The following is a 134,718-nucleotide window of genomic DNA, read 5'->3' on the forward strand; positions in this document are numbered from 1 at the left end:
CTGGGGAAGGAAACCAACGTTTGATGGCTTTCAGAGGCAGAAGTCTCAGGGAGGTTTATCAGGAGTACGGAGGACATCCATAAGTTCTGCCTTTGAAAGTTCAGGACTTTTGCTTTCTTGCCTCTAATTAGTTTGAATCGTACGCTTTTTGTCTCTAAGAAACAAAGTGTTGGGAGAAAACAGCATTTCCAAAAGTCTCAGATGCTATCAAGGTGCGTTTACAAAAGCGGGTGGAAGTGTCGTATAAGAAACTAGAAGTTTGGAACAGGCATTGGGGAAATGAGCTGGGGGAGGTGGAGGGAAGGGAGGAAAACCAGCTCTTGTTAAGTTTACGGCCAATTAACATTTGCCATACTTCAGACTCCAGTGTTTAGCAAGGGCTTCTCGATATTAAAGGCAGCTCTTTGAACAATAGAGCCCTTTTTTTTCTGCAGTTCACAGCTGTCAGAGATCATTTAACTCCCTATATATTTCCAAAAAGTGATGCCTTTAATAGGCAGCATAAACACTGGGGTTAGAGCACACTGAAGCCTGACCTAGACGCAGGGTGTTAGGGCATCGCTCGCATCTGTCAGGGTCTGGAAGGGAGGCCTAAGTAAATAATGCCATAAACTGCATCTAGAGAAAGAACAGAAGACAGGAAAGGTGGGGGCAGGATGGGAGGAGGAAATACGAGGAAGACAGCTGGAGAGAGAGAGAAGGAAAGAAGAGAAACAATACAAGGACGAGTGAGAGTGAGAGATTAAACTTCTGCCACAGAAGCTGAAAATGCATTTATTAAAACTTTAATTCCCTCTTTAAAATGATCCGTTTGTATTCAAATGTCAACATAGTCATAAAGTAACATGTTAAACCTCACACATGTGACCTAAACAAATTTCCTAGTTATTATGAATTCAACCAGACCTCTTATTATCTCAACACAGTTTATATTTAATTTCCAATTTGTTTTCCTTCTTTTACAACAGATCCAGGTATCACACATAACATGCACTGACTTTTCTGTTTCTCTGAGCACTTTCAATGGCCTTACTGTTCTCCAAGACCAATAAAACCAGTGATGTGATGTTCCTCCCTTTGGGCTGGGATTCTGTATTAGAAATATAAATCCAATACAGTTATTAAAGAGAGACTATGAAATTTAAGAAAAAGGCTCACACTTCTAATTAGGCAAGCATAACCTGCAAGATTAATTTTTGTGAGCTCAGCAGTGTTTGTAAAAATACAAGAATCTTAAAAATCTTCCTTTCAAATGAACAGTGGGAAGTAGTAAAATGACCTTCATAATGTGATGTTAAGTAATATCCCAAATGCATTCAGGAATTTTAAACATAATCTTAAGAATAGCTAACCTTTTAAAATTGATCTCATGAAAGTGTCATCTGCCTTTACCTTCTTAAGTAATACCTGTATTTGTAATTAAAGCATAAAAAGCTTAGCAATATAGAAAAGTTCCAAGAAGGAACAACTTCTACCAACCAGAAAAAGGAAATGTGATGAGTTTGTAAATACTACCATTACAGAATCTCTCTGAATAATAGACAGATAAAAGAATAAATGTTATATGTCAATGATATCTCAATATGCCTAGAAAAGTAAAGAATATAAGTTTGATAGATAACTAGACATAGATATCAACAGATATAAAGACAAATAATGATTTTTATTAGAATGAAATCATACAATGTGTGCCATTTAAAAATAGCTGATCTGGCTTTATATGCATTTGACAAAGGAAAAAGAAACTGATATAGAGGAAACTGCAGAATTTTAGATAAATAACAAAGGAGAAAAGAAACTGAAATAGAGGAAGTTGCAGAATTTTAGATGTTTCTTTGCCATCTAAGATTAAGAAAGAAATCATTAAGTTATTAGCAGCCTAGAGTCACCATTTGTTGCTGGCAGTTTGAAATACATATTTTATTTGTAAACAGTTTGGATTGATTTTAAACAGTTTGGATTGAGACCCTCTTTCACTTCCTCCCACCTTCCTATCCCTCCTAATTTTTGTTGCTTTAGATTATTTTTATATTGTCAGGATTTGAAACATTCACAGAAACCATGACTTCCCCATTAGTTTCTTCTTAGACCTAAATTGGCATAAGTTTAATGCTCACAACTAGTCTTCCAACCACTCCTTCTTCATTCTTGAGTTCTTTATTTGTGTTTTGTTTTTTTATGGAGGTACGAGGGATTGAACCTAGGACCTCGCACATGCTAAGCACATGTTAAGCACATGCTGTACCACTGAGCTGTACCCCCACCCCCTTGAGTTCTTTATTTTGATTCATCGCATGCCCCACATTATTTTTTTAATGCAAAAAAATTTTTTTGGTAAAATATATTACAAGTCTTCCAGCTTACTGCAAATCATGGAAATTGAGTAAATGTAATTATGCATTTAGTGAGATTAGGGAATACGTAATCTGCTTAGGCACCTCAAACTTGAAAACACAGCGGGTCACTGGAGATGCAATTTGTGGGAGGGCTGGGTGTGCCTTCAAAGGGAAACCACGCAGAAAAGTCTCGGGGCTGACAGAGAGGCCTAGGGAGACAGGATTAAGGTTCCAAATCAGGGGGAGGGGAATGTCAGCTACACCCAAACTCTTTAGAAGTGCCCAATTAGGAAGGAAATGCCTCTCGAAGTAAGAGGGATCTGAGGATCTGCCTTGGTACATTAATGATTTAGAGGCCAGAAGGACTACTTTTTAAGGGGTGATTTGTTTCCTCCCCGTGCCATCCATGTTTAGATATTTAAAATTTACCTCCAGCTCAGCCTATCAAAAATTGAGCACACCGTCTTCCCTATACATCTGGACTTCCTCATGTCTTCCCAAGTTAAGTGAGGCGGCACCCTCATCCCCACCTCAGAAACTTTCTCTCTTACTCCTGCCTCCTATTTCTAATTCATTTCAGTCTTCTCCACCACCACCATCCTACTCTGCATTATTTCTTATGATGATACTTAATGGCTCTTTTTCATTCTATCATCCAAAATATAGAAACACATCTATAAAACAGCGCTTGCATGCTGGTTCATGGCCTAACGAAATTTTTAAGTTACGGTAAATGTTTTACTCTGAAAAGGCAAATCTCTCAGTTTTCTTTAAAAGTGAAATTCTATGAGCATGAAACAAGATTTATAGTCTAAACTAGGTTCAGCAAAATTATTTGTAAAGAGATAGCTAGTGATTATTTTGGGCTTTGTAGGTCATACTGCTCTGTTACAATTACTAACACAGTGCTGTTAGTCATACAGAAGTAGCCATAAAGGATATACAGACCAATGAATGCAGCTGTGTTCCAATAAAACTTTATCTATAAAAATAAGATGCAGGCATTTAAAGAAGAATTCACACCAATTCTTCTCAAACTCTTCTAAAGACCAGAAAAGGAGGAAACACTTTCTAACTCATTCTATGAGGCCAGTAAGGGTCTGATATCCTGAGTATATAATACACTCCGTCAACTCAACAACAACGACAAAAACCCAGTATAAAAATGGACAAAGTTATACAATGGAATACTATTCAGCCATAAAAACCAACAACATAACGCCATTTGCAGCAACATGGATGCTCCTGGAGAATGTCATTCTAAGTGAAGTAAGCCAGAAAGAGAAAGACAAATACCATATGATACCACTTATATATGGAATCTAAAAAAACCCCAAAATAAATAAACAAACAAAACATAAATACAAAACAGAAACAGATTTATAGACATAGAATACAAACTTGTGGTTGCCAGGGGGGTTGCCAGAAGGGACAGACTGGGATTTCAAAATGTAGACTAGGTAAACAAGATTATACTGTATAGCACAGGGAAATATATACAAGATCTTATGGTAGCTCACCGAGAAAAAAATGTGACAATGAATATATATATGTTCATGTATAATTGAAAAATTGTGCTCTACACTGGAATTTGACACAACATTGTAAAATTATTATAAATCAATAAAAAGTGTTTTTAAAAAATGGACAAAGGACTTGAATACACATTTCTCCAAAGAAAATGTACAATGACAAATAAGCACATGAAACAATGTTCAACATCATTCGCCATGAGGGAAGTGCAAAATCAAAACCACAAGGAGACACCACTTCCTACCCATTAGGATTTTATAATCAAAATAAGTGGAAGAGAAGGGAATACCTCTTGGTGAGGATGTGGAGAAATTGGAGTGTTTCTCCGTTGCTAGTAAGAATGTAAAATGGCTCAGTTTCTGTGAAAAACCATTTGGCGATTCCTCAAAAAGTTAGATACAGATTTACCATATGACCCAACAATTCTACTCTTAGGTCTGTATCCAGTAAAACTGAAAACAGAGACTCAAACAAACACGTGAACACACGAGTTTGTAGCAGCAGTTTTCACAATAACCAAAAGGCAGAAACAACTCAGATGTCCAACAGAAGAATGAATAAACAAACTGTAGCATATACATACAATAAAATGTTATTCGTTCAGAAAATAAAAAGAATGAAGTACTAGTTCATATTATGACGTGGATGAACCTCAAAAATATTACACTAAGTAAAATGAGCCACACACACAAGGTCATATATTATATGATTCTATTGACATGAAATATTCAGAATAGGTAAATTTATAGTAACAGAAAGCGGACTTGTGATTGCCAGGGGCTGGGGGAGAGGGGAGTGGAGAGTAATTCCTTAGTCAAAGGGTTTCCTTTTGAGGTGATAAAAATATTTTAGAAGAGCTTCCCCAAAGATGGCAGAGTCGGAAGACCCCGAACTCAGCTCCCCCCATGGGCACATCAAAATTACAACTACCTATCAGAACGAGGTAAAGACTGGCCGAGAAGCTTTCCCACAAATATATATATATAAAGAAGGAGCCACAAAGAGATGGGTAGGAGGGGTGGAGATGCAGTACAGTCAGGACCTACATCGCCAGGTCAGTGACCCACAAAGGGCAAGAACATCACAACAGCAAACTCCTCCCCGAGGAGCAAGGTGTCTGAGCCCCACATGGGGTGTCCCAACCCCAGGAGTCCTGCACTAGAAAGACAAACCCTCAGAAAGTCTGGCTTTGAAAATCAGGGATGCTTACATTCGGGAGAGCCCCGAGGGCTACAGGAAACAGACCCCGCTCTTAAAAGGCACGTACAGAATCTCACATACTCCGAGTCCCAGCACAGAGACAACAGTTTGAAAGGAGCCTGGGTCAGACTCACCTGCTGATTTTGTAGAGCTTTCCCTGAGAGGCGGGAGGCAACTGGGATACCTCTTGGGGACAGAGACACTGGCAGCAGCCATTTTTGAGAGCTCATTCTACTGTGGTGACGCCAGTGCAATTCTGGAAACTTCCCTCTAACCTATTGGTACTGGGGGCTTTCCCTGCCCACCAGTGGGCCCACAGCAGCCATGCATCTCCAGGCCACATGGCCAGAGGCACAGGAGGCCTGTCCCATGTAGCAGCGGGTTCACGGCCACTGCACAAGGCAGGCCTCACAGCAAAAGTGGCTGGGAGCCAGCCCCACCCACAAACACACCCACAGTAGTCAGCTCACCACAACAGAGGGGCACACGCAGCCCTCAGAAGGGTGCTCTAAGCACATAGCTCTGGTGACCACAGAGGAACATGCTGCTGGGCCCCCTACGATGTCGGTTCCATGAGGCCACTTCCCCAAGATCAAGAGACATAGCCGACCTACCTAATACATAGAAATAAACACAGAGAATTAGGCAAAATGAGGAGATAGAGGAATATATTCCAAATGAAAAAATAAGCCAAATCTCAGAAAAAGAACTAAATGAAGTGAAGATAAGCAATCTACCTGATAAAGAGCGCAAGGTAACCATCATAAAACAAGCTTGGGAGAAGAATGATGAACTTAGTGAAAATTCCAACAAAGAGTTAGAAAATATAAAAAAGAACCAAACAGAGCTGAATACAATAACTGAAATAAAAAATACATTAGAAGGAATCAACAGCAGCTTAAGACGATATAGAGGAACAGATCAGCAATGTGGAACACAGGGAAGTGGAAATCCCCTAGGCCGAAAAGGAAAAGGAAAAAGGAACTTCTTAAAGTGAGGGTAGTTTAAGAGACCTCTGAGACAACATCTAGGGCACTAACATTCCCACGACAGGGGGCCCAGAGGGAGAAGAGAGCGAGAAAGGGGTGGAGATCTCACTTCGGTAAATAATAACTAAAAACTTCCCTAACCTGGGAAAGGAAACACATCCAGGTCCGGGAAGCATGGAGAGTCCTAAACAAGATGAATGCAAAGAGATTCGTACCAAGACCCCCTCTAATTAAAACGGTAAAAATTAAAGATAAAAGCATCAAGAGAAAAACAACTAGTTGCACACAAGGAAACGCCCGTAAGACTATCAGCTGACTTTTCAGCAGAAACTCTGCAGCAGAAGTGGGTGGCACAAAATATTTAAAGGGACGAAAGGGAGGAGCCTATAACCAAGAACGCTCCACCCAGCACGGCTTTCATTCAGATTTGATGGAGAGGTCAAACGTTTTCCAGACAAGCTACAGCTACGAGTTTAGCATCACCAAGCAAATTTTGTGAGAAATGTTAAAGGGACTTCTCTAAGCAGAAAAGACCAGAGCTATAAGGAAGAAAATTAGGAAAAGAAAAATCTCCTTGGCAAAGGCAAACATACAGTGTAGGTAGTGGATCAAGCACATAAAAGACAACAGTAGTAAAATCATCTATATCCACCACAAGTAATTCATGGGAACATATCCAGCCAAGAGAGCGAATCAGTCCAAAACGGCTGATAATGAATTTGAAAAGTAACATCATGAAAGTGTTTTCAGGGACTATACGGCTCCACCACCACAGCGGCTCAGTCAGCATTTATTTGGGGAAATGAGTGAGTGTAGCCTGAGCCCCCTAAGGCTGGTAGGTGTTGCCAAGGTAACCAGAGAAGGGGTGGTCAGGTCCTCTGGGCTAGAGTGTGAGGTGCATGAAGGGCACACCTAAGGAAGGCTGGGGGGCAGGGAGCAGGTGGAGAGGTGGGGCACATCTCATCAGAAGCACAGAGATGGGCCTCCGAATGAAAGGTATTTGTTGCTCTCAGGCACATTCTTGGCATTTCATTTGAGAAAAAAATGTCTGACAGCCAAGATGTCAGGAACATGTTTGTAAATAACAAATGCCTTAGAATTACTGAACACATCTCCTCATCTTTGTCAAAAAAGCTTGCAGTCACCCCTTTGAAACTTACATAGATGTACTGTTTACACCAGGGTTTCTCCAGTCAAAGAATTTAGAAGAAATTCATGTTTAAGATTAGAATATTACTATAGTTTTGCTTTCAAAGTAAATACAGCTTGTGTGTGTATGTGTGTGTGTGTGTACACCATGAAGTCCTGGGTCAAATTTACCCAGACTAGTGCTTTAGCAAAAGGAAAAATTATGGTCTATTCGTTACTAGAGAAACAATATTTTATTAATATCATCATACATTTAAAATTTCTACTCACATTTTCTCCCAAAGATATTTGAAGCGACTCATATTAATAATTATATATCACAAGTTCTGATGTAGCAATTACTTTGTGCCAGGCATTGTTCTATGTATTTATTTATTTTTACATATAGTTCTATTTCTATATATTATTATATTTATATATATTATTATATATATATTATAATTTATATATATTATATATTATAATATATTCTATATATATTAATTTTCCCCCTCTCTGGCAATGATTTTGAAACATGTAGTTTTCTGCTGGAGGGTTAGTCTTGAATTCTGGCACCAGGGCAGGCATCGCCATGCTCTTAGTGAACATTTTGTGGGAGAGGGCAGGCAAGGCTGCCACTGAGAGCACAGCTGAAGACACAGGGTCACAATCACTCATTCATTCACTCATTCATTTGTCCTTTCAACAAAGATTTAAAGAGTTAGTTCACGGTCCAGGTCAGGATCTGGGCTGGGGATCCAACAGTGAATCACACACAATCCTTCAAGGAATATAGTGTCTATTTGGAAAGTCCAATAGGACATGAACAATTATCATGCCGGGTGATAAGTGATACGACCAAATTAAAGATGGGGTGCTGCGTAGGCAAATGTGGCTGGCCCCCATTTCAGCAGAGGGCAGAAGTGGGCAGGGAAAGATCCCTCGAGGAGTTGATATCACAGCTGAACTACTGCTCTGAAGGTGGGAATTTGCTCTGAAGTTCCAATTTTACTCTAATATTTAGCATCGTGGTAGAGAGCATTGGCCTGGGTTCTGAAGCTGGACTACTTGGGTAAGGATGTTGGCTCTGCCCCTCAGCTACGTGACCTTATGGTAATTAACCACTCTGTGTCTCAGCTTCCTCACCTGTAAAATGGGGACAGTAAATGAGTTCATAATAGAATGTAGGCACAAACATAAATATACAGAAATAGAACTATATGTAAAAATAAATAAATACATAGAACAATGCCTGGCACAAAGTAATTGCTACATCAGAACTTGTGATATATAATTATTAATATGAGTCGCTTCAAATATCTTTGGGAGAAAATGTGAGTAGAAATTTTAAATGTATGATGATATTAATAAAATATTGTTTCTCTAGTAACGAATAGACCATAATTTTTCCTTTTGCTAAAGCACTAGTCTGGGTAAATTTGACCCAGGACTTCATGGTGTACACACACACACATACACACACAAGCTGTATTTACTTTGAAAGCAAAACTATAGTAATATTCTAATCTTAAACATGAATTTCTTCTAAATTCTGTGATTTGCATTGTGGCAAAATCTATGCTTACCAGACAGCCCCCAATCCCCATATTTCACTAAGTTTTAATAATTTGGGTTTCAAAGGGATCTGTGGTTTAACAAGCCAAATAAAGAGAAGAATGTGTCTCAATTTTACCATTGCTGGAGGGGCAGCACTTGACGCTAAACGTGGGCATGGACTTCAGATTACGCTGGCAAAAAGTCGTGGATCCTGCACATGTATTTCAAAAACTACTTCCCACAACCATCTGGCTGGCAAAAAAAGTAACAAAACATTTAATGGGTAAATAAAAGCTCACTCTGGAGGGTTGGGCCTTGTTTGCTCTGGAAGTGTTTAATTCGCGAAGCAAAATTCATTTCCAGGGTAACGTGAGGTGTCCGGCTCTGTGGGTCTTGTCTAGGCAATCAGTGGTGGACGTGATGGGCCTCGGTTCTGCCCAAAGAACTAACCACCAGAGGACAACTGGGCAAGTAAATAGGCAATTGCCACATTCACCTGCCTGGGCTGGGAGAAGCCATTAAAGACGTGTGAGCTCAGATATGACACGTAACCTCAAGCCACAGTTCGCGTTTCCAGTACTGGCCACAGTCGGCAGAACACTCACATTTGGTGCTGTACCTGCCAGTCACAGAGACCTAGGTGAGAAGCAAAACAAACCTATTAGGCACTTTTAAATGGCTGAGTTCATATTTTCAGTGAAAACACTTGGGGTTCTCAGTGACCACTAAATCATCGACTGCTCCACTTTTTTTCCACCTTTCAAAATATTTTTAGAATCTTGGCGCTTACGCCTTTGTTTATATTGTTTTCATTATGACTATTGATCAAATAAAGGGGTAGTTTTTGGCTCCAACTCCTTGTATAGAAATTATAGCCACATCAAACTTAGATTTTGCAAGTCTTAAAATACAAAATACCGTACTTTAAAAGAAGTGTAGGATGATACAATCTGAAGTACTCAATTCCATGATGCAGACTTACCCAGCATGCACTAGGGAGGAGGTAAGGTTTGAAATGAGCCTTGAAGGATAGACCATATATGCATGTGTAAGGGAAAGAAGTCTTGCCTCGAGATTTAGGGAGGGAGAAAAGGGTTGATAGTCAGAAACAGAAGATCAAGCAACAAAGATCTGAAGTTGGGAACGAGCTTGGCTTGTTTGTAGAAAGTAGGGAAATCTGACCAGAGCCAAGGACCTATACAAAGAAGGGGTCAGAAGAAGACAGAATCCATCACTCTCTTTGATGTGTCTGTTCTTGTACACATATTGAAATGTCTTCCCCAGAACGCAGCACACAACTCAATTAACTGAAGTCCTCAAATAATGAAAATCCTTTTTCTACATTCAATGGCTGAGAAGTAATTTTCTTAATTATAATCCTGTATTGCTGCTTCTGTATCGTGAAATAAAAATAAATGTTTCTGCATTTATACCCTGCCATTTTCCAAAGTATTTTTAAGATAGTTCGCAAAGATAACATAAGGAAAAATGAAAGCATGAAATAGAACTAGGCAAGAGAAAGAATAATGAGAAAATGAAAGTATGTATTCAGTGAAGCCAGAAATAAGCTTAGTACTAATTATATGTCACATGGGGCCATAAATTTGTCTTCTGGCAGCCTGAAGAGAGAAACCTGATGGTTACGGGAAAGTGGTCATTTAAGCTGTCATAGTCACACATATCGTTAAAGCCATTAGAAGCATTAGGAATCATCCACGTCCAACCCTGTCATTTCAAGATGTGGCAGGTGGGACTCCAGACCCCGTGAGTACGATCACAGAGCTAGTTAGGGCAGAACAGAAGTCAACTTTCAGCAGTGTGGAAATTACTCCCAGAGAGGAGATTAAGAATTAGAAATGAACCAATGAACAGAGGTCGCCTTCCAGTAGATTTGGAACCTCCTTTGAGAGCAGCCAGATTTCTTCTGCAAAAGCCACCACCAAGATGTGAATTAAGGAGTATTATAATTTCCTAATTAGATGACCTTGATTGTTGCTACACTTAACTACAAAACTTGAAAGGAGGTTTGAAATCTGAATGGTCTTTATGAGATGATGCGTTTCTCATATGTCCTTCAGCTTCAACAATAAACCCTATCTGCTGATTCCACCATCTCCAGTGAGCTCACAGGCAGATCCATTTTCTGATACTTTGGCACCAGCATTTCCTGTTTGGGTTTTTATTCATTCTAGGGAGTGTTGTAATGCCATATCCTCACCCTGGTAGGAAAAAAAAAATATGTTTTTGCTAAAACTATCATTTACTACTCCAGGGTCTCCCCGACTCGTAACCATACGATGACTCTATAGGAAAGCCCTTATCACACAACTTTGTCGTTGGAATGAGAGAATAAAGGAATACTATTTAATACTTGCTGGAGACAGTGATACAGTGTAATGTCTAATTGAAATAAAAAGAAAGAAATGTGGTATCACATCCATGAGGAAGATAAAGGCTAAGCAGAATCAACAAAGGTGGACCACAAAAGACATTTGGAAATTTGCAAGGTGGAAGTGAAGCAGCAGCCATCTAACTACTACACTTAAAATGTCAGTTGAGGGGTCCTGGGCTCTATCGCAGCTCATGTCATTGACACAGGACAGTAGCCAAGCCTCTGGGGCTCCACCATCCCCAGATTTTCCTTTACCTTCTCCAATTCCTGGGCTAGGTGCATGCTTTGCTCAAGGTCAGCCATATCATTGAAGTTGGAAGTGGTGAGAAACTGTTAAGGCTTCTAATCCATTCTCCTGGTTTCTAGCTCCTACTCCTATTAATCTATCTTTTGTTTGATTCACATTCCCCAGGAACTGAACCTAACAGGGTAGAAGGAAACGTTTCTCTTCCCATTACAACTGCAATGGATTGAAACATACCAATTATGCTAAAAACTCAGAAATTGATTATGATATGAAAAATACTAAACAGGAAAATTGGTTATTTCTGGAGGATGCTAGAGAAGCAACTCATTATTCTGAAAATGGTAAATAAAGAAAAATGATCAAGCATTCATTCTGCCCTTCACATTCAATCTTTCTTTCAGGACCACCAAATAGTTGATGAGGGCAACAGATACACAAGAAATCACAGAATTAGAAAATCACCATTTAACAGCCCTTAATGATCATTAGTGGTTGCTAAAACCATTAGGTGAAAGATCATTGAAGAACCAGGCTGATAACACCTAAGACCACTGATCAACAGTAACAGCAACAGAAAGAAAGGCCATGAAGGGTAATTATCTTCTGAGGTGAGGAGATGGGAAGGACAGAGCCCCATCTAAGATATATTCAGGCTGCAGAGTTGAACCTGAATTCAATCAGGCCTCCATGTTAAACTGACAGATTATAGGAAATACAGGGGCTAAAACAACATGACAAATGACACCAGAGGATACAATCATCAAAATCCAGAATGTGAGCAGTGTGACAGAACATTTTCCTTCAGGATGGATGCCTTGGGGTCATCTTTGATTCTTCCAATACATCAGTCATCTTATTCCACCTCCAAAGCAGGTTATTATTCCTTTGCTGTCTCTGTCAAATATACTATTTCTCTTCCCTCTCATGAATTGTAACAAATTTATTCTTGTCCTTATGAGAAATCTTTTCATTTTTCTAGTGTTTATCAAACTTTTTAATTAAATATTTGTATCAGATTTTGTTTAGTTTATATTCCCTCAATAGATGCCAAAAGCTCCACAAAGTCAAAGCTCATGACTCTTTTGTTCTTACTTGTTACCCTGACACACATTAAATATGCCACAATCATATGTTCAGTGATTGAAAGCTTGATTGACTAAATGAGTAAATGAACAAATGCTCCAACCTTCCAGGTCATAGTGTTAATTCCAGACTTATCTTCCTCTTTCAATTCATCGTACATGCCACTAACACATGAATGTTCCTTAAAAAAAAATCTACAATTATACTATCACTCAAGTGATTTACTTTCATCCATAGCGTCAAGTTGAACTCCTATGCTTCACTCTGAGGGCTTCAAAGTCTGTCCCATTGAGACAGGAGGGAAGCGGGCAGGACACAGCCATTAACTGACTGACACAGCAATTAGCACCAAGATGGTAGAAGAATCAATTCCCAGTAGACCTTGAGCTTTATTATATGCTCACTGAAATACATCAGCATGCTAAATGGCATGCCCACAGGCACCATGACAGTTTCAAGGCTAAGCATAAAAAGCCAAAAAGTGGGTGGTGGTCCAGTTCCTGGGAATCCCAGCCCCTTCCCCAAAGTAGTTGGAATAACCCTCCCACTTATTAGCATATGAAGTTACCAAGCCCATAAAAACTAACAACTCCGCACCTTGTGGCCTTTCTCTTGCTTTTTGAGAAGGCCTGCATTCTGTCTACGGAGTATGTATCTCTCTGAATAGATCTACCTTCACTCTACTATGGCTCGCTCTTGAATTTTTCCCTGCATGAAGCCAAGGGCCCTCACTTGGCAGGGCACATCCCAGAGACTCAACAGAGACCTGGGACATGGCCATCCTCTCATGCCCTATTTTTCCAGCAGCACCGTCATTCCTTGCTTACCGAAAAATATTTCCCACCAGCCCCTAACTTTTCTGTTTCATGGTTTCCCAGCCTTGCCACCCTCATCTTTGAGTCTGCCTTTTGCTAGAGTTGCCTCCACCCCAGTGGGAAATCGTCTCCTTCCTTCTGACTATCCGAATCCCACCCATTTCCCAAATCTCCGCTATAGTAGCTTCCTCAGTTTCCCCAGGCCTCTGTCTTAGATCTCAGGGGCCAGAATCTTGGAGTGAATTAGTAAATTCAACCCCTTTCACATTCATCTGACAAAACAAAATACAAAGGAACTGGAGTGGCAGCTCTGGGCTACTTAGAAAGACAGATCAAAACCCACGTGCACCAGCTCCCAGTTCAATGCCCCCTTCACTCCACACACAAGGGTCCTGCCTACATTGTGCGTTATTCAAGGGCAGTATATTTCGCTGTGTTCTCCAGAGCAGCGGACTCCAAAGCAGGGAAAGCGTACCCCAGGGGTGCCCAATGGCACACAGTAAGGAAATATCAGCACTTCTATTCATTTATATTCTTCATGTCATCCTTTTACATTTTCTATTTCTATATGTGTTTCAATGTACATCATATATTGACATCATAGGGCATGAATATAATTTATAAATACATGCAATGCATATACAGAGGTGTGTGCCTTTGTATATATAAAATGTAACTGATAGGGTTGTACCACACACACACACACACACACACACACACACAATTAGTAGCATCTGCACTAGGCTGCCAAGCCAACTTCTGAACATCAATAGCCCTAAAATATGTATCTATTGCCTATTGTTAATCAAGAAACTATGGAGCCATTTTGAAGGAGGTCTCCCGTCTCTCCTCCCTCCCCTGCTCTTTGAAATGTCTATTTTTTAAAGCCATTCAGTAAACCCCATGGCTTCAGGCAGTTTCAATCTGTTCAAATTCCTAAGGACACTTAAAGGCAATCGCTTCATTTAGAGAAGGCTTTCCTGAGAACTGTAGAGACGATAAGTAGGAGAGAAGGCTAAAGATCACGACCCCTGCTTACCAGAACACCTGGGCAATACTTTCCAGTGAGCTCATTAATAGTTAGTTCATTCTGGTAACTTTCTGGAGATAAATCAGGTTCTAATTGAAATGCAACCATCGGTAGATTGGGAAGGAGGAAAGCCAACAAGTGCTAGGTTAAGCCACACGGCAATGTTATGATGGAGAAATGCTCTGCTGAAACCAAAATTCAAATATTTGTACAGCTCTGGATATAGAGTTCAAATCGCACATTTCTAATTGCCTACTTGGTCGAGAAGTGGCACATAACACCTTTGCAATAAAGGGTTCAAACAAGGTTTGCTCATTATAGAAACAGGGATGAAAGAAAACTGACAGCTGGAATGAAAGTGATTTTTATTTCTGTTCCGTATGGAAGCATAATTTACTTACAACAACTCAGCAAGGAGCTCTTTCTAAAAAGAAAAAGTTAAAGCAAAACACAATTCGTTGATTTGCTGGTCGTTCTCGCCTGCAAGTTTTGGTCCCTGGAAATACTGATAAGAAATTATGTCCTACTTTCCGCAGTCTATTTAGGAAAAATGTAGTGCTCTTCTCCAATATTTTGGTCGCCTAGAGAATTCACAGAATAAGCTTTGTCTCCTTAAACTTGGGAAAGAATTTTCAAATGTATATCTATTCTTTTCCATAAAACTTAAGAAACTGACCCCCCAAAAGATGATTTGTAAGTTGCTAATTGCAGTAAGCACTTCTCAAGAGACAAGATTTCTGATTACAGAATTAACCAAAGGCAATTTGTTGCATTTGGCAATTTATTCCTTGGATCTAGGAATGCTCTTCTGTCAATACAGTCGAATCTGTTAGAAGTGGAACTCATTACATTTATAAAGCTCTAATCAGAAAAGCGCCTATGGGCAGCTGCAGATGTCCCCCCTGCCTGTTGACTGTGTCCGAAATTCAGCACCACCTCCAGTACAGGAAATTACTGTTCGTTCCCTCTGGCTTCCTCCCCATAGTCAGAAACATGTAGAATGATGACATAATAGAGGACACAGCAGCCTTTACTCCTTAGAATTACAATATGTGGGGAGTCCATTCCCAGAGGCTCAGCCCTGCCTCTGATCTCACGAACGTCTGCGAGGTGAGTGAGGGACCGGGACAGCCAAAGCACCTTCCCCCAAAGACAGTGAGTCATACATCTCTCCGTGAGACACTTGGATTTCAAGGCCAAAAGAAGAGAATTGACCACAGGTTAACATACAGTAATAATCGTCAGTCACTGCTCATAGTATGTTAGTAGAATGACTTGAATATGGTTAGTTTTGTCCTCTCAAGATGAAAATTCAACAATCTTCAAGTCTAGAAATACATATAAGACAAAAAGCAATCCTGAATTTTACTGATGGGTTGAATCTCTAAGATTCTAAAAACTCTAGGTAAAACTGTGAAAAATATTAAGACATTTGTCTGTATCGGGGAAGCATGCACCGGGGACAGATGCAGAAAAACCAGCAATAAGAAGTCAATTGAACAGAACTGCACGGTTAAAAGGCTCTCTGCCCAGAATGATGGGGTGGGAGGGGATCTGGAGGAACCATGCTAATCAAGGGAAAATGTTCTTTGCATTCTTCAGCCATGAAATGAGGAACTGTATTTGGCTGCTGAAAACCACGAGAGGTAGAGGTGAAGACTGTTTCCCTTTTTGCAAATATGTGACCCTTCACTGGCCAGTTAACTGAGCTGTTTGGAGCTTAGTATTTAACAAGGCCCAAGGATTCAAAGCCCATGTGGCTCAGCCTGGCAATAAACATCACAATGAGAAAGCTTTCTTTCACAACCAAAGATTGATCTTTTGTCTATCCTCAAACAGTCTCCTTCTAAAAGTCTGATCCTTCTTGCCAAAGACTTGTGATTAATTTTAGGGTAAACTGCTAAGCAGAATTGGAAAAGTGAAGCATTCTGTGTGACCTTGGGCATGTTACTTAACCTCTCTGGTCTTAGCACTCATATTTAAATTAAAGTTTATAATAACTACTGAGTAAATGGGGTTCTTGTGAAGATTAAAGGAGTTAGAACATAAAAAACTCTTAGAGGAATATGAGGAATGGCGTAAGTGCTCAATAAATGTTAGTTATAATTAATATGATTCTTTTCCTTATAAAATATTTACAATGGGTCAGTAGAATTGTCTTCTTTTGTGAAGACAAGAATGAAAGGACCTGACATTGGAAACTGAGGGAGATACAGTTAAGAGCAAGAACTAAAACCATAGTTAAGCAATAGGATTCAGAGTGAAAGCAAAAAAAGTCCTAGAGGCAGCTCATATAAGGGCACACTGAAAAGCAAAGGAACTGGGAAGAGAAGCCTTGCTGAAGACTCACTTGATCAATATTAAGGAGCTGAGCAGATTTGAAATCTACGTTTTCCATGTCTGGGCACCTTCTGAGGCAGAAGGGTGGTAGTAAGAATTCAACAACTGCAGCTGGAGCTCTTTCCCTGAAGGACACGATGACCCTTGCAGCAGAGGGATTTCACTGTCACCCCAGCTGGAAACAGTTCCCCTTTGTGTGATACTGTGGTTGCAGGTAGAAAGACAAAATCCATAAGCCTGAAGAGAAAAAGATCCTCCTAAAAACATAAATGTGCAGCAACAGGTCTCGCTCGCCCCAGCCTTGCACCCCTTCCCAGAGTCTGCCGCGTCCGTCCGTGCGGAGGTGTTGCGTGGGGTGGGGGTGTTGGCGTGGTTGCTGAATCAGTCCAGTGGGATCAGAAGCTAAGTAAACTTCCTCTGCAACAATAAAGACCTGCTAAACAAAGGATTATCCCCAAGTGGGGAAAAAAGGATGTCTTTGCTGTCACTCATCGCTCCCTTCAGGGAACAACCCCGTGAAAGCCAGCCTCAGACGCTTACAAATAGAGCAGCTTTCCCAAATCTGATTATGAGCCCTTTGGGCTTTGAAAATTATGGCAGCTTATGAAAAGTAACCACAGAGCCCTCTGTGGGCGTGGAGCAGGGCCCTGGGGGAGCGTCCTGGGAAGGAAATAAATTCTAGTCCGGGCCCCCCAGGTCTAGTTGCCAAAGAAAAATAACCAATCTTTCCATCAAACACAGAGCCTTTTGCAGCTTTGGCTTAAAAAACAAACAAACAATAAGTTCTTTCTGTTGCTTTGTTTTGCTTTGTTTTATTCATGTCGATATTTATGGTTAATACAAAGATCTCTCCTAAAATTATCAAGGTTGCAAACAAAGGACAATCTATGTCTCCTTTCATAACATCATCATAAAGAAAATGTGAAGTGCATGCTTTTTCTTTTTTAATCGTGAATTACCTCAGAGAGCCAGAGGCTAAGGTAGGATTGATGCTGATGGCAGCACTGGCCCTCCCCTGCGGTGACAGACATTGCTAATCAATCATGGCACTGTTTCTACTAAACAAAACAGTCCAAGCATTCATCCATCCATCAGAGGTGGCATAGAAGTAGAGACCAAGTTGAAAAGATATCTAGGAATCTCTCAATGAACATCAAACAAAAATATGTATAAAAGATGGGGCACTATCATGCTGAGAAAAGAACACTAGATTAGGACAATGGTCTTCAAACTGCAGTATGCATCAGAATCCCCTAGGGAGCAAACATCTGCCCTGGCTAGTAACTTTACTACCACCCTTGAGTTGGAACCACTTAGCCAAGCTGCTCCCTTATTCCTGCCCCACAGAAACTGTGAGATGATAAACATTTGTCCTTTTAAGCCTCTATGTTTCAGGGTAATTTGTTACACAGCTGTAGCCATCTATTACATAGACTGGTTAGACTGAAAAGTGACTCTTTGCAACAAGGTAGCCTTTCCACCTTAGAGCACATGGAAGTATTTTGGATGATAGGAATGCATGTCATTTCAATTCTACAAATAATCATGTGTCAGGCATTGTGGGAGAGATGAATTAAAATAAAGTCCTTGTTTTCAAGGTGCTAACAGTCACCAGACATGGAAAACCTCATTCATCAGGGAAAATATACTGAAGAGCTACCAAACCTTTCTTACAACATGACCCTGTGTTTAAAAATATGCACATGTACATAAAACATGGAATATTTTCTGAGTATAAAGTGCTTAGGGAAACATCTGGCAATCACCAAACAGCAATCCCCAAAACCCTACTAGCATCCATCTTATTTTCTAAAATGACCCTCACTTTCACCCACAGTGGAATTTTCCTTTTGCCTTCAGAACTCATTCTCCCAAACTCTACTCCCTGAATCACATCAACAATTCAAAGGCTTCACAATGACTAGCTTTGAGAATTCTCCCAATGGTGTAAAACTAAAGTATACACACCAACATGTTAAAATTGATCGTGGTCATTGCCGGGTGTTCAAATTACTGGTAATTTAATCTTCATTGTGATTCCCTTTTTCAAATTTTCTGCAATAAATACGTATTACTTTGTAAAGAAAACAAAATAAATGCTCATTCTTTTTCAAAGTTACCACATATCAATCAACAAATTTGTGTCATTTCTTTCAACACTCAGAATATGTTTCTACTAAGTTCCCAATTCATCAGTGGAAAGTACGTAATTTTAGCCAGTGCGGCCCAAACATTTCTCACAGGTAGCTATGTAAACCCTGTGAAACCCTGGGACTGACTCATGTCCTAGGGAAAAAAAAAATGTAAAAGCTTATCACCTGATTAAAATGGTCTTAAAAATACCAACAATGTAGTGTATTATGAAGATTATAAAACAAACTGTACATGGATCACCAAGTTGAGTACCTGTCCCATTGTGGGAATTTGAAAAATACATGTATCTCTTCTCCTTCCATTTCTTAGTAAAAACAATAGCAAACAATTACATAGCATTTACTCTGTACCAGACACTTTCCCAGCAATTTTTCACTCATTGAATCCTAAGCGCAACCATGTGAGATGGTACTGTTTTCATATTCAGTTTAACAGCTGAGGCAACTAAAGCACAGAGAGGTTGAGTAACTTCACAAGGTCTCACAGCTAATGAGTGGCAGAGTTTGAATTGGACCCAAGCCACCTGGCCCCAGAGTTTGCACTGTTAACCACTATACTTACAGAGGCCATTAACACTAGTTTGCAAGAGAAAATTGCCAGAGTAATTAATAATAGCACCCCTTTTTATTCTCAAAAGTGCCCTGTTTTGGACAGTAAATTAGATGACCACCTAACTGCACTGGGAACTTCCTAAAGCCCCCATTGTTTAGCCAAGTTTTTCTCCAAGCTACGCACTGTCACTGACCCTCGGGCCTACAGGCGTAACAGGGGCCAGTCCTTTAGGAGGGAAGCCCAGCTTCTCCTAGAGGGTGATCGGGAGCCTTCTGATTGCAATGCTAACGATTTGTGTTTGGGTGCTAACTCCCCCAAAGCTGAGGTCAGTGAAGGTGGGTAAGCTACTGGCTCTGGGCTGAGTCCAACATCCCCTGGTCAGAGCCAGGAGGTGGCAGTACCGTTGGGAAGAGCACCCTCTGAGCAAGCATCCTGCAGGTCCTTCCAAAGAGTTGAGTCCACATCGCCTGGAGGTGTGTAAGAAGACTATGGCGCCTTTTTCTGAATATAATCAAAATAGACCCAGCCCCTCCCCTCGTGGGGCTCACAGAGCTTAGAAACCTGTGACAGAGCATGACACTAATCCTTACAGAAGTCAGTGCATAAACGCATTTTGTCATGCGAAATACTAGGAAGACCCAGGCTGCCAGAAGGGTGTTAAGCCAGGTCATCTGACCCAGTGTAGAGTGGGATCTTAGAAGACTGGTGATATTTGCCCCCAAATATTTAACAAGCAAGTGCCTGTAGGCCCAACCTCATCCTATTTCTCTTTCCTCCCCTACAGCCCTAGCCTGTGGCCTGTAGTAGCCGCTCAGTAAATGTCAGCTGCAATTAAGGAGTTACCAGACCAATTCAGTTTAAGGTCTTCCTCCCACCAGAGTTAATAAAAAGCTCTGGTTACACGCTTTTAAAGACACAGCCCGCGATGTCTGCTTTCCCTCATTTTCAAGGAAGAAGTTCTAGAGTTCCAAACATTTAAGAGAAGGCTCAAGGGAGAAAGTTTGTGTAGCTAATGATCCAGCTTGGGGTGGTTTATCTCAAAGCTGGGGGACTTTTTGCTGCCTTTCCCTGTCAGCGAGGAACTGGCTCTGAAGATGTGGGAGATTACAGGAGCTTTCAAGACAAAGGAACATCAGTCAAAAAGAATGAAAAGAAAACAAGATCCTTGATCCTCCTCCTGTTAACGTTCTTTTAAAAGTATTTGGCCAGAAAGCCAGGTGGGGGAGGGTAAACAACGTTTATAGAAGGGACTTAAGCCAGAAGGTAAACGGTGGGAGGCAGTGTAGAGTCTGGGTCTCCCCGGCACTCCCACCCCGAGCACACACACTTTTTTACCTTTTTCGGGCTTAGCTTTAACAACCCAAAATGATTAACAATTGGAAAAAGAAGTCAAAGAAATAAGCCCGTTTCCTCCCTCTCTTCCAGACTCTTGTTAACAATTCCTGTTTGGTTCAGAAACTGAGCTGTAGATCTTCTTTAATGACGCAATGGTTGGGCTCCACTTAATCAACCAAGATCAGAGTGCACGTTGGTGGTGAACAGGCAGGACAGAAACATTCTACTCAGAAGGAACAAAAAGTTAATCCGATTGGATTTGAATAGTGACTCTTCAACAAAGCTGTCCAAGAGCTACGGAAGCTCTATGCCCTCTATAAATCCAGGCACATACCTGATCCCCTTACCAGAACCTCAGGTAGACACCATCTCCCTCCAGGGCTTTCTTGGGCTTCTGGGCTTCTCCAAGATGCATTAGCAGAACTGCAGACAGAAAATTAATTCCCGCCCTGAGAGCTCCCATGGTTAGGCTACTCTCAAACACAGTGAGACTTCTCAAGACTGAGGGTTGCCGTATAAAATTCAAGATGTCTAGTTAATTTTGAATTTTGGAAAAACAACACATAATTTTTTAGTATTAGTATGACCAAAATGTCACATAGTTGGGCGTCCTGTACTTTTATTTGCTAAATCTGGCAACCCTTCTGGTTACCAAACTTAATAGATCCTAAACATGTAGGGTTGCCAGGTAAAAGACAGGACTGCCACTTAAATATGAATTTCAGATAATGGATCATTTTTCAGTGCATGTCCCATACTGCATACTTGGGACATACACATAATGAAAAAGTGAAATTCAAATGTAACTGACCATCCTGCATTTTCATTTGCTTCATCTGACAATCCTACTCACACATCTTGTTCCCCTCAACAATTTCAAGAAAGTAAAGCTAAGATGAAAATGAAGATGTTCTGGGCTGGAAGGAAAAGTAGGGAAAGAGCAGTCTTAACCTAGTTTGTAGGCAGACACAGAGTACCTGGGACACACCAGAACCTCAAGCCCACGTTGGGAGCAGCGTGCAGGTGAGTTGGTACCTTGGCAGAAAAGAAACTAAGCTGAGGTCCTGGACTAGGGAGGACTGTGGGACTCAGCAGAGTAAACGCAAAACCACCATGAGGGGCCTCCATAAGTTGGGTAATGGAGGACACACGTGAGAAATTGTTTCTGCAGAAAATGAGCTCATACCCCCAAATTCTGAAGCAAGAGAGTAAAAGCACCACCACACAAGAGCAGCCTCATGTTAGAAAAATAAGCAAATAGCCAAAGGAAAAGAAAAGGAAAAAAATCTTACATTTCTAAAGTAAAATACTCCACAAATTGGGAGTTCAAGATTTACAGATACTAGCTATATAGAAAAGAGATAAACAACAAGTTTATACTGTATAGCACAGGGAGCTATATTCAATGTCGTGTAGTAACCTATAATGAAAAAGAATTTGTAAAGGAATCTATGCATGTATATGTGTAACTGAAACATTATGCTGTGCACCAGAAATTGATACAACATTGTAAACTGACTATACGTCTATTAAAAAAAAAATGAAGAGGGGCATCTCTTCACAGAAAAAGGAGCAGAAGAGGTGATTAATGGTCTCAAGTGAGTCTTCAGAGTAAATGAAGAAACAAGTCAAATGGCCTCGATTTCCCAGAATAGGAGACTGGCTCCCCCTTGTATGCATCAACTGGAAGCTTATGGCAGATGCATTTAATTCAAAGCCAGTTAGGAGCCTAGCATTTGTCTGGATGCTTTTGCAATTGCTTGTTTGCCTGTTTTGGTGGTATTATTCTCGATTATTGAGCTCTGTCCATTCTCTGTTTCACATTCTGTAAGCGTGTATAGCTAAAATGAGTCTCTTCTCTTTAGTCTAATCTCCAACACGGAACACATGTAGAAACACCAGCAAAGATTCAAATACAGTTTCCAAAATTATCATAATCTTAATTCTGTTAAAAAATTAGAAGACAATACCATGGAGACTGATCAAATATTTCCAGTCTTCCTCAAGATGTGTTTAGAAAGGATTACACTGATCATTCAAGACAGAGCTGGCCAGTAGAAACACAATATGACCCACATATGTAATTTAAAATTTCCAGTAGCCACATCAAAAAAAAGACAGGAAAAAGAAGCAGGTAAAACTAATATTAATAATATATTTTACATGAGTCCAATATATCCTTAATATAAAATTATGATTGAGATAGTTTATATTTTTTCTCATCCTAAGGCTTCAAAATCTGGCATGTCTCAATTTAGGTGCTAATTTTTCACCAGAAATACTTAATCTGTATTTAGATTTCATGAAATTTACAACTGAAGAAGTAGATTCATGCACCTCATTTGTTCTAAATACATTCAAAAGGTTCTCAGTAACTTAGGCTTTTTAACTGAAGTTCAATAACTCAAGCATTTTTAAATGTAAACTTAAACAAATTAAACAAAATTAAAAACCCAGTCTTCAGGTGCCCTAGCCACATTTCAAGTGATCAATATTTGACAGCACAAATCAAAGATATTGTTACAAACTTCCAGCTCCTAGTTTTCAGCCAATTTCTAGAAATTTCTAGAAATTCATTTCTAGTTTTAGGGCCACATTTCTTGTTCTTTCAGTCTCCTGAGTGCCACCCCTATTCCATCTGCAGTAAGATTAGCCCAGCCTTCTGGGAGATAAAGACTGAAAAGAAAAAAGATTGACAACCAACTTATCCCAAAGAATAAGGCAAGTCCATCATCTGAGCTCTACTGACATCTTCTCAACGATTACACTCAGGTCTGTAAATACTATAGAAGTCTGATAGGAATCCCAGCTGCACATAATTTGGGAGTCTTTGTGCACCTAGTATTTCCTATTTCCTCTTCGTGATCACAGAGCATTGGTGCAAGGTAAGTATTCAGCAAATGCATGCTGGTTGAATGCATACATGACCATTTGAGTGCTAGTTTCCAGTTAATTATTTTCATGAAAAATCTGAAGGAGATCATTTAAGGAGAATTTCTCTGCCCTATTCTTTGGGCAATGTCTTTGACCAAGAGTGTTTCATCCAGAGGTGCCTGAAAATAGCAAGAGAAAGAGGGAGGAGAAGGGTGCTGAGAGGACGTGCACAAGCAGAATCTAACTCCTACCCACGCCACCCATCATGTGGTAGTGAAACTGGACTGGCACAGCCAGGACATGGGCCAAAGGGCTATTCTTGTCCAGCAGAAATATGTCAGAGACAGAAGGACCAGCCTACACTAGAGACCAAAGCTGGCCCTGCAGGAACTGCTGAGAGCACTTCAAGAAGGCTGGGAAGGATTTATGAATAAATACCTAGGGAAAAATATGAATTGTACAAACTCAAATTATTTTAACAAGGAAGAGATGGGGAAAACTACTTTTTAAAAAATGCGATTCCCTTAGGAATTGGACAAGAACTCTCAGATTAAGTCCACTTTGAAAAGGTCACATGCAATGATGGGGAGGAAGATGTGTGAGTGGTACCCTCCTCCAGGACTGATATCAGCAGAGCAAAAGCCCAAAACAAGGTTAGGATGGAGGGAAACAAATGCTCAGAAGTTATAAAAAGGATCCTGCATGACTTCCTAGTGCCACTATATGAAATTGACACAAACCTCGTGACTTAAAATAACAAATTTATTATCTTACAGTTCAGGAGGTCAGAAGTCCAAAATCAGTCTCACTGAGCTAAAATCGAGGTGTCAGTAGGCCTACACTCCTTCTGGCAGCTCTAGAGGATGCTCTATTTCTTTGCTTTTTCCAGTTTCTAGAAGTTTCCTGCATTTCTTGGCTGGTGGCCCAATATGGCTCCGTCCTCAGCTTCCATGATCACGTCTCCTCTCTCTGATCCTCCTGTCTCCCTCTTACAAGGACACTTGTGATTACACTGGACCCACCCGGACAAGCCAAGATAACTTTCCCATTTGAAGATCCTCAGCTTAATCACATCTGGGGATTAGTGCGCGAACATCTTTGGGGACCATTATTCAGCCTACCACAAATGAACTTAACTATTTTCAGGAGAAAATGAATAAATATGTCTTGGAGGCAATCGTGTCATGCTAAGAGATGACAAAGAAAAAGTGAATCACCTTAATTCCCTTAGGGTTTCAAACTTCTCTGACAGGAAGACTGATCCCTGGGGTGATAAATTTGAGACTCATGACCCCGTCCCCAACCCCTGTGAACGAATACATCACTTACTTCCCCCAGGTCTCCATGGCTCATTGTACATTCCTCTGTTACAGCATTTAATCACTTAACAAAAATTTTTATTGAATTATAGTTGATTTATAATGTTCCAGGTGCACAGCAAAGTGATTCCATTATACATATATATATCCTTTTTCAGATTCTTTTTCATTGTAGGCTATTACAAGATACTGACTATGGTTCCCTTTGCTACACAGTAGGTCCTTGTTGTTTATCTGTTTTATATATAGCAGTATCTGTTAATCTCAAATTCCTAACTTATCCCTCAACAAATACTTACTGAGCATCTACTATGTAGAAGCAATAATCCAGTCATCCAGGGTACATCAGGGAACAAAACAACTGACAGTTCCTCCTGTCAAAGAATCACCATGCTAGAGGGGAAGGCGCACAGCAAACAAAGAAGGAAAGCATGCAGTGTGTTTCAAAGTGGTTAAGTGCTATCAAGAAAGATGGAGCAGGGGTAGGGCTGCCACGTCAGTTAGCTGAAGTGCTAAACTGAGTAGTCGGACAGGCTTGACGGAGATGGCACATGAGCAAAGACTTGAGAAGTGTAAGAGAGGGAGCCTCACTCTCTCGTAGATTCCCTTTAAAAAAGCAACAGCAAATAATGCAAAGTCCCCTGCGAGGAGCTACCTGGGCCTTTGGAGCAGATGGAGGCTAGCTGGGCTACAGGAGAATTAGCAAGGGGGCAGTCGCAAGGGACAGTTCCTAATGGGAGGGCCAGCTGAAAGGAGGCCTGGTCACATCGGGGTATACAGGACAGTGAGCTCCAGAAAGCAGAACCTTGTCCCATTCTCTTGGGTGTTCTGGCACCTTGCATCAGGTGAGCGTGCATCCTTAACCCTGCACCAGGTGAGCAGTATCCTCAGCACTTGATGTACTTGGCTGAAGGGAAGAACCTCCTCTAGAGGCATGGTTTTCCCTGGACGACTTCACTGCACACTTCACCCTCCCTTGGGCATCCAGGACAGAGGCCTGGGATGCCTGTCTCCAGACTGCGCAGAAACCACCCTTAAGGCCAAAGAGTAGGAGCTGCATTGCACGGACCAGAATCCTTGTCCTCGGCTCACACTCTCTGCCTCGTCCTCTGCAAATCAGCCCCGGTCCCTCTCTCACTCTTGGGGTCCCCAGCCAATGCCATGTCCCCTCGACCCAGAGCCCTGGCAAAGCCCTGGAACTTTCAACACCTGCAAGGTGCACAGGCTCCGCTGAAATCAGGAGAGAATAGAAGAATGTAGGGTGGGGAAGGGAGGCGGATGAAAGGGGTAGGAATGAGAGTTGAAAAACAGACGAGGCTGGTCTGGGGGATGGAAGCCGAAGGGGGAAGGACTTCAAGAGCCCGTTTGTCCCCGGGCTGCGGAGTAACAAAGGGTTAAGCGATTTGCATTACTGTATTTGTGTGCAGCCTCCGAGGGCCGGAGCCGCGCCTGGGTGGTCTGGTACAGTCTCAGGCAGCGACCTATTAGTGGTATCGCAGCGTGATTTATGCAGCTGTCAAGCCGCCTTCACCAGGACAAGTGAACTGCGGGCACCGGCCGGTGGCCGTGCTTCTTCCGAGAGGAGAAGTAAATGGGGGCCAGAGAGAAAGGAAAACAGCTTAAGGTGCCTCCCCTCGTCCTCTGGGGCCTCTAATGACGAGTCCGCTCTATAGAAAAATATCCCAGCTGCCCACAGGAGACCGACTCACAGAGCCCCACTGTCTGCGACGGCCGGGCAGGCCGGCGGGCTTGGCAGGGAGCCACCGCCCGGGGACCAGGAGAGACAGACAGACGGCTCCGAGCCCACCGGTCTGAGCGGCTCAGTCACGGGGACCCGCTGTTTCAGGTTCGAGGGTGATGGTGACAATGCCTAGGAGTGGACTGTCGTCCTGGGGCCAGGGAAGCAATGACACGCCAAGATGCCACCCACAAAGGCCCCACGGCGGCTCCCATCCTCCAGCGAGGGCGGTGCCTCCCCACCACGCAGCGCAGGCCGCGAGGCGGAGCTGGGGCGAGGGGCGATGAAACCCGGCTAAGCATCCCGCTCCTGAGTGCAACCCCTCCTTGAGCCGCGCCCTCCGGGGCTGCACGGTGCGTAACCACCAGACCTCACCTCCCACTACACACACACCTACATATACACACACCCCTACACACACCTGCACACACACATCCCTACACACCTGTTATCCACAGAGGCCATGGCCCCAGAGGACAGGGCTCTCTCTCTTCGTGTTTGATTGACAGGGAAGTAGCCCGGGACATGTGCAAAACTTTAGAGGCCTGGGAGAGTGTGCCTGTGTGTTTGCGGGGCGGGGAGGGGGGCGCACAGTGGCAGGACTGCGCTTCTTAACACTGTCAGGGACTTTTCTTTAATGGGCCTCTTTTCTCTCTGCTGCCAACTGGCATGTGGGGCATTGTGTCTGTGGGCAGCGGTGGGAGGCAGGTGCTCCCTGATGGACTTGGTTCCCAGCCAAACATTTCGGAGGTTGGGGGTGGGGCAAAGAATTCCTGATGGAGGCTGAGACAGGGGGAGAGCCGTGTGCTTTCAGCCAGTGACCCAGGGACATCCAGGGACAGCCAGGGAATTGCTCTTCCTCCCTCCCTTCTCCTTCAACTCCTCTGCCACCCTTGAGCCCTTAACTCGCAGGACCTGCGTTTCCACAGCAGGGGTGCCCTGCAGAGGAAATGGCTCAGCTGGACTCAGACAGACACAGGTGGCCCGGCAGCTGCATGTCCCTGGGTCTCTTGACTTGGCAGAGCTCCGTGGACTTGGTCATTTAACGGTCCTGTCAGCGCAGGCGGGAAGAGACAATGGCATTTTTCACAGGCTTCCTGTTTGTTCGGTTAGGAAGCAGCTAATGCCTCACTTGGAAATGGTGCCTGGAGGTAAACATGCCAACTCACCCTCCTGGCACCTGACCCGCCTCCTCCTTGCCCATTCAGCCGGAAGTTTAAAAGGTTGACAGTTTCGTTCAGGGCCCGGCAGCACTTGTATTTCCCACTGCCAGGGGCCTCTTAACGACCCTCATGCCCTTCTGTTTTCCAGGGCACCATTCTTCTGCACTGGTCTGGGGATAAAGGGAGCAGCTGCACTGGAAGCCGGGGCTGGAGCAGGCTGGGCCAACACTTCTTGTATGATTCCCGTCTTGGCCCGCTCCCCCTCGCCCCCACGTCCGGTCACTCCAGACAGCTCACGGTTCCTTGAGCTTGCTTTCATTTTCAAATCCCAAACCTGGAACTTCTGTGCTGTCCCCAAAAGACTTGCGATCACCTCCCTCGTGGGAATCCCTCACCCACCCCACACCTTGTAGGGCTCACACGACACAGGGAGGCCTTTTGGGATTGGTTCCCTGGACAGCTCCCCAGCAACCTGGGACGGAGAAAGTCACAAAGGGGTGGAAAGGATCCTTTCCCTTTCCAGTTGCTCTTGAGAAAGAAGGAGACTGGGGACAGAAGCATAAACTGTTACTGTTTGTCTGGTGCTTTTCTGACTTACTCTGTGGTGAGGCCATGCTTGGAAATAACAGTGGATGGGGCCAGGAGTGACTTTTTTTCCAACACTTCACCTGTAGGATCTTTTCTAACAAACTTAACAAAACGATTGTTTTCTTTCCACAAAGGTGAGAGAAGGTCAAATCTAACACCAGAAGCATAGGCTTTCTTCTGCAGGAGCCGTGGAGGGGGTTTGCTGTCTCCTCTGTTCCTACACGGACTCCGTCTTGCCGCATCCCAACCAGGTCGTGGCAAGGAATCCCTAAAACTCCACCCTTCCTGCTTCCACTGTAATCATTTTCCTAAAATACCCAAAATACGAGCCAGATGGAATTTCTCCCTCTTCTAAAATCTTCCCTGGCACTCCATCTGCCTAAATCCCAAACTTGAGAGTGGCATTCAAGGCCCTCAACAAGATGGATCTATCCAGTCTCTTTTTCTGTATCCTTTTGTAGGAGATTCAGATGGTGTGTGTCCATCTGGATCTGACAAGAAGAAGACACCACAACGGGATTAAAAGGGCATGGATTTGATGAGGGCTAACACTTGTGTAAGAGGAATTGGGGAGGGAGGTGGAGAAGGCTGGAAGAACTCTGACTTTCATGGCACTTTGACCCCCAGTGAAGGAGAGAGGGAGAGAAGGTTGGGTAGAAGCACCCAGGACTGCCTGCCCGGAATGCTGAGTCTGAGAAAGTTGAAGACCACATCGAGGGAAAGTCAGCCAACAAAGGAGTTCCATGGCTCCCAGGAATGGGCCTGTCTTAGTATCCCTGTCTGATTCTGCCACTGGCTGAGAGCAGCCCAAAGGATATGCATGTGGCCTTGGTGAAACCTAGTATGGATTGGTTTGCGGATTTCAGGGGGCAGCTGGGGCACCTAGAGTCGGAGGTCTGCAAGGGGCATCCCCACGGGCATTCCCATAGCCACAACAAGATACAAGTCAGATACAGAGGTGACCTACAGTTTCCAGAACACGAACTTCAAGTACATACATAATACTCTGGCTTGGGCCTTCCTCCTCGCCTGCGATGCTTTTTCTCCCAGCCGACCACCAAATGAAATTCTACTCATCCTTCAGGGCTCCACTCCAGGGCCACCATCTCCACAAGCTTTTTTTTTCTATATGATGACACTTTGCCTGCCCCCCTATTACAGCATCGCTTTTAGTTTCAAGTCTCTCTCCTCTCCGGCCTTGAGGGAGGAAACTGTTTCATTTCTCTTTGTGTGAAACAGTCCAGGACCATGTGTCACATACATTCACTCATTTATTTATTCAACAAAATTTACTAATTGTTAATTATTATGTGCCAGGCACTATGGGAGGCCCTGCTGCTCTGGTAATGTACCAGATATGGAGGGAGCTCACTTTCCGGACTTGGTGAAGGAACTAGAAGGATGATAATGTTGAGAGTCAGTACAGTAAGCAAAAGTTGATGCTACACCTCCAAGAGAGAAGCGGGAAGATGAGGGATGATGAGATACTGGTTTTTAAACTTACACAGCAACAGTGTATGTGGTCTTGGTATACTAAAGTTGGGGAGCTGAAGCTGAGACTTCTACAGAAGTTGGAACTCTCAAAGGGCTGCCACCCAATGAAAGGATTAATGAATATCTATGGTCCCATTTGCCCTGCAAAATTACCAGGAAGCTTATACCTACAATGGTTCTGGGTAGGCAAAAAATCCTCTCTACCTGTGTCTTGCACTAGTTTAAATTTTTGTTTTAACTATGCACGTGGGTTATGAAATCCCAAGAGAAAGCCAAGAAATTAACAAAGGAACATAAAACAAAAGCTCTTCTGAAACTAATTCTTCATTAAGAACTATAAAATGCTTGAGCAAACAATCCACCATGAGTGAAAGTCAGCAGATACCTTTATAGGGTTATTGTAAAAGGAAGAGATACACAAAGGACTAGTGGTAAGGTATATACCAACAGAGATTATATTTATAAAGACTTGGAGATAATATAAGTAAAGTAACCAATACATATTATAACTTAGAACTTTCATAGTAATTCTTTACCACATCTGTCACTTGCTCTTATTATTCCCCATCCTTTCCTTTTCCTAAGCGATTAAGCTGTATAATGTATAATGAAAATGACATAGAAAATTGACAAGATCATAAATAAGAAAAAGACAGGAGCCAGATTCTCTGGCAATTGCACTGGCACCATGATCACTGTACATATATAGAAAGGCTATGAGCCATTGATTCACTTGGACTCGCAAGGAGAGGCTAGAGCCTTGGTCCTCAATCTGTGTTTTCATGATTACATTCTTAAAACTGAATGAAAATATGTTGACGATTTGGGGGATCAGGTTTGTTGCCAACTGATCCTTTTGTCATGTTCACACAATGAATGAATGAATGAACAGGTAAGTAAACAAATAAATGAGTGAATGAATGGATGAGTGAGTGAGTGAATGACACAGGACATCAGTAAAAGGCCCACAGAGAGCAAACATCCAAGGTACCCTGGCCCTGAGCTCTAAACTAGGAAAGATAACCTCCTGTAGGCCACTGGTTACTCTGCTTTCCTTTGGCACAGGACAGGAACTAAGGTGTTCTAGTAATCATTCTTGTTTTTTATTTTTTCACATCATTTTGCCATTTCTGGCAAAGCCCAGTATTTCCAGCCATTCCCAGATTTGATTGGGGAGTTACTCACAAATGAAAATATACAACAGACAGAGGCACCTCTGTGTAGAATCAGCATTGGATTCTCCCATTCTCTTACATCTTTTTTTTTTTCCTATTTAAGCTTTTAGGTGATTTCAGCCCTCACTAGACTCTTCACCAGAAGTGAGAACAGGTACATACGTGGTAAGGCCCAAAGCAGCCAGTGCCGGCTTATGCACAGCTCCGGGGGAGGGACCTGATGCTCTCCCTCCTCTCTCCAGGTACCACATCATGAGCTGGCCTGCATCATCACCAGCACTGAGAGCAGCACCCACACTTTTGATCCTGTCTGGGTGCTACCTATGGAGTAGCGTGTAATCTCTTTCTTGTCTAAGGTCACAGACCTTAAAGATGTCATGAAACCAGGACGAAGAGGACTCGGATAGTCCAGCTCCAAGGGATGGTGCTCAAAACTCACTTTCTCCTCTGAGATGAACTTTCCTCATAAAACCAAATGAAGCCTCACAAAATGATTTCTTTCCATGACTCAGAAGTAGCATCACCATAACACACACATAAATCTGGCAAGCTCCCCCTTTTCAATCATGTCACATGATATGAAAGGAATATATTTTTTTAAACCACCTCATGTCTCTCCAATATATTTACAGTCTGAGTCACTTTTCCCAGGGGTATATGCAGTAATGAAATATTTAAGAGGAAGAAATTGAAAAAGAAGCCTTCTCCCATTTCTTGAGATTTTCCCTCTGAAAAGCTTGTTTCCATCTGCATCTAGAATGCTGCTCCTCCACAGAGCCGCCTGCTATGTACAGCCTTGTGATGGGGACACAGACAGCCTAGGCTTGGAAGTCATTTAACAGTTTAAACTATATTTGAAATGTTTTCCTGTTTGCCAGACCCTGGTTTTGAACCTTTTTGTCCTAATTATACCAGTCTCCAAGTCAGACAGGGATAAAAATGACTCTAGGAATCCTTTACAGGTATTAAACAAAGGAGCTCTGTTTATTCATTTATTTTCATTTTTCCTGCTCTCCCATTATCCCTTCAACATTTGGATCTGCCCAGGAGGGTCTCCTATTTCAATAAGCAAAATTCTTTCCTACTTAACTATACTCCCCAATTTTTTTTCACATTTTAAAAAGATGAGTTTTGTCCCCAAAAAAGTAGACTAAAGAACTTATACTTTTTGAGTTCAATATTACTTTAACAATTAAATGTAAACAACAGGGTATTAAAATGCATATAGTCTAGAAGCCGAAAAGACCTGAAGTAGCTGGATGTATCCTTCTCCAATCTCCCCTCCCTTTCTGCTCAGCAGGCACTATTTGTGTCTGTGTTGACTTTATAAACTGTAAGTTCCCAAAAGGAAGACTTCCCAGCTTATGAGAGCCTGAATTCTATCTATCACACACCTTCCTGCAACTCGTGCTGTGAGCTTTCCTTGCCTCTAAGCATTGCTCTGGGCCCGGCCCCTGTTCAGCCCCCTGGCTCTGTAGCTACCCTACCCGCCAGGCCTGGGTAGGGACACCTGTCTAATTTCTCTTCTAGCACCCAGCATCCTAATCACAGCTCCCACACAGAACTCTGCTTGTCAGAAGATTCTGCAATGCTAATGGCATTAATAACTTCCTAAATTTAAAGAGGGTGAGAGGGATGTTTCCCATTTAAAGAAAAGGCATAGGTTTTGGAGTTAGGCAGACCTGGATTAGAATTCTGGCTCTGCACTTATTAACTGTAATCTTGTGCAAGTCACAGACTTCAGTGAGCCTCAGTTTTGAGCATTTGTGAAATGAGTATCACAAAACCAATCCCTTTAGGGGATTACGTGAAATAACGTATGCTTCCTGTACTTCAGAGGGTCACGCTGTCTAGTACGTAACAGATGCTCCACAACAAATATTAATTTCTACCCCGTCTGAAAGTTCCACCGTTGTTTCCATCAGCTACTTGATGAGCTAACTTCTAATTCAGACACTTTGCACTTTCTTTCACAATATCCTCTGAAAAAAACCTACTTCCAACCTAACTTTAGAATATGCTTAAGGATTGGCATCACTCACCCCAGCGCCCCTTCCCAGTTATTGGCAGTAACAAAATTCACCACCGTTTTTCTGGCCAAGGAGAGCATCTCAGATGACAGTTTAATCCATCAGGCATCTATTAAGCCTGCAGTCATGCCGGGCACTGAGCTGGGTGCTTGGGGGATGCAGAAATGCATCAAAGACATTTTCATGAGAGAAGCTCATGTTCTGGTAGAACATCAAGCCATCGCTACTCCTTTCCCCACTGAATGAATCACATCCATTTCCCTCAGTATGTCCTTTGGAGAAATGTAAAATTTTCAGAAAACTTGAAGCCATGAAAGAAAGGAATGTACTATTACTGGGCTGTTGTTCAGCAAGTGATGGGAGCTGGTGGGGAGATACGGCAATGGATCCAACTTGCTCTTTATTCCCATTGACAAACTAAGTCTCTCGTGGTTATGAAAGTAAACTATGTCATGTGCAACAGGACAAAACCCATTACCGTGGAAGTTTCTACCCTTTATTCTTCACTTTCCCCTGTGGAATTAAAGAGGAGAGGGGGAAAGGAGGAGACAATAAAATGTTATCAGACTGACTTAAGGGAGACAAGCCAATGAGAGCAGAGAGAAAGAAGATGCGTTACATGGACTGCTCATAAAAGGACCCTGTTTTGTATATTAACTTCTAAGGGAAATATGTACAAATTTAACATATCTTAACATGGACTTGTACATTGATGAACCTTAAGAAGGAAGCCCTGCAGCTGGATGCAGAGATCATCTTCACCACAAGGGTGTTTCGGAGTATACCTCCGGGTGTCCTCCGAATTCTTAACAGCAACCCTGTCTTGTGGTCTCCTTGACTTTTCCTCAAAAGACTACATCAAGCTTTGTTCTTCCTTGCTTATTTTTGGAAAAAAAAAAAACTGAAGGCTTTAGTCTCTAACAAGACAATGACAATATAGACTACAGACCATAGACTAAAACAAGATGGCTTTTTTCCCACCAAGTAAATTTTAATATTAGTTATTAATTTCACAGTCTGCTGAGTCTGCTGTTATTCCAGTTCTTCTTGCTTTTTATGTGGTTTATTCTCCCTTAAGCCAACCCTGTCATCTTTTCACACTGCTATGGACTGAATGTTTTTGTCCCCCCCAAAATTCATATGTTGAAGTCTAATCGCCCTTGTGATGGTATTCGGAGGTGAGGCCTTTGGGAGGTGATCAGGTCATGAGGGTGGAGTCCTCGTGAATGGGGTTAGTGCCCTTATAAGAGAGACCCCAGGGAGCTCTCTAGTCCCTCCCACCACATGAGGACACAGTGAAAAGACAGCATTCTATGAACCAGGAAGCAAGACCTCACCAGATACCTTGACTGTGGACTTTCCAGCCTCCAGAACTGGGAGAAGTAAGTTTCTGTTGTCTAGCAGCCCGAAAGAACTGAGACACCCATGTACATGGTTGTCACATGGTGAAACTGATGTGACACAAGTAAAGGACAGAGCTCCTTTCATGTGCTTAAGGACACAACATAGGACAGACCAAGGGCTGCACAGAGCAGGAGCCAAGACAGGCTTCCCCACTGGCAGGGTAACCTCCTTGATTCCAAGTCCCTAAGAAGCTGAGCTGTTGCCAGAAACAACATCAGATACAGTTAAGGACTCCATGGATGGCTGCAGAGGCTCACCTCCCTCATTTTCAAGGGAGGGATTACACTCTTCTGGACCTTATTCTGTATCTACATTGTATCACTGGATGTTTACAACATCTGACAATCAGCCAAACTGGCCTTACTGTAAGAGGGTAAGGAAGGAAGACTAATTCTTTAACTGACCAATTCATTAGTGAATATTTTTTTAATCTTGTGGCGATTCTCTCTGTAACTTCAAGCTCTTGAAACATGAACAGAAAATACCTGAGTAATGAGGACTCCCCCAGTCTAGAAGAGATTGATTGATTGACAGGCATTAGTAGTCCATGAAATTGAAATGTCTGAAGACCCTTGACTCCTGGCAGCCACTGCCAACACTAAAAGGTATTCCCTTCAGGGAGAAATGTGCCTGGTGCCTCCGTTGGAATGTTGTAATGGTACTGTTTATTGTTATTATGGTTTAAAATGAACAGAAACGGCATGTTTCCCAGTAAGCCTTCCTCTTGTGCAATTTTTAAAAAATTATTCTGGGGAATTCAATGCCAGGTAAACAACTTGTCTTAAAAATGTTTTTCATCATTCAAAACTATTTCATAACTCTACATTTTTCTGATTTTCACTGGAAGAGGCAGGGAGGTGGAAAGTCTTCAAAAAGAGAAAAATAACTCCTTTTCTCATTTGTTTTTCCTGGACTTTCGTGTCTCTCATCCAGTTAAGAAGCCATACTGTTACCGAGTCCAAACTCGTTCTGCTCGCCACACTACAGGACAATAAATCAGGAGATGAGGTGCTGGGGCAAGGAATAATGACTTTATTCGGTAGACGGAGAAGATGGCAGACTCATTTATACTAAAAAGGGGAAGGGGTGTGGTTGGTTGTTGCAAACTTCTTGGTGTCGAAATCCTTTGTTCTTGCAGCTGTCCAGGTACTTTAGGTCATGATGTTCCTGTAAACCTCCAACAAGACAAATGTTTTTTCTCCCTTCTGCAACTTTTTATCTCTGTATGAATGGGAAAGAGTTATACCCTCAAAGGTCAGAGCCTTGAGAATGGGCTACCCTGTCTATCTCAGGCTCTAGGCAGCATTCTTTTACAAAAGGTGCAGAACCAGCATGACTGAGCACAGGAAACAGAGCACAGGGCTAGAGCTAAACGAACAGATCTAATATGGAGTCAGCTTTGTTCTTCCCTGTTACACTAGTACTTTCTCTCTCCTCTCCTCCCCACTCTGTCTCTTCTACTCTTGGAGCTCAAGATTTCAAGACTGGCTTCAAGCTTCAATACACTGGCGCCTTCTCCCAAACAGCCAAGGATCACCAGCACTTTCTCTTCAGGCTTTGTTTCTCCCCTGCAGCTGTTCAACAGACCATCATTAGACTAGGCCATCACAGTAGCAGAGGCCCTGATGATGCCTTGAAGAACAATTTTGCCGTTGTCACACACTCCATATCAGTCCACCTTTGCACAAGTCTGGTCAATTTACGTGTTGCTTATCTATTCTGCAAGGTTTGAAAAGTCCTTCTCCCTTCTCAAATAGATTCTCCCTTCTCGCATAGAAAACTAGGTCTTACCAAATAGAAGCAAATCTGAAGCCCTAGAAGTTGAAGTTCAATTCTGTTAGCAGCAGATACCTTGTGGTATTTAAACGAAGCCTGAACTTGGGTGAATCAGCTCAATTTTTTATACTATGGACACTTGACACTACGAATGCTCTGAGCCACAGAGCAGCTGTCAGATGAGCTGGGCTTTTTGTTACTAAGCCAGACCCACAGCCACACCTGAGCTCTGTGGTCCTTCAGTGATGGGTTTTTACACAGACTTATGCTCATACATGTGACAAACACACCTGTGCGTGTGCACAGACACAGAGTGAAGGCTGGAGGTTTCCAAATTTCTTAATTTGTCTTATGTTAGCCTAAAATTTTTAAAGTTTTCTTTGTATGACTATTTCATAGACATTGACTGCTAATAAATGAATTATTTCTCTTCATTCCAGGATAGGAATTCTAGTTAAGTTATACTGAACATCAATATGATTTTATACACACACACACACACACACACACACACACACTTAGGTATTATTTAAAGCAAAACCAAATATTTACATAATAAATAATTACCTGCCAAGCCAAACACTTCTCCATTACTGGAAGTAAATAGAGCGACTTTGCCTTTCTGACTTGGGCTGACCCACTGTACAAAGGATTTTTTCTTCCTGAACAAAGGCTTTTTCCATGTCCTTGCTCTTACAGATAAGGCAGTTTGCACACAGCTCAAGACAAAAGCAGCCCCGTGTTTCCTGTGTGCCTGAAAAGACACCTCCCCCCTGGGTCATAGGATATTCTGTCTCCCTTGGCAGAGTCGGTGGATACATGGACTGGGTTCCTTGAGGAAGATGAAGCAAGGCTGATAAATTGCATTATTATCACTTTGCGCCCATGGGCCCAGGCAGCTAGGCAAGTCGACACATTGCAAAATAAATATAATTAGCAGCCATTTGAGTCAGCAGCAATGGGCTTGGCCCAACCCAGGCTGAGGGCACCTCACGTGGTGCCGATCCTTAACTTCCTGGGGGTTAGCCAGCTCCCGGTTACAGAGTGGTTCATCCTGCTGTGGAGGAGCCAAGCCGTCTTCCCCTTTCTCTCCCACCATTGCCTGATCCTTCACTTGACTCTCTGCCTTCCGAGAGACTCAGAAAGGCCATTAGAGGGCTAGAAACCGTGCAGTCTTGCTGCTTGTACCTCCCACCTCACTTAGCTTATTCTTCCTTTCCACGGGAATTGGGCATCATTTTCCCCACAAGTGTTAGTTTGCGATTGTTCTCATTCTGCTTAGCGGGTATCTAGTTTATATGAAAATAGTGGTCACAGGTAGGAAAGTGTTTGATGTTTGTTATCTCAATTGTCCACCGATCATTAACTAAATGCCCGCCTGAGGCAGGTGACAGCCCCACCTATTTTATGAATGTGCATTTTCCGGTGAGATTGAATGATTTCTCCAGATTTATATAAAGAGAAAGTGGCAAAGCCAAGTCACAAGCCCAAGTCTGATTCTAAATCAGGGCCCTTTTTGTTACACAATGCCACTACTTTTTTTTTTTTCCTTTATTTTTCAGTGAAGGTGAAATTCACATTAACATAAAATTAGCCATTTTAAAGTGTAGAATGCAATGGCAATAAGTAGTATGCACATTGTGCAACCATCACGTTTGTTAAGTTCCAAAACATTTTCATCATTCCAAACCACTAGTGGCAGTCACTCGTCTGTTTTCTGTCTCTCTGGATTACCTGTGCTGGGTATTTTGTACAAATAGCATCATACGAAATGTGACCATTTGTACAGGGCTTATTTCACTTAGTAGCATGATTTTTTGACCTTCGCTACGTTATAGAATGTATCAGTACTTCAGTCCTTCATATGACTGAATAATGTTCCACTGTACGTATATATGCCAATCTGTTTATCCATTCTTCCATAGATGGACACTTGGGTTGCCTGCACCTTTTGGCTACTATGAATAATGCTGCTGTGAATGTGTATGTACATGTACTTGCTGGAATCTCTGTTTTCAATTTGTTTGGGTCTATACCTAGAGGTGGAATCACTGGATTGTACAATAATCCTATGTTTAACTTTCTGAGGAACCACCAAACTGTTTTCCCTGGTGGCTGGATCATTTTACATTCCCATCAGCAATGAGGGTTCCATTTTCTCCACATCTTCTCCAACACTTGTTCTTTTCCTTCCTTTAATTTTTTTTTTTTTTTTTTGGTTACAGCTCTCCTAGGGGATGTAAAGTGGTATCTCATATAGTTTTGATGTGTACTCCCCTAATGATTTTGAGCATCTTTTCATGTGCTTGTTGACCATTTATATATCTTTTTTGAATAACTGTTCAAGTCCTTTGACACTTTTAAAGTTAGATTATTTGTCTTTTTCCTGTTGAGTTGTAGGGGTTCTTTATATTCTGAATACTAGACCCTTATCAAATTTATGATTTGAAAATATTTTCTTTCATTCTGTCTTTTCCCTTTCTTGATAATTCCTTTACTATGCAGAAGTTTTTAATTTTGGAAAAGTCCAATTGCCCCTTTTTTTCTTTTGTTGCTCATGCTTTTGGTGTCATTTTACTTCTTTTTTACCTAAAGTACTTAAATTAGCACTGTACATCTAGTAGGAAGTCAACAGATGCTTGTCAAATAGTTTCCTGTATCTATGTGGCTGAAGAGCATGGTCTCTAACTTCCCATCCAACACAAACATTCTAGGACTCTAAGGCCATGTGCAATTACGTTTCAGACTGTATCATAATTTCCCCAAATCAACAGATTGTTTCTCATTAGACTTTTGGAAAACATCATAAAGATACAAATCAGTGTTGGCATACGTCTTTTTTGCATGTTCACATGGAGTGCATGTTTTTCACCGCAAGCACATTTACATAGTATACATGCTTTTTACATGTTCACATGGTATATGTTTTACATGGCACGTTTTTTACATGTTTTACATGATATAATGTTTTCCTTTTTAAGAAAGATATGGCAACTTGCTAGTCTTCTGCTTGGGAAATTTCAATGTCTTTTTTGCTGTTCTTGGCTACTGGACAGCTCTGACCTCCCTTTGAAAATATGGACCTTTGGGTGCACTTTTCTCAGGCATAAGTCATGAGGGAGAGGGAGTAACCTGAACGTTTAATTGTGTTATAATTGCTCTTGGACGGCTACACCACCTCCAGCTTATTATTCCCAAGGAAATGATACCATTTCAGTCTTTCTGTGGTGATTTATGGCCACACTTTGCAGAAGAGTAATTTATGTGGCTAATAAATCCAAGATGAATTTCCCAGGTACATGACAGAGAGGACTGTCAACATTTGCTTTGTCCTTTGTGACTCCCCATCCTCAAGTGGACGGCACGGACAGCTAATATAGCCAAAAGCAAGTTCAACCACCGCTGCATCACGACTTCCCACATTCTCCAGCTCCTCATCAAAGCTTCACAAATGTCTCAAGCACAATTCTTATGCAGATAATTGTTAAACATGGCTTCGATCCAGTGGCTTCTAATCTAATATGCAGTTTGAAATGTTCACATTATCTGCTCATCCTTTAAAAAATGATTTCTTAATTATTTGCACAAACTGATTCAAATAATACACTGATCCATCTTCTGGGGTTGGGGGTGAGGGAGAGAAATACACATTGCATACTTACCACCCCCTCTGAAATAATGAGGAAAAAAACTAGTCAGTTGGATCTTGGGAAAATACAAAAAACAGTTGTAATGTAAAGCATTGCATTTGAGATACACAAAGCCAGATATAAGGAATATTGCACAAAAGCTTAGTCATTAATTTCTTAGGACATAGAAGCCCTCAGAAAAATACTGAATGTATTTTTTAGACCTGAACCAATTACATTGTAATAATAGTAGAGGGATTTCTAATCTAAAAAAAAAAAAAAGGTGGGGGACATACAAAACCTTGAGCATATAAGCAAAAAAAACCCTTTATCCCTAAGTTTCCTCACCTATAAAATGGGTTACTGGTAGTTTCTATTGCATTGAGTTGTAGAGGAAATTAATGAAGTGAATATGTGCAACACATTTAAGTCAATGATTAACACATAAGTATTTCATCAATTTTGGCTACTCTTTAAAAATTCTTTATCTTAGTAATAAACAGAGAGTAGAAAAATAGGAGACAAGAAGGTGGCTCTTTTGAACAGCATCTCTGCTTTCTTCATCCTCTCTGTCCTTTTTTCTACACACATAAATCCCTAGAAAGCTTTCAGGTGAGTACTGTGCACACACATGCACCAGCTCACGTGCCCACACGTGACACGGCAATGGGAGCTAGTAATGTGATGCTGACACTGCATCTAATCAGAGTATCCAGATACCAGAGATACTAGAATTTATAGTGAATTCAATCAGCAACGACTAGGAAAACAGCTTCCTTAATATCAGTCATATGTGCTGTGTTTCATAATACAACACCGTTGTCTCCAGCCTAATACTGACCACGTGGTTCTGACTTGCTCTTTGTCTCTCTCCACAGCCATCCTTACCCCCCACCCACTAGAGTGAGACAGAGACCCTATCTTTTACTTTCTGGTTTCTCAAACCCTCACAACTACGCAAAGGTTGGCTACATGAACAAATGGAATAAGCAAGTAAGAAAGAGCTGCTGCGAAAACAGGCTGCTGTTCCTGGAGTGATAAAGCAACTGCTAGTCATACTCACTGGAGGCATCCTTGTGTGCCTGGAAATTCCCTTCTCCCAGCTTCCCACGGAGGCAGACTCCCAAGTTACCAAATCAGAAATGGTACAGCACAGGAGTATTGGAAAAATTACATATTTTCAGTGGAATAAAAGAGTCAGAATGGACCTTAAAAGTTTGCAGCCAGCTCATTTTATAAAAGGAGAAAATAAGACCCAGAGACATTAAGTGCTTTGCTTAAGGTCACACAGCTAGTTCCTGTCCTGGAAACAGAACCTGTAATATCACCACACATGTATTATTGAACATATGTGGTCCTATTACAGCCTTTAAAAAGCGTCCTTTATTTTTATTTAATGTGTTTCCTCATCTGTAAAAATCCTCAGAGAACCAACTTGGCAAATTACTGCAGCATTTACATTGCATGTTCAACTAAGGAAAAACTGAATGGTAACTTACAAATGGGGGAGTATTCTGGCTGCCCAATTTTTTTTTTAAGCAGAAATAATGAAACCTGCTTCCAGTTCGATAAAGGAATGGGAGCTGTAAAAACCCAGGCATCCCTGTGAATTTAATTGAAGTCCAAAAGAATAATGACAACACCAGTAAGAAAAATCTAAGACTTCAGTAAGTGTCTGTCTCACTCTCAGAGGAAAAATTGCCCTTTGGAAATAGGGGTGCCAGATTTAACAAATAAAAATACATCTAGTTACATTTGAACTCTAGATAAAAAAAATAAATTTTAGTCCCAAATATTGCATAGGACACGCTTACAAGAAATAAGTATCCATTATTTACCTGGAATTCAAACTTAACAGTACATCATGTACTTTATCTGGCAGTGACATTCGAGGAAACTGGGCATTTCACACAGTCAGGCTATGGCCCCCTCTTAACTCCCTGTTCCTACAGACATGTTACTCTTCTGAGAGAATTCTATGAAACAAACACATGGAGGCAGGAAGGAGAAACCCTAGAATGAGGAGGGAGGAATAGGATTCCTGCCTGTCAACCAAATCAGCTCTCCCATCCCAGGCGGTCAATGAAGTGTTGGCCAAATCGTTCCATCTATCCCCTTCCCATTGTGAGAGTTTGCTACATAAACTAAGGGCATTTCTTTTAGCACAGATGAGTTCCTGAATGGAGTACAAATAAAATCACATTTCTAACTGGAATAGGAGAACATCTTTATTTACAACAACCCTTAAAATAAACGCTCTCTCTCTCGCTCACACAGACACACGCACAAACACAGAAAAAATCCCACCCCCTCCTTACCACAAAAGATCACTCTCTAATTAAAACTATATTGCATTTCCATCACAGTTTTTCTGAAACTGAGATATACATATGTATTCCTTATTTATATATATAAATATATATATATATATATATGATTAAGATATATACATATATACAGCCTGGCACAAAAGACCACAAGTAATTTTAACTGTTTTCAATGAAAAAATCTGCATTCCCTCCTCACAGCTCACTTCCACTGAGCATTCCAACACCACCTGCTTCTGTTTAAGCAAAGAGTTGCCCAATTTTTCCCCCAAACTGGGTTCAATCTAATTATGGCTTTTGTTTTAACCCATACCACTTGGTGATTAAGGCAACAACAGAAACCAAAAGAACCCAAAGAAGCTGGCATAAACCCTCGCTTCAAATAATTTGAGAAGTATCTTCATATACGCTTTGTCCCTGTAGCACTGCCAACTGTGACATTAAAGACTCTCCAGGGAAAAATATCCCTGTTATGACCACTTACAGTTAAGTTAATAGCGTGCCTTCCCTTTGGTAACTTGAAAGGGCCCTCAAAGGTCTCTAGATCCTTTAAATCAGAGCCCGGCTCTTCCAGATTACTGATGAATTACATCAGAACCATCTAAAATTCCATGGCAAAGACACAGTGGAAATGCCCTTCTGTGTGCAGCTGGTGAATGCCCACAGATTATTCATGAAGCACCACCATTCCACATTGGTCTCAAGGAAACAACAGGACAAAGGACTCAGCAGCCAGCCTGACTCAATGGAAACCTGATCAGATGAGGTTAGCGTAGTCATCAGAACTAAGGCCCTCATCAGCTCTGATTTCCGATGAGTTTCAGCTGAATCTGAGCAGCAAATACAAAGCAGCTGTTACGGCTGAGGCTACAATGGTAGGGGCTAAGGAAGGCCCATTCCTTTCGGATCTGCAGGTCTCGGGTAGTAAAAGACACTTAGTGACACTCCCTGAAAAAATTCATGGATGTGAGCTCTGCTGCATGGCCTTTAATGGGTAGCCAGCTCATTTTTAGGAGGGCCAAAGACTGGGAACTAGGCAATATATAAACATTCGAGGATGGATCCCAATAGAACCTTGAGAGGCTTTCCCAAGGGAAATGGCAAAGCTAAAGCATCGAAGACAGTACGTGGCCTCCAGTTTGCTGTCTTATTTCAAATAGAAGCCTGGTTTTCATGTGCTTTTTTTGTAGAAGGCGGCTGAGACACACAGAAAGGATGATGGCCTTTGTCAGAGGAAGGTGTGGGCATGGCACACACTCCCAAGGCTGTAAAGCTGAATGCAGAGATTTGGGTCAGCACTCAAAAAACAACTCTCAATCCAGGGTCCAATGTGGCTGGAGCCACTGAATGTGAACACAGATGTTAATGGCAGAAGCTGAGTAGAGAATTATCTTGAATGGCAGGAGAGAGAAGAAGATGAAGAGCTAGAGAAGATAAGAACGAGAGAGAGAAAGAGGGAGACCCCCAATGCAAAGTGGGGACTAGTGCAAAAATCACACTAGCAGGAGTTATTGGCACATGGATGGAGCACCATCCATGGTGGGCATAAAGATGTGCCCAGCAGGCCCCCTTCAGGGAAGGAACCGCCTCAGCAACTGGGAGTGCTGTTGGCCCAAAGGCTTCATCACCTGCCCCTCCCAGGACCGTCTCAGCTGCAGACTGCCTCTTCCAAAGGGGTGGCCCATATCCAATCACTGATCCATCTTAGCCCAACTTGGGGCAACTCTGAAGGGCCATTCTAGCTCCAGAGCTCCCATGGAGTCAGCGAGACTGCCATGCGCCTGCATTCTGCCCATTCCTGATCCCTTTCCCCTTCCAAAGGACACTCCGTAACAAACATCCTGCATGCCAAGCTCCATCACAGATCTGCCTCCCACACTGTGATGCCATCTCTAGCTGGGATTTCCTTGACAACTTTCTACGGAAGGCTTGCTAAATCTCCGGCTGAACTGTGGGATGATGCTTGGACAATTAATTTCTCATGCCTGAAAAATAATCCACAAGAAACTTGGATCATTAGTTTGTTAAGGCATTTGGCTCAAGAACATGTGTTCCTTGGATACAAGAGTTATTAACACTAGAATAAACTGTTATCAAATAAAAAGCAGCAGCATAGAGAGCTAGCATGGATAAACTTGGTAAGGGGGGAGCTCTGCTGGTGTTTTGTTTTTATTTTCCGTTGTCATTTTGGGCCATTTGGAGACCCAACTGAGTTAATAGTGATCTTTCATAGATCTCTTTAATTGAAAGCCAGGATGAGGAATGCTGTTCAAATACTGTTTGCCATCGATCACTTTTTATTTCCACTCAGAGAGGGCAGAGGAGGAGTGACCTATGTTCTAAGATAAGTGCAGAGCCTTTCCCCACCCTCCCCCCGGACTCTCTTGGGACTGCAAACCTGAGCACTAACTTCAGGGTCACCCCAAGTTCTGGGAAGCTCAGCCCCTCACTTACTTGGATCTCTTGTAGCATGATCTGGGTGGGGCTTTTCTGACCCCTGGCCAACGTGCACAGCCATGGCAGAGGCAAAGTTCCATCTCTGGGCTGGCACCTGCTCTCATCTCTTAGTTATTAGCCAGAACATAGGCCCAAGAGCTTGATTTTGAAGGAACAGAGACTCCTGATTTTGAGGTCAGCAGACAAGCTGAGCATCCCTGAAAGTAGAACAAATCTAGACTCTGAGGTGCTCCCTATATTCAGACATGGAGGCTGACATCATTGGGAAACTAGGAGTTAGGAGGGACCAAAACTGGACACTTGCTCTTGGAACATTCAGACATCTCTGGGCTCAGCCCAGTCACCACCTGTCACTTCTGCAAAGCAGCCCTCAGGACATGCTGTATTTGTAGAATTTTTGTTTTAAGAATCACGTTTCTTAGATGCTTAGCTTTTCAACAAAGGCAGTCTTCTCAGCCAACACTCCCAGAAGGACCACTTTCAACTGGAGATGACACAACCCAGCAGTTGTGCACAAGTCACAGCCCTCACTGCCAGGAGACAGGGTGGAGGAAGACTGAGAAAGAGGCATAGCAGGAAATGTTAGATCAAGTTTCTTTTCTGCTTCAGCTGAAGTGATGGTGTCCCCTGAACATCCAAGGACCAGGCACAGCTGAACAAGGGCAGTGGAGCCACAGTGACAAGGAAGACTGCCTACCAAGAAGGATGCTGACACATGAGATGGGCTACGGCTCAGACGCTGGGATGTCAGACACCCATTCTGGGGGCTCTCAGGAAGGAAGCCCTTCTGTTAAAAGCTCTTTCTCCCTGCTTCTCAACTTTCAGATATATAAGGATTACTAAGCTTGTTTAAAAAGCTGATCACAGACACTGCTCCTGACTTGATGAGCACAGAATGAGAGCCAGGAACCTAGTTCACTGATTTAATTATTTTTAAAGCAAGTCATAGGTGATTCAGATGCATGGACCACAGTTTGAAAAACAGAGCTCAGATCTACAGGGAGAAGTTTTCTTCTGTGGTTTTGCCATATGCGTCCCTGCCAGCAAGCTCATCTGGATTATTTGCATAAAGGGCAATCGTAAATTCCTAAAACGTCAATAGGATTTGAACAAGCATAATCACTCCAAGGGGTGTAGGATGGGAAGTAAGAAATATTAAGCTCTGACTACATGTCAGAAACTGCGCTGGCAGTTTAACCTACTATTAGTTCATTTCATTCTTATAAGATGCCTGAGTAAAGAAGCATCTCAGTTTTATAAACGGGGAAACTGAGACTTGGAGAAGTTAAGCAGTAATTTGCCAAGGATAGCCAAGCTAAGGTAACAGAGTAAGGACTTAAACCCACATATAACCAGCTCTGAAAGCAAATTTGCCTGAGTATAAGAACCATCCAGGGTATTTGTTTGAAATCCGATTCTCAGTTCACTCCCCTGGAGATTCTGGTTGAGCATCTCTGTGGTAGAGTTCTGGAATCTGTACCTTTGGTAATTACCCATAGATGACTCTTACCGTGTGAGTCAGGAAAAGACCCACAGAACCCTCTCATAAAGTGCACATATTGAGTTCTTCCAGTGGGATTAGGAGGCTCAAAAGATCCAAGTTTTCATCCCTTGCCTTTAGGGCGGAAGTGTTGCTTTTGAGAACACCTGACAATTTCCTTCAAAACTTGTCTTGGAAAATAAATGTGTGTTGCTATTCAGATGTTTTCCTGCCCTACATTGTTTCTTTTCTTAGAGAAAAACCCTGGATTGGGATGAAGGGATTTCCAAAGCTATGTAATAACATATGAGGGTGGGGAACATTTTTCACATGACTCTCAGTAATGAAAAACAACAAATGGTTGAAAAATAGCCACAGAATTAGAAAACTGCTGTGTTCCATACAGAGATTAATTAACTTGGTTGGAGGATCAAATTTTCACACTCCAACACCCCAGTGTCTCTGGTGTTCACAAATGTGGGGGTACCAGAATCACATGGTGTAGGGGAGTCTGGATGCAGCTGCCCAGGCACTGCCCTCTAGAGATTCTGAGTTAGTTGGTTTGTGGTGGAGCTCAAGAATCTACATTTTGAAAGAGCACCTGGAGTTATTCTAATACAAACACCTACAGACCATAGTTAAAAAAACCTGTCAATATATTGAGACCACCTTGAGTTATTTTGGGAAGTAGGTAGAGAATAGATGGATGGATGGATGGAGAGATGGATGGGTGAGTAGATGGATGGGCAGACAGACAATAGATGAATGGAAAACAAAATATCAACCAACACAAACAGACCATATAATTCAGTGGAAACATTGCTGTATTATCATTACTTATTAGTAATCCTGCTGCTTAGTATAAATAATTTATTCAAGAGCAGTGTTGAATAGATAAGAACTATAACTGCATTCATCCAAGTTATTTTAAGTCTTCTACATCATTAGACCACAGTGTCTCTCTCACCTCTCACTCATGCAAGAGTACTGCCAGAAACTACGATGATGAGGTAGTTAACTGAAGCAAACCCTATTTTACCATCAATGTCCATGATGAAATTTGACTGTTCCCTGAGAGGAATAATAATATCCTTGGAATACAATAAAACAGAAGTAGACAACGCAATAAACCTTAACAATGTGAAACATCTGGCATGAGGACAAAACAAAAATATTAAACAATTTAATCAGAAACTTGCTTTGTGTTATTACATACTGAAAGTAGGGTCATTTTCTCAACAAAATGTGTGATAAAGTAGGCACCACAAATCAAGTGGGGAATGGAGTATTTAATAAATTTTGTAACAATTGCTTAGCAATTTGTGTGTAGAAGGCGGGTCAATTTGACTTATTTTCTCAAACTGTATATCAGAATAAATTCTAGGTAGATAAGTGTTTAAAACTAGAGGAAAAAGCAAATGTAAAAGTCAGAAAACAAATTAGTGATATATTTGCAGTGCAAGTGTATGACAGATAATGGTTTAATAACATTTACTCTATAAAAAATTCAAACACCAAAAAAAGCATACAAAAATCAATAAAATATTATCCCATACTCTCATTTACTGCTGATAGGAGTGTAATTGGTATGGCATTTCTGAAAGCCAATCTGATAATATGTGTCAAATGTATTATAAATGTGACTACTGTTCACTCCAGCCTTTCACCTTCTAGGGGCTCATCTAAAAATAAATAGACAGGTTTGCAAAAATATACAAGGAATGATAAACAACAAGGACCTACTGTATAGCAGAGGGAACTATATTCAATTTATGATAATAAGCTACAGTGGAAAAGAATCTGAAAATATATGTATATATATGTATAACTGAATCGCTTTGCTTTATACCTGAAACTAACATTGTAAATCAACTACACGTCAATAAAAAATAAAGTTTAAAAAAAGTATAAGTAATGACATAAGAATGTTCATCACACACATGGTTTTTAACAGCTAAAAACATTAGAAATATCACAAGGCCAACCTTATAATGCAACACGAGGGAGTCTTTAAAGAGCTGTGCCTTTATGTTTTACATGAGAAGCTGTCAGTGTAAGTGAAACAATTTGGAGGAAACATAGCATGTTTGCACTATGGTGTGAATATACTTAATGCTCCTGAATGTTACATTCAAAAATGACTGAAATCATAAATTTTATGTTATGTATATTTTGCCAAAATGAAAAAAATGATTGATTAAGTCTAATTTTCATAAACATTATGGAAATAGTTATTTAAAACAATAATGATATATTATTATTATTATTATTATTATTATTAAGAAAAATATTTATTCTCTGGTGGGACTATGATTGACTTTTCTTTCTTTACCCTTTGATGAAAGTCTGAATTTTTATAAGGTAGATGTATAATTTTTTTATTATTTTATTTATTATTGGCAAAGATAATAAAGCTACTTCCATTCTAAAAATAAATTCTGTCCAGTACCGACCAAAAACAAGCAGAAAAAAATTATAGATAATTCATGTAAAAATAAATTATAAGCAAATATATGAGAAAATGTTCAAAAATAATCAATTTATGCATACCAGGTAAAAATGAATGCCATTTTCAACTGCCAGTTTAGCACTTTAAGACCATACCTAATGCTGGTAACCTATGCCTTGAATTCCAGGTGCCTCTCTACTACTACATACTTGAGAAACAACTGTCGATGAATAGCTATCTGCTCCTACTCATTTCCTTTACTGCATCCGGCCCTATGCTAAGCCCTGCTGTCAAGGCCACACGAGAGCCTTCTCCCATGCCACCTCCACCAGATGTCATCCTGGCACCACTGTTCCCTATTCACCTGGAACCACCTTTCCCACCTGCTTCACACGCTACTCTCCATTCTAGCCTTGGTTTTCTTCACTTTGACTTCATGATGCCTTATCTCATTTTTGGCCTCTCTTCATTCCTCAAACTGAATGAACCATTTCACTATTACCCCCTTTTGCTACCCACGAAGCAAGCCCTAATTCACACATGTTAAGAGGGAGATCATTGTAATTCTTAATGTTCTTTTAGTCTAATTTTTTTTTTTACTAAATCACAGAGCCTGCAGTTCACATATAATCTCAAAAGTAAATCTGATGTATAAGTTAGAAATTTTAAAATATCTCAAGACCTTCATTCCCTATGGCATAGGTGATTCCACACTAATAGACTAATTTTATGTGGTAATTCATATCTTTAAGTTATTGTGTTATTTTGATTTCTGAGTTAACCCTATTTACATGAGTCCTTACGCATCTCAAGCCATAATTGTTCTTTTACCCACACACACATGCAGATCACATAAAACTGTCTCCAGACATGTCACATGGGGATGGAATTAAGGAAGGAAATGAACTAACCTCCACGTCCTGTATGAGATCTGGTGGAGCCCAACAAGATCCCAGGAGACCCTTGACCCCTGCTATCAAAAGGTGAACAGTTTTCCTTAACCATCCATTTGCCAGACACACTGGGCAATGCAAGGACAATTAGTAATTTAAGCAAGAGTTTGTCTTATTAATGTATTCAAGTTTTTAGTTTTGGAGATTCTGTGCATTTGATGTGGAGAGTAGAACATGTATCTGGCTTATTCCTTTAATGCAAATACCTCCAACAACACCGTTTTCTCTGTCCATTTTCTATCCCAGAAGCAAAAATTGTTAAGTGGAGAGAAACATCTTGGAAGCTTATTTGCACTCACAGAGAAGATGCCTGAAACGGAAAATGCACTGGCTTCAGCTCTGCCTGTAACAACCCTCAAAATCTTTAAGATATTTTTTACAGACAAAACATTTTTGAAGATTGAAAATGTTTCAGTGTGTGACCTCATCTTTTTGGCAGAGGTTGAGCGCTTCAGAGCCAGGTAACAGAGCTGTACACATTAGCAGCTCATGCTGCCAGTAGGTTTAGCTTAGTTCTCTAGCAAAGCCAAGTTCTACGTAGCAACTGTGAGAGTTTAGTTCACAGGAGAACTGGTTAGACCCATTTGGCCTCCTCAAGGGTATCAGAATCGCTCGTTTTTAGTAAACGGACCTCATTCATTCATTCCTCCACAAACATCTACCAAGTCACGGGCCAATCCTTGGTACAAAATAAATGGGCCACACCTTTGGCCCCAAAGAGGCCAAAGTTACATGTAAAGTTTCCCAGATGAGGCCATCTTAGACCATCTGACCTGTGTCAACTAAAAACACATAGTGGAACCCAGCCTACCTAGAACTGTCAGACAACTTGTCGACCTGTGAGCAGCCCTGATTGTTGTTTTAAGCCATAAGGTTTTGGGATAGTTTGTTCTATAATATTATAGTGGCCATAGGTAACAGTTACACCTGCTATTACCAATAATAAGTCTCTCTGCATTAGCAGTATTCACCAGTGTAATTAAATAAGAGAAGTTGGAAAGAGTAGGGAAACTATCAATATATATGCAGAGGTTATGATTATGTATCTGAATAACACATGATTATCAACATAGCAATTATTATAAATAATAAAAGAATAAAGTGGTGGGATATAAAATTACTATACAGAAATCAATGGTTTTCAAATACACAAACAATGCAGTTGGGAGATTAAATAAAAAATTATGATGGCAACTAAAAAGATTGAATATGTAAGAATAAAGTTAATTTTTAAATGTGGGTTATGTTTAGGAAAACATTAAAACACCATTAAGGTACAAAACAAAAGCTGTGGAGAACACTGAGAGACATAGCACTTTCTTGGGAAGGCAGACACAGCATCACAAGGATGACTCTCCTCCAGAGTTAAGTCGTAAATTCAGTGTAACCTCAGTGAACACACTACAGGTTTTGGTCTCTGTTTTGTTTTGCTTGGCTTTGTTTTGAAGCTAGATAGGCTAATTCTAAAGTTAATGTAGAAAAAGTAAGTAATAGCCTGGAAAACTCTAAAAAGGAAAGGTAATAGGGGAGGACAATATCTTTTGATCTCCTCTGCAGGTTTGGCTGAGGGACAACCGAAAACAGAGTGAGAAATGGAAGTACACATTTTTTCATATTTAAGAAAGGATGACACTGTTGTTTGGCCAAAGTTCCAAGTCATGAACTAGAAACCACTATCAATTAGAAAGAGCTGCACATGAAAAGATGCTCAACATCACTTATTAGTAAAGAAATGAAAATCAAAACTACAATGAGATATCACCTCACAAACCAGTCAGAATGGCCATCATCCAAAAGTCTACAAATAATAAATAGTGGAGAGAGTGGGGAGAAAAGGGAACCCTCCTACACTGTTGCTGGGAATGTAAACTGGTGCAGCCACTATGGAAAACAGTATAGAGCTTCCTTAAAAAACTAAAAATAGACTTACCATATGATCCAGCATTCCTACTCCTGGGTATATATCCAGAAAAGATAAAAACACTAATTCAAAAAGGTACATGTATCCCAATGTTCACAGCAGCACTATTTACAAAAGCCAAGACATGGAAGCAACCCAAATGTTCATCGACAGATAAATGGATAAAGATGTGGTGTGTATATATATACATACACACACACACACACACACACATATGTACATATATATATATATAAAACAGAATCCTACTTAGCCATAAAAAAATGAAATAATGCCATTTGCAGGAACATGGATGGCTCTAGAGATTATCATACTAAGTGAAGTCAGTCAGACAAAAAAAGACAAATACTGTATGAATCTAAAACATAGTACAAATGAAATTATCTGGCAAAACAGAAATAGACTCACAGGTATAGAAAACAAATTACATCTGTGGGGAGGGAGAAATAAGGAGAGACACGTTAGGGGTATGGGATTAACAGACACAAACTACCATGTATACAATAGAGAAGCAACAAGGACATATTGTATAGCACAGGAAATTATAGCCATTATCTTACAATAACTTTGAGTATGCACTGTGAAAATACTGGATCACTATGCTGCACACCTGAAATTAATATAATATTGTAAATCAACTATACTTCAATTTAAAAGTTAAAGTTAAAAAGTAAAAGGGAGATAACAATTCCTTTAAAAGTTGCTAATCAAGAGATACAAATGTAATCCTGAAGAATGGATAAGCAAGATATGCCATGAAAAAATGTCATTATGTATTTAAACAGATAAATTTGAAGAGCGACTCTTAGAATTGTTAACTTTATGCAAGTGCGTGGTCAATATATCGGCTCATAATGTTCATACTGAGTGTATTTTCTTACTAATGAATATTCAGTGGATAAAAGAATGACATAAGTTGGATGTGACCACTATATAAGCTATGTTACAGTGTAAATAGAACAAAGACTATAACTATGACTAATTTCATAAGCAAATTCTGCAAAACAAGGAACTATTACAGAAAGTCAAATCACCAGAGAAATATAAGTAACAAAAGAGGTATGTAAGTTAGGCACATTTATTTAATATAAACAACAAATAGTATAAGTATGTCCAATGCAATATTTTTTAATCTCACTGATAATTAGAAATAAAAAAATAGCTGAGTATCCCATATATTTATTTGTTAAATCTGGCAACCCTAAAGTACAGCCAATAAGGAGCAGAGAGACATCACAGGAACTGCAACGTGTAATGTGTGGTGGAGGCACACTTTCCACTGTAACTGAAACCGGGGAATCTGCCTCTGAGGTTGTTGGCTTGCAGAATTTTACCATGTGAAGCCTGAGAATGAAGAAACTCAGACGAATATGGCCAAGAATTAGAGGCCAACTGCATCTTGATGACTTCAAGTGAGCTCTTAATTGCAGCCCTAATCCCAGACTTGTCAGTTACATGAATCAATACTTCCTCTTTCTTGTCTAAGCCCATAAATCGTGTCTTCTGCCACTAACATCCAAATGGCGCCATCCCCATCCCGAGGCTGGAGACTGGTGCTCCGTGTGGTACTTCCAGCAAGCACACCAGCTCACCCTATCAGAAGTCGGCTGCCCAGGTGAACTCTCAGACGCAGAAGGACTCTGCCCCTGGTGGGATTCATCTCCATTTCCCTTCCTCTTGTCCCTGCAGCCACTGTACACCTTGGGCAATTCCTCCCCCATCAAGCCAAGATCCCCACTCAGCCCTCCCTCTCCAGAAACACCTGGAACTTTAGTATAGGGTCAAGAAACTTAAAAAACCATTAACCCTCCCAGAGACCAGAAAAACAGAACTTCCTGCAAGAGAGGAGGGCAAAATAGCTTTTCAAATTAGCTTTCAACCTCTGGAGTCTCCCCTAACAAGAAGGAGACAGCAGCTTAGTAAATTATCCTGCCACAGATGTAAATTACAGAAAGCAGAGTAGGTAGATAGATCATGAATCCCTACAGAGGGAAATGCCTCTTGTCACTGTCCGCCCACATTCTCTCCAACACTGAATTGTCTTTCCTCTAAATTTGTTATTAATAATCAGCCCCATCCCAGACCCCATCCTTCCTGGCAAGGAACAGAGCCTGATTCACCGGAACCCTGAGGAGGCAACTGTCACAAGTCCCTAAACTGCCCCTTAGCCTCCTAAAGAAACCCAAGCCTGCTCCTGTGACCCCAGGAAAAGAACAGGCTAATTTCATCTCAGGTTCCCAGGGCTAAAGAAAGTTTTTAGATGTAGAAGAACACAGTTTTCAATATTAAAACCTGCCATGGAAGCTGCTTTTGGGAATATGACACAAAACCTGGTGAAAGAGAGAAATTCATAGTCCAAGAAGCTGGACCCAGGGGTCCCTGTGCCATCTCCACCCGAAGGTGGACCCTCATGCATATGTCACCTGCCATTAGATGTGGGGTATGTGGCTTGGTTCTGTGAAACTCCAGGGACCTTCCCGTTCCCATTGTGGTCACTTGTCAGCAGTACCTTCTGAAATGCAGTTTGAGCAAGGGGAATGATGGTCCCTGTGTTCATACAACCCTGTGAGCCCTTGGTGTGGGCACAAAGCATTTGAAAATGTTTCCTAGTCAAATATGTCCTCTTTTCCCTCACTACCACTCAGGTAAAGAGCTTTCCTGCTTTGAGGGAACTCCTTGATTTTCCTTGTGGGCATAATTTGTGGAAGAGAAGAGGCAAAACAGAGTTGGAAGCAAGGGAGACTAAAGGTCACTCCTGCACCCTCTAGTGCCCATTTGGCACAGGTCCGTATTAGCTCCTTGTGTGTGAATCCTCTCTCCCTGTCTCATCTCCTGCATGTGTCTTCAGAAAGGCAAAGACGTGGGGTCCCAGGACAGCTTGCTATGTGGCCCAGAGACAGTCACTCAGCCTTTTGATTTGTTTTGTTTATTTACTCTTTTAAAACTTACACTTTTTGATATAACTGCAGGTGCACATGCAATTATAAGAAATAATGAGAGCTCCTGTGTACTCTTCACCCAGTATCCTTGCACAGTAACATCTTATAAAGCTACAATAGTACAGTGTCACTAGGTTACTGACACTGATAATCCACCCATCTCATTTGGATTTCCCCAGTTTTACTTGTACGTGTGTGTATGTGTGTGTGTGTGTGTGTATGCGCTTAGTTCTCTGAAGTTGTATCACATGTGCTGATTCATGTATCCGCTACAGTCAAGGTATAGAACAACTGAATCCCTTGTGCTGCTCTTTTGTAACCACGGCCACCCCTTCCCTCCATCCCTAATACCCGGCAACCACTGGTTTCCATATCCCTAATTTTGTCATATAATTTATTACATAAATGGAATCACACAACACATAGCTTTTGGGGAATGGCTTTTTCTCCCTGAGCATAATTCCTTTGCAATTCATCCAAGTATTTACAAGTATTAACAGTTTCTCTTTTAATTGGCTGAGTAGTGTTCCACAGTGTGGAAGTACCACAGTTTACCCATTTACCCATTGCTATTTTCACTTTCTGATCGTTACCAATAAAACTGCTATGAACAGTCATGAACAGATTTTTGTGTGAACATAAGCTTCCATCTCTCAGGGATGAATGCCCAAGAGTGTAATTGCCAAAGCGTATGGTATTTGCATGTTTAGTTTCATAAGAAATTGCCAAACAGTTTCCCAGGGTGTCTGTACCACTTTACATTCCCAGCACTCAGCCCTTTCAAGCCACCATCCCTCTCTTGGTGTGGAGTCCTTGAACTTCAGCTCCACAAAAATATCACGTGCCCGGGAGACACATTCCCGGAGTTCTCAAGTCTCGCCCTTTTCAACTACTTGTTAACAAAGCTTCTCTGGACTGCAGTTTGTGAGGGTCAAATAACATTGTGGATCTGCAATATTGTCAGACTATTAAGGGTGAACTTAATATCCCCGGACTGTAGGCTTTGCTTTGTCTATGGCCTTCCTGACTCTGAAAACCAAAGGTTGCTTTTCTAGGCTCATGATGCAAAAGCTAGTTGAGATAAGAGTTGGAGGGAGCTGGAATGACCACTATCCTAGCCCAGTTTCTGGTATGTAGTAAGCATTTAAAATATATCTACTGAATGAATAATGTGCATAAATTAATGAATTTGCTCCCTGAATGTCAAGATTAAGTGTAAGATGGATGACTTTTTTCACTGATAAAATTAAGATTCTAAATTCAAGTATCATCATGATCATTTTATAAGTAAGAGGATGTATTTTTAAATGTCTTCTTAAAGGTACAGTACGACATAGTTCTATGAGGGCAAATACAATTCCTGAAGCCCATTCCTTTGTGGCACATAGACACCTCATCTGGCTTTGATTTATTCAGACTCTAGCTGTTGCTTTCTGTTTTTCTTTTTCTTTCTTCTTCTTCTTCTTTTTTTTTTTTTTGGCTGAAATATTCCTACATATTTCCATTAAGTCATGTATTTTGCAACTAAAATAGATAGCTTAAATATCTAGTTTCATAATAATCCATGCCCAGCAGATCTGTTTGACCTTAGACAAGCCTCATATTTGTAACAGTGCACGGAGGGACCCTTTTTTTCTGCTTTATCCCTTTTACAATGTAAACTTTACAAAAGTTTCCAGGACACAAAGACACTTTTTTCCAAAATATTATGCAAACACTAAAAATGCTTTTTTCCCCTCAAGGGCCTATGAATGTTTGCAGGCATTGGAGATTTCTACAATATTCCTTTGTAGCAACAACAGAGACTTGGGAGGGGAATGAAATATTGAGAGCCCAGGGCCCAGGAGATGATTGCATTTAGGAAAATACTCAGACGGTGAAGCTTCCAAGGAAGCAGCTGCTCCCAGCATGCAAAAGGCTTTGCTGGTCCCCTAGCCAAGAGGAGGATGCAATAGGCCCCTCTGTGTGTGAGTATCACTGTATAGATGTACGTGTTCCATGGACATGTTCTTTGCTCAGATGCTCAAGAGTTTGCTCCAGAAGAGACGTCAACAAAGCTCTGAAAGCACCAGATAGTAAATGTTTTAGGCTTTGTGAGCCACATATTGTCTCTGTTGTATCTTCTTTGTTTGTTTTGTACAACCTTTTAAAAATGTAAAAATGATTTATGGCTTGAGGACAGTGTGAATCAGACCACTGGCTGGAATGAACCCACTAGCCATAGTTTGCCAGCCCCTGATCTAGAAGACAGGAGGAAAGAGAGGGTGTTATCCACGCTTCTTGTGGCTTCCTTTATGGCTTCTTGTCTAAGCCATATTATCTGCCTTCTCCCTAATACTACTACTTACCCATTCATTGCCCTGTGTCAGACCTTGGGTCAGGTGCTTTAAATTCACTGTCGAAACTCACTGAACAATCCTTTGAGGTAAGTACTACTATTATCCTCATTTTAAAGATGGGAGAAACTGAGGTGTAGGGAAGTTAAGTGGGATTCCCAAGTTCCCACTGCTAATAAGTCAGAAGGTCAAGAACCGAAATTCAGTCTGTGTGATTCTGAATCTCTCATTTGTTCTTTGCACTAGAACTTGACAATAGCAGCTCTCCCTTTATGGATTTCCAGTCCATCCTGCATATTTTACCCACTCAATCTTCCTAAAACATCAGCTTGATCGTGACATTCTCCTGCTCAGAATCCTTCAGTGGCTCTCCGTTATTTACCCAGTGTAGGTAAAGCACCTCTGTTTAGCTCTTGATGTGACCCCCAACTTTCCTCAGTTCTATTCCCATGGCCCTAATATTCCCCAGTCCTTTAGTCATGCTGAATCAACCAAAAGGTAGTGTGGCCCTTTTCCACCATCAGGTTTTCCCTCATGCCATTGCCCCTCCAAGAACATTCTCCCTTCCAATCTCTCATCTCCACTTCCCCATCTTCTGCCTTCTTGTGGGCTCAGCCCAACCGTACCTCCTTTACAAAGCCTGCTTAGACCCTAGCCTTCCAATCAGGAGCTGACGGTGCTTCTCTTAGCATGGCTATGGCCCGTTGCTTGTACCTCCATCTGGGAGTTAAACTTGGAAGGCAGGTGTTTGGGATCTGGCGTGGACATGATCCATGCCCCTTGAAGGTCCCCTTCTTCAAAGCGGCACCCATCTGGGCTTGGATATGCCCTGTCGTTGGCACCAGTTCACAACTAAGACCTTCTATTTTCCTTGCATGCTCAATGTCTCCAGGACCTGGCTTCTGTTTTGTTTTATGATCTCCTGTATGTCTCAAGGGCATAATTTTGCTCTAGCTTGAGTTTCATTAAATAGATTTTCCAATTGTTCATCACTCAAGCCTGGTCTTGCAAGATGGAAAATTGAGTTTGGCCAACTCTGAAACTCCTTCCTCAGATCTGGTCTCAGGTCTTCAGTTCTCTTGCTAACTCTAGACTCACACACATCATGCTATCCATGTCCAGGGGTATTGTCTTTAAAACGTTTATGTAAACGCTGTAGCCAGAATCTCAGGAAGAAAAGGGAGGGGCAGGGAGTAAGAAGGACAAGAAATACCTGAAGGAGTTTCTCCCAGAAACCTCTTGCCCGTTGCATCTGGTGGCTACCGTGACTGATTTAGGAATGAGCGTGTGGCCAATCAGAGCCAATAAGAACTAATCCCACAATTTTTGTCGAGTGACCAGAACAAGGAAGAACCTTTTATACTACAGTTGAGAGATGACAGGAGCAGGGGGCCTGCTGAGAGGGAATCCAAAAGAGAGGAGAGCAGGTCCAAGAGCAGAAAAGACCAAGTTTTCAAAGTATTATTTGTACCCCCGGATCAGGCCAGGCCTGAAACCCCACCCTAAATCTACCAGTAGACTTTTAAATTATAAGAGCCAATAGAATCCCTTTCTTTTCTTAAGCCCAATTGGGTTGAGTTTTCTGTCACTTGAAACCAAAAGAACTGGACTGATAAAATTTCCGTGTCACTGTTCACACTCCGTGGCTTTTCATTATCTGCTTTTAAACAGCTCCAGGCATTTTCCTTCTGAGCAATTCTCTGTTCTTTGCAATGCTGCATCCCTCTTCTCTCCATGTAGAACCCATTTCTCCATGCATTCTTCTCACCGTAGCATTAATATCTCATAGCAGCCTTCACCTGCCTACTTCTCCTAGGGATAGGGGCGTTTTTAAACTCACCAGCCAAAGGAATAATCTGAGTCAGAATTTCAGCAGTTGGGTAGACAGGTTGGGGAGATATCTGGGAACAAAGATTCACCTGGTATCTACTCCGAAAAATTGTAAGCCCAGTTCTATACACAGGGATCAGGTTTTTAAAATAATTTAAAAGGCACACTTTCGTTGTGGTGGTGGTGGTGGTTGCTAAGTGATGGGTTCTTTCCTGAAACTCCCTCTGGCTTTGTGACTCTCCAAAACTCTCTACCTTAATTTGAAATAAGGCACCCGAAGGGGTATCCTGCGAGTACTTGGCTGCTTATAGGAAAATCTGAATCCTTCAAAACTAAATGCACTGCCAACATTTCAGAGCTGCAAAAAGTTGTGTCTAGAACTGTCAAATGTCAAAAATAATTACAAAGCAGAATGTTACTCACACATCCAGCCGGCATGATCAAAACTAATCCTTCCTGCCTTCATCTGTCTGAACAAAGTTGGTGAGAAAGCTGCCCAGCCTGATGCTTTGAGGCATCATGGATTTGGAAAGGGAGAGTCCTCAACCTAATTCTGGAACATTCTCTTTAGCTGTCAGAGGTAATTTTATATACCCACCGGTCAGCTGCTGTTTTTATTTGTGTATTTGCTTTTATACACACATGTATAATTTTGCATAAATGCATAGGTGGATTGTATCATACTTACACCAGGGTTTTTAACCTTTCCATTGCAAAGCAAAATATAATACAAATGCAGAAAGCTATTCAAAACAAATGTAAATTTCAATGAATTATTATAACCACTACCCAGGTCAAGAATTAGAACTTTGCAGCCACCCTAGAACTCTCCGTCAAATGGCCACTACCTATTTCCTTTAAAAAGTAACCACTGTTAGGACTTTGGTAATGATCTCTTATTTGTGTTTCCTTCTGGGCTTATCACCATCTCTGAAATCCTAGGCAGTATAGCTTAGTCTTGCCCATTTTTTAAAAATTTGAAAAGCCTTCATTTCTTCCTATCGTACGTTTCCGTCCATCTTTTTCTTTTCCATACAGATAATATCAAAGAGCCCAGCATACTTTGTTTAAGGAGGTTGGGTTTTATTTTTGGGTTTTTTTTTCAGTACATTTTATGCCCATTACCCCTCATGGTTTCCTCCCTCACCCATATTCCACAACTTCCCTCCTCAACTCTGCACGAAGCACTGATGTAAAAAACCAACTGTGTACCCTTCAGTATTTTCATCCATGCTCATAAATCATATGCTGGTGGCTTCTTTGAGAGATGAGCCCAGGAAGCAGGAGTGAGGGAGAAGAAGAGTTAAACAGTGTTGTCACACTGGTCATCAGTATGGGCACCTGGCTCAAATTCAGAGGAACTGCACAGACTATGCTTCTGAGCTGCCTGCTGAAGGAAGGAAGGCTGGACCATTTGTCCACCAACCTTCACCCCACTTGGCTGGGGGCTGTCCTGCAGGGCAGAGACACTCCTGCAGGCATGTCAAGTGCTCTCTTGGACCTGGGAGGAAGCCCTGAGACAGCAGCAAGAGAGATACCGAGGCATGCACATTACAGGGGTGAGCCAGCATGCAGGTGACCGTGTACTACAGAGGCACCCAAATCACAGGAGGGCCATGGGGAAGTGACACAAGGCACAGAGAGTGTCTGCTACAGCCCTCCCAAGCAAGCCCCAACCCAGCTCCTGCAGTATCTGCCCCTCCTTCTCAAAGACGTCTCCTACATTCCTGCCTTCACTATCTGGCCCATGCTTTTTCCTCCCCGGGCAATGAACCAAGACATGGAAACAACCTAAATGTCCATCAACAGATGACTGGATAAAGAGATGTGATATATTTATACAATGGAATACTCTTCAGCCATTAAAAAAAAAGAAAGAATAAAATAATGCCATTTGTGGCAACATGGATGGACCCAGAGATCATCATTCTAAGTGAAATAAGCCAGAAAGAAAGAAAAATACTATATGATATCACTTATATGTGGAATCTAAAAAAAGACAAATGAACTTATTTACAATACAGAGACAGACTCACAGGTATAGGAAACAGTCATGGTTACCAGGGGTGAATGTCGGGGAGGAATAAATTAGGAGTTCTAGATTTGCAGCTACTAACTACTATACACAAAATAGATAAACAGCAAGGTCCTGCTGTATAGCACAGGGAACTATTTCAATATCTTGTAATAACCTATAATGAAAAAGAATCTGAAAAAGAATATATATGTATGTATAACTGAATCACTTTGCTATACACTTGAAAGTCATACAACACTGTAAATCAACTATAGTTCAATTTAAAAAAATAAAATAAAACTGTAGGAAAAAAAAAACCAGCAGAGGGGTCAGAAGGAGCAAAACCAGCCTTGGATAACTAGATAAAATTAGTCCTCTCTTACTAATGCCTTCCTCCTCTCCCTATGAAGTTTCTATATGTTCACGAAAATGATTAGGCAAAGGATGAGGAGAGTGCATTTTTCCTAGCTATATCAAAAAAGAACATTTTTCCTGTTTAAAAATTTGTTTTAATTTCTAAACATGTCTTTTTTCCTTTTTCCCTCCTCTGCCTTCACATCATTGGATCCTGGAGAGGTGAAATTACTTTGAAGTACTTCTTGAAAACTGACAAATAAGCAAATACATAGAAAGAAAGTTAGCCACAGTAGCAGACATTTGTTCAGATCTGATTAAAGAAATAAAAATTGGATTGAAGGGGTTAAAAACTAGTCTTCTGCACAACCTTTTATCCTGGTCTTGTCCCCTCAACTCCTCCAGTCTTCTCCAACCCCCCTTTCAGTCACTGCGGCTTGGGTCAGAGAAACAGACTGAATCACCCAGTAAGAGCCATCATCCAATCTGCACAAAACTCAGAATATACTGGAAGATAAAATTTTTCCCTCCACAGAGAAACAGATGGGAGTGGGGGAGGGCGGTATTCCCCTTCACTCATGAAAGGGGAAACGTCTGGATTTGACAAGCTGGAGACCGTTCAGGTATGTGCCACAGGTCACATTGTGTAAATGTCATTTCCCACTTGCCTCAGAGGTGCAAATATCAAAACTGACACTGTCTCAGGGTTGGAGAGTTATTCCCTGCAAAATGACAACAAATAATTTTATTATAAACAAGTTAGCACAAAAGTCCGCAGCTCCTAATCTAACTTCAGGAGGAACGAGGCTAATCCTTTAATTATGCGGCATGTTTATCTGTCAAACTGACTTTCTCTCTGCTGAAAAGTACTTTGCTATCACACAGAGGCTGCTGATAAATATCTGCTCAAGGAATTTAGGGTATTATGGAAAAATTTTCTTCTAAAAAAAAAAAAACACAGCGAGAGTGGAAAACAATCATCAGGGGCCGCCCGCCTCGTGCCAGCCTCTTGCTGGAGGAGCTGCAGACGAAGACGCGGGAGCAGGTTCTCAATGCTGGTCGGCCTGCAGTCAGCTACTAAGGGTGCGTTTCCAAAGGCTGTTTGAGGATTTAACTGAGAAGAGCCACAAACAAAGTTTCAGATCTAGGTGGGGCATCACCTGCTCAGAGTCCTGAAGAAGGAATGCCTCCTGGTGAGGCGAACCTTGAGCGGAAGATCCAGGATTAGCCCTGGAAATGGGGCAGCTGTGGTTTGGGGGAAGGGCATTGAGAAGCTGAGTTAGGAGTCCTGGCTGTACCACATGGGAGCTGGATGATGCTGGCTGAATCTCGGAACCTCTGTTAAAGTCACTTTCTGAAAATAGGAGCAGCCACCTCCACCTTCAAAGATAGTTGTTAGGATTAACGTGACAGTCATGCGACAGCACTTTGCTGAGCATAAAACAAGTGTATGACTGTAGTGGAATATCAGCTGGTTGCTCCCATGGGTTGTGTTCAGAGGAAGCAAGAGCCCAAGTGAGCAATTTCTGCCCACCTCCCATACTATCAGGCTCCCATAAGTCCCATGGGAATTCCAAGCACAGGCAAATGCATTCTAAAACTAAAAGTGTGAACGTTTCTAGTACTAGAGCCAATGACAGAGAAACAGATCAATGGGATAAAGAGCCCAGAAAAAAAAAAGATGAAGGTGGCATTTAAAAATCACTGAGTAAAAGATGGTATTGGAGAAACTGGCTAGGCGGAGAAAACAAACAACACTCAATTCATACACCACTTCTTGAATCAAATCAATTCTAAATAAGTCAAAGACTTAAGCTTAAAAAAAAATTAAACCACAAAACATACCAGAAAAGCATAACTAAATATCCTTACAATTTTGTTGACAATATCAAAGCATGATGAAAAAAAGACTCCATGAAAGGAATATTGATAAATTCAACCACAAAAAAGAAAGACACGGAAGGATATATATGTATGTCTATATACAGTAAGAAAAACAAAGCAGATGATCAATCATGATTTTTTTAATTGCCTCATACTGTGACAGACAGAAAATTAATATAAAGAACACACTTAACAATAAGAACAATAAGAAGCTGAACAATCCAATGATGGAGTATGGGGGGATGTGCAAAGATCCTAAAGATATAGTCCAGAGAAAAATAAACCCAAAGAGGCAGTTAATAAAGGAAGGGGCTCAGACTCATTTATAATAAGATTCATATTAAAATACATAAAATGTCATTTTCTGCATATAAGGAAAAGAAGTTTGATTATACCTTTGTGGAGAGATGAGGGAATAAGAATAAAACCTTTTGGGGAGAGCATCACTTTGGAGAGCCATTTGGCAATATGTGTCAAATACTTCAACACACGTAGCCAGTAATCATATTTCCAGATATGTACCTTTCCCACAGGTGTGTAAAACTTCTATGAACAAAGACATCTTTGGCAGCAACGTTTGCTTTCATAAAAGGGGAGGGAGTCCTAAGTGCCCATTATTAAGAGACTAGTCAAATAAGGTAAGGAGTATCCATACAAAGGAATAATAAACCACTATACTAAAAATAAAAGAGAGCTCTTTATACCACCCTGAAAAAAATGTTTCTGTTTTGTCAACTGACAAAAGCCTACTACACAGAGATTATGATTCATTCACATAACATCAAAGTGTGTGTGTGTGTGTGTGTGTGTGTGTATACTTATAAGCACATAGAAAAGTCTATAATGTTACACAAAGGGGAATGAAATTTAGGGGACTAATGAGGGAAAAAGGCTTTTATTACTTAGTTCTTACTTATATGCTGTGTGAAATTTTTTAACATGAGCTTGTTCTATTTTTATACATAAAACAGGAAAAAATTACTCTCATTCTATATATGCAAACACTAACAAGGGTAAATGAACATTCCTGAAAACAAACTACATATCTCTAAGGTCCATCTTGACTGTAAAACTCTCTGGAAGTATATGAATTTGATACTTGGAGACCTGAAAAATATGAAAACTGTCTAGATAAACACTTAAAACCTCCAGAAAATTTTGAGCATAATTATTTCTGATCTGCAGTTTATGTTAGGTATAATTATTTCCTATTTTAATTTGTGTATATCTGAATACTTCACCTCATTCTGAAAAGAATTTGAGATTTATTAAAATGTGTGTAAATTGTTCTGTAAGATTAAAGTAAGGGGGGAAAAACCCCGAATAACCCAAATAGAGGAGGAAAAATAAAGTTAGAAATAGGTAAGTAGGGAAAAATTGTACACTTCAACATCCCAGTGTCTCACTAGCCTGAGTGTCCAAACGTCTCTGCAAAGTGAGAAACAACAGTTCAGACTTCACTGGGCCCAGAAGATCAAAGGAAATCAATCATTTGTGGAGAGGCCATTTATTCAGGGTGGTGAATCCTGATGGAAAGTTCTTTTATGATTCTCATAAGAAAATATACTGCTACAGTAACACGGTTCCCAAGAAAATCCTACAGAAATGAGGATTTTTTTCATAGAGCAGTATCTATTTTGGTTATGAATACAGAAGGAAAAAATATATTTTTGCTCTTTCCTTTTTAGTGTGGGATCTTCTTCCAAACAAAACAACAACAGGCATTAACTCATCAACTTTAATCAGGATATACAATTTAGATCACAAAATCATACACACACACACACACAAATGCTAATGACAACACAAAGTTTGTCTACCTGTATCTCCAGCACCTAGCAGAGTTCCTGGTGTGGAGCTGGCATTCAATGGAAATGTTAAAACATGACGAACTTGGACTTTGTGTAAACATTCTAAAACCATCTAGTCTTCTGTTGTTTTCCATGATGTTTTTTTTTTTAATCAATGATGAAATGAATTACAAAGTGGGAAAACACAATAGAAGCTTAGAATTTCTTTCAAAACATACTCCTTCCTTTCTCTACTTGCCCTAGGAGTTGGGAGGTGGGTGCAAAACGGTTAAAAGATAAGTTTTCTGGCATGAAACCAGGAACAGTTCAAAAGGTGCTATTGTACTGCTGTCAGCTCAAGGAACTGCGCCACAGAACTCATAAGACTGATATGGGAAACCTGTGACTTAATCAGAGGCAGGCTCGTTACCCACGGGACCTACACAGAGATGCATCCATCCATCAGGGTGTCAGGTACATATTTCATAAAGGGTGGGGAGTGGCATAATTTAGAAGTTAGGACAAGAGTTGAAGGCGGGAGCTGTAGTCTACTCCAGCACTTCTCCCTGGTGGGGAAATTCATGCTGGTGGCAGCTACATGGCCTCCCATCTTTAAAAATAAAGTAAATCACCATGCCGTTTGGTGAAATCCCCAGTGAAGAGCGACACAGACTAACTTTTCACTCCCTGGCCACAAAACTCATTGTGACAGTCAAATGTTTTACCTGCTAAAGAATTAATTTTGCATTCACATATTAGCCTCGCAGACCTTCCAAAATGGAACACGTCCCCTCCAGAGGCCTCAAGGAAAGGCAGATGCACTAGAATGAGAAATTCGGTAAGAGAAACCGAGAACCTCAAACCAGCTACCCCCACTACTAACCAGACTGTATCACCAACTCTAGGAGGAGCAAAAGCACTAAACTGCCTTCTGCTAGTACAGCCTCATCCTTGCAAAGCAGTCAACCAAAGTAGCACAAAAACTGAAATCCTGACGGCCAGTGGAAGCCAGACCAAGCGCCCCACATCCCCGCAGCCTGGAAGAAACACAGCCACACCGAATGGCCAGCCAGGCCCCAGAGGTCGCGTGAGGAAAGCGGGCGGACCACCCACCCATCAACCACAGGCTCATTTATTCCTTTTTTCATTCTCCGACTCCCCTCCTTCCCAGTGAGATTACAAATCTATACCTTCTCTTCCCTTTGTATCTCCAGCATCGCTGAAGAGTACTGAATGAGTGAAAGATCATTGATCAGTGCTGATTGCGTAATATAATTCTGGGTGAACAGCCAATTGAACACATCTGACCACACCACACAGACTAACTGAAATAGGAATTTATCATATTTTTTAAGACAACCAAAAAACAAAATTCTACATATTTTATCCCATAATCCAACCCAAGACCTTGAACTACAAGATCAAAGGTCCAAACTTCTATCCCACAAGAAGGAAAGGACGCAGTGGTGAGACCAAAGGGGCTGAAGAATGTAGTAAAAATTAACAGCCCTTTACCCCCCAAATTAAAGCCTGCATCACTATTCCTTTACAGATGGAGAGAGTCAGCTACAAAAGATGGATTGCAAAGATAACTGCACAAAGAACAAGGAGTCGGGGAGGGGCACGCTGGGCTGGGAGAGGCCACTGCGCAGTCACAGGGCTCTTCCCATCACGTGGCGCTCTCCTCCCTCTACCTGAGACCTGAAAGAAATTCCCCTGCCAGGCTCCTGAGGTGTCACCACTTCCAAACAAATTACAGACGCCCCAAGAAAGTTCCTTCTGCAAACAGTGTCTCTTGCTAGACATAAACACCTCCTTTCAAAGTTTGAAATTTATTAGCACCCAAATGATGTTTATGACCCTGTGGCTGGTGATCCTGTCCCGGATTCTATCAACCAAGAAGACTGGATTAGCTCATGGACCTAGGCATTTATGGCTCTGAAGTGAGCCACTGTTCAAAGAGGGCCGAGGACAGATGGAACTGATCTACCCACAGGTGGATGAAAACCGCTGGAGCAGAATGGGCCGGGGCTGCCTGAGACAACACCCAGGACCAAGGGCAGGAGGCAAAGTAATCAATCGGAATTGGCACCGCAGCCAGCAGGTGACCAGAAGCCATAACCAAAAGAAGCTAGCCACCTGAGGGGAAAGGCAACCAGACGCCAGGGCAGGACCACAGCCAGCAAGAAAAAGCGGCAAGGTTTTTTTCATTGAAATCAAAATGCAAAAGGTGAACAAATGTCAGTGGATTTTATTCTTAAAGGAACTTCCCAAGTTATCTATATAAACAAATACAAGAGGAATGAATTTTTGACATTGTGGTTTGGTTTGGTTTGGTCTTGATTTTTTCATTTTTAAAAAGCTTTTTTAAAAGGCAGTTTCACCGTCTGCAGACTTAACCAGAACACTTCAAGAGAAAATGAAAATCTGGATAAACACTGACGGTTACGCAGGGTTAGGAGTTCAGGGAAAGAGGAAAAAAGCAGAGTCCGTTGAAATACACTGAAATTCTAAACTTCCCCCAAACATAGTTGGGATAAAGAAATAATCACCTTGGTATTGGTATTGTGTTATCATCTTCTACAGTAGTTTCTCATTTTTCTCAACAATGGTTAATTCATAGTTCATTGTTATAAGGAGAATACAATGTGATAGTACCGAAGAAGACACTGAAATTACCCGCTTCAGCTTTATCTTTGGGCCCTATCTCTAGGACTGGAGTAACTATCGCAGGGTGTCTTAGAAAGCCCTTTCAAAGAAAGATTGCTGGATTTCTTTCCTGGGTAGCAGGCTCTGAAAGGACAAGCCCATCCTGGATGGTGTTTCAGCGCTTTCAGTCTCATGAGAGCTGAGACTACACATTTACTCACACAAATTTGGATATCATTTAACAAATGATAAGTAAAAAAAAAAAACTGTGCTAAGTCTTGAGTAGGGCGAAAAAGATGAACAGAGCATGGCCCCCCCAGTTTCAAGAAGTCACCTTCTGTTAGGAGGTAAGACGGCACAAAAAATTAAAACACACACGTATAATAAAAGGCCTCATGGCATGCTCCATGTATTTATTTCCTTGCACACACTTACAGATGAGAAATGTATGCCTCACACATATGTGTGTGCGTGTACCTATGTGCATGTGTAGATGCATATGTATGTTTGTGTATGTATGTTTACATAGTCCAAGATGCAGGCCCCCTCCATAAGCGGCACGTGGGTCCTTCTGTTAGCCTGTCCACTTGCTGTCCCCTTGGATGGAGATTATAGGAAGGTGGTCTGAGGTTGTTCTTCCGTTCTTGAGCTATAATACTAGAGCACTGCTCCTAAAAATCTTACTGTCTGACTGTTCTCCTTCCCAAACTTACTCTCTGCCTAACCAATAGCAAATGAATGAACAAGTGATATTTATTTTAAAAGTTTCTTTTTACACTTTCCCTTACATACGTTTTCACCTCCAGAATTCCAGCAATATTATTAACAACTACCACATCTAAATGTATAGGATCAGGACCACGGACAAAATAGGCCCGAATACTCATCACCAGATTACCAGCTTAGGTATCATTTTATATTTGTCATGCAGTTTTCTCAGCTTGCTGTCTTACACTTTAAAGCAGCGTTGTGGGAGAGAGTTAACCACCAGCTGATGAGAGAGAACCTGTGTTTTAGCTGGAAATCTAGATGCTGCCAAGTCTTTGGAAAAGTCAAATTGGACAATTAGCTACATAGTTGAGGGGAAAGCCCGCTGCCTTTATGATGTGGGTAATCTGCCATGGTTACCAGCAGGTTCCTACTGAATGCCCACCGGGTGCATATTCATCTGGAAAGGCATTCTCGGTCCTTGCCCTTAGACAGCTGAGAGAGTGTCTACACGGAGTTAGTGAATTACCTCACGCGGCCCTAATTCTCTCCCTCTCTGTCCTAGTGGAGACCTGGCCATGGATTTCTCAGGACAGTGCTGGTGTCTGCAGGGCCGGGCCTTTCCTTGGAAGGGGAGGGAGGCCAGATTGGGCAGGGGTGTGTGGGGAGCCGGTGAAGCCAAGCTCTCCTGCGATCTAACCAGGGGAATCACAGTGTGCCTGCGGCAAAGCACTTAACCTGTTTGTGTCTCCATCTCCCATTTGTAAAACAGGGTAATTATAACCTTCCTGCTTTATATGACTGTTGGGAAGCTTCGTTAATGTTTGTAAATCACTTTGAAGGTGGGAGTGACGGCTCATTGCTGTGGCAGGTGGAAGATCTCTGGCCCCGTCCTCCCTCCCCGTTTCCTGGCAGCTCTCTTAGACAAGGGAGAAAAGTAACACATTGCTCTTGCCAGTCCCTTTTCCTATTTGCGTTGAATGTGCAAAAGGGAAACTTAGTAATCCTTTTTCCTAAATGCCTATATTCTCAGGTCTGTGTGTTTCCATCACAACCCAGAAAGCATTTTTAGATGTGATAACTTAAAATTAACATCTTTGTAAAATTCCACAAAGGTTATGGAATTACCTTCAATAATTTTTCTACGTATCAGTTTATACACATGTTTAGTCCAAGGGTAGATTTCTATGAATTTCAAAACATGAATCTTGAATGCCATCTCTTAGTGAGTCTAACACCTAAATCAGATAATGGTCTTTAAAAAAAAAACAAAACACAATTTTGAGCCGTACATGAAACACAGACATACAGATAAACACACATAAGAGTGTGGAATGAATTCATAGGTATGTATTTTTTTTAAAGTCATAGATATGTATTTTACATGTTAAAAAATGTAAAACAGTGGGTATTAAAAAAAAAACCCACTTGGGTATTAAAATGTTTCACAAGAATCACATTTTAAGGAAGCATTAGTTAACTTTGGTTGCTTTTTTAATTTCAAAATCATAACATTTTTTAAAATAAACTTTAAAAATCATTTTAACTTAAATGATCATCAGTAGGGTGCTAGCTACAAAAACCATGGTACATCCAGTGTGTGTGTGTGTGTGTGTGTGTGTGTGCGCGTGCACATACAGAATGGAATTCTAGATATGTTTTTAATTTTAAAAAACCAAAAATACAAATAGTACATTTCATAGACTATCATTTATGCTTCAAAAAGGGATATATACAGTCGTCCCTTGTATCCAAGGGATTTTGGTTCCAGAACCCCCTCGGATATCAAAATCCATAAACACTCAAGTCCCTTACGTATATACAATGGTGTAGTATTTAAATACAACCTATGTACATCCTCCTGTATACTTTAAATCATCTCTAGATTACTTATAATAGCTAATACAATGTAAATGCTATATAAATAGTTGCTGGTGTGTGGCAAGTTCAAGTTCCAAAATTTTTTCTGAATATTTTTGATCCACAGTTGGTTGAATCCCTGGATACAGAACCCTCGGATCTGAACCCTTAGACACAGAAGGCCGGGATGTGTGTGTGTGTGTGTATACAGAAAAAAAGATAACAGTAGTTATTTCTGGAAAACAAGTTGGAGAACTTAGATTAAAAGCTGTAGGCAAAAGTCTTAATGTTTATGTATGTATACTCTGTTTGGCTTGTATATTTTTTACCTGAAGAATCCACCATTTCCAACTAAAAACGTAAGAGTCACATTAGTATATTTTGTTATTAATTTGGCATCCTATATTTTACCTTGATAACATTGTTTTTTAGTGTAGACTATTCAGAAGAAGTTGTCCAAAAGTAAGCTTAGATGCAAAGAATGCAAAGTTGCCCAAATTATTTAGTGTTCCTGCTTTGTCTGAATTACTCTATACTCTTCTCAAAGGCCAGCTATTCTCTAAGTAAGATTGGGAAGCACTATGCCCAGGAATATTTCAGCGCTCCTGTCATATCTATATAGAATTCTTGGCTTAAAAAAAAAAACTACAGATCAAAAGGGAACATTGTAAGTGGCCTAATTTCAGAAATTGCCACCAGTCCGCATCAGCCAGTCCCCTCGTGCCTCTGTCATAATGAGCCAGTGTGTCTGTGACTTTTCCAGATTAGGAGTACTTAATAGATCAGGGCTCTTAAGAGAGTCATAATTTCTAATGACAGAAATAGTCACATGAGATAAAATTCCATTGTACTGATGTTCTTTGACTCAACATCTATAACTGACTCGAGATAGGACAGTGAATTGAAGAGAAAGAAAAATGTAGGGGGACGTTGCGGCAGAATGTGGAGGACGCCCTTCAGCTCGGTGCTCATCATCTGGAGCGGTGAAAAGACCAGATGATCCGACTTAATGGGATCGAGTGTTCCCCTCTCTGAAGCTCTAGCATATCTTTTTAAAGATCAGCAGGACTTCAGTAATCACAGTATCCAAAAGAGTCTGGAATTCCAACACAGGCTGTCAGACAAACCCCAAGTCGTGGGAAAACAAAATCTATCATTCATTTTCTGTCCAACGCTTTAATCAGCTTCACCACCATGCGATGGGACACCCACAGCCACATAATGCTGTGCGTCCCTCCCTTCCTCCTGCTGCTCCTCCTCCCACTGAAGCAAAACTCGTTTTCAAAGGATTGTTTTGGAGAGGTTGTTCCCAGGTCTCTGTGTACTGGCCAGGGGTTAACCTCGAGTCTATAGAGCTCCTGGGACTCTTCGTGGAAGCTACGCTGACAGTCCAATTTGAAATCTGGTGTGCTGGGCAAGAAAACCACACACCCTGTCTCGGCGCTTTATCCGCCCAGCTCTGCCTTTGAAAGATAAGCCCCTCCAAGGCGGAGGTCAGGGTTAGAATGAGCTATTGCAGCTTAGCTGTCTGGCCCATGCTCTCAAGCACTAGGGCGGGTCTGGCCCAAAGCGAGGTCCGGATACACGCACACCCTCTTACTACCATTTTCATTTTTAGCTCACTAATACCTTATTTAACGTTGAGTGAATGCCCACTGAGGTAGCTGCCCAGAATCTCTTTGAACAGAATTATAAACTGCCTCTCAGCTCTTGAGAGCCATTAGCTTGTCTTGGGTTTTCTTTTTAACTTTCTTTGAAAAACATATTTTATTATTTTGAAATAATCCTTTTCTTTATTAGATATTTTTTCAGATTACAAAAGTAACAAATTTTTATATATAATTTTATTTGAAATTCCCACAAGATGTCTGAAGCAAGAACTATCCAACACGTCCATGTGCCTCTCCCGTAACATTCTCCATACCTGCACAAGCACATGCAAACACGAAAGCACACACACGTATACACATAGATGGATTCACTGGCAATTGACTGGATAGCTTTTGTTCTGCAAACTAAAAATAATGCTATCCATCCCCACCACTTTGGTATTCTCTTTTTCACTCTATAGCAATTGTCTCTAATCAAATTCTAACCCCTTATTCCAATTTCTTTATACATACATATGCATACAACGTTAATTTTAAATAAATGGAATCATATCATGTTTGATGGAGATGTGCTTATTGCAGTCTTTTTTTGCCCATTTTCTCTTGCTCTCATTTCCCCCATCCCCACAAATCCTCAGTATCCCATGATAGTAAACTAAAATTATTGTCTTTATTTTTCTCTATCCTCATATTATGTTCAATACACACACACACACACACACACACACACACACACCCCTGGAATTTTGCTGATCTATGTTTACTCTACAAATTGGATCATTTTATGCAGATTTCTCGGCATCCTTTATTTTCTCATTCTACAATATATTCTCAGCTATCGTATATCTAATTCATTTTTTTAATACCTAAAAATATACCTTGGTGAGGTGATACCAAATCACTGGATTTTTCCCCTGTGGCTCTTTATTTCCAGCTTGCATTTGTTTGATTCTACCTTTCTTTTTCCTTTACTAACAATGCTTCAGTAAATGTCTTTGTAAAATTGACTTTCCATATTGATGCTTTAATTTCTAAGGAAGACAGTCACAGCAGTGGACTGCTAGGTTGGAAACCATGTGTACTTTTTAATTTTAATAGATCATTTTAATGGCTAAATTCCTTAGAGGTTGCCTGGTTATTTCCATAAACTACTCGCTCACTACTAGCCACGCATAGGTGTTACAGTATTTTAAATTTTTGCCAGTGGTATTTAATTGTTACTTTATTTGTGACATATAGTTGATTTACAACATTATATTAGTTTCAGGTGTACAACATGGTGATTCAAACTTTTTATAGATTATACTTTATTTAAAGTTATTATAAAACATTGGCTATATTCCCTGTGCTGTACAATATAGCCTTGTAGCTTGTTTCATTGTTACTTTAATCTGAATTTTTCTAATTACCAGTGGATTTGAGTACCTTTTCATAACTCTTTTAATTATGTCAGTTCATTCATCTCAAAATTTCCAATATTTTTACTGAGTTGGTTGTCTTTTCCTAGGCTGACTCTTAAGTGACACACTTAAAAGGTGAACAGAAGACAAATGGAATAATTCACAGCCAAGGTCCAGAACAACTAGGAGGGGACTGTAGTTAACAATACTGCATGTTTGAAAGTTGCTAAGAGACTGGATCTTAACTGCTCTCACCACAAGAGAAAATGATAATTTTGTGAGGTGACAGAGGTTTTAGTTAACACCACAGTAGTCATCATATTGCAATATATGAATGGATCAAATCATTACACTGCACACCTTAAACTTACACATTGTTGTATTTTGATTATATCTCAGTTTTCAAGAAGACTCTTGTGAGTCCATCTCCTTTAGAGCGAGTGATTTTAAAATTGCCAAGATAAACAAATTAAAAACAAATATTAATATTGCCACAGACTGAATATCTTGGTTTCTGAACAGCTGGTGATAATGGCCAAATTTATCATTTACCAGTTACCATTACACAATATGTTCTTGAAATGAAGACAGTTACGTAAAAAGGGCAAATGTCAGGCATCTATCCAAAGGAATGTCCTTGGAGTGACAGCTTCAGATATCAATTTAGACATAACCCTTCTATTAAGAGGACTTCACGGGAATACTGGGAGGGGTTTGGGATAATGATTGTTATTTTTCCATTTGCAACTTAACAGTTACTCTACTAATCAATCCCATTGGTCTTGTCTTCTTTTTAACTAATTCAGACTTTTTCCATCACAGAAATCCACAGAAATATCTCATTCTAGAATGAAATCCAACCATTCAAGATTAATTCTCCATTTAGACCTTGAGAAAATAACCTTAATATATACAGCATCCTTGGACTTCTCCATGAAGTAATTGTGCAAAATAGAAAGTATTACTCATAACATGAAGTTATCAGCACTGTATTAGGGAAGATACAAAACAGCCAGCCCAGCTGTCTTACAGGTTCCAAGGGGGCAGACACCCAGCTGAAATATTTGCTCTGACTTCTCATTTGATTGTCAAGCCTTATTACATAAGGGTGATTTGTGTTCCACACTAATTAGCTAAGAGGGTTGGACATTAATCCACTACTCAATAAGCAGCTCTCTGCAATGAGGGGGTTTTTGAAAAAGACCAGTTCTGGCTTTATTGGTCTGGAACTTATCAGGGTGAGGAGATGTGCACACATACTCCTGAATGCCCACAGAAGACATTCGGACTTCACACTTTCACACAGGGAGCTCTTTCCTCCTGGTTCCCTGAATGCCTTGTGTGCATATCACTCAAGAGTAACCAGGGTCAGCTGAAGAAGTGAGGAATACCACATGGGATAGTCAGTAAAAAGGAAGCTGTATAAATCTAATAAGGGACTAGTATCCAGAATATATAAAGAACACTTGCAACTCGATAATATAAAGACTATTAAGACAGTTAAAAATAGGAGTAATTCACATTTTTCCAAGGAAGATATACAAATGATCAATAAGCACATGAAAAGATACTCGACATGATTAGTCATTAGTGAAATGCAAATCAAACCATAATTAGATATCACTTACACCTATAGGATGGCTAGAATCAAACATCAGATAACAACAAATGTTGGCAAAGATGTGGAGGAATTGGAACCCTATACACTGTGGTGGGAATGTAAAATGGTGTTTTAGAAAACAATCTGGCAGTTCCTCTAAAACTTAAACATAGAGTTGCCATACAACCCTGCAATTTCACCCCAAGGTACAGACCCAAAGGAAAAAATATGCATCCATGCAAAAATGTGTATGTGAATGTTTATAGCAACATTATTCATAATAGCCAAAAGTGGAAATGACTCAAATGCCCATCAACTGATAAATGGATAAATAAAATGAGGTATATCAATAAAGTGGAATATTATTCAGCATAGAAAGGAATAAAGTACTGATTCACACTTCAACATAGATGAGCACTGAAAACATTATGCTAAGTGAAAGAAACCAAACACAAAAGACCACATATTATATGATTCCATTCATACAAAATGTCTACAATGGAGACATTTACAGAGACAAGAGAGCAGACTAGTGGTTTCTTAGGGCTGGGTGAGGGTGGATGGAGGGGGAGGAGAGATGGGGTGGTGATAGATAAAAGCTATGAGATTTCCTTTAGAGGTGACAAAAATGTTCTAAAATTGTGCTGATTTGTGCATATATCTGTGACTGTGACAAATACCCACAAAATCGTTCACTTCAAATGAGTGAATTGTATGGTATGTGAATTATATCTCAACAAAGCTATTTTTTAAAAAAAGAAATAAAAGGGAAGCTGGGAGGATGATAAGAAACACTCCCAGCTGCCACAGGTAGAAGTGAAGGGCAGGAGGACATAGGGAGAATGAGGAGGGAGGTGGGGAATCCCTGGTCCCCTCTAATGGCAAGTCAGTAAACCAGATGAGTGGCCTGAGATTCACACAGTCGGCATGACAGCATCAGAGCCCTTCACTCATTTAGTCATGCAACAAATGTTTACTGAGCACTTTGCATGTGCCAGGTTATGTTCTAAGAAAACGTGAACAACTGTTTAAAAGAGAGATGGTTAAAGATGTTGACTGCAGCATTCTTGTGCTCTCTAAAAATGGAAACAATCCGATCTGGCTGTCCATAAGGAAATGATTAAATAACCATGATGGAATTTTGTGCATCTATGCATGAATTTTAAACTATTGTTAAAATCTATATCAATGGTCCTGCTATTATGATGAACCATATGAAATTACCAATCTTACAGGTCAAAATGGTCAAAATACAGCAACTTCATATATTGTTAACATTTAAAAATACATTACATGTAGGCTTATCAATTGTAACAAAGGTACCACTCCGGTGGGGGATGCTGATAACAAGGGAGGCTATGCATATGTGGAGGCAGGGGGTGTATGGTGAATCTCTATACCTTCCACTCAATTTTATCATGAACCTAAAACTGTTCTAAAAAATGCAGTCTATTAAATGTGAAAAAATGCACACTAATGTCTTTAATAATATATGCATCTATATTTATAGATGTTTTCACTAGGATAGGGAAAAAATGTAGAAAGATAAATACCTGACTGTTACTATTGCTTACTCTAGGAGGGAGAGGAACGTGTGTGTGTGTGTGTGTATTGAGGAAGTATTAATAACTTAAAAAAATTTTTTTGGTGGGGAGGTAATTAGATTTATGTATGTATGTATGTATGTATGTATGTATGTATGTATTCATTTATTTTAATGGGGAGATACTGGGACCAGGACCTTGTGCATGCTAAGCACGCACTCTACCACAGAGTTATACCCTCCTCCCAGTAACTTTTTCTTTATATGCTTTCACATTGTTTCACTTATGACAATTATACATCACTTTCATAATTAATAAGCATAATTGAAAATTACAAATAAGAAAGAGAGCACTAGGCAGGTGCTTATGGAACTGAATCATGATCCAGATTCATGGTCCTTTGACTTCAAGTTTAGTTTTATGGGCAAACCGTCTAGACGTGAACACCCACCATATGCTAAGGAAGTTTCACAGAAATGGAAATTAGCCATAGAACTGTCTTGATAGCTACTCAAAAGGAAACACAATAAAAATAGTTTTGTAACACTTGTGATAAGACTACAGTACAAAGATTGATCACTTGACGTCATTAAATCAAGTGCCCTTTGTGTGAGTTTCTGGGGACAAAGAACTCTAGAAGTATTTTATGTGCAACGTGAAATATGATAGCAAATCAACAGAGATAAGATTTCAGTACATTGATGTGTACCTTGATGGATTCCACTTTTCCTCCCTAACTCCTAAACCAAACCCCAAACATTTGTTCAAGTCTGGAATAGACCTGGAGCAAAGAGCCTATCTTTTTTTATTTAATAAATTGTACTTTATTTCCTGGTCCCCCTAGGCACTCAGAAACACTGGCAGCATCACAACTTGATGCTGGGATCGTGGGATCGTGGTCACAGGCACAACCTCTGGACACAAGATGCCTGGGTTCAAACCTCAGCTCTGCTGCTCACCGACTTGACAACTCCTTCCACCTTCACGTGTGTCTAGCTTTCCTATCTGTTCATCAATAAGATGGGAATGACAATGAAAAGAACCTCTAGAGATTATTCTTATTATTACTGTGCTGATATGGGTAGAACATTTAAAATTATACCTGGCATTAAGTCTCATATGTTTTTGTGCATTAAAAATTTCTCACTAAAGGGAGCCCTCCTACACTGTTGGTAAGAATGTAGTTTGGTGCAGCTGCTATGGAAAATAGTATGGAGGTTTCTTAAAATAAAACTAAAAATAGAGTTACCATATGATCCAACAATCCCACTCCTGGGTATATATCCAGAGAAAAGTCTAACTCAAAAAGATACATGCACCCCAATGCTCATAGCAGCATTATTACAGTAGCCAAGACATGGAAGCAACTTAAATGTCCAATGACAGATGACTGGATAAAAAAGATTACATATATATACACACACATATACATATACATATATATATATAACTGAATCACTTTGTTGTACACCAGAAACTAACACAACATTGTGAATCAACTCTACTTAAAAAAAAAAACTTCTCACAGCTTTGGCATACTTTTCAAAAAAAGTATTACAAGCTATTTTCTCTCATTTACTCACACATGTATTGATTGACTCCTGCCTGCTGGGCACTGTGTTAGGTGTTCAGAATAATAAATGAATGAATCTCATGGTCTCTGTGTTGAATAGTCCATCACACATTTCAAAGTGTGCATACAGTAACCTATCTTATAGATCACTATATTTTTTCAAGCACAGGACAAACAGAAGTTGTTATTGTTATATAATTTGTGGTAAAAGAAGACAACAAGTTTGGAATAGGACAGCACACACTGGATCCTGGAGAAGGAATGCCATTAACATGAGTGTGGCCACGGGGCTTCTCATCACAACTTCACATTTATGGTGTGATTATGAATTACTGAGGCTAAATCCACAATCCAGAGCAGAAATTAGACCTTGTTACCTTCTGAGTTTGGTGAGTGACATCGATGCTTAGTCAAGTTTAGGGCACTGTGTCTGCAGGTAGCCATGCAAATTCACACTGGCCCACATGCACAGACCTGGTAGAAAGCACAGACCCAAAAGTGGGGTCTAACCAGAAAGGGCTGAACCACATGCCCCTATATTTACATCTTTTCCCCCTGGGTTTCATGAGACAAGAGAAGAACACTTCAGTGCATTGGGTTTGTGATTTCTAAGCCTTTGGAAAGAAGAGATGACTGTGGAAATGCCAGTGACCACTGGAAACTTAGGTCACCAGCAGTGTTTTTATGGCTCAGTGATTTCTTTAAATCAGTGAGGCTACACCCTTTTGAAGTTATGGTTTCAGTGAGACTTGACACCAATGCAGCAGATCCCATGTGATGTTGACCCAGGCCCTTGGACTCTCTAATCAGTAGAAATTGATTAGAGGCTAGATGAGAAATTCAGGTAAGGCTTTATCAGGACTCATGCTACAGCACAAGGGAGCAAAAACAAGTATCAGGTGCCCTTGCTCTCTCCCCGAGGAGGGTGGGCTGGTTCCTCAACTGGGATGAGGGTAGGGGCAGATTGGTGGGTTGGGCAGGAGATGTGACTCAGGTGGTCTGCCCACCCCCTTAGTGGTGCTGTGTGCAAGGATCATGCACAGTACCCGTCCTTTGCTCTCTACAACTAAGAAGTGGCAGTTGGTTTGGGGCCTTTTTGTATCTTATTGTTCATAACTGCCCCAATTACATATGTATGCAGTTATTTTTTGGTCCCTTACAGTTCCTTTGTATTCTGTTGCTTGAGGAGACGTTTGTCCAGGTGCAAGCACTATGATAAAGGGTCCCAGGTCCCAGCCTATCTTGCACGCAGTAAAATGCTTAGTGTATCCTGAAAGCACTGGTGGTCATTCTATTCATTCATTTATTCATTCTGCAGTCATAGCTCTTTCTCTGTGTCTGATGTTACGCTAAAAACTGAGACTACAAAGATTTTTTTTTAACTCAGAGCAAAAAAAAGATACAAACTTCCAAATTTTATAAAGATTCAGTTGGAAAAGAATCAAAAGTTCCTAGCAAAATAAATATACAATTTGGTGTTGCTTTTATGTGAATAACCATAAGCCTAATATGTCAGTATGTCAGCTGACTGCAGTTCAAGTGCTAATTTCTCCAGAGCTAGTATAAAGCTTGGGAAGGCTCAGGAAACTAGAAGATAAGTAAGTGATCTTTCCCAGCATTGCTCCTGAAGGAAAGCTAGTCAAAAATATGCTTAGAAATGTTATTCCTATTGAGGACAAAGAAATAATACCTACCTGGAAACACTGTCATAACAATGTGCATCTTTCTATTTTTCATGACTGCAAAGTTCAGATTTAAGCAACATTCCTCAGCAGACACCCCTCTCAGCTGGTCTTTATCTGCTCTCTAGGGGTACAACCCTGAGCACATTCCTCATCTGGAGACAGTCTTGTGTGCCCAGGCTTCTATCACAGCCTCAGTATCATATTGTCATGGGACAGCTATAAAATCTTTATAACAGTAGGAATCTATTGACTGGTGGGTAAACTGTACATGAAGTAAAAATTCTGTGTGTCAGAATTCAGAAGTCAGGGCAGAGCCAGGCATCTTGCTGCTTGGTGGGTGGTGCAGAGTTTCTTAAGTCAGAGCATCCTTTCATTAGGACATTCCCGCCTGTTCACTCACTTGGCCCCCCAAAAGATTAATAGATAAACAACAAAGCAATTAAATAAAGGCAGCCAGTTAAAAAATTCATTTAAAATGTGGAAATTAAAATGACAGAGAAATCATGTTTGAGGACTTAAAGGGTCCAAATACTTGAGCTACCTAAGAATGATGAAAACTGAGGGATTTGGGACATGGAAGGAAAAGTAATTCATGATGGTTACAAGACTCTATTGGGGGAAGAGGGGAAGGGGTCTCTTTCTCAGTACCAGATAATTTCATTTTCATAGCTACAGCATGAAAATACTGGTAATTCAAAAGATGCCCTAATTCTGCCATTTACAAAGAGGAGCTCTCTGAGTGTTATCTAGTATCAGACACGTCCCAGGCTCACATCCAGTCTAGATCAAGCTGGCATTATCAGCAACCTCTAGGTATTAATCAAGAATTTAACAAGCTGGGTGTGATAGAAGACGCAGGAAGAAGAGGAGACTCTTGTTGCTCCTCCGAGTTTTCCACTAATGATAACTCGAAAATAAGGAAACTTCAGGCTCGATGCTCTCCATTCCATCTAAGAGATGGCTGAGGGGACAGGGTACTTTTCAAGCCTTTGAAAAAAAGAATTCATTTTTTTCCTACCTGCTTACTGAACCATCACTCTGACCCTTGAAAGAAGGGAAGAAGCATCTACAGCCCCACTGCCTGAGGGATCCCAATCAGTAGGTCCAGGTCTATTCACAAATCTGTCTGTCTAACAGAGCCCTGATGTGGCCCTCTGCCTCACCCTCTTGCCCAGGACTCCTGTGGGCATGGAGGGAGGAGAGCTGTTGGTGGTTTCTTCCTCCCAGGCCCCCACGCAGGACGCCCCACCTACTTACAGGTTTGTGGTCAACTCAGAGGAAATGACAAGTGGTCTTAGTGGTTTTATTCCTCTTACATATAAGGATTAGGAGCAAGTACTTCCAAAGAAATGTAACACTTTTAGGAAGAAGAGGCACTCAGTTGAGGACTGTGCCTAACCTTGACCTCTGCCTCTGCTGTAAACACGCCCTCGCAGGGAGCTCCACAGCCACGGTGATATAATGGTACAGGGGGACCAGGCCCATGAGGTGGGTTGCCTGACTTAATCCATTCATTGAATGCTCATTTACACATCTGCCATGTTCCTGTGTTTTCCAGTGCTCAATTTTCTCACCAAAGCATTTAAGGGTCTAATTCCCAAGTATGAAATGGTAACAGGGACAGGGATGACACAGAGTTGTGCAAGTTGGGTACTGCACAAAGGTACTCAGGCAAGGCGGGTGAGTAGGAACTGAAATTCACCCCATGCTCCTTTTACCAAGCCAGGTACCCATGAGGCTACCTCTGCCCACAGGGTGTACGTTTCTCTAATGTATAAAAAAAAACCATTTTTCAGGCAAACAGAGGCCCTTTGCTATAAAATAGATGTTAGTACCCTATTGTGAACTTTGTCCCCAATGGATAATGTAAGAATGGATTAATCTCTTAATCCGCCATTGCCTTAGTCTCCCCATCTGTAAAATTAGGACAATAACACTTCTCTGTGTTTTATGCCTGGAGATAATCATTATAAGGAGCAGCTTGCGCCCAGTAGAAAGAAGGTCTTCAAAGATCATAAAGCTCATATTAAATATTAGACTTTACTTCCTCACTTTGTCCTAGGGAAGTGCTACTTACTAGCTATGGATCATCCTATGCTCAAACAGGAAAATAAAACTATTTTGTAGCCCTTGCCAAGGAAAGTTAATGGAAGCGCTTATTCCGCTAGCTATGTAATGGTCACGAGACAAGCCTACCTAGGACCAGCTACACAGCTAAATGCCTATTCAGAGACCCAGCAGAAACTTCAGGTGCATTCTTCATCAATGGTGCTCTCAAGTTTTATGTGCAAACAAAGGTCATAAACAAGGCTACTAATCAATTTTTGCAAAGAGATAGAGAAGAAGGGACTTTCTTTCCTTGAGAGCAATGTGCCTCTCTCATCCTTGAGTGTCAGGGTCTGAATTGAACAGTGGTTGCTCAATCAACATTTGTTGACATTTGTGCTGAGAGACCCAAAATGTGCTTCCAAGTGGCTGATCCTCCCGTTCAGGGAGGAGATATGAATCCAGATACGGGATTAGGAGGGTCCTAAATAATTCATATGGAATCATCCAATTTTGGTAGACCTGCAGAAAAGGGACTTCAGTTTCCATGTTTAGAAACTTCCTGTATCTTATCTAAATCTTGGATATTCTTATTCCAGCATTAATGATGTCAGAAAGCATGGTTTTGAAGCAATCACTCTGATTCTACTGATCCAGACAAAAAGATTGAAATTTTAAGAAGTTTGAATTTGACTATACTAATATGCTCCTTCTAACTTCTAGATGAATTTATCTTTCTGGGTAAAAATCTAAATAAACTCATGTTAGCATCATTTGGTTATTCCGTGACCGCTTGCTCTAAGTACAGTGCTTCGAAATTTGTTTTTGTCCAATTTATCATTCAGCCATGGACTGGATTTTCAGCCTTGAAAGCCAACAGATGGCTTGATTCTTATCTAATTTAAAGAAAACATCAAGACAGTGGCAAAGAGAAAGCAAGTTCTGCGGCCTCCTGCTTTGTGGCCGGCAGAACCTCGCTGTACAAAGTCAGGCTGCGCTTGTCTCCCTCTGCTCTGTTTCCCTCCTGAGAGCTAAAGAAGCAGCTTGCAGAGGGGGGTTCTCATGAACACTGACCCAGGCTTCAAATGTGTTTACTCTGGTTTCAATAGGATCAATTCCTGCAGCGCATACAGGAACTACTCAGCCACCAAGTAGCTTCATTCTTCTCATAAGCAGATGGCTGCTTAGGAACATACTGACCGCCACCTTGTGGAACTGGAACAGACGTACCTGGAAGAAGCCTGTTCTATTCGATTTTTTCTCACTCTTGATTTTTTTTTTCCTCATTTTTGATCACTTTCTCTTCTCTGGGAAAGAGCCTCCGTGCTGCTCTTGTTACAGGAGCATCTGGTACCTGGCGGGGGAAAAAAACAATTCCGCTTACTTCATGGACTGTCATTCTGGGTCAAAACAGAGCTATGACATATGGAGAGCGAAAACTGCCATTCCCTGGAAAGTTCCTAAACCTCACCGACAGTGCCAGGAATTGAACCATAATCCCAGATAATTATATTTACCAGAAAGGGTCTGCCCATAATCTCTCCAAAAAATAATGTTATTCACATATGTTTTGTATAGAAATCCACATATATTGGCTTAACCATGTTTGGATTCTGATCTTAGGCTAGAAAATTAGCCGGACCTAACAGAAGTGTTTCAAATTGCCTGCCCTACAATATATCACATCACTTGCCTTCAGTGTAAGGCATGGTCTGGTTTATTTTCCATTGCATCTTCCTGTTGCAAAGACATTTCTATAGCTGTATATATCACTATAGATGGCTCTAAGGGAAGGGCTTAGAAGTAAGACTATACCCATGTTTGGATAAACATATCTATCTGTTTTACCTTAGAGTGAGCTATCTCATCATGGGAAAGTTGAAGCCTGTTAAATATACACCAAAGTTTTTAAAAAGGTTTGATTATAAGCAATGTCTCTGCTTTTAAAAAAAATACAAAACTTTTTCATTTGGAAGAAGCTAGTTTTGTACAGTTCTTATCAACTACTATTTTTATATCTGAGTAGATAACTCATATTACTGCAGCTTTGGCCTGAACCACAACTAAAAGTGTACAACATGGACACTTACTCTGAACAGACAAAATGTAGGAAGCAGCAAGAGCCATCTTGCACCGAAACTGTTTCTTTCACGAAACCTACTTTTTTTTTTACTGGAAGAGAGAAGTGATTCTAACCAGACTGTGATTTTCTCAGCACAATTCCCTTTACATGGCCTAAGAGATCCTGGAGTTGAAAGTTCAGGAGACGCGAGAGGGAGGAATTTAAGGCTCTCTCAGGAAAGCTCAGGAATCTGTAATACTAATGTGTGAATATCTGGGAGGGAGAAGTGTGACACAAGGCAGGACCCAGAGAGGGAGCCAAGCCGAATGCTTTTCCCCAGTGTCGGTCAGGAGCCCGGTAAGTTTCAGTCTCAGGTTTTTAGAGTATTGTCAAAACTAACAGGTCAGAAGTCCCAGGAGTGGAATAAGTAATGCAAGGAAAATAAAGTTGGAGAGAACAACAGATTGAAAAATAAATAGCATTCTTGAAACAGTAGAATAGGCCCTATTTTTTTTTATCTCTAAGTCCACAAGAAGAGAAATGAAAGAGAATCCAGCTGGAAGTTAAAAAGATCCATGAGCTCTTTCTGAGAAAAGGAGGGCAATCAGTCACCAAATGTTTGTTCAGAATGTTGTGGTGGCCACTGGTGCTGTTCATCAATGTGGTCAGTCTCCCAGTAACAGGGGAGAATTGCACTTCCTGGCTCCCAGGTGGTTGGGTGGGGCCACATGACTGGTTTTGGTCAATGAGTAGAGAGCAGAAATGACATGTGTCACATCCCGGACAGAAAACCAAATTGTTGATGCAGAACTCAGAGTTCTCTATTCCCTGTGGCACAGTGGCCTATAATTCAAAGTGGTAGCCTTTTAGCCACCCTGGGTCTCTGAGAGAAGGAGCACAGTCCCTTGCCTATCTGCACTGAACAGGTAATGTAAGTGAGAAACAAAACTTTGCTGTTTAGGCAACTAACATTATGGAAATGTTTGTTACTGCAACATGCCAAAGCCAATCCTGACTGATATATACCTGCAGTAGAGGCAATATGCTTGTCTCTTAGAAGTGGACAGAAGTATGTGACATGGTCCTTACATTCAGGCATTGAGTGCCTGAAGCTTGTAGTGGAAAGGTAGGCAGGGCACTGGCTAGTGTGAGAAAATCTTACATTTAAAAGTAGCTCTCTGTCTTCTCTAAGGAAGACCTGCCAGGCAATTGTTATTTTATTTTAAGAAAAACACCAAAATGTGCCCTTTGATTACATTAATTCAAATCAAGAACACTCCCAGTGGTTGTTAGAAAAGAAAAAAAAAACTCTTAATTTAATTCAGCTCTTTTAGGAAAGGAAGTTAAGCCTTGATTTGGAAATGTCAATTGTTACATAGAGTTGAGTCGATGCTCACAGATAAGACACGTGTTCATAAAAGGTCACTGAATTTGCTGTATCGTTGTGGCATTTTGTATCTTCTCAAGCAACAGCTATTGAAAGTACGAGCCACAAGAGGCAGGTGGGGGGGTTCCATTAAATTGTCTGACTATAAAAGGAGCTGTTGCTCTACAAGCACTGAGGAATCACCAGTCACAACGAATAGAACATTGTCTTTCAATGTGGACCTATATATTTACATTTATTTTATGTATATTTTATTTGGTAGATTGTATGTTTGTGTGTGTGTATGTGTGTGTGTATTTTTAATGGTCAAGTCAATTTTAAAAATCACCAGTCAGTTCTCTATGTTTATAATAGAGGATGTACCTTCCCATCAGTAGAAGTCATTAAGTTACTTGGAAGATTTTCAATTTTAAATAAATGCTGATATTTTCTCTCTCTTCTTAAACAACTATTTGCTTTGAATTCATCCTTCATAGATTTATATTTTTCTTACCCAGGTAGTTTTGAGTAAGAATTCACTTAATATTTGTGATCAAATCTGATAATCATTGTTTCATGCAGTTCCCACTGGAGAGAGAAAAATTACTTAGTATATGAACAAATAATAAAAGCCAAATTCTTAATTTTTATATATTTGAAGTATTTTTAGGAACAAATAATGATACTAAACATAACCTTAAGCTTAAATAGCTATCTTAACCTCATAGAATAAATATTCATATGTAGTAATAAGTTGCACGACTAAATGAATATTTGACATTTTTCACTTTCTCAAACTTTTTCTTGGAAACGTTTTCTTTTTTTCTTTTTAATGTGTCTTTATTGACATATAGTCAGTTTACAATGTTGTGTCAATCTCTGGTGTACAGCACAATGCTTCAGTCATACATGAACATACATTTTTGTCTTTATATTCTTTTTCACCATAGGTTACTACAAGATATTGAATATAGTTCCTTGTGCTATACAGTATGAACTTGTTGTGTATCTATTTTATATATATTAGTATTTACAAATCTCGAACTCCCAATTTATCCCTTCCCACCCTCTTCCCCCTCCAGTAACCATAAGTTTGTTTCCTATGTCTGTGAGTCTGTTTCGTCTTTTTTTTTTTTTTAGACTCCACATATAAGTGATATCATATGTATTTTTCTGGTTGGATAATTTTCTTTTGTATTAGCTTGGTTTCTTTTTGGTTTTTGTGACTCTATTGTATGCTTGAAACTTTCTAAATTGAAGAAGTTTGTTAAAGGAGGTTAAAGCATGCCATTTTTCTCTTTTCTTATAAATTGTATTCAGATATAACATAAAGTTCAGAGACCACAAGAATAACACCTCAGTGAATTTTCATATAATGAAGACACATATGTAACCAGCACCCAGATCATGAAACAGAACTTGACCAGCACCTCAGGGACCCCCACTCCATCTGCCTCCTCCCAGCCACAACCTTCTAAGAGTAACCACTAGGCTGACCTAACCTCGTAGTTTTGTTTTGTCTCTTTTTAAGACTCACAGACATAGGAAACAAACTTACGGTTACCAGGGGAAGAAGAGGGTGAGAAGGGATAAACTGGGAGTTTGAGATTTTCAGATACTAACTAATATATTTAAAATAAATAAACAACAAGTTCATACCATACAGCACAGAGAACTATGTTCAATACCTTGTGGTAACTTATGGGCAAAAAGACTATGAAAACAAATATATGTATGTTCATGTATGACTGGAACATTATGCTGTACACCAGACACAACACTGTAAACTGACTATACTTCAATAAAAATTTCTAAAAATTTAAAAATTTAAACATAAATTAAATTGCATATAAATGGAATAATCTAGTATGCACACTTTGTGACTGTTGCCTTCCTTCAGTATTGTTTCTGAAAGTCATCCCCATTGTTGCACATAGCTGCAATTTGTTTACCCTCATTGCTGTACAGTACTGTATTATAGGAATCTACTATCATTTATTTCTCCACTATAGTGCTGCATGGGACACGTATACACTGAAACATTATTTCTGTTTATCTCAAAATTCAAATTTAACAGAGCCTTCTGTATTGTGCCTGGTAACCCTAATCCTTGCCAACACTTAGCATGGTCAGTAGAAGTGTCTACTTTCTTTAAAAAACAAAAACAAACCCACTAAAACTTGCTACCCTTGTAGAATTGCGTCTACAAAATAAAAGCGAACATTTAGTAGTTGTTCAGTTCATCTGAACCAACAAAGAAACTGGTTTATCCAAGAATACCTCCTTTTCCTGGCCAAAAAGAAGTTCATTTTATGTAATGAAGTATATCTTTTAGCTATCTACATTTATTAAGTCAGCTGGAGCATGGCCAAGTCTTCACTTTATTTTTGATGTGTAAACAGCCTCAATTGTGTTAATAGTTTGCTTACAAACACAGAAGTTGTAGTTATGACAATGTTTATTATTTCTATGAAGTCCTTTTATTCTTCAAAGCATATTACAAATTACAAATTAATTGAGCTCTACAACAGCCCTCCACCACCACCCTAAGGGAAAAGGGAATTACTATACTGACTTTAAAGCTCAAATTCCCCAAGTCAAGATATGAACCAGCTGGTCACAGAGTAAATTTCAAACCTAAAACCAGAGATCTTGGCTCCATGTTCCAAACAGCAAGCTTACATCAAAGGGGAACATTAATATTCCACCTAACAAAAACTATTACCATTCTGCTATTCCATCTAAAAATGGGAAAGAGAGTTAGGGGCCAGGGAACGCTGAACTTTCAACAAAAGTGCTTATTTTCCTTTCTAGATATAAGCCTCATCAGCAAGGTTTCAGCCTCAGTGAAATTCTTGACTTGTTTCTTGCTTGTAAAAATGTACCCTCATCAAGAATACCAGGTTTAGACAAGGGATAGCCACAGAAGACAAAAAAAAAAAAAAATATTGATTCATGAAAATTTAGTGGGGTCCAGAGGGAGTTCTAATACTAAATTCCAAACGATCATTTGCGGAGGATATTCTGAATTAGGATTAGTCTATTATCTTCCAGTGTGATTACTGAACTAGTACAACAAAACTGGTCTAAATTTCTCTCTTGACTTCTCCAGCCACAAAAATCCTGGCATGAGGGAACACTGTCCTAAAATGACGATTGTTCAATCCAGATTCTGAGTGAAAGTGAGACTCTGAGGCTGCGATGGGAACAGCTGGGATATTTCTGGGGAAAGCATTTCAATCTAATTTCATATTTATCTTCAGATATTAACCATTCACTTATGAAACTTTCCTTGACAACTAATATTTTAAAAAATAGAAATTGTGTATTTTCCAGAGCAGTTTTCACCCTGAATTATTTATTCTTAGTTCCTCTGAAAATATTTTCATCTAACTGCTTACACTAAAGATCTTTGTCCCTTTCTCTGCATTTCTTTTCTGTTGAATGAAGTAAAATGGTCATTTAAATTGTGAAATGTAAGTGTAAATATGGTTGGTGTCTATATTCTGAAAAATTAAAGTGTGAGATCTAGAAGACATACAATTGGTGACGACAAATGATAAAGTTTAGCTCAAAAGTGCAAAAAGTTAAACAAAGTACATTATTTAAATTGAATGAATCAAAGATACACTACTGAGAGCAGAACTCCTTAATGGGTAAGGAAGAGAAGTTGGCAAAGGGTAACAAAATTAAAGAGGTAGACTTTTTTTAAATGACTGTCTTTACGCAATCAACTATACCCAATACGGACAAAGAAAAATACGTTTATCTTATTAAGTAGAGTGTTGTTTAGCTGAAAAAGGGACTTTTAGGAGGTGAATTAGTGATGTGCCTTCAAGTCCATCAAAGGGTTGAAAGATTCCTATTTAGCCCACAAAACTGGGCATCCTCCCGTGACCAACCCCCACCCCTGCTATCTTCCTCATCTCCGTAAATGACCCACGCGTTTCCTCATGTCACAAACCCAGAAGTATTGTCAATTCCGTTCTCCTCATTCCTGTTTATTCAATCCATCACCAAATAATGTTTTCATTATCTCCAAATTACATCATAAATCCATCCACTCCTCCCCATCTTGACCATCACCACCCCCATTCAGGCCATGATGGGACAGCGTCCTATGTGCCCCTCTGATTCAATGCTGCCCAACAACACTTATTCTCCATGCAGCAGGCAGGGCACCTTTTCAAGTCTTATGATTAGATCATATCACCTCCTGACTATTTTTTAATTAAAAAAAAACTAAAAAAAATCTTACTGTTGGAGGAGGGAAATAGCTCAGTGATAGAGCACATACTTAGCATGCACAAGGTCCTGGGTTCAATCCCCAGTACCTCTATTAAAAATTTAAAAAAAGAAAAATCTTATTGTTCAATCAAATAGCCCACAAGGAACACACTAGCACCATCTTGGCCCATAGGAAGTGTTCCAGATATATTTGCCAAATAAATAATACATAAAGAAGGATTTTTAAGGGAAACTCCCAAAGAAAGAAGTCACCCCAGGAAAGTAATAGCACAAGAGGGGTAGGAGGCAGGAAAGATGATCTGTAAGGAGTATGGGCTTGGCAGTTCTGGGCAACAAGCAGTTCATTGCTTGGTCTTTGTGATCAATGTCCGGAGAGGCCCCTAAAACTCTTCTGTCTTTGGAGGATGCATCTGCTTGCCTTCCCATCTCACTTCCCATCCGCCACACTCTGGTTCCATTACTTCAAGGCAGTGACGGAGAAAGGCAGGGTCTCCTGTGGGTCTTATCAGCCAGTTCCCTGGGTGCCGGAGTCTCTCCCTGCTGGTTCACATCCCGCATGGGGGCTCCTTGGTCTATGGGAATGGTGACTGTTGGGCAGGGCCTGGTTCCTAGCCACTGGTGATGGCATGAGACTTCACGGGGCTGCAACTGGCTGAGACAGGACCAAGCAGATCGCAAGAAGAACAGAACAATCATAAAGAAGAGTCACAGAGAAATGAGCCAAAAAGAAAAGAATCCAGGGATTATCGGGTAGAAATGTCTCTTAGTCACACCTTCGCTAATACACACTGAGACAACATCAGACAGTAACCCCAGAACTGTGCCATCTAGTATTTGCCATCTGTAGGATATCTGAATTGGGAAAACACCAATTTAATTAAATTCTGGTGAGCATCACGTCAACAATACCCTTTACAAAATGCTTTCCTGACAGGTTTATTCCTATCTGAGTGCACCGTGCATTTTAATGCCATCCATCCAAGCAGTAGAAATTTGACATACAGACATTAGGACTAACAACATAATCTGTGCAGTACGGAAATATGTGACAATTACATGATTCATTGGTTGACAACCACAGGAAGGTCTATTTCAGTTAAACAAACAATAGCAGATCATTAGAACTAACATAAAATTATAAAACTTAAAAAAGAAATGCAGAAAGGACTGATTAATAATTCCTAGTGTCAATTTGAAAATGTGTTTTCAATTCTTGGACTGTCTCATAAGAACAACAACAAAGTAAACAAATTTAAAGGTGATACCTACATATTATGACCTGGCCAGATATATTTTAAGTATTGCTAGGAAAAAGGACGATCTACATATATTTATTTAAAATCAAACGTTGCAACTTGGGAAAACTGTAAGTATTGTATGGAAATAGAAGAAATCATAGGGTAGAATCAGAAAGGAATTCCATTTTTACTTCCTTGGGTCCTTTTAAATGTGCTCTCTGGGGCTATTTCTTCCCATGAGCCTAGAAGAAAACTTGATTAGCCCCTTTATTTTTCTGGTCCCTTTTACATAAGTGTGCATTCCAAGTCATATAGCACAGTGGCAATTTCTGATTTAAAATGCCCACTGACATGTAATAGGTGAAGTTTTCACCCTGTTTTACATTTTAAAGAATGCTTCATGCCCCCCAAGTCTGGTCCACCACAGAGAGGAAGGCTGCAGTGGGAGGAGATGCTGTAGGCACAGTCTCTCTTTCCCCATCTGGATCTTCCATTCCTCTTCCCCCATCAGTTAGTCCTTCAGGGTTGGAGAAAGTAGAGAAGAGAAAGGAGGCAGGAAACTCTTCTTAACTGTGATTGTCCTAGAATAGATTGTCCCATGATGCTCTCTGGACTTGACATTTGTTTAAAGCTGACTTTTTCTCTCAAATATTTTTGTGGGTTTTTCAGGCATCTTTCCCCACTATTGCTAGGGATTTGTACTTGCAGTTCCTTCAATTGATTCTCTAGTCCAGTTGGTTGCCAGAGCCTTTTCCTGCAGCAAGTGGACTTTGAGCAGCATGTTTCTGTTGAGGAAGCCGTGCCTCTCCAGGTGGCCCTCTTGGGAGGTATTGAGACAACCCTACTCTGGCTTTCTCTCCTGACAAAGTCTCCTCTGTAAGAAACACTCATGAGTCCTGTGCTCCTACAAACTCTTTTTGGGTGCAGGCTCATCCCAGGGATGCAGGAAGCTCTCATGTGATCCACCATCAGAGCAGCGGCTCAGTTGGTCACTCACCCTGTAGATTCCTAAGCCTGAGTCCAACACCAGTTCACCCCACCTACCAAACTGCAAGAGCCATATATTAAGCTGTCCAAATTGTCCCATTAAAGTCAATTTCCCTGGGCTTTAGGTAAAAGACAACCATGCATCTCCCCCAAGGGTGGGGAGGACTTGCAGCACATAGACAGATGGTCCCCCAAATCTTCCCCTTTAATCTCCAAAATCTGACTGTTATAACCCTGATGTGAGTGGGAAGGATATAGGAGTAATGAGACTGGGTTTTGTCCATATCCAACCTGGTCTCCACACTCACTTTGGAGTTACATATATGGAAATACACCTACCAAAATGGACATATATATATATATATATATATATATATATATATACACACACACACACACGAAGTCCTCCCTTCTCTCTCAGCATCCAAGGGGGATTGGTTCCAGACCTCCTCTCAAATACTATAATCCACTGATGCTCAAGTCCCTTATGTAAAATGGCACAGTATTTGCATATAAACTACGAACATCTTTCAATCAGCTCTAGATTATATTTAACACCTAATACAACGTAAATGCCATGCAAATAATTGTAAATACAGTGTAAATGCTGTGTACTTAATCACCAAGTGCAGCAAATTCAGGTTTTGCTTTGGGGAACTTTCTGGAATTTTTTTTCCCAAATATTTTTGATCCGCAGTTGGCTGAATTTGTGGATGGAAAACATGCAGACATGGAGGGCTGACGGTACATTAATTATGAGGGGTGGGCTTTAGCTAGGACTTCCATTTTAGTAACCTACTGCACTAATTCCTTGGAAACATCCACTCCAAAGGCTGGTTTGACTCTCAGGTGAGTCAACTGCTCAATGTGCCTGGTGGGGAAAAAGGTGCCATAACACACTAGAACAAGATTCCACAGGCCATCAGAGTGTCAGCACACGTCTACTTGAGGCAATAGAAGAAATTAGACTAACTCTGTAGAACACTCCAAACGCCATTGCTGTGATCATGACCAGGTGATTAGATCAAACACTGTTGGGAAGGCCTTCTGTAACTCAGCCAGTTCCACCCCAAGAACACCACCAACTCCCACCTCTTTGCTAACTCCAAAGACAAGTTCACAGGTTGAAGACAAGATCAGGCTGCTACACACCTTGGACAGGCTGAAGGCTAACAGCAGCAGCAGCCACAAAAGCTGGGCAAGAGTGAGTGTCTTTATAGCCCTGGTACCCTCCCGAGGAAGCAAATGGAAGTTCTGACAGATTCGAGCCCCTACCTTATATTCCTGAGGCTAAGACTCTCTAAACCGTTGGTGGCCACATAATTTATCATCCATACTGACATAGTTCTGAACATAAAAAGAGGTGCTAATAATCACATGCAGGGAGAGAGACATAAACACCCCTCCTCCTCCCCTCCCACCTCTGATAAAGTGTGTACGAGTCACACTCGTCTTGGCTGACCAGTTTGGTTCTTTGGTTTCCACTACTGGGGTTTTGCCCCATGGTGAGACTGATTACTTACAGCAGCTCTTCACAGGTCAGGTCTTTTCTTAAGAAAAATCTTTCCTGGGTTTCTAAATATCTCTCATGGTTTAGAATTAAAACAGTATATAGCAAATAGTGAACCTTCTCAGTGTTTATAACTCATCTTACAGAGACTCAAAAACATCCAAATATTCATCACATATGCACGTTCTGCACATATGGAAGTGAAAAAGAGGGGAAAAAAAACGAAGTCAAGTCCTCAATGAAGTACCTTTATCGTTGAAACTACAAGTGCAAATGGTTTAACAGTCTGCAATCCAAGACAAAAACTCATGTCTGAGAATTCCAACATGAATACCTTCATTTGATTTTTACATGAAATCACATGATTACAGAATTCCTGCATCTTAGGGAAATACTAACTCTTCCTAATTGATCTTTTTCTCTTAATGTAGAGTATTAGCACTGTTTTAAATCTTCCAGTTTTGACTGTTACAATCTTTTTTAAAGGATTTAAGCCTAAATCATTAACTCTCGCTTCAGAACATCAGTCTGAAAGATGGGAAGCAGAAATACGCTTTAACTAGATAAGAAGAAAACGTATCAAGTGCAATACCCACCACTGTTGGCCAGTTTATATCATAAGCCATACTGCACCTTGAACTATAACCACCTAAAAAAGAAGGCTGGTATTATATTTCTCTTTGTCGTTTTCTTAAAATAAATGTTATATGGATCATTTATTTCAGATGACCTCTAACATCAAGTCACTTTTCCTTTATGCAATGTGTGAAAATCATCCAAATTACCTCATTAATCCTACTAAATTGGAGGGTTTTGATTGAGAGGCTTGAACAGGGAATGTTTTGTCCTTTGAAAAGGATGGTTTGTTAATATCAAGCTATTGATACTAATGGCTTATTATCAATGGCTTGATATTAATTAACTCACTTCCTGAACTGTTAAGATGGAATGGTGTGACTATTTCACTATATACAACTTATTAAACTGATCAACATAATCACCATTCTGTATTAAAATAGCAAAAGATTGCCCAAAGACTAAAAGTCCATTTTCTCACATATTAGTATCTTCCTCATCCATCCTCCTTAACCTCTGCACCTTCCTTCCTGCTTGTTCTCCAGTTGGCAGGGAAGTTCTACTTCGCCCTCACACATGAGAAGAAAAACCACCTTTTCCCTTTATTTAACTAAAATTTACATGGTATTTACAATTTACAAATCATTGCTTATATAAGTTTGCCCATTTAAAATAGTTGTTTGTGAAAGTCAAAAAAATTTAATGGTTCAATGTAGTATACCTCGTTGGATCTTTACAACCACCTTGTGAAGAAGATATTATTATTGTTTTACTAATTAAGCTGATTCAGAAACATTTAAAAATTGACACAAAACCATTCAGTAATTGCATGCCCAATATTTAGGTCCCAAATCTTCTAATTCTAAATTCTCTTCCCGCCCCCACCCTGCCCACTGTGATGTGTTAAGTAGCTCAGGGCTTTCAAGGTGTCTTGTGCAGGATGTGCAGAGTCTAAACAAGCCCAGGAACCACTAACATTACCTTTACTTAAGTTTTTGGAAAGAAAATTATGAGGACAAAGGAAAGAGAAGCAGAAGGAATATAAAGGTTCTTATTGCACTCTTGATTGGCCGGGACCATCAATCCCCACTTTATGGGTGGAATCAACTCAGAGACCTGCATGGCCTCTCAGATCATCTGCTTCCCCTTTAATTTGTTTCCCTTTTTCAAAAATGGGTTTTTTTCCTAACTGATGTAAAATGAAGGTCAGTTCTCCATAGGGGAAAAAAAAAAAGAGCCAGCATCATCTAATTCATAGCCTGGATCAAGCCACTGTGAGTTTCATTCAAAAGATCTTGACTCACACATGTCACTGGTCCCATTGACACACCAATGGTTACCAAGTAGAACAAGCGTCAGTAACCTGGAAGGCAGACTTGTCAGCATTGTTAGGCTGCCTCTCAAGAATTCAAACACATAAAACCTGAGTGTTCAGAAGCTGGAAAATAATAGATCTGAATTAATCTGACATCCTCTTCAAACCTCCAAACTCTCAGCCCCTTCTCTTTCACTTCCCCCATAAGAGAAAGCCACAGGAAAAGAAGTTAAGGTCCTGTCATGGTATAAATAACATACTGCCTTCCACTAAGAGATCCCTGCCCTGCGGAAATTTTAAAAGTGACTTAACCTTTCACATCCGGACAGCACATCTTGAAAATGCAATGTGAGAGAATGTTCCTTAGAAGATGGAAACAAATTTACGATCTCTGCGTTACAGGTGAGTTAAGCACGACAGGGAAGACCTAAATTCCCTTTGTAAACTAAATTGGTAAAATATGTTCTATCTGGGTTGGGGGAAAATAGTACAATACACACCTACTCACGAAACCTTGAACTTTGCAGAGTTGTGACAGTGATAGACTCAAGATACAGGGAGAGCTGAGAAGTCTGAGCACAATGCACTTTATTTCTAACTTCCATCTTTAGAGATATGCTTGGCCTGATTTTTTTCAGACTTGTCTAAATTTCTTTGCTCCAGCAGCCTGTGGATGAGTACCAAATGTTTATGGCTGGCAAAAGTGACTCTCTTCGTGGAGGATATCTTCCTGTTTCTTATTTAAGGCACTAGTAATTAATCTGAATTGTCTTTTTTCAGACATAGAAGAACCAGATTCTGAAATTCTCTCCTTTCCTTCCTGTCCCCTCCCCACCTTTGCAGGAGTAATGGGAAATATTTTTCCTGTCATCATAACCTTCTTTGATTTTTGAATTGCATTTTCTGATGGATCTGTTAAAGCTTCAGGCAGGTTGAGATCTGAGGTGTCTGAATGGCAGGAAGTGATTTACTAAGATTCATCCCCCAAGAATAAAGACTGGAATACAACAGTAATTTTGTTAATAATAAGAAAAGAGATTTTCTGCATATAAATCACATCAGCATATGTTTCTAGGTTCAATGTCCATAAGGTTCTATTTTAGAAAAAAATCACATTCAACAAACTTATAACATACATTTGATATGGAACTAGTGAATGTTATTCAACAAAACCATTCACCTCTAGAGAAAAAACCTAGAACAATAAGTTGACTAGACCCAAAATGTTCTTATGGCAAATTTTTTCCAAGAAAAATAAATATTTTCAAAGAAAAATCATGAAAAATAAAATAAGAATTCTCCCATAAAACACAACCCTCAGATTCATGCTAATTTGTAGTGAGTTTGATATTTAATAGTACATTTCTAGTTCATTTCTTTACCAAAATCTCCCTCAGGCCAAATGTCCAGATAATGCATTCTTTGCTTTTTGTCAAAGGGAGGGGGAGGCCTGACATCTAGACTTCTTCAAATTATTTCCTAAAAAATTTTAAGCAGCTGTGAAGTTAAGGGTGTGAGCTCATGATTTATTTATTTAGAAACATGCATCAGGAGCCTAGTAGAGGTCGGACACCAGTAAGGCCCACACTGCCTTTAAGGAATTCATAGTCTAGTGGGAAGAAAACGGCACACACTTAGAACACAACGTGTGAGTGCTAGCTCCAGGACCAGACACTCCACCAACAACTCTGTTCACGGCTGTTCTCACTGCCAGAGATAAGGTGATTAATAATAGCTTCTCTCTACGCAGGAAGCACAGGAATCTATCATAAGCACTTTACAAACATTACGTTAGGCCTAGCTTCGACAGTTCAGATAGGTATTACTTGCTCCATTTAAGCAGATAAGAAAGAAGAATCTCCTTGTACACTGTTGGTGGGAATGTAAATTGGTGCAGCCACTATGGAAGTCAGTATGGAGGTTCCTCAAAAAATTAAAAAGAGAACTACCATATGATCCAGCAATCCCACTTCTGGGTAGATATCCAAAGGAAATGAAATCACCCTCTTGAAGCAGTATCTGCACACCCATGTTCATTGCAGCATTATTCACAATAGCCAAGACATGGAGAAAACCCAAGTGTCCACCAACATGAAGGGATAAAGAGATGTGGTTCATAAATACAATGAAATATTGAGTCTGTAAAAAGGAAAGCCTGCCTTTTGCGAATACATGGATGGATCTTGAGGGCAATATGCTAAGTGAAATAAATCAGAGAAAGACAAATATTGTTTGATCTTACTTACATGTGAATCTAAAAAAGTCACACTCACCGAAGCAGAGAGTAGAATGATGGTTGTCAGGGGCTTAGAGGAAGGGCAAATTGGGAGATGTTGGCAAAAAGTAAAAACTTTCAATTATAAGAAGAATATGTTCCGGGGATCTAATGTACAGCTTGGTGACTACAGTTAACAATACTACATTATATACTTGAAAGTTGCTAAGAGGGTAGATCTTAAATGTTCTCACCACACACAAAAAAAATGGTAATTATGTGAGGTGATGTAAGTGTTAACAAACCTTATTGTGGTCATCACAATTCACAATTATATACATATATCAAATCATCACATTGTACACCTGAAACTTACATATTATATGTCTAATTGTATCCTAATAAAGCTGGAGGGGAGGATCTGCATTGCAGTCCAAAAGCAGCCAAAATAATACATAAATTAACAGGCACAGCTGTGTTCCAATAAAACTTCATGGACACTGAAAAAAAGAAACACTGAAGTTCAGAAAGTTTAGATCCTTGCTGTTCAATGGGTATAAAGTTTCAGTTATGCAAAATGAGTAAGTTCTAAAGATCTGCTTACAACACTGTTCCTATAGTTAACAATATTGTGTGCTAAAAATTGTGTTAAGTGGGCACATACTATGTTTAGCATTCTTATAAAAAAATTTTTTTAATTTTAAGGAAAAAAGAAAAAAGAAATCTGCAGCACTATGGGAGGTGGAGGGGTGGAAAGAACTCAGTACCTCATGTCTTGATGACAGTGAATAGAAAAAAGGGTCATCAGGAAAGACAACACGGCAGTCTGTTCCCTCCGGTGTGAACCACACCTGAAAAGACAGGAAATGGCTGATGCCACAAAGCACCCAAGAAGCACATGTGAAATTACTCCACGGGGGCTCCCAACACTATGGAGGAAGAATCTGAGAATCTGGAGTTTCCAGACTTTGTAGAGGCAGAGCCTATTTGTTACTCATTTTCATCTTAATTTTACCCTTAGCCCAGCTTGACTTCAGAAGGAAAAGTTATATTGAGAAACAGGGATACATAAATAAAGGAAAAATATTAACAAATGTTGTAACTCCCATCATTTCCCCGTGCTTGAAGAAGTATCTATATCCAATCACCACTTACAAGGCAGAAAGAAGTTCCTGATTTTTCTAAGGAAATACAAAAATTGACATCACAGTTCCTTTTTCACCCCCTGGCAATGATGCTCACAGAGATCGCTCTTCTCTTAACCTCTCTTATAATCACATAGGCCCCTTTTGCTCCAAGATGAGAAAGAAGAATCTTGTAGGATCCTGCTTTCCAATATTCACAGTAATCAGAAAAGAAAGCTTCCCTGGAGAATTCAAGGTAAACCTGAGACACAATAGCAGGCACTGTTCTCACAGCTAATTGGGGGAACCTGGATGGTGCCCAGGTTTGAACCACACAGAAGTAATTATTCCTTTCCCTTCGCAGATAACTTTAGGAAAGCATTCCCTTACATTCAGGAACGTTTCCCACTGCAGCACGAGAAATGCAGGAATGTACCTCAGCCTGCCTGGCTTAGAAGAGATCTGTTTCCCAAAATTGAATGCATTTGTTTAAGCTCCTTTCCAAAAAACAAGTTGAAAGTTTAGCTCAAGGTTTGCTTTTGGGGAGTGGAGGGAGGAATTTTATCAGATTAGTGGGAAAGTCATGGTGAGTGTCTGCCAAAGAATCACATTGCTTTCTTTTTCTTTAAAAAAAAAAAAGAAAGAAAGAAAGAAAAGAAAGAAAGAAAAACCTCATGCTGATTTTGCAGCAGGAAGTCTGCCCATATGACAAATTAGTCAAGATGAAATGCAGTGGTTTGGCCTTTCTGGAAACTTAATTCTCAGGTTTTGAAAAATCTGGGGAAAACAAGAAATCGTATTGTTAAAGGACAGTAAATTAGCACAGTGGCAGCAGCCCTGGTAAGAAAAGCTTGCCTGCAAACAGGAAAGAAAGTTGGAGACATTTTGAAATGGAAACGCTGCCTATAAAACAACCATTTAAAATAACTACATGGAGATAGACTAAATCACGGAGAGAAAGCAGCACAGGAATAAAGCCCTGACAGCAAGAACGAAGAAACTATGGTCCAAGGAACTGAGTGTCCTCTGCGGTCTTTATCCTTTACTTCATTTTGCCCAGATGTTGGGAGGACCCAGGTGCCTCTGGCTGAGATTTTAAGCAGAGTTTAGACCAGAGATTAAAAAAATCCCAAAGATAAAAATCCGCACCAGAGAGATTCAGAAAAGAAGCAAGGTCAAGAACAAAGAGGTGAGAACCAGATGGCCAAGCCAAGGCTGGGAACACTAAAAGGCAGAGGGAAGGGACAGAAAATCACCAAGTTCAAGCTCACTTACTAGAAGAAGGCAAGGCCAAAGAGGCCCAGGATTGCCTTAACATTGGCCTGTTCAGATTTTTCCAAGGAAGCCCTGATGACAGAGGAGAGTAGATTCACATCCCCTGGAGATTCTGAAGGTGTTTGGGCAGCATTTGTAAATATCATATGGCTTAAAAATTAATGGAAAAATCATATTTTCCCCATACAGTAGCTTTGTTCTTTTCAATATAAAGTTAATGTAAGGTCAGTTTCGAGGCAGAGGGTAAAGCTCAGTGGTAGAGTGAACACTTAGCATGCATGAGGTCCTGGGTTCAATCCCCAGTACCTCCATTTAAATAAACAAACAAACCTAATTACCTCCCCCTCTCCAAAAGAAAAAAAAAATCACTTTCTCCCATTGAGCAAAACAGACTGCTCAGAGGACACACCATACACAAAAGCACAGGAGAAACTCCACCCTCATGCACCTGGGAGACCAGAGCCGTGTTTGAGAAGTCCACTCCACCGTTATCCTTGGCTGCACTTCCACATGATGCTGAACCCTCACCATCCCTAGGACTCAGGATGAAGTCTGCTTCACCCCACAGCCATCAAGGTAGCCGTGACTGCAAACTCAAGTGGCAAAGGGCACCACGTAGTGAACATAGTTGTCTCAGCCACTTGAGGCCAAGTGTAATGTCTACCATTTACAAAATCATTTTCCAAATGCCATGGAAAAAGTAAAAGGGTCAAACAAAGGAAAATGTGGAGCCATAAGCAGCCATAGGACTAGTGGTCCATGTACCTGACCCATAGCAAGAATTCAACTTTCGAGTTCCTCAATGTTTGAGTGAAGAAAGATGTCGAATCTAAGAGCTACATGGCATATTTTTTAAAGGAGAAGAAACCAAGACCAAGAAAGAAGAAATAAAGTAAACAAAAATTACAGTTTACATCTTGGCACATCAAAGATATTTCCTACAGATTCTCCACTGTAATAAGGGACAAAAGTAGGCTCGGTATGGAATGGAGTTTTGGTGTGGGTTACCCAGAAAGTAGTAACCCGGACAAAGTCAATGAACAAAACTTTACTGGGGAGAAATGGATTGAGATAGAGAGTTATTATTTAATGGGTATAGGGATTTAGTTGTGTAAAATGAAGTTCTGGAGAAAGACAGTGGTGATGGTTGCATAACAATATGAATGAAATTAGTACCACTGAACCAAACACTTAAAATGGTTTAAAATGTGATACACACACATAAACATATAATGGAATATTATTCAGCCATAAAAAAGAAGAAAATCCTGCCATTTATAATAACATCGATGGATCTTGAGGGCATTATGCTAAGTCAAATAAGTCTGACAGAGAGAGACAAATACTGTATGATCTCACTTACATGTGAAATGTTAAAAAAAATCAAAGCAAACTGAACTCACAGATACAGAGAACAGATTGGTGGTTGACAGAGGCAGGTTATGGGGGTGAGCAAAATGGGTGAAAGTGATCAAAAGGTACAAATGTTCAACATGTACAGCATGGTGACTATAGTTAATAAGAATGTAATATATTTTAAAGTTGCTAAGAGAGCAGATCTTAAAAGTTCTTATCACAAGGAAAAAAAAGTGTAATTCTGTGAGGTGATGCATGTTAACTAGACATTATTCTGATCATTTTGTAATATATACAAATACCAAATCATTATGTTGTACATCTGAAACTAATGTGAAGTTACACATCAATTATATCTCAGTTAAGATGGTCTGTGGCTGCTTCTACCCTACAACCACAAAAATACCATATACCGGGTGGCTTACACAACAGAAATTTACTTTCTCATAGTCTTGGAGGCTAGAAGTCCAAAATTAAGGTGCCAGTAGTGTCAGTTTCTGGCGAGAGCTCTCTTCTTAACCCATAGACAGCTGCTTTCTTGCTGTATGTCCACATGGCCTTTGCTCAGTAGAGAAAAAGAGATCTGGTATCTTCCTATAAGGGCACTAATCTCATTGGACAAAGACCCCACCCTCATGACCTCATCTAAACTAATTACTTCCCCAAGGCCCAGTCTACAAATACCATCACATTGGGGGTTAGGGCTTCAACATATGAATTTGAGGGGACACAAACATTTGATATATAACAGGCAGTAACTTTTTTTAATGAAAACCAGTCTTTCAACTAAGTTGCATTTAATCAGTTAGGATTTTTTTTTTCAACCCATTCTCTTAAGAACCACAACAAAACACTTTCCAGAGTCAGCATATGAAGTACTGAGTGTCACTTTGTCTCTCAATTAATAGTAGGTCTGTTATTAAATGTCAGAGCAAAGGAGAAAGAATCACACATACTCATTTAGTTCCCACAGTGCATATAGCACTTGAGAGATTAAACTTGGAAGTCAAACCAACCTTCTTTAATGGTTTTTCATTTTTGTCCCCTCCCATCTCACTCTAGCCCCACAGTGTAGTTCTCCGTATTCTTCATCAATAGGTAAATCACAGGAGATAGACAACCTAACTGAAAAAACTACATAATCAGATGACAGGCAGTATGTGATGTTTTCCTCTTCTGATCCAAACAGAAACACCTACTCTTGAAATTGTGTTCATCTGATTGCCTTCTAGACTGGCAAAGCCCATCCATCTCTTATAGCAATTTGGAGAAAATGGATTAAAAATCTGAGCAGGAGATATAGGGGACTTGTGTCTGGACTGTACACCATTTCTAAATTCTCATCTCAAGAACAAATGAAGACCAGATGGGGATAAACTATTTAAACTATTTATTTATATCATACTTTAAAATAGGAAGTCAGCTGGAAAGAGGGCAGCTTGAAGTTGGCATGTCCCCCAGTGTCCCTTTCTGAAGTAGTATAACAACTTGAGCAACAAAGCAACATGAATTGCTCTATCAATGCCTACCTACCCCCTAACTCAGTAACCCTGCTGTGAGTAATGAAGATCTATAAAGTAGTGCTTTGATTGCCGGTTATTTGTAGTGGTTTCAGTACTGTGGAATAAAGAGCTAACCTAAGACACAAGGCATTGTATTTGGTATCATAGACAGAAGATGCTTTTTTTAATCTACTCCAATAAGAAGATATCTAAGTTCATTGTTCACCTAACACACCCAAGACAAAATGAGCATCACTAGATTCTGAGTACAATGGGCCTTTATGAAAGGTTTAATAAGCTTCCTGATGAATCATTACATTAGCTGTTACATTTTACAATTATCATCAATTTTCACAATAAACACTGTTTTATGACTTACGTAGTTATCTAAACAGTGTTCCTAAAACTTCTGAAATAACTAAACCCTGTAGTCTCTATATGTGTAGAAAAGTTTATTAGGACTAGGAAAATTCTTGCCCTTTTCTCCTTATGTGTCAGGAACTTGAGAACAAAACTGAAATGCACTTGTTTTTCAGCTTCTTAGCCCTGAGAATCAAGCTAGCAAGAACCTTACTGTTTAATACTTAACTTTCATTCTTAAAAGGGAAATTCGTATTTCTCATCTCCTATTTCCCCTAAGACAAGAAACAGGTATGCATTTCTTGCATAATGTCTACCAACTGGCTGAAAAAATTGTAATACCTAAGTAATATGAAACATTGCACAGTTTTCTTTTTTAAAGTGAGTTTGGATCTACAACTATCACCCCACAAGGAATCCTACATTGTGTAAAGTGAGAAAAGAAATTTGCTAGACTTCTTCAGCAAAGAAAAATGAAAGAATAGGTCAAAAAAATCCAATATAATACATATACAGAATTTCTATATTATAATCCTAGTTAAACAGAAAACTAAAAATAACCTCCATGTAGGTGTATGAATATATGTTTTGTGTGTGTATCTTTGTATGGACAAAAAAAGGAGTGGAAAAACATTTATTTTAGGTATTAACATCTGGTTACCACAGATGGAGTTGGGGGTGAGAGGATAGCATGAAATTTTTCTTTATACATTTTTATGTTGTTTAAGTAGTTATAATGATCATAAATTAACATTGTAAATAACAATGACAAAAAGAAATAAAAGTAAGTAAGTCTGAGCTAACTCAAAGTGTCCCATTGTCCCTGTGTTGCCCACTTTGTACGGTTTCCAGCATCCCCTCACAGAATTGTCTGGATCTGTTGTTCTGGATCACCACTCCAACTCCCGACTGGGATAGAAGATTTCTCATACCCTCTCCACAAAAAGAGCCCAAATCACAATCACATATCTCTGATCAAAGGGCTTCATCTTGCCTTAATTCCCTCTCTAGACCAATTCCCACAAAGTGTGCAATCCCAGATAGCTCAGGATGTGCCTCAGGGGATCCAGGAAACATCCCCATCAACCTCCGTCCTACATGGGCCAACACTAGCTCCCTAAGAAGAGCGTGGTGAGGGGCAAGCTGAACCCCACAGCTGGGTTACAGAAACCATGGAAAGAAGGATCACCCCACCCAACACATAACTGTTATGAAAGGTGGCTTGGAATAATAAACACGATGGCCTGGCTCAGGCTCCATTTATTCATTAAAATGAGCTCTTACATCTGATAAGCAAGGCCTACATTCTTAACTCGCTCTGTCCCTCTAATGCTACAGGCTGGAAAGTGCTTGCTAACTGACTACTTCTTCCCTTTGGCCAGGAGATGCTGGCTTGAGCTTTTGCTTCAACTTTCCATGGACAGCAAACATCCTGAGCTCTCTCTCTGCTGGGAAAAGGGTGATGTTGGCTTTGATTTCCTGCCCCACAATTTGTGCCAATTTCCAAGAAAATGTGTGAATATTCACAAATGACAAACAAATTCAGGCGTATGTGAAATCCTCACCCACGTGTGGTTCATACTTTCCTCCACGCTGCGAATAGGAGCTGTCAAAAACAAATTAAGTAATTACGGAGTGTTGCTGCAGCTGTGTGTATCCTTCATTACGTTATATGACTGTGGTTAAGGGATGGCTCTCTCCTGCCTAGTTTTTAAAATATTTATAGTGGAAGGTGGGTTGTCAGGGCATGTTCCACTGTTGCCAGAAAAAACAAAAAGTAAATGAAAATGACGTTGGTGGCGTGGCATGACTGTGTGTGTGTTTGTGTGTGTGTGCGCACACGTGCGCATGTACAGTAAATGTTCTGCTATGCTGTAAAAGTTATTTTATTTACCTGCTTTTTTGTAATTAGTAAAAAAAAAAAAAAAGAGCCATAAAAAATAGAACACAGTGTCTGTCAATTGTCCAAAGACTCATTAAATAAAATATCCTTAGTACAAACAGTAGGATTTACTGACCACAGTCTATCATTTCTTTTAAAAATTAGCACTCTCCACCAATAAACAATATATAAATAACAGGTGCTTACCCAAGAAAACAACATCTTTAAGACCTAATGATCCTGCAAGGTGAGTTGTTAGTTCCATTTTATTGTTTGAAATACGTATCAAGAAGAATAAAAAGTAAAAAGGAATGAAAAATTATTTATTATTCTAAAATGTCTTGCTTTAAAAATCCTATATTAGCCTTTCGATACAGATATCCTCCAAGTCCTTAATTTCAGCAATCTAAATTAATAAGGATGAGAGAAGAAAATTATCATTTAAAAGTTTATGCCTACTTTCTTAGGAAAAGTCCACCATCTAGAGAGGGTTAATTTTCAACAAATTCGTTTTTCACAACTATAAGAATACATTCATTTAATGTAAATGCCAGGTAAAAGGCATCTGGATAAAAGAGTTGTTATATATGTATTATGGATTAAATTTATATCAAACTTTGAAGATAATACAGCTTACTTTAAAATATATCACATTAAGAATGTTAAAGCCTCAACTGGAAGCAACAAAAAAGGTCAAGATAGAATAAAAGATAACGAACATAAAGAGAAACTAAGAAACAGGTCAAATTAAATGAGCAAAATGAAGCAAAACAAAAAAATTAACACACGGCCATGCTAGGAAAAATTAGAAAATTCCCATGTTCCAGACAAACAGAGAAATCAAAGCCAGAGCAAAAACAGGACCCAAGAGCAGTTTCAACCTCAATCACAGACTACAGAGGCTCAGGATTAATGCCTCTGTGAGGACAGGAGATAGAATGTCTACACAGAGGGGAAAAGCTATAGTTGGACATCCTGTGTAAGCAAGGAGCCTTGAAGAACTATCTCCTCCATGAAAAGACAAGTAATTCCTCCCACTTGACTGTAAAAGCAATTCAAAAGCTTGCAACCTCTCTAGGGTCTTGGGTGAAAAACAAATCAACTGTAAGAAATCAAAACTCCAGATACCCACTGCACATAGGTGTAGGGTTTAAACATGTAACACCCACGTGATTAAGGCATCACAAACCATGCAGTTGGCACTGATACAAAAATTGTTGCTATAAAAAGCACACTTAGCATCCTAGAAAGTGTGAAACCACTCTTTGGGGAACTTTAAAAATAAGGGCTTAAGAAAATCCCAGGAGGGCGGGGACAGGGTGAGGGTCAGCATAGCTGAAAATCATTTATAAATCCAATGAGAAATCAAGACACTAAGGAGGAGATTCAAAAATGCATCAACAGAAAAATCAGCACTCCCAAAATATAGATTATATAAAGTATGAAAGAGACTACAAACAAGCTTATTTAAAATTAACAAAGAGATAATGAAGGAACAAAAACCATAAGGAAATAGATAAGATCTTGTGGTAGCTCACAGTGAAAAAAAAAAAATGTGACAATGAATATATGTATGTTCATGTATAACTGAAAAATTGTGCTCCACACTGAAATTTGACACAACATTGTAAAATGACTATAACTCAATAAATAAATAAATAAATAAATAAATAAGTAAATAAGGAAAGATTAGACAAAGATTAGACACAGAAAATGAACAGGCCAACTTTAAAAAAAAGCCAAATAGAACTTCTAGAAAAACGGACAAACTCATTGAAGTTAAAAACAAATAAAAATATCCACATCCAGATATATTATAGAAAAACCTTCAAAACTTCAGTAACAAAGGAATGAAAAAGTAAAGACAAATTATCTATAAATAAATGGCAATTAGACTGACAGCGGACTTCTCATGACCCACGATGATTCCAGAAGACAGTGAAATATCTTTAAGCAATGAGGGGAAATAACCCAGGCAGAGGGTACATATAGCTAAAGTATATAGAAGTGATAGTAAAATGAAAATATTTTTAGATTTTTAGATCAAAAACATTTACTACCCATACTTCCTTCCTGGAATAACTATTAGGTTGAACCATATGAAATGTCTATTTGGCCGTTTTTGATGCACAAAAATGACAATTTCATATGATTCAAACTAAAACTAAAAGACAAATGTGCTTCAAGAAGAAGAAAAGTGAAGCAATAAATAAGCACTGACAAACAAATAAGAACATTATTTTAAGAATAATAAAATAATCGGTGGAATGTGGAATGGGAGGAGAGAGCTAATATGTATCTCAGGGTATGAGTATAGAGCTATTAATTAATATTAAATCATATTAAGTCATGTGTTGATGTTAAACTTTTAAGGCTGACTATTGAAAGACCAGACATTAAAATATAGAACTTCCAAATCGCTGGTTGGAATGGGGGCTGGGAATAAAGAAAACTCAGTTTTTCCAAGACAAGTTAGGAAAGCAAAAAATGAAAGCAAAAAAAGGGGGGCATGAGAAAAAGAAACGCAAATTAAGATGATTAAAATGAGTTCAATGTGCTAGTAGTCAAAGTGACTGTAAACGAAATAAATGTGCCTGCAAAAGGGAAGATTCTCAGACAAGATTTTAAAGAACAGACAATAAACATATCTATAAGGGCTCGAAAAGGTCAAAAGTAAATTAATGAAAGGATAAAAGAGGATATACAGGCAAATACTAAGAAGGAAGAGGAGGATAAGGATGAGGAAGTGGGGGGGAGACAGAAAGAGAAGGGAGGAGGAGGATGAAGGGCAAGGAAAGAAAGGAGGGAGGGAGGGATTGCGGAGAGAGGGCAGGAAGAAACCAGTATAGCAATATTTGACAGAGACTTTGTCAAAAAAATTATTATTTCAAATTAAGAGGGTCGTTATTTAATGATTAAAAAGAACAAGACATCAGGAAAATATACTTGCTTTAAATCTGTATGCACCTAACCCGATAGCCACAAAACATATTAAATAAACAGTTTTGAAGAAATATTGACTGAAGTTAAGACTACATTTGATTTCGTCTATTTACTAAAATATTTTTCCACTATTAATTAATTCCTAATTAAATATTTACTTGTTCCTTGACAAAAATGTTCGTGACTATTATGTCCCAAACTAGAAATTAATGATGAACAAACCAAAGTCCCTGTCCTCACGAAGCTTACATTCCAGTGGGCAGAAAACGTGTATTTCAAAATAAATTTTGGAAATTAAACAAATCAGTTTTGAAAACACATGGCTTATATGTGAGAAATTATACTAATATCTAAAATAATATGCAGTACTCAAATTACTTATTCAGTCCTATTGCCTGTCTAAATGGTTGTCTAAATGTCTAAATGTTCTCTGATAATATTTGTCTAAATGGTTTTCTGATAATAAATTAGACATTGTTAAGAGATTTGTTAATGCTTTAAGAGCTCCACTTTGTTCAATGAGTTTCATATGTTTGTTCACATACACATTTATTTCTTACTTTTATTGAACATGATTACAGTGCTGATACCCCACAAGGTGAAAGAACAAAAGACAGTAAGAACTATCTAATGTTAAATATACAAAGCATTAAAAGAATAAGAGGTTACTGCTGAAGTTATGCTTGTGGCAAACTAATAATGGTTATAAAAATAGTGATTTCATTATTGGCTTGTTATATGTGAAATCTAGCTGAAAACCCACCACAGTTCCATGATTTAGGAAATACAAATAGCAACACAGCACTTTAGGACACGTTCATCATTTGCTTTACTCTCCTAATGTAAAAGGCATAGATTCCCTTACAGCTCCTCTTTGTCCATACATCTGTGTCTCCACTGAATCATGTATTAAGATGATATAAGGATGTTAAAAACTTAAATCTTCATGACGTGTATCTCTTTTCATTAACTGCCAAAGTATACATTACATATTCCAAAAGAACAAACTACAACATAATTTTTTCAGATGTGGTCAAAACATAGTTGGCACAAGCTACCAAAAGAAATGTAGTCAAGTGGCAAGTGATATTTAATTTACATCCTGAAATAGTTACAGAAACTATCAAGCATTGATGATGAATGATAAGACTGCACTTACAAATCATTCCTTCTATAAATAATATACACAGTTTTAGCCAGTATAAACACAATTCTAACAATCAGAATTTTTAAAAGTCCTGAGATTACATCTGGTCCCCCAAAGAAGTCAACTTGATACTAAAAAAAAAAAAGTTTCCAAATGCTTAGAAAGTTTACCTAGAATAGAAATAAAAGTATTGAATTCAGTTGATATTTGGGAAGCCGCATTTTGCTATATGGATGACAACACATTATCTCTGGACTAGTACACCTAAACTAGTGATCATTTCTAAAAGTTATGTTTCCTCATCAACAGACACAGTCAAGTAACTGTGAGTTACATCCGGGAATCAATGTCCCCAGAAAGTCCAGCATTTGATTGGAAGAAGCTTTCCTTTGGATTTAAGTTTCTGATAACCACGCCTTGAAATGACTCATGAGGCTTTTGCCCATTTTATTCAGCCAAGTCCACCCACAATCCCTATGCATATGTTACTTAACTGGCCCCGATTCTGAGGACAGATGCCAGATCTGTCGTCACCTGAAGTTTTCTGCACGTGCCGAGAGTCACTGAGTTTCAACTTTCATGTCTGCAAGGAGGAAGGCAGTGCAGAAAAAGACAGGGAGTAAAGCCCAGGTCCTGCCGAGGTGGAGAATGTGACAGAAGATCTCTGCGTGAAGCTGAGGCCCTCACAGGGTGACACCTGCCAAGTGAGAGTGATAAAGAACTCAACTCCATCACAAGGAACAGGATGGCATGTAAACCTGCCTACCCCATCCTTGAAGCTGAAGAGAAGGGAGAGAAGGGGAAATCACTCCTGGGGATCAGTACTCACCAGGTGGCCCTCACTAGTGCTTGCAGCACCAATTCTTATTGTTTAGACAGTACAGAGAATCTTAAAGTAGAGAGGTTAGCTTAAAGTAGCTGCAGAAGGAATTATTAGAGAGAATAAAGAAGAAATTATATTTAAAGACATAATGGATGAGACTTCAAAATTGCTGAAAGATAACAGTCTTTGGATCATGGCGCTCAATGAAACCAAAGCAAACATATATCACACGTATCACAGTGAAACTGAAGAATGTCAGAGATGTAAAGAACTTTAATAACCAGCCAGAGAGAGAAGATAGATAATCTACAGAGAAATGGCAGTAGGACTGATGGCTGCCTTCTTGATATCCATCCACTGGAAGCCAAAAGATGACACTGAATGAAAGAAAATGACAGCAACCTGGAACTCTAGTTCCAGCAAATATTCTTTTCAAATAATAATGGTAGACTCCAGGTGGTTAGTACATGGGTAGTCACTATAACATTCTTTCAACTTTGCTATATGTTTGAAAATCTTCATAATAAAGTACTGGGAAAATACTTTTCAAGAATGAGGTGCAATAAGGACATTTTCAGATAAACTAAAACATTGTAAGGACTACTCTTCAGGCAAGAGGATTATCCAAGATCAAAAGGACTGGATGTTAAAAAATGCTGAGCAGAGATACTTTAGTAGTAAATAGGCAAATAAATATAAAAAAATTCACTGTCTGAAATAACAACACTCTGGTTTGTGGCAGAAAACACTCTAGAGATAAACTATAACTGCAATAGTGTATAAAGGGGAAGGGGTGAATATTTTAAGCATTCTAAGGCTTATTTTTTCAGAGAACAATAAGGAGACTGATTAGCTTAAACTTTGACAAGTATATACATTAAATTCGCTTTGACAGGACTTAAAGATAGAATATAACTTCCAAACAAAAATAGAATTAGAAAAAAAGCAAAAACAAACAAAAGCTAAATCCAAAGGATATCAAGAAAGAATTTTTTTAAAAGGAAAGGGGGAAGACTAGAAAAAAATGAGACAAAAAGAAAATCTATAACAAAACTAAATGGACTAAATAAAAGCAATGAAAGTAAAACTAAGTTTTTTAAAAAAAAATCAGAAGCCAGGTTATGCAGTCTGTAAGTGATGAGCCTAAAATCAAAGGACACATGATTGATAAACATGGGGAAACATATACTAAGTATACATACAACAAACAAGAGCTGTAACAGTTAAATAAATATCGGACAAAGCAGTCACGAAGGCAGTAAGACTGCTGTTTCTCAGAGCAGAATGATGAATTGAACTTCCCTCACCAAACTTTGAAACTCTCAGTTCAACAGTAATGGCTCTTCAGACACGGTAAGTTCATTTTTTTAACTTCACTCTCTGTAACCCCTTCTACCTTCATTTCCTGTGGACATAAAACACACCTGGAATCCTCACAAAACCTGGTCCCTCATTCTGAGTTCTTGATCTCAGTTCTTCCACTTCTATTATAATAGCCTTACCCTCTGGCTTTCTGCCTTTCTCCAAACCTATTCCATTTCCCCACAGCCTCAAAACTCAACCTTTTTCCGTCTCCTCCTGGTGTTGGGGAGTAAACAGATCCAGTTCCCTTCTTGACCTCTGAAACAATTGTAAAACAAGGTCAAAACAGATGGGATGTTTTATCCTTAAAGGGTAAAACTGCCCTTTCCAAATTCTTATATTTAAGACCTTTTTGAATACATGGCCAGAGACATTTGTACTGATTTTGTCACCATAGCTATACTTTGAGAATGGACAACAGTTCGTCTACCTCACAAAGCATGTCACATGAGAGTGATTAGTGACTAACTGAGCAATGGACTGGAATTCTCCTCCCAAGCATACTGACCTGAAACAAGCATAGGGCAGCTTCTGACCTGTTAGGAAAGAAATGGGGGAGGGGGTGGGGGCTAAAGGTGACAGTGAGAAAGAGCCAAAGAGAACAAGAAGAAAACAGAGTTTACTTACTTTTTAACCTGGATTGACCCTGAAAATGTTAACATATTATTGGAGTTGGACACTTACCAAAACCTCTCAAACGAAAGGAGAAAAATAAGTTGATCCCCAAAAGTACAAATCCCTTTTTCTTTTTTCAAAAGGGTGGAGGGCAGAACATTGGTTAGTATTGATTTCTATATTTTTTTCCCCTAAAACACTTTTAGCCAAGTGAGAAAGGCTTTGACTCTTACATAGAAGACCAAGATCCTAGGTCAAAAGAGCTTCTTTCCAGCCACAAGTATTAATTTACCTTCTAGCTGGAGACAGAAGGCATAAACAAGAAAAATGCTAAGTTAAAAGGAGAGATTTAAACACCTGCTCGAGAAATGCAAGAGATATCACAAGACCAAAAGTGAATCGAAAGAATTGTATCCCAAAGAATTGCTTTAAAAGATGGGCTGATAATATTACCATAGCATTCATTTCAATGCCAAAACGTAGTGAAGGCAAAGAAAAGAGTCCACATAAGCCCCTCGGAATAAGTAACTAGAAACATAGGGAGAATCTGATGGAGAAAGAAAGAAAGAGCAAAATGTTGCATAAACAGACAGTTGCAAAAGGAGGTGAGCTGTCAAGGAGGGGCTGCTGCCTCATTTGCTCAGCCCATCGCCCTGTTGCTAGAGAAGAATAACACTATGGGGGTGAGTCAGGCAAGATAGGGGAGAACAGGAGGTGTCCTATCTCTGCTAAGTCAGCTGTGGAAATGATGCAGCACAGACATTGGAGACCCATGGAATGGGAGCTGATGAGACAGGAAGGAAGAATGCATCCCAGCTCCACTCTGCAGCCACATCAAAGATTTCAAGGATTAGCGAAAATGCCCAACCTATTACGCAAGCAATCCTGGATGCCCAGAATCTAATCCAGTTGATGAGTTTACTTAGGTCAGTTTTTTGTGGAAATGGTACAAAATGTTCAAATGACTTTTCACTAGGGAAGCAAAACAAAACAAAAAAATCCCGTTTTTATACAGCACCCTCATCAACATTCGGTAATAAAGGAACTCTATAACTCTGCTAATTCCTTAACACAAAATCATGATTGTCAAAGATCAAATCACAGTCCCAGACTCCTTTCTCTCTAGATGAAATCTAGGCGATTTGAGTAATATCCAGCCTATACACTTATTGTCTATCCTAGAAATCAAAGGATAGGTGCACTGCTCCCCCTACTGGCTTTGCAACTGCAGTAAAAGATGAATTTAACCTCAGAACTCTCAATCTTTTAACTAGTTTCCTTTCTCCAGTGACCAAGAAATAGAAGGACGATGCAAATTTCTTAAAGTAAACCCTATCCAAAGATTTATAGAACCTTTAGCAAATACTACATGAAAGAGTTAACATAAACATGTTTAAACCCTTAAAAACAAATTTTGTTCATTTATTTTTGCGGATATTTGCTGGAACCACTGAAATTTTCTGATGTTGATGACCCTGGAGAGTCAAGGACTAGAAAGGGGACTTAAGAAAGGAAAACAATAGTAAGGCCATTTCAGATTTCCAGGCAATGTTCCCATGCATCTCCTATTATCTCCCCTCTCAAAACCTGCAGAAACTTTGCCACCCCATTCTTCCAACACTGAAATATACAAGTACATACAGTGTCTACCTTTAATTTCTCTGAACTCCCAGAAAAGACTATGGACGTACAGAATTTTTTTAAGTAAAAGTGGAAATCTTGTGATGTCTCTGATTCTTGAAAACTCATAGGCATAACAGCAGTGGTTTAAAGATGCCAGCAATTTAATTCCCCTCATGGAAGCCAACTGTCACTCAGATGGCTTCATGGCTACTTCCCACCGTATTGATTACCTAGCTGGTAGTCCAAAGTAGATGTTTCAGACTGTATCTCCTCTCTTCCAAGGTTGAAATATACTCCTGACTGGTATTCAACCAAACTCACTCATTTGGTCATCTGGTAAATATTTACTAAGCACTTATAATCTGTCAGGCAACATTCTAGGTGCCATGGACTTGTGAACAGGTGGCCTCAGCCCCTGTTTCATTGAAAAGACAAAGGCCAGCTTAGTGAGTTCCCATTCATTCTCCTTACATCTCAACAACTTTGTACACCTCCACATATACTAGGTCAAATTCCAACTCTGAATTTGTCCTTGACCGACTTGGGCCATGAGTCTCACACCAACTCTAATTTTTCTGACATGTCTGCTATTAAGTCACTACACATTTCCTATCTAAACATGTGTTGGTGTAAAACTGTACACCGACAAATTAGATGTCACTCATGTCTGTTATTGCCTTGAATTAGTATTCAAAGATTTCACTGCCATCTGACTTTTCACATATGTCTGTGTTTTCTCCTCACCTAAATTAAAAGTTCTTTGAAACAAGAAACACATGGCCTGACATAGAATTATATAAAAAGTCTTTAAAGGATATTAAAATAAAACATAATTAACAACTCATCTTTCTTGAAAAGAATAATATTATATTAAATATAGACTATCAGCAAAGTTTTATATACTATGAAAATTAAATTGCTATGAATGAAAATTAGACTGTTTTATGTTTAGATGTTAACTGTAATCCTCAGGGCAACTTCTAAAAAAATAATTAATAAAACACAGAAAAAGAAACAACAGAATGTATCAATTTAACAAAAAAGAAGACAATGAAGAATTAGAGGAACAAAAAGGGTATAAGCTATATAGAAAACAAACAGCAGATGACAGGCATAAATCCTACCTTATCAGCAATTATATTAAATGTAAATGAACTAAATACTTTCCCTCTACAATCAGGAACAAGACTAGAATGTCTGCTCTCATCACTTCTAGTCATCATCGTACTAGAGGTTCTAATCAGAGCAATTAGGCAAGGAAAAGAAAGAAAAGCATTCAGGCTGAAAAGGAAGTAAAATTGTCTCTATTCACAGATGACATGATCTTGTATACAGAAAATCTAAAGAATCTGCACCCCCCAAAAAAAATTTAGAATTAATAATTGAGTCAGCAAAGTTGCAGAATAGAAGATCAATATAAAAAAAATCAATTGTATTTCTATACACTATCAATGAACAATACAAAAATGAAATTTAAAGAACAATTCAATTTACAATAGCATCAAAAATAATAAAATCCTCAAGAATGAATTTAATAAAAGAAGTGCAAGAATTATACACTGAAAACTATAAAGCATCATTAAAAAATTTAAAGAAGACCTAAACAATTGAAACACCTCCTGTATTCATGGATCAGAAGACCTAATATTGTAAAACAGCAATACTCCTCAAACTGACTTTCATATTCAACATAAACTCCTTCACAATCCCAGCTACCTTGTTTTGCAGAAATTGACAAGCTGATGATCCTAAGACTCAAATGGAAATGCAAGGGACCCAGAACAGCCAAAATAATATTGAAAAAGAATAAAACTAGAGAATTCACATTTCCCAGTTTCAAAATTTACACTAATCAAAACAATGTAATATTGGCATAAAGCTAAACATACAGATCAACAGGATAAATAGACCCCTGTATCTATGGCCTGGTTTATATACCAGAAATAAGTCCATATATCTAGAACCAATTGATTTTTGACAAGAGTGCCAAAAACATTCATTGGGGAAAGGACAGTCTCTTCAACAAGTGATCCTGGATCACTCAATACCCAAAGGCAAAAGAATAAAGTTGCGTCCCTACCACACAGAATATACAAAAATCAACTAAAAGTGGATCAATGTTGTAAAGAGCTAAAACCATAAAACTCCTAGAAGAAAATCTTCTAAGAGGGGAACTCTTCATGATCTCAGATTTGGCAATGTCATTCTGAGATATGACACCAGAAGCATGATCAACAAAAGACACAGGAGATAAGTTGGACTTCATCAAATTAAAAACTTTTGCCCATCAAGGATATTATCAAGAAAGTGAAAATACAATCTGCAGAATGGGAGAAAACATTTGCAAATCATCAGATAAAGGTTTAATATGTGGAATAAATGAACTCCTACAACTCAACAATAAAATGACAAACAACCCAATTAAAAAATGGGCAAAGGACTTGAATAAACACATTCCCAAAGAAGACATACAAATGACCAACAAGCACATGAGAAATGCTAAGGCATCAGGGAAATGCAAATTGAAACCACAAAGAGATACCACTTCACACCCACTAAGATGACTATAATCAAAAAGATAACAGCAAGTGTTGGCAAAGATGTGGAGAAATTTGAATTGCCATACATTGCTGGAGGGAATATAACATGGTGTAGCCACTTTGAAAACAGTTTGGCAGTTCTTCAAAAAGTAAAACAGAGTTGCCATTATGACCTAGCAATTCCACTCCAAGGTGTATACTTAAGAGAAGTCAAAATACACTTCCACACAAAAACTTGTACACAAATGTTCACAGCAGCATTATTCACAATAACCAAAAAGTAGAAGTAATCCAGTTATCCTTCAACAGATAAAGGCATCAACAAAATGTGTATATTCCTACAAAGGAATATGTTTCAGTCATCAAAAGGAATGAAGGTCTCGGGCCTGCACAGCTCCTGAGAGAAGATGAGAGGGTGTGTGCCCCTAGCCCACTGGGCAGAGTCTTCCCTGAAGTCGAGGTTCCTCGGAGTCATCCCTGCTGGTGGAACATCTGCATGACCTGCAGTCACATGACCTGTAGCCATGTGACCCTCGCAGAGCTGGTGGCCAGCGCAGTCGCTACTGCAGCTGGGGGCGGTGACCGTGATGAGATGAAACTCACCACTCTAGACCAGTGAGTGGGCGGCCAAGTACATCAGGAACTGCATCACCCAGACAAGTTCTTCACCCTGGGGCTCTCCACTGGGAGCACCCCACTTGGCTGCTACCAGAAGCTGATTGAGTCCTATAAGAACAGAGACCTGTCCTTCAAATATGTAAAGACTTTCAACGTGGACGAGTACATGGGCCTTCAAGACCACTCGGAGAGCTACCACTCCTTCATGTGGAATAACTTCAAGCACTCTGACATCCACTCAGAAAACACCCACATTCTGGATGGGAACGCAGCTGACCTGAAAGCTGAGCATGACACCTTTGAAGAGAAGATCAAGGTCGCAGGTGAGATGGAGCTGTTTCTTAGAGGAATTGGCCCCAACCGACGCATTGCCTTCAACCAGCTGGGCTCCAGTCTGGTGTCCAGGACCCGTGTGAAGATGCTGGCCATGGACACCATCCTGGCCAATGCTAGGTTCTTTGATGGAGATCTTGCCAAGTTTCCCACTGTGGCCCTGACAGTGGGTGTAGGTGCTGTCATTGATACTGGAGAGGTGATGACCCTCGTCACAGGTGCTCACAAGGCATTTGCTCTGTACAAGGCCATCAAGGAGGGAGTGAACCATAGTGGACCATGTCTGCCTTCCGGCAGCATCTCCTACACAGTGTGTGTGACGAGGATGCCACCCTGGAGCTGAAAGTGAAGACCATCAAGTATTTCAAAGATTTAATGCTTGTTCACAACTTGGTGGATCACTTGTGCAATATCAAAGAGAAAAAAAAAAAACAGAAAAAAGCCAGTCTTCTATGAAACCATACAGTGATTAGCCTGTGCTGTTGCTAGTGTCAAGCACCTCACTGGGACAGGTTGGTCTTTCCGGACATTGTCTTTAGGAGGACAGAATTGTATCTCTTCAATCTAGTATGGTTACCCCAGATAAGTGGGTGAACTTGTTCTTGGCTCTGCAGTGTGGAGCCTGGCATGGAGTTTAGCTACTTGTTTGTAACTTACTCTTAATCAGAAAAAAAAAAATCACTCCATAATTTTGATGTCTGCCTACCGATTAGGGTTTTTTAGCTTTTTCTTCTGCCTCTGACACTGTTCACTGATACTCCTGTTAGGAGTTTCTATCATTGTGGGTACTGATTCTCAATTGGGAGGGAGTTAGGAGTTTATGAACATTGGACAATACCCCTTTGGAGAGTCTCGAGAGCCCCTATTGAGCAGGCCTGTCCCTTATTTGAAAATCACTGTTCCAGATTAAGGAAAAAACACCCTCAATGTCTAAAATCAGTACAAGGCAGCAATGTCCCTAGTCAGTCACAAGTGCCACGGGAAGCAGACTATCCCTTACTTTCTTGCCCAGTTGTTTTTTTTTTCTGTTCTCTCAGTTGGCCTTTCCATGAACTCAGAGGACTCCTTGGGGGAGGATTTGGGTGGCTAAAGAGAAGGCTTTTGCTAATAAACTCAGAGCCCCAAGGGGCCTAGCCACATCAAACTCCCTTCCCTCAGGGGCCCTCCAGTACGGGGAGGAAGGCGGAAACCCTTTTCCTACCAGAGCCCTGTGTTTTGTTCCAAAGTCTCACCATGGCACCTCTCTTACACACTCATTCCTAAGTAGGCAGTCCACTGGGCAACAGACACCGCCAAGACTCACTGCTGTGTTCAGCAAGGTAATGGGGCCAGGGCAAGCAGCTCAATTATGAGTTTAGAAACAACACACAAGTGACAAGCTCTCCTGTGTCCCCAAGAGTTGAGTGCCAAAAACACATCAACTGCTTCTGAAGTTGCCTATTATCTTTTCCCCACTTAGAAGACCCTGCCCATCTAACCCCTCCAGGTTCCTGTGGCATGGTCTGATGTCCCCTGGACATCAGGAATCACACTGCTTTCGCCCCTTCATCCTTGTTCACGAGATGAGTTTATTGCTCTGCCTTCCTTTTACTCTTAGGCCTTGATGGTTTACATGCTGCACCTCCTTCTCCCTACTTTTGTGCCTGTTTAAAGCTGCAGCTGCCTCTATTTCTGGGAAAGATCCTTCAGAGCCTGGCTCGGGCCTCTCTTTAAGTGCCATGTTTGGTACCAGCATTTCATCTTCACCTTTTATACGTGATTATGCTGTTATTCTGTTTTAAGCTAATGGATCAGTGGACTTGTTTACAATGTGATATTTTCTACTAAATCCAGCATTTTCAAGTAAAAAAAAAAAGAATGAAGTATTGATATATACTACAACATGGATGAAAACATGCTAAGTGAAAGAAACCAGACATGAAAGGTCATAGTGTTCTTTTTAAAGATATTTTGACTGCTCTGGGTCCCTTGCATTCCCATGAGTCTTAGGATCATTAGCTTGACCATTCCTGCAAATAGAATAGATTTCACAGAAAAGAAATCCACTTTGCAAAGAGGCAAATCCACAGAGACAGAAAGTAGATTAGTGGTTGTCGGGGGTTCAATGAGTTGTTGGGGGAAGGGAAAATGACCACTAATGGGTGCAGGATTTCCTTTTGGGGTGATGAAAATGTTCTAAAATTAGCTGGTGGTAATGGTTGCACAACTCTGTAAACGTGCTTAAAACCACTGAATTGTAGACTTAAAAAGAGCGAATTTTATGGCATATGAATATAGGGTATATTTCAATAAAGCTGTCATTTAAAAAGATCCAGCCCATCCTAGAAAATTAGGACGGCATAGTTATTATGTTCATTTTTCTTTCTAGTCCTCACAATTTATAGCAACTTTGTACACAGAAGCGCCAAACATACATACCTAGATGAGTGCCTATTTACTTTGCATTGTTTCAAATATTTGTTGGAGTTTCTCAAGCAGTTCAGACTCCTTGAGGCCAAGCCTAAGTCTCAGATTTTGTGAACATCTACCACTGTTAGACATTGTGTTATGATTACACTGAGCCTGGAAATACTTACAGTGGGTAGAAGTGCTCTCAGCACCTTGATTCACTTGTAACTATCATGATTGTTCGGGAGGTAGTGCTGTCATGGGAGGACTCTGAAGTCAGACTACTAGGTTTAAATCCAACTTCTGTGACTTAATAATAGTATGACCTTGGATAAATAACTTCTGTGGGCCTGTTTTCCTCATCTGGAAGGACAGAATTAATAATAATGGTAACCACCTTCTAGGGCTGTGAGGCTTAAATGAGGTAAGGTGTGTAAAGCACTTATATGTCCTTATGATTCATTCATAGAGCTGCTCAACATTCACTGAGCATTGATTTTAATGGTCCACCCTCAAAGGACAGAAGTAAAAGAAAAAAGACATATAAGCAAATCAATGCAGTGAAGTGGTCTCATGCTTTGAAAGACATCCAAAGAACAGAAGAGGGATTCCCAAGTGGTGAGAGACCCTGGGCATATGTGGGATGGGGCAGGGACATGGGATATCAGGAAAGTTTTATGGAAGAAGTACCACTAGAACAGAGCATTTATTTAACTTAAAAAAAATTATTTGTCCCTCCGATTGAGAGAAGCAGGGAAATAGACATTCTAAATAGAGGGAGGGAGTGGTAAGAGGAAATCAACATTTGTTCAAAGAGCTGTGATTAGCTCAGCATGACACGAACACATCCAAAGTGAGGCACAGTCACAGAAAAGACCAGCTCATAGAAGTCCTTGTTTTCTCCCTCACTAGGGCAGACTGAGTCACCTGGCAAGCAGGAATCGCCCCTCCCTCTCCAGCAGAGGCATTTTCTTTGACTGGCTTTGTTTCCAAAGGCCATAGGGCAAAACAGAGGACGGAGTGAACCTGTGAGACTGCTTGAAGATTTCCAAAGCGTTCTGGTAACATCAATGCTGACAAGGCCAGTCAATCATTATCAGTCATCATGGAGCACCCAGAGGCTGCAGGATGATTATTAGGAGCAAAAGTCTCCTCGATAAATGCAACTGCACTTTGCATAATTCCCAGTTCCCCCTGCATGCTCCTAGCATGCTCTATTCCCACACTGGGTACCAGCGGCTGAAACAAGATGGCAGCTCCCAGAGGAGCGCCCTCAATTACCCATGACAAGCATCTGGGCATAAGCCCTCATCATAAGTGATTATGACCACGGGTTAATCTAGCGGTTCCCCTAATAAATGGCTTGGAGCATTGAAGAAGCCAGAAGTGACCACAACACTCGAGAGTTTTGGGAAAAGCCCAGCTGGCTGAGTGTCAGCCTTCCGTTAGACCAAACCTTAGTGTGTTGTGTAACCACATCACCCTTTCCTGGAATCTGGCCCTTTGGCTGACACTCTTCTGTGGAGACAGAGTGTCCCTCTTGCGGTTCAGAAACACCATTTAGGCTTTTCTTCTGCCTCAGCATTCCGATTTCTCATTCTTACGACTTCTTCCAATCCGTTCTTCTCTTCTGTTAGTAATATGCTCAGTATTTTCTCACTCACTTCTTCAGTTTATTTTCTCTAGACTTGCTTTAATTTTTTCTTTTCCTTCAAAAGACCTATGTCTCTTTCTTTTCCTGCTCTTTGATTTCTCCATTTCTCTTTCCTCTGCCCTCCTCGCTCTTTCTCTCACTTCTTGTCTATTTTTTAATTGACCTCAGATAAAACCAAATAGATTAATCATTGGTATGTTTCATGACGCTCTCAGCAAGTTCCACACATGGGCCCTCTTTAATTGGGTTCAAGATTTTTCTAATTACTTATTTTTAACAAGGTAATAAGCCCTCATGAATCTAACAATCATTGAAACAAAAAGGGAGATCTCACAATATCCTACAGCAAAACATTTGGTAGCCTTCTATCCTCCCCCTTGGCACCCTCACCCAGCATAGCCACCATGCTGAATCCTAGCCATCATTCCTTCCATTATTTGTATACAGTTTTATTGTTTCAACATGTAGTTCTAAAAAGTGTTTTACTCTATTTTTTTAAGTTTATGAAAAGGTATTATTGCTGTATCTACTTTTTTTTCTTTGCTTTACCCTTATTTTATAGATTTTCTTTACTTTTTATTTTGAAATAAGTTCAAACTTACAAAAAAAAGTTTCAAGGACAGTACACAGAACTCCCATACAACCTTACTGATATATATTATTTATTTTTATATATGTATTTGTTTATAGTTATTATTCTCCAACTCATTTGAAAATAGGTTGCATATATCTTGCCGCTTTACCCCTTAAAACAACAGATGCGTATTTCCTAAGGACAAGGAAAATCTCTTACATAACCACAAATGAGGAAATGTAACCTTGAGACTATACTTATATTTTATCAGTAGTCCATTTTTAAGTTTTGTCAACTGTCCCAACAATAGCGTTTATAACAATGTTTTCAGGTACAAAAATCTGATCCAGAATTGCATATGGCACTCAGTTATTGTGTCTTTAGTCTTCTTTAATCTGAAACACTTCCTCATCCATTCTTTGCTCTTCATGACTTTTAGTATCTGTCTAGCATTTTATTAATGTCACTCATTTTGGGTTCTTCTGATGTTTTCTTTCAATTACATTCAGGACATACATTTTTGGCAGGAATACCAGAGAAGTCATGCTATGTGCTATGTTCCTCTCAGTAAATCACATCCAGAGACCCCTTGTGGATGACGTTAGCTTTGATCCCTTGGTTACGGTGCCGCCCAGTTTCTGCAGATGATATGTTTGCATACATTCTTTGGGGAATTACTATTTCATCAAATATTACACTGCTAAGATTCATCCACACTGACGCATGTCACTTCTCTCTCTCCCGACACCCACCTACAGACACACAAACCCACCGACACCCATACACACACACACACACACACACACATATTTTCTTATCTTCTTTCTTCCTGTCTTTCATTTTCCAGCCACACTGTTACTCAAAATCAAACTGGAAGCATACAACTCCTAGCTGAAGTATGTAGCTTCTGTTGTCCAAGTACTGCAGAGTAAATCTCCAAAGATTGGTGTATGACATGCCAAACATCTGTGTGGTTATGAAAATAGGTGGTTTGGCGAAGAAGCAGATACCAAAGAAATCGAAAAAGGTAACCTTCCCCTTTTACTCACTCACTCACCAACCTGTCAACATTTATTAACCTTGTGAGTACCACGTTCCCAGCACCGCATGTGACTAGAAAGGGGAATACAAAGTATGAAACACATGGCGCTTAGAAGCCCGATGCCCCGCCGCCAGCGGTGCCCGTGGGCACCCTTCTCACGCTTCAAGGTTCAGTTCAAATGTCACCTTCTCTGTAGAGCTGCCCCTCCCTGCACCAACCACAAGCACCTAACTGAGAACCTACTACTGTCTAAGCAGTATTACATGCTTTCCTCACAGCGGTTCTGGAAGGCAGCTGTTCCCATCCTCATTTCTCCTGTAAGAGACTGAGACTCAAGGTTTTAAATGACTTAGATATAGTCACACGGCTATTTCCTGACAGAGCTGGATGTGATGCTCAAGCCTGACTTCCAAATAGATTCCTCTTCTCACTATTCCACAGCGAATCCTGAGAGAGCTGATGCTTTTCCCTTAAACTTTAACAACATCTTGCTCATAGCTGAGTTACAGTGCTTAGCACCTTGCCACTGATTCTGAGCTACTTAAGCATAACAACCAAGTCCTACTCAACTTTGAGTCCTCAGATTTCAGCAGAGTAACTGCAAATACAGTCAATTCTCATTATTCATGAATTCCATATTTGAGGATTTAATAAAATGTATTTGTCACCCTCAAAACAATGTTAGGGGCACTTCTATAAACATGCAGAGAGTGAAAATGTTGAGTCACCCAACTCATACGTCCCAAGCTAAGAGCCAACAGGAGAGTGCTCTGCCTTCTTGTCTCAGATCTCCTACTGTCAAGTGTCCTATTCATGGTCTATTTAGTGCCACATTTTTCACAACTTTGTGCTTTTGTTGGTGACTGTGCTGTTTACACTGATCCATAACCATAGTGCTGAAGTGCTGTCCCGTATCCCAAAGGGCAAGGAGCTGTGACATGCCTTCCAGAGAAAGCGTGTGTGTTAGATAAGTTTCCTTCAGGCATGAGTTTTAGTGCTGTCAGCTGTGAGTTCAATGTGAATAAATCAACAATATATATTATATAAAGTCTCCTTAAACAAAAAATACACAAAACCAGGCTATATATTAACAAAAACGTTGTAACCAGAGACTGTTAGGACCCTATCCTTGTATTTTCCCTAAGAGCAGTGGTTTAGTATTGCTAATTCAGTGTTCCTGGTGACCTTGCAGAACACCACAATACTGTGAGTGATAAGAATCTACTATAGGCAGTAAATGTATGATGAGACGATGAAGAAAAGAAGACACTGTTAGAGAAATGACATTAACAGATGAAAAGCTGCTTCATGAGCCCAAATGAAGTGCAACATATATAAATCGATTTTATATTGATATAATAAAGAAATGCCAGAAAATAGAATATCATATAATGCGGAGAACAAAGGGGAAGGGGAAATAAATGTACATTTCCTACTCAATGGGAAGAAAATGTTCCATGACAGTTTCTTTCCCCCCAAAAAATGAATATTATGCAAATTCAAGCATATCTGGCTGCCCTGAATTTAACACTCTATAATTAATAACTTTTCTTTGTATCTCATTGATCACATTAAAAATCTATGTTTTATGTTTGCAAAAATAGCACAAGTTTTCAAGGGCTCTCTATAAGCCTCTTCCAAATTTATTAACACTTTCTCCTTACTAAAAAACACAGTGTGATTATCTGCTCTTTTTAAAAACATGCACTAGAATATTTATCTTTGACCTCTTCATAAAGCAAGGAGAAGGGATTTGTTTGATCTTTCAATGAGCTTTGTCAAGCAGATTCTACACTGTTGCATGATGGGAGAGGGCCTGACCTGGCAGTTCCCTATCCATATGATTGTGGTAGAAGCAGACATAACATTATGGCTCAAACAGAACAAAGATGAGCTTACAAAGTACATGGTTTAAATAATTCCAGAGCTTTGGGACACAGATCTCTTTTTTCAAGACACGAAGCTCATGTAACCATAATCATGATTGGTGGTGGGAAAATTTAAAAACAGAGTGTCCCCTAAGCCCTCCAAACTTAGTTATACCACAGCTAAATCAGGTGACTCCAACGCATGATTCACATCCCACAAAAAATGAAATGTTTACAAAAACAAGACTCCCAAAGGACAAAGTAGCCTTTTCTCAAAATCCATTCAAATTTTTAAGCCAATCTTTCTATGTTTTGTTTGCCATAACGACCATGTTTTCTATCCCAAAATAAAAGGTTCATACAAACACACATGCAGTTTTTACATCTAAGTTTTAGCATTCTAACATACTTTAAATGCAACTCTGTCTTAGCAGATGAAGGTCATGAATCAAGACTATTACTATAGTGATATGTACTTACATATATTTTTCTTATGGAAATTTTCAACCATACACAAAAATGGGAGAAGGAATAGTATGGCAAACTCCCACACACCAATCACTTAGCTTCAAAAATTACTAGAGATATTAGAGATTATATTTTTAAATGCAAAAAAAATTTACACAGCATCATACTTTTTCCTATCCAACTATAGAAACAACACCACCACCAATACTGAATGCTTTGCAGCATATGTTTGACCTGCAAACATTAAATTTTGACCTGAAATGACTAGGGGAGTAGCTGCTTAGAGCAATTTTCCTAAATCCCTTGTATAATAAAATTGATGCTAAAAATTCATGTTTACTGTAATAATATCTGATTTTTTTAAAAGAACATTTTTATTGTAATAAAGTTATATATTTTCACTTTGTAAAATTTGCAAATACAATCATACAAATCTGCATATGGGTGGGTATTTTATAGTATTATTAAATAATTGTTCATTTTTTGGTGTGGTAATAGTATTATGGTTAAGTGAGAATATTATTTTATTTTTAGGAGATGCATTAATGAAGTATTTGAGGGATAAATATTATAATGTCTGCAACTTGCTTTTCAAATGATTCAGCTAAATTGTATCTGTGTGTTTATATGTGTGCGCGCACGCGCTTGCGTGTGTTTAGATCCAGGTTTGGCAAGATTTTTCTGTAAAGGATCAAAGAGTAACCATTTTAAGCTTTGCCGACCAAAAGACAAAAATCAAGGCTATTTTGTAAATAACTGTATAACTAGTTAAAATGTTGCTGTTTAAAAATGTAAAAACCCTTCTTTAACTCAAGTTGTACAAAAACAGGTGATGAGCTGGATTTGGCCCTGGCTGTAGTTTGCCAACTCCAAATGTAGATAGACAGACAGATACACAGATACATAGAAAGACACATAAATACATATAGATAGATAGAGATAAGACAAATATGAGAAGACATTAACAACTGCTGAATCTGGGGAGGGTATCGCTCAGTGATAGAGCACATGCTTAGCATGCACAAGGTTCTGCGTTCAATCCCCAGTATCTCCATTAAGAAATAAACAAATAATTAAGGAAAACCGAACCCCCTCCCCCTAAAAGAAACCAAAAGAAAAAACTGTTGAATCTAAGCAGAGGGTACATGGCTTTTACTATATGAGCCTTTCAAATTTTCTGATAGTTTGAAGAGATTTATAATAAAAAGTTCGGGAAAATGCAAATACACAAAAACACAATGAAAATAAATATCATCCATAACACAAACACCTAGGCATTAGCATTCCTGGTAAAGTAGCTTTTCTATCTAGTTCCCAGAATGTGTGTTTTTTCTGACAATAATGAGATCCCACTCCACAGAAAGTTTTACAGCCTGCCATTTTCATTCACTGTTTATTCGTAATCATTTCCACTTGTCATCATCACATTAATGGACACTTAATAGTTTATTGAACAAATGTTTTAAGGTGTCTTAACTATTTCCCAATTATTGAACATTCAATTTGTTTTTAGTTCTTCACCCACACAAATAAGTGTTTCTTAGCTTTTTTTTCCTATTTTCTGTTTTTTATTCTGAAAAAATTTAAAGCTGTGAAACAATTACAAGAGCAATACAATGAACACCATATACCTTCCACCCAGGTTCACCAACTGCTAACAGTTTAACACATTTGCTTTATCCCCCCTCTGTATATTTATTATTTTTATTGTTATTTTGAGAATCTTGACATTACTCTAAATTTCTTACTGAAGTATTTGAAAACCACTGAAGAGCTGATTTCCTCAGGGTTTCCAATTTTCACATTAAATGTCCTCTGAGACCTAACTGATCCTGAGTAGCAGGAAAATTCTCTCTCCCTCTCTCTCTCTCTAAACAATGTATATGTAATATATATGTATTAACAATATAACAATATAATAATAATATACATAATACATATAAACAAACCCAGGAGCTATTTTTAAGGACAAACTCTAATTAAAATCTTCACCTTGCCAACTAAAAGTTACACCATGTATTAGAAGTTCGATTTAATCGATGTCTAATGCTTCACTTAAGAGATGTGGAGAGAGAAAGAGAGAAAGAGAGAGATTCAACCCCAAACACATTTTTCCAAAACGAGCATAAGATATGTTGGATCTCACGCCTCTGCGGTAACATAACTTTGTCTTTATACAGATTTTGCTCTGGCTCCACCCTCATCCCAGCTTTGTGGAAAAAGTCACCCAAGCTGCTTTGGATGTTTTTCTTTGACTCTACTGCCACCTAGTGCATATGTAAAGTGACCATGTAGGTCTACGTGGCCTTTAAGGAAGTGGATTCCAGACCATGAGTCCATGGGTCAGTTTGGAAAAAAAAAGTTTTTAAGTTTAAGGATTAACACAGGCTTGCCAACTCTTTATGCTTGAAATAAATTCAAGACGTTGACAACCATAACCATCTACTCATCCGTCCTCTCACCCTCGCTACAACCAGTGAAGAATTGACACAGAGATCTAAATGAGGACCCCAAAACAACTTTATTAGGGGGCTGATCAAGTGCCAAATGCCCCACAGAGCAGAGTAATAGGAAGCCTCATAAAGCTGAATAAGGGAGCACCAGCTCGCAGGTCTGGATGAGCAGGATGCCAGTCAGATGCAGCACAGCCTGTCTGGGAAGTTCCTCCTCTACCCAGATGAGGGTGGGCCTCTGCTCCCCACACCTGCCCTGGGGGCTGTGAAGTGGGCAGCCAGCTACTGCGCCAGAGGGCTCTGACACAGGTCAAAACAGAATACTAAGATAACTTCAAGGCCATGCACACTGTAGGCCAAAATTCATTGCCTTCTCTATTTTCCACTTCAAATGATGTTCCACTCAGTGCTTAACATCACTCACCAGAGATCTTACAAAAGTCTAAAGCAATCCAGCTAACACAAAGCCAACAACGCAAAGACGCCCAAATTTTAAAATGAACCTACGTCAATGACTACGTTTCCAAAGAGGTTGAATTCCAAACATGAAATCCTTTGATCTTAGTCAGTTAAAGGCTGAAGACATTAAACTTCAACAATTTCTCTCACTCAGATTTGCTGTGTATCAAGAATCCTTATCAAGTACATAATCCTGACAGCAGAACTATCTCTCTCATGAGTGTTACAGACAAAAGATCATGGATCCCAGTGGCACAAAAGGCACTGTCAGGAGCAAGCCAGATGTTAGAAGTGCCATCTATGTGCAAGCTTCCAGTGGGATGGACCCTGAGAGAGGAGCCATGGAAATGGTGTCCAGTGGCTGACAGGCACTCCTGTATCTCCTTGACTGCTATTACTGTGCTGCTCAGCTGAAGTAAAGAATATAACCTACATCTTCTTCCACTCCCAGCCCTCTACTCTGACTCTGCATTTTTTAGTCCATTCCCAGAACTACTGATGCAACAGGTACCAGCTGCCACGTTAAAGATCTGACTCAAGTTCCCATAGAGAACAATCAGTTAAATACATACAGTGGAATATTAGTCAGCCTTAAAAAGGAAGGATATTCTGACACATGCTTGGGTCAGCCTTGAAGACATTATGCTAAGTAAAAGAAGCTAGTCACAAAAGGATGAATACTGCAATTCCACTTACATGTGGAATAGTCAAATTCACAGAGACAGAAAGTATAATGGTGGTTGCAAGGAGCTGGATAGAGTGGGGAGTAATTGTTTCATGGGTACAGAGTTTCAACTTGAGAAAATGAAATCGTTCTGGAGATAGATGGTGTCCATGGTAACTCAGCAACATGAATGAACTTAATACCACTGAACTGTACACTTAGAAACGGTTAAGATTATAAATTCTGTATGTACTTTACTACAATTTTTTAACTTGGCACAGATAAATACTCGACAGAAAAATCGGATACTTTCTCCTGTGCCAGGGCAATTCAGGAACTCACCTGATTTATCCAAATAAACAATCTGTTTATCTAAACCCAAGGTCTGCTTGGACTGGGACATGCTTATACAGATGGAAAAAAATTACCAGGAGTGACAGAGCCCTGGGGCACACTGCACAAAAAAAGATTTCTCAGTAGGTACCTAGTTTATTTTTACTTTATCAGGCTGTCCACAAATTCAGGTTTCTCTGGTTCATCTCCTTTGTGTTAGTATTTACTTATTAAAGTGAAATGACCGTGTCTTCATTTTATACACACCAAGACTAAAGTTAAAAGTTACATTAAACTGCCTTCATTTCATGAAGATCTCCAGGTATCTGGGCTCATGAGAATTCAGCTGTTTCTCTGAGAATTATTAGTTCATTCTCTCCACCGTGTTCCCATGTGTAGAGGGAGAGAGAACTCTGTGTCCCCACCCCCACATAAAAAGCCATTCTCTCTTTGCAAGCAACTTTTTTTCAGCTGACATGTCCTAGATTGTTCTGAAAAGAGCAGCAGCATGAGGAAATATAAGAACAGATGATTCAAAGACTCCCTGGGAATTGCCAGAGCCAGCTCAAAATTACAAATGCAGGGGTAGGCGAAACATCTGTATTCTGAGTCACTCCATCTTTCTAGAAGGGAGGATGTCGTTAGCCCTCCTGCTGCATAAACCTTTGTGGTCTGTCAGCAGGCTCTGGAGGGGCTCACAGTGGGCTAGATCTTGAGACTGCAACTGTCCCCCATCCCACTTTCACACAAACTCAACGTACTTTGAAGTCATCTTAACTGACTACCTGCATCGGCAGTTTTAGTTTTTGTCTCTAATAATGACAATGTAAAAGCAATGTGTGTGTGTGTGTGTGTGTGTGTGTGTGTGTGTGTGTGTGTTTGGGGAGGATAAGGAAGTAAAAAACCTTAAAAACTTACACAGGTTTCTGATCTTGGCTCTCTAATGCCTGGATTGATACAAATTCAGGGATACTGCCTTTTGTGGGAAGAGACCCTAGGAAAAAGTGAAAAGGGAAGCAGATTTTTTTCTAGAAAACTATAAAAATAGTTATTCCAAAAGAGAGCTGGTTGCAGCTCTTTGATTAACGAATAACAAAGAGACAATGGCAAAGGAAAAGACAGACACTGATGAGTGAAAACAAGAGCTAACAGCAACTAAGGCAGAGCCAAGTTCACCAATGTGTTTTTAGGAGTTACTGTCTCTTCTGATGTGACTCCTATGGGGAAATTTCACTGTTCCTGCATAGAGTGTAAACATATCTGTTGACTTAACAAAACACTGGTTTTCATTCCTCACCCCTTCCTCCCCGAGCCATGGTAAGTATCTTGACTTTCAGGCTCACGGGCTTTGGTGTGAGTCAGAGGTTCTGATCCTGGCTCTGCTATTCAGAGCTGTGTGTCTTAAGACAAGCTTCTTATCCTAAGTCCCAGTCCCACACCTATATGATGGGGATAATGACCCAGTCTGTCTTGAAGGGCAATTGTAAGGCTATGAGGAGATAATGAAGATAAACACCACAGTTCTGTGCCTGGCACACAAAAAGGGCTTGACAACTGTTGGGGTGGAGTAGGATGGCAGTTTGTTATTGTTTATTTATCTAGATAAAGGCTCATGAACTTATGAACACCTGGTACAGAACAAAACTAAAGCTCTCCAGGGTAGGCACTAAAACCTCCAACTCTAAAATGACAACCACATCACAAGAGATGCTTGTACAAGGTAGCTCTGGATAAAGAAATGCAACAAAACCTGAAAGAACTGAGGATGGCAGAGACACCCACTTCAAAATCTCTCACACACTAGAGTGTTTGCAAAGGAAGATGGAGCATCACAATGAGGACTCCCTGACCTGGCCGCGGGTACTACCCGCTAAATCTAGAAACTGAAATGGCCTGTCCCGAATCTGTTTTTTGGCCCAAGTGTCCTCAGAGGAACTCTTGAGAATATAATCTTTTCTATGATTTTGTCTGGAGGTAGAAATGCGGCAGAAGGGGGTGGCTGGAAGTAACAGTAGCAAGGCCCTGGGATAGGACAGCAGTAGGAAAAACATGTCTTATGAAGCGTGAGAAAGTTACTCATTATCCTCACTTCCTCTCACCCTCCTTTCCAATCTCTCCCCTGATGGCATTGGCCAGAGTACTGGACAGCCTTCAAACTTGACCAGAAATTGTATCATTCCAATATAACACAATGAAATTGTATTATTTTGTACTACTTTCCTTTAGTAGCTAGTACTAGAATTCATCTTGCACACGGTCCATGTTTGTTGGGAAAAGGCCTGGTTCAGTCCGCTTGGAGAAGGAGAATACCTGTCAGGTCATGGATGCTGCCTGGGACCATGGCTTCCGCAAAACTACCCTGCGTGGGGTGAGATGCCTGTTGACATTCCTGAAGTGGAAGAGGAAGAAGAGTTAGGAGGGGAAAGTCAGTGAATGATGGGAGGCCATGTGATGGAGGAGACAGCTCCTCAGATTCTCACCAAAACCACTAAATCCATAAATGCTTAGGAGTGGGTTATGATATGTGCGGGATTTGTGTCTGAGTTGACAGGTTACAAAAACAGAGGATACACATGCAGAAGCAGGCACTAGAGAGGCAATGTGATTAAACATACATATGTCTACCGAAGGCTCAAAATGTCATAAGCAGGTAGGGAAAGGTGAAAAAGACCTAGAGAAGATGAGAAGGTATGAAAGTGGCATGCCAAGCCGAGGGAACTGCCCGTGCTCATGCATGCATGCAACCATGCACACCATCACTCATCCAGCAGTGCTGGCTGAACTCCTCCTACGTGCCAGGCACCACACTAGGCTGCGGAACACCACGGTGACAAAACCAGAGTTCTTGCTCCCCTGGTGTTTGCACACTAGTGGGAGAGATACACATTGATCAAGTAATTGCACAAACATTCATAAAATTGCTATGGAGGAGTACATGGCACTATGAAAGAAAATAACAAGAGAGGTTGGCCAGCCAGGAAGATCAGAGAAGCCTCCCTGAATAAGTGACCTGAGTACTCTTATTGATCTGAGCACTGAGTGATGGGGTGTTAACTGGGGGAAGAAAGGGGAGCCCAGGAAGAAGATGGTCCTGGGGTGGCAGGTTTGAGAATGAAAGGTGGCGAAGAATGGCTACGGCAAACAGACCCCAAGGAGAATGAGCAGCGTGAGGTTGGAAGGCTGGGAAGGACCAGGCTCTTGGGGACTGTGGGCCATATGATAATGTCAGTCTTTATCTCAAAAGCAGTGGGAAGTCATCGAAGGGAAATTGACAGGAATCGCCAAAAAAGTCTGAAAATGGCAAATGAGACCCATTTACTCTTTATCCCCATTTTTTGCAGCATCTCTATAGACTACCAACCAATGGCTTAGCCTGCATAACAGCACGCCCAAAATCAGAAAAGTATTTAATTAACTTTGTTAACCGAGTAACTTCTTTAAATAATTCATATTTTCAAATGACTTTTTCATCAATATATAAGAAAAACTCCCAATACTGAACCACTATCAAAACACAAATGCCCAGTATGTAAATTTGTAATTCAGTATTAATCTTCAGTTACTTAAAGAATATTGAATTAGGAGTCAAACAACCTGAGTTTTAATTCTGATTCTGGCACTTATTAGTCCCATGGCTTTGGGTAAGTTCCCAAACGTCACTCAGTCTGTTTCCTCATCTTTAAATGGGCAATAACCCTTGCCCTACGTACCCCACAGGATTAAAGTGAGAGCCTTTTGTAACACCAAATAGAGATTATTATTAACCTTTCTCTAAATTGCAAAAGCAAACACCCAATTTATTTAATTCAGATAGTGGAGTGGTTTTTTTTTTAACTCACACAGCAAACTGTTCTGCAATATCGTTACAAAATAAAGTTTTATCATGAAGATCACTGCCCTCTGATACATTATAAAACTACTTCTTGTGTACATGGAACCATGGACAGATTCTTTGAAAAGCTCTGTTTCGTTTGATTGTAGCACAGATGATTCCGTTCCAGTAGTATCACCCAAGTTTTATGCCTACTTTAAAAAGGACATATAAAAAGATGCTCAGCTCATCAAAAAGAAGTGCATGTTAAAACTATATGAGATGCTATTTCTCACCCATTATATTGGAAAAAAAGGTTAACTTTTGACAAAACATCTGTTGGACAGACTGTGGGGAAACAGGCACACATTTGCTCCCAGCAAGTACAAAATAGTACAAAATCCCCAGGGAAGGTAATTGGGCAGTACTTAGCAAAACGAAATGTGCACCTAACCTTTGGCCCAGGAATCACACTTCCAGGAATTTACCCTGAAAGTACACTTCCAACAATACAAGAAAACACACACATAAGATTATTCATTGCAGCATTTTTTGTAATTGCAAAATATTGGAAACACCCGCAAGGCCCATACATAGGAGTTTGACTGAATCAACTATGGTGCCTTTACCCAGTGGAGTACCATACAGCTGGAAATTTTTTTTTAAAATAAGGTTTCTATGAAATGACATAAACTGATTTCCAGAATATATTAGGTAAAAATAAAAATCGAGGTGCTAAAGATTATACGTAGTATGCTACATTTTATATATAAAGGTAAAATACATATTTATCCATCTATTTTTATAAAAAAGGAATATAGAAAAGATAAACAAGAAACAAGTCTGATTACCTGTGGGGGTTAGGGAGATGAAATGGAAGAGATGGAAAGCAGACAGGACCTGTCTGAATATAACTTTTTGTATAGATTTGTTAGCATTTTACATATTCAAAAACTTGAATTAAATCAATAAGAATGGGTGGGTATGAGGACCTGAAAGTGAAAGAAATGAATAAACTTGATTATAACCAAGTTCATAACACAGTTCCAAAAACAAAAGAATTAATCCAAAAAACTTTTGAACATAATAACAAATCATTCTGACTATAAACTTTCAGTGGGACGTATTTTAACAACAACAAAAAATCCTGAACTTTACTTGGTAAGCATGTTCTGGGTAACGATGTTGGTAAGGCAATTCTGAAACTGTTTTATGCCTGTTGTAGAAATGAGCAAATGGGTAAATATATTGATGTTTTGAGGAAGCAGAGAATTCACTGTGGGAGAAGAGAGACAAATATGGGATGGAGGAATAATTCTAAACTATTGGACTGGCTATCAGTTAGATGCATCATTATGAACTCATGGCTTTTAAAGTGTCTCCAGTACTGGCCCATTGAGAGGGCCCAGAAGCAATTTCACCCCAGAGAAATGAGCACACACGGCACCCAAGTCTTGCTTTCTAGACACCATTCCCCAAAGCTTTAGGGAAAATACCTACTTTCAAGGTGAGTCTGGAACATCTTGTGACAGAAATTAAGGAAGTGCTCAAAACTGAGGAAGATATGTCAAAGAGATATAAGAATCCATTTACGGGGCTGCCACTTGCCCAATCTGGGACAATTTGAGCATGAAAACAGATGACAGGAATAGATTATAAAACACTGAAAACAGAATCCATGAGTTCACACTGATTTTTTTTTAATGGATCAGGAGGAGAAGGGAAAGCCCTCCTATAAAGAAGGCCAACTAACACAAAAGATGAAAGAAACAGAAATTCAGTATTTCACAACTACCAGGGTAATATTTGATTCCAGGAGAGAATCATCGGTGGATACAAAAACCACTGGGTGAAAGATGGGGTGAAAGGATCTCACACAGCACAAAGTATCCCATCACAAGTCACTGATTAACTACAAGGAGAAAAAAGGAATCTTTATAATGGAGAAATAACCAAATGATCCAACTTATCATCATTAAAAGGACACATTCACATTACATGTCCTCTGCTGGGACACACTCAGATGTGTGATACCTCACCTATGTAATGGTATTGCTGCCAAAACTGTTTAGTCTAAGTTTAACCATGGGTAAAAGAATGGGCTTAGACTCTTCAAAAATATCAGGAGGGAGGGTATAGCTCAGTGGTAGAGTGCGTACTTAGCACGCACAAGGTCCTGGGTTCAGTCCCCAGGACCACCATTAAAATAAAGACATGCATACTTAATTACTCCCTCCCCCCAAAAAAATAGAAAAGTCAGTATCATGAATGAAAAATAACGACAAAAAGATTGTCAACCTGTGCTACATTAAAGAACCTTAAGAGACAAAAAAACAAGCAATGCAATGCATGATTCTTGCTCAAATCCTGAATGAAAATATAAAAATAAAACAACGTTAAGGACATTATTGAGACAATTGCAGAAACCTAAATATGAACTGCACATTAGAAGTAGCACTGTGTCAACATTAAATGTCCTGAATGTGATCACTGCAGTGTGGTTAATACAGGAAAAATCCTCATTTTTGAAAGATATATGCTGAGAGTTTGGAGGGCTAGGGGTCTAGATGTCTGCAACTAACTCTCAAATAGTTCAGGAAAGGAGGGAGGGAGAGAAAGGAAGAAAATGTGACAAAATGTTAAAACTGGTAAATTACATAAATGGTATATGGATATTCATTGCACATTTCT

General features: G+C 40.0%; 1 pseudogene; it reads left to right on the forward strand.

Annotated features, from left to right (window-relative positions):
• Positions 1–4,737: 4,737 nt before the first annotated feature.
• On the forward strand, positions 4,738–116,786 carry LOC102541555 (glucosamine-6-phosphate deaminase 1-like; annotated as a pseudogene).
• The last annotated feature ends 17,932 nt before the right edge of the window (positions 116,787–134,718 follow it).

Source organism: Vicugna pacos, chromosome 4, assembly GCF_048564905.1.
Source record: "Vicugna pacos chromosome 4, VicPac4, whole genome shotgun sequence".
Taxonomy (NCBI): Eukaryota; Metazoa; Chordata; class Mammalia; order Artiodactyla; family Camelidae; genus Vicugna; species Vicugna pacos.